This window comes from Lathamus discolor, chromosome 2, assembly GCF_037157495.1.
Source record: "Lathamus discolor isolate bLatDis1 chromosome 2, bLatDis1.hap1, whole genome shotgun sequence".
NCBI classification, from domain to species: domain Eukaryota; kingdom Metazoa; phylum Chordata; class Aves; order Psittaciformes; family Psittacidae; genus Lathamus; species Lathamus discolor.
In genome coordinates, this window is record NC_088885.1 from 118,815,601 (window position 1) to 118,959,779 (window position 144,179).

Below are 144,179 nucleotides of genomic sequence, written 5' to 3' on the forward strand. Positions count from 1 at the left end.
TGCTTTGTAATGCACACTGTAATTATCAGAGAATTTTGCCTGTCTACTCCACAGCTGCTTGTGGGTAAAACAGCAACTCTACGTGAGTGAGTACACAGATGTTCAGCTATTGAATCACTTTGCAATCCAGACCTGACAATAATTTGGATGTCAGTGATCTTCAAGCATCTGATACAGTGTTGGCTTTCTCATTTTGAGAAATCAAATCAAACTTTGGCCTTGCAGATTTTAAAGAACTAAAGCAAAAATGTGAACCTCCGTGTCAACTGTGTAGAATGGGAAAGACTGGCAGTTGTACCTTGCAACTTCAATGAGATGCTTATTTTGAATTTTTCTGCTTTGCCTGACCCTTTCGAGGAACATCAGGAGCACAAAGTAAGCAATGGCCCGCTTTTACTGGAATGGGCATTTATTGAACAAGCATTGGACAGTGGTTTTGGTTTTTTTGTGTCTGGTAAACCAGGCACAAAAGCTCTGTCTGAACTCTGCCAGTCTCTGTGAACGGCTGTGTTACTGACACTTAGGATCTCATTGAGAGCATCCTAGAGACTACTGCAGATCTTGCTCAAGTCTGTTGCTAACAGCAAACTGAAAGGAGCATTATTAGTTCCCCCATTTCACAACTGGAAGGTGAGACAGAAGAATGACCTGCTTCTTTGCAGTTGCATATTCATGCACTTGTGTAACCAAATGGCAGACAAATGCCTGCGCACATTTTCACTTCTTCATCAATAGAAGTGATAATTTGCACATGCACCATTTGCACCTAGTAAACCTAGGTGCACCTAGGTTTATTTTATAGGTTTATTTGCACCTAATAAACCTAGTGAAGTGTAAATGGTGTTTAAGCCGTGCATATTTGTTTTTCAGACTCATCCTGTTAAGAGACTTCTGCAAGATCTGTAGGTTGTAAGTGTTAGAGCAAGGAACAGCTGCAAAGAGACTAGGTTTTCCCTGGCATCATGAGAGCAGCTGATGAAAGAGAAGGCGTTCTATTGATTAGATGCTATAAACAGAAACTAGAGACACTCTGAAATGTTTCACAGTAGAACTTTTGCAAAATCTTCTCACATAGATGATTAACCTCCTGGTAGCCCATATGAACAACTGAAGGACACTAGAAAGCCATTACTTCAGCTTAAATAACTCTTTCCTTTAGCTGATCTGACCTGAGGATGTCAGTTTCTCCGCAGTTTGATTTGGATTAGTGCTTTCAGCTTGAGCCAGTAGGGAAAAGGAATAGAAATGCCCTACAAAAGGTTTCCCATAAAATTCACCATCTTCCCAGCCAGCTCGTGTATGATTTCTATGTCAAAACAAAAAGAGTTTTTTTGACAACAGAGAACAGTTTTTACCCCAGAATATTTCCTATATTGGTTGTATATTCTGTCCAGAAAAAAACCCCAACTAAAATCAATAAAACCATTATAAAACCTTTAATTGAAGGGATCTTTATTACTGTCACGTGTCATTGATGCAAGGTCCTAAGTAAGGATGTGGTCCTAAGCAAGGACTGGGTCCAGGTTCTGAATTTATGAAAGTTGTTTGTAAAAGACAATGAAGCTAACCATAATCATAACCAGACCTCCTTATATTTAAACCTTAAGCTGAAAGTTGACCTTAAGCAAAAATCCATGTGTAAATTGTAATTTCTAAGTCAGTTTGAAACCTACAATAGCAATACTTGGCTGGGTCCTACATTTCAGTGTTAGAGTTACACCTGTGTTACTGAGGTGCACGCCAAGAGGTGCATGAGGGTGTATGAGGAGAGCTGATGCACAAACTTTATGTTAATTTTCAGCTTTTTTGCAGCTTTCTGGGATACCTTATTTTACTGGCTGACTTTGATACTACATATACTTCTGAAGTGGACAAGAAATCTAAGGGCCGAAAGACCTCAATAAGATTTCAAAGTATTCATACTGTAAGGGAAAGAGAGATAGTATTAAAATTTTGGAGGCTGAACACTTGTGCCCCCAGGCCAGTGCTGTATGTTCAGCAGAAGGCTGTCATACCCTAATTGCTAGTACCCCTTTGTGAATCAACATCTCTGAGAAGCCAATTCTCCATGATGCTTCTTTAATATACATCTTCTCATTTGCCCCACGTATATTTCAGTTTGCCATCTGATAATTGGAATTGTGTGGGTAGCAGCCGGTACCATCTGGCTTGTTAATAAGTAGAGGATAAAAATGTCTAATGCCTTGCTCTACATAAATACAAGAATTACCCTACAAATAAACAGCTCCTAAAACCTCAACTGATGAGAACAAAAGAAAATAGTGTGGCCTTAGCTCATTAAAAAACGCTGAAGAGAGAATGAGAGAGCAGTGGGAAAGCCTCATCACTTCCCATCTGAAGTTTTAGTGTAACTAAAACATATGGGAAAAATAATGCAAAATTAAACGTGATAATGCACTTTTCACACCAAAACATATTGGGCCACTATACAAATGATGCAATTAAAACTGCTGCCTTCAGGAGCCAAGCCGTAAGCTGAATAAGTACGGTACAATTAAAGTTTTTATTTAAAACCAGTGAAAGATTTATTATAATGAACCCCAGAACTGAGATAATATGACTTGGGGGCATCAAAGCTAAGCTATAGAAAGCCACATGTCCTGCAACATGGAGTTAGAATTGGAAGACTGACATCAGCAGATTTTAGAGCACAGAAAGGCTTACAAGTTCATTTGCACGTGAATGGCCAAGACCATGCAAAATCTTGCATGTAAACAGTGTGGTATTGTAATCACTTCTTTAATTAACAGGAAGGCAGTGCAAAGCTGTCTGCATTGGGGAAATAAACTCTGATCCCGTAGGCTGGATGCGAAAGCCACGCTGTTGTATTTGGAACCTGCTGGAACTTGTACAGCGCCTTATCTGAAAGGCCTCATACGCATCGTGACAATGTCCTCTAATCTGGTAATAAAAAGGGCATCATGAACGGCGGCAGCCAGGCCAGCCAGCAATCGCTGCAGTCACGCTATGCTCCCAAGATGGTGAAAGGAGATTTAAGCCTCTCGCAGAAAGGAAAAACACAAGGGTTGCCTCAGTCTGGCCTGGATAGGGAGTGGGGTAAAGGGAGGAAGCGCAGCTGGGCTGCTGCTACCAGTCTGGGGACAGCAGCACCTGGGAGGTGCTAACAGACAGAGTAGAAAAGGCACACAGCAAGCACCTTAGTTCCTCCCTGCCACAAGCCATCCCTATGGAATCTCAGCCTGTGAAAGCAGATGCACTGGCAGTAGGAGTTCTGCACTGCTGGGGAGTTCCCCCAGTAAGGCTTTGCCTCCCCAGCAGCTGCTGTGAAATATTCACCTTCATTCTTCCAACCTATCCCAGGATGAGTCAGAGCTCAGAGGTAGTGTGTTTCCCTGGAAAGGTTGGTTAGTAACACTGCTCATGATGGTACCATAGCAAGGTGGAGAGAGTATCCAGTTTGAAACAAGAAAAAAACCCCATATTTGGAAAACGAACCAGTTCTGCAATGGGGGGAGCTGATGTAGCATGGCACCCAATAGACTCCTATGGATTTCTGCCCTCTGCCCTGACCCTGTCAGTGTTGTTACAAACATAGGGGCTTTAGTCACTGCTTGCCCACCTGCTTTCTTGCCCAAATATATATACTCATGCCTAAGACTTGTACACTTTATGCACTTTGACACCACATCAGGCATAAAAGTGCAGTTCTATGGCCAACCTTGCTCTAACTCTTACTGCTAGCCTGTGTTATACATCTTGCTAATCAGGAGCTGGCCTTTGCCAAACAGAATATGTAACAGCTGAGCCTCCCTCCTCTTCCCTCTTACGGTGAATCATAATTTCGCTCTCATAGCAATCAGCTGATTTTTCACAAAATCTGTAGGAGCTCCATTATCTCAATAAAAGTGCTTCTGTTTTTGTAGCCTTTGCTTCTGTTGTTTTGAAATTTAGCTTCTGCATTTTGAAAATTTTGTTTCAGACAGACCAGCAACTCTAACTGGAAGATATCTTCAGGCAAAACAATGTAAGAAGCATAGGAATAAAATGAAGACTGTAATAATGTCTTAGGAGAGGGGAAAAAAAGAACTAAATCTACATTGTGGGCTCAGCATAAAGGCCAAAATAGGAAATATTTGAATGAGTTTGAAATAGGAAATGTGTGGATTTCTACTAAATCTGTGGTGTGCAGAGCAGAACCAGTTCTGAGAGGCAGAGGAACTGAACCAGAGCCAGCAGACCTGAATAATCTTAGCTGATACCATGCAGTGCCTCTAAAATGCAGGGGACAAAGTGATTGCATCATGGTTATAATGACCACCATCAAGGCATTTAATGTATAGTGTGGTATTGTAGATATCTCTTATCAAGCACAGAAATTGCTATTTTGAAATTGATAGTATACTGCCAGTCATATCTACTATATGCTCTTACACATGCTGTGCTTTTTCTCCCTCACTGTATGTGCACACATGTACTGCATACTTCTGTGTAAGACATATTGCTCATTCCTAATACACTTCAGAGTCTTCACAGATATAAAAACAGAGCAAGAATCAAGTGACTTGCCAAGAGTTACCCAAAAGGTCTAGAGGAGGGTTGATTAGGGCCTAAAGACTGGTTTCCTGATGTGCTGTTTTGTCTCCCGACAGGTGGGAAACACAAGACATCCCCTCACAGCCTTCAATACCAATGCTGTTTGCATGCCATGCCTCTGCCATAAGTCTGTACAAAGAGCTGAGCTTTTTAGTCTGTGGAGCTGGCACTGCATTTTTCTTTGTGGGAATTCGATTTATACATGTTTTCCTGGTAGTTTTTTGTGAACTTTTAAAAGCCTTCATTCCTTCCCTAAAATCATTTTGAGCAGACATCAGGATTTCATTCCCAAGGGAACTAAGCTCATCCTGCTTCTAAAGGATCAAATAAATTTCATCTCAGTAAATTTGAAATCAGCATAGAACCCAGCTCCTAATCCAGATTTTGCTTACCGTGTCAGAAGTAAGCAGGGGGTGCACATGAGATGCTGCATATGACTGTAATTAAAGAAGATTGAAGGCCAGATACTTTAAGCCCCAGCTTCAGCAGAAGTGACAGGGGACTGTTGAGACTGATAGTATCTTCAGTTAAATAAGGAATTACATTTGGTCCTTTGTTTTTTCTTCTTGTATTATTTTCCTTAATAAATCTTAAACCTTAAAAAACAATTGTGCACAGAGTAAAAGAGGAGTTTGATAAGGGTCAGAATTAAGCTTGGGGTATCAACGATGTTTTATTCTTCAATGCCTGGGACGGATAAAAGTACCCACCTGGAATTCTATGGTGCATAGTACATGAAAATAAGTGTTAACAAGATATATATAACAATTCTATGAAGTAATAAATACAAAATTTTATAGCTAGTCATTTCAATTGGTCAGAGAAGGGAATCTTGAAAAAGACCTGCTTGGCAAAAATAGCTGTGCATTTAGCTTCTAAAAATGAAGCCCGTTCAAGGGATGTGAAGCTGAGCACCAAAATCTGGTGCTGGGCACCAAAAGCTGGTTTAGAAAACTCTTGTGCAGTAACAGTTTTAAGAGCAGATAGAAACAACCTAAATAGTAATTGTTATCACATAACTGAAAAGTCCTGAGATTTACTTGGACAGTGTCCCTGGGAACATTCGTTAAGAATGAAATGCAGTTGAAGCAATTTGTACCATGAAGTCAGACAGGAAATCAAACTAATCCTTGATGAAATTATGTGTAAGCTTGACTGTCTAAGATTTACTAGAGCAAAAGAGACAGAAGAAAACCAAGCCAGAATGAGATATTGAAAAGTACTGAAACTAGGTCACTGTCCTACATTACACAAAAGCTAAATGAAGCTCTATCATCCCACAATATCCCAAGTGAGATGAACAAAGGACTTTGTCTGGTGCAAATCTCCTAGCAGCATCCAAGTTATACAGCTGCATAAATCATAAAAAACCTTAAAGCATAGCAGAAATGCCAGGACAGGTAGAATGTATCGAAATGAAGGAACACAGGAAGAAACAAAAGGGATGGGTTCTGTTGTAACTCTGCATCGTTGCCTGATACCAAATTCCCATCAAGAAATCCTGTGACTTGTTAAATAAAAGAAAAAAATTAAGTACAATATGAGTAGGATGAAGGGGTGCTGAATGGAAGAGCCATGACATAATCAGATTCACTAAACCAGCAGGAGACAAGAAGTGCTTAATTAGTAAACAGAAATAAAATTGCAATAGAAAACAGAATCTGTTTTCTACACTGTAGGCTCAGAACCTTTTGTCATGAGTAGTTGCATGGTAGACTTCCTGAGCTTATAGGACAGCAAATATTGACTGTTCTTGCTTCCATTCCTTCTTTTTGATATTTAAATCTTCAATTCCATTCAAGGTAATTCAGTCTATGGAATTTATATATTTTTATTGAATTAAGCATGTTCCCTGCTTCTATAGACAGAGACAAAGGACAAAAATGGAAACTTCAGAAGATGGAAATGGTTTGAAAGTTTATTTCAAACACAATGGGTTTTGTTGTTCCTCTGTGCCTTCCATCCCCTAAATGCTCTATATTAGTTTAGTAATAAATATGGATTGACTGTTTACATTATTCTTTTTTATAGAGAAAGACCATCATATCAACACTGAATAAACATTGTCAAAGCTAGTGTTTAATAATGAATGCAGGAACAGTAATTTTAAAGGACCCTGAAAGAATATTATTTTATATTCATTAAGAATTATTAAGAAATATTCCTTAAGTAACTAGTAATCACTTAAGAACTAGTTTGTGCTGTCCTTGGATTAGTGTCCTAAAGCAAAGAAAACTCCGCACCGAGCTTCCCGTGACAGGTTTGTCTCCATCCCAGCCTCTTGCTGACTCTATGGCTCCAAAGTCAGAAAGATTTGTGAGTAGTCAGTATTCATGTCATGATCCAAATTTTGAGCCTCTGCTCTATTTAAATGCAATGTATGCTAGTTTTTCTAGTGTCCGAGTCCATTTTAGTTTATCTATGTCTATTCAAATAAATAATTACCAGCTACTTTATGGGCTGTAAATTTACCATGTATTCTAAATGAAAATTATGCTTGGTCTATCTGTGGGAGCTGGAATCTGAGGCAAGAAATGCTCCTCAATCCATTAGCACTCATTCTAAATAAAACTGGCCTGTATTTGCTACAATGGGCAGTGAAAAAAAGAAAGTCCATTAGATACTGGAAATATTGTCTCTCTAAAACCAGCAGATTTTTATTTGTGCAACATCTAAGCACTGCAAATCTCAGCAGAAAATTGCACTAGAACAGTGGGCGGTTCCAAATTGATGGAAACTTTACAATGGCTTTTATGTTTAAACATCATTTAGCAGCTGTTAAAGGTCAGCACAAATCTTGTACTTTATCAGTATAAATGAAGTCTATAGCTGCCAAGAAAAGACTGTATTAAATAATGCAGTGATTATAATCTTGATTTTTTTTCCCTATTCAGAAGTGAGAAGGACCCCTTAAGCAGTTTCATTTTTTTTTTCCTCCTTATTTAAAATTGACAAAGTAAAACACTAATTAAATTATTTATACCAGAAATTTACTTACAGGGATGACACATTTTGTACACAAAGCAAGAAAAACATCTGACACATTGTATAGTGCCAGGTGCAGTTAAGAAAGTGTAATACAAGTTGGCATCTAGAGGCTAAAAACCCAACAAACTTGCTGCAATGTTTCATTATCAATTTTATTTTCTACCATACACCAAATGTACAGCACAGAACACAGTTTTGTTGTTTTGATGTAAGAAATATTAATTGTATGAAGAAACAGTATACAAACTACTCCAAATTAAAAAATGCATACATCATTGCTCTTTACAAAAGGTCTAATTTACAGTATAGCTCATCAATGCATTTAAACACAAAAAAGGGAAAAACAAGAAGAAAAAAAAATCAGTGCACGTTACAAAACACATCAAGTACAAGGGGTGCAAATAAATACATACTTCACAGAACATCCTGAGCAAACAACCAAACACAGATAAATTAACCTGAAGCCATAGGAAATCATAATAATAAATACATAAATCAGTAAGAGATTTTTTTTTTACTTAAATAAAATATATAACAAATTTGTTAAAATATTTAGTAAATTAAATTTTAGTCTTTGTAATGAGAGAACTCATTTTGTATGCATTTAACTAGTATAACAAATGCTCGCTTTTTGTCTTTTTTAGCAAGAACAATAACTTTAATAACAAATTTTTGTTTGGTGTCCTCCTATTTATATTAGACAGCACGTATGGTAGCTTTTGAAAAATCAATTTAAAAATAAACACAGCTTCTAAGAACATACATTTTCCCCTGTCTAAACTAGGATCAGAGGGTTGAATCAACCCTCAAACAAAAAGCAAGCCCCACCTAACGCAGAACAGTGACCACAGTGCATGAGAGTCGAATCACTTTTGAATAGTACTTTTGTGCAGGAACAGTAATAATATAATTGTATATGTCAAGCCTGTGAATGCCATCATATTCAATCTAGATATAAATGCGGCTAATAAAAATAAACACTTTCATTATAGCACGGAAAAATTAAACACACGCTAGATCCATGTATACATTTACACTGAGGCACATATGCACATGAGGTGTGTGTGCATACAAAAAAGGCAGTTTAGCTGGTTGTTTATACCTTTTTCATAAAAAAAATAAATATAAAAAAAACTTCTGAAACAATGCTTAATTACTTACAATCCCTGAAATAGACATTGCCTCTGCTATAGCAACTGCTTCTTTCTGACAGATTCAGAAGTTCCTCATCCAGGCTAATCAGATACCGAGGCACATGCCAGCACCTCTGTGCAAGTGCTCATCTGTCCACACCTCCATCTGTCTGTATGCCCTTGTAGCACTTGGTACCCTACCAAAAGACTGGTAACAAATTTAGTATCAGCCTAGTCTTAGTGAAGAAGGATGGGGGAAACCAGTCACGGTGTTGCTAGTTTTCATTCAAAGAGAAAAGCAACCACCGTTGCTCTGGAGTGGTATTATTCCTCTCTAGACCGCTGCCTTCTCAGCTGCTGTTAAGTTCAAACCAGTATTAAATGCCATTTCAGGGGAGATGCATTTGATTCGTTATGTACGAAGCCTTCAGCCTGGGATGTGTTTTTGTTTTTCAGATCCAAAGCCATAGCAATACTGGTCACTTGGTTAAAACCTCAACGTTTCGTACTAAAAAAGTACCAGTCCTATCAAATTATCCTTCTTGTTTAGAGATAATTGTCATTTCCCTCCATGAACTAACTCTGAAAAAAACTGCAGTGGTAAAATAAATCTGAAGTTCTCTTGAAACATTTTAAATAATCATTCGCATAGGCTAAATCACACAGCCAAGTCAAGTGCTTTGCTGATTGCTATATTTCATTATTGCTAACGTATTCTTTAACACACTGTTTTCCAGCATACTGTGCTTTTAAGAGCCCAAGTTCCCCACTAGTGGGCACCATTTATCTTTTCATTCCATGCATCTTCACATCTCATGTTACTGCAAACCCATTTCTGATACAAAGCCATTATAAAAAAGCAGGATGTGAGGAAAATAAAACTAGAATCACGGTTCAGTCATTTGTTACTTTCATAGGTTTTTTTTTTTCTTCCTGTACAAACCCAGCAAGTTATATAATTTACAGTATAACTTTCAGTCTATTTAAAATCCCATTGGAAAATAAATTAATAAACACATTTGTAAAAATATGGCAGGCCACAAAAATGTTGTTAAAAGATAAAAAAAACAACTCTTTGATTAGAAATAAATAAAAAATATAAAAAATAGTCGCACACACTTTTTACATTCACTTTACAAAAAACTGAGTGCAAAAGAAGAAAAAAAAAGGAATCGTACTGAAATAAATACAATATACTAACAGAGTGCATCGCTGTTAATACAAATAGTCTGTTGTGGTTTTATTCTTTTATTAATTTTTTTTATGTCAGCTGGGAAAAAAATTAGTGCAATGTTGCAATTGTAAATGCAGCATGGCAACCTACACCCCTTAGCAGTACATGAACTCCTAACAGATCCATCTGGAGTTTACTGCTGTTAAGTAATTTCTGTTGCCCAGCAGCTTTCACATCCTACACATGGATGCCCTTCACTGCCTGTTTGATACTTTCCAGCAGAGCTTTGCATTCGGGGGAATAGTCCCGTTCCAGATTGCTGTACATGTCTGTGAGTGTATTTACATATGCTTCAAAATTCTGTTCACTGATTGGCCCCTAAATGAAGACAAAACAGATTATAATTGTAAGAAAGAAAATTAAGGCCAAGAAAACCCAAACTCCCAACCCCAAAGCATGGAAAAGCAGCGATATGGCAACTGGGGAGGAGTCAGGGCAGCTGTCCAGATGAATGGAGGGTTTGTAGAAATTAAGGGAGTTGCATGTGCTGGGGGAACCACACACTCTCCAAGCAAGAAAAGGGGTTGGAGATATTATTGTCAGTGTAACTTGCTTTTTATTGTGACCTGTTTGGCTCTGAGATTGTGGCTGACATCCCCTTAACTGTCCTCATGTAATCTCCCGGTGGCACTCTTGAAACTGGGCAAGGGGACTGTAACTCTGGAAACCCAAGTAGCTTTGTGGGTTTAGCCTGTGCTTGCAACCAAGACATAGAGTACATGGAGTTTTGAGAAGGTAGAGCTTTGTTGGCTCCAGAAGAATCACTTGTATGAAACTGGTTAAAGTTTTGACCTACAAGCAGAGGAAATAAGGATTCTTTGTGTGAAGTTTTCACTCTTTGTGCAGGATGGGCAGACAGAGAGGGATGAGGGAAAAGCCTGTCCTGCACCATATGAAACCGCAGAGATAACAGGGCTGGTTCAGTCCTGGAAGAAACTGTGCTTGCTATTGCACAGATTTCATGATCCAGCATCTCTGCAAAGTAAATTAGCCTAAAAGAGCTCTCTGCTAATGCAGCTCCAGTGCTCCTGCTGGTCCCTGAGCTTGCTCATCTGCTTCAAGTGCTGGCAAAACAGTCTCAAAGAAGGTGCGAAGCTGCTGGCTGTGGTCTTACCATCTGTGGAAGCTGAATGTCAGCGAGGCTGGAGATGAGAGCTTGGCTAAGGCCAGCCAACTCCTTCAACAGGCTCTCGTTGTTCTGCTCTATGAGTTTGTTCTCTTCTTCTATTGTTTTCAAATTGCTCTCCATAGATGTGATCTAAAAGACACAGGCAGGTACAAACACACAAACAGACTCTTGGCAGCACTGCAACTGCAATTTGAACTCCAAATGGCAGTAGTAAGAGGGGCCACAATGGATCTAAAACTCAGGTATGTTCTTTTTAGGATAATTATAATTTCTCCACAAAATATTCAGAGCAAGGAAAAGTTTGCATTTGCTCTGAACTGATGGACTCTGATGCTGGTTCACAAAGAAACCTTGTGGCAACAAGGCACTGGAGAGTGCCAGGCACTGGGAGGAAGGAATTGAGCTCAGGTGGGAAGGTCAGTGCGGAGCTGGGATGGAGAGTGTGGCTTCAGGGCTGGTGGAGGGGAGGAGAAAGGAGGCTGATGTTTATATTGCTGTCCTGCTCTGACATCGTCCCCGCTGATCGACCACAATAGCAAGGTCATGGGTATTAGCTGTCATGCTACTTTCCTGCCCTGCTCTTGGAGGGAGGGTAGAGCTGTAGGATGGCTGGGATCAGCAACAGGACTGGGACTGGAAACAGTAAGAGAAAAAGAGAGTGCAAAGGAAACCGAGTGGTTGAGTGCACACCGATCATCGCAAAGATGATGTCCGACCAACAGAATGGAGCCAGGGTTTTGGAAAGATCAGGAAAATGGGTCCAAGGTAGCAAAATGATATATTTTTAGCATGAGCCCACTGGTGATATATTCAGCTCTGAAGGCTTATATGTCAAAAGCAGTGCTGAAAAGCAGAAGGCATCAGCGGCTGGGTATGGTTCCCTGCTGCCCATCTCCTTGTCCTGCAGCAGGCAGCAAGGCAGCGGAGCAGGGCAGAACCATGGACTGCTGTCCCTGTGCCTGGCCACAGCTCCACAAGGCACAGAGCGATGGAGTCCCATCCACAGCTGTTATACCCACCCTGTCCTTGTTAGGTTCTCTGCACTGCTTAAATGTCTCGTGCTGTGGACACTTCCCTTCTTTACACAGTGTGACACAGCAAAACAGTCACCAGGGATGCATTTATGTCTGCCTGCAATCTTCTACAGCCACTCCTTTGGAAGGTGTTTGCAGCAGCGTGACCTAACACCTGCCCAGGCTAGATTATAAACAATAGAGGAAGCCACGTAGGGATGTGTTGCTTCATCTGTAGCTCAGTTCAGGCTTTGCTGGTCAGACTGCCTTCACCAGGGAGCAAGTCTGAGGAAAAGAAATCTGACTGTGTAAATTGTGCAATCTCTGTGCAAAGAGCATGGTGATCACCAGACAGAACTGAAATAAGTGTCCTGACACACTAAACACCATCCTCCACACAGTGCGATTTGGGATAGACAACCCCACAACCTTTGCAGTGTGAAGCCTGATCATTTAGAGCATACACACAGTGGTTATTGCAAAAACATTAATCAGCACTGTACATTCCAGTGTGGTACAAATACAGAGGAGCATGGTTATGCTCAGCTTGTTTTAGATCAGTTTAGACTTATATTCAGTTGCCAGACCTCATTTAGAAACTTTATTCTTAAACACTTATTCCTAAAATATTGACTTATCTTCAGCTCTTGCTTTTACCTCCTTTGCTCAGGTGAACTCTCAGGTGCATATAGGAGCCCCTGTGGGGATGAACATATTCAGCTCATTCTGTAGAACTGTTATCAGCATCTTAAAGCTGATTTAATCTCTCCAGGATAAAAAAGAATGAAAGAGAATGACTCTTTTCCATAGCTCCCTTCAAACTCCTCTGCCACACAAATTAGCAAAAGGCATCCATTCTTTACCAGGTGTTACCTGGAGGCAAAATTCAAACTATTTGAATAACTGACAGTGGGTGAACTGAACTAGGGAGATTTTCTTAGCTACACATAAGAACAAAGTCAACTTCTATTAAGAGTTATAGTGTGCAAGTAAGAGGCAATATCCTCCCTAAAAAGCACAGTCATGGGATTCTGCAGAGTTTGGTCAACAAATTAAAATGAATGTTTTGTTCAGTAAATACAGTTTTTCTGCTTGCCCAGGTTAGCTACAAACTGCCCTGAATTTGTCATTCACCAGATCTTTAAGACAATACCCAGGAATCTGCTGCTTATTTACAGATAACAAACAAAGAGAAACTTGACAAAATGGCATGTAGGACTTTGGTATTTTTAAGTGCCACAGAAGGATGGAAAACAAGTGTGCAGGAAACTAGCTGTGTGTAAGCATGCATTTGCATGGCATTTCATTTATCGATTTTGCTTAAGCGTAGCATAAGAAAAGGTAAAACTTTCATGTCAATGTCATACCTGGGTTTGAAGTTTCAGCATGTCAGCTTCAATTTTAAGATTGGATTCATTCAGTTCTTTTATTTCCTCATCCAAGTGTCTAATTTCTTCATCACTCTCAATACCTGCAAATCATCAAAAATACCAATATCAGATTTAAAGTGTCCACATATAAATGGATGTATGAGCAACAAACTGCATTACCTTTTACTGATCAAGAGGAAGATAACAAGCTTTTGATCAAATGACTGATCCTTAAATTGCCTCTTACTTTCCTTTTACTGTCAAAATTGTTTCTTAGGTGTAAAACATATACATGAGATGAAATATAGAAGGGGTTTTCTGAATCTTCATGTTTCACAATTCTTTTTTTCCAGTGCAACAGACAACTGCAAGTTGGAGGGCACAGAAAGGAAAAATTGCCCAGAAAGAGAAAAGTTTATTAAAAACCATGAGGGAGTATTTGCAATGTTGTTTCAGTTTTTTTCTGCTTTAAAAGAAACAGAACAGCAATCCATCTTTTGCAGGTAACATGCCAGGGTAACATCTCCACTAGTGTAATTGCTGACTTTAGTAAGCTCTTATGTATCTGCTTCTGATCTTGCAAGAAGTTCTGTGGGGGCAAGTCTCAGTGCAGAATAACTTCAAGAAGCACAGCCTTAGTTACATGTGATAAACTGAAATATAAATATCAGCAAAGAGAAATTGCAAAGAACAAAAACCTCAGGTCTTTTAAGGAAAGACTTGTTCTGAAAAACACTGAGCAGCTACAGCTGCTGGCAGTGCATGTCTCTCTTGTCTTAGTATCACTCTGAGACCAAGTCTGCCTAGAGATCTGTGCCACTGTTGTTACTGCTTTAAAACCTAGAGCCCTGAACTGAGTCTGCTGCGGAGCCAGCTTGGGAAAACTGTAAGCAATGGTCCCTGCCGCGGTGAAAACACAGACACACGGAAGCAAACTTTTGCTTAATGTAACTGCTGTTTTGCTCAGCAGTTGAAGGCATAAAGACTAAGTTCCCTGAATCCTGGCTCAATATCCAACTTTCTAAAGCATGCTGTAAAAGAAAAGAGAATGCTGCATATTTCCCCTTATAACTATTTGGTAATTGTTCCAATACACTTGGGTTAGCAAAATTATCCAAGTTTTGTACAGATACTAAACCATGTAGTATTCAAGTTAAGGAGAAGAGTCAATTTTTGCACACAATATTTATACCTTCTTACCTTAGTCATCAGACAGCTAAGTCCTCCTGATCTGTAACTAATAATTTATTATTAATAACAATACAGAAATCCTCTCAAAATAAAAAAAAAATGCTGTAATACAAATGAGAGCATACCCTTAATGCTGAGTTATCATGATGTAAATGAGAATATTTTTATAATCTCTCATGCAAAGATTTTGTTATTCAAGATTTGTTATTGCGGGAGACAACTGAAAGGCGTGAGAATTAATGCCAGAATGGCACAAAGGGGCATAAGTATAAATGGGAGTCAGGGCCCTTCTATCTAAATAAATGTCATCATCTTTTACAAATCTCCTTACCGCCACTTGCTTTAAGCTTGATAGTCATTAATTCTTCCGAAATTTTGCCCTTTTTTATGGTTTGTGCATTCAGAGGACAACCAGACAGGCTGAAACAGATAGGGAAAAAACATTAGCACCCACTTGAAAATGGCAGCAATCCTTTCAGGCAATATTATCATGCACTTGGGCAGACCTTTGTACCTAAGGTCATATCAGTATCTCCATTATAGCATAGCTTCGGAGAATGATAAAACTCATAAAGAGCCATTTAACTGTATATTCTAGCTTGAAAATTGGCACAGAAATCTCAGCTTATAAACAAACAACTCTTAAGTATATTTCAGAATAATCAAAATAGTGATGGCAGACACTGTTATGTGAAGATGCATTTACAGAATTCTTGAAGTTCCAACACTTACAAATAAAAACTCTTTATTGTTTTTATTAGTGGCTCGTGCTCCAGAGGAGAGGGGTCCTTTAAAATGGCAAATTTATTTATTTATCCTAAAAATATTTGGTTAATGGGATGAGTTCCACAGTGCACAACTGTTGCATCATTTTTTGGATACATAATAATGATCAATACAATAATAACTCTGAATATATCCTATAGACTGTAATAGCTTTTTTGAATGGTTCTATTATATAGTCAGTTTGCTTTTTAACCACTGTTCACATTAAAGTACATTTTGCTATTTCAAACCTTACAATTTCATCAACTGGTAATTATCCAAGGCAATTTTTATAGCCCACTAAAGGGCTAAGATGAATTGCACTGTCTTAATACTATCTTTATAAATAACAAAGAAGAAATACCCATATGCTGAAGAACTGGCAGAGACATATGTATTCAGATGTAGCCAACTAAGGAGTGAAGGAAAATTTTGTTCCACAGGAAAAAGGTTAATTTTTGTTAAAACTAAAACAAAAAATCCTAGCAGACATGGTGTTTCCACATTGAGAAAAAAAATAAAATTATCTTTGCAGGTTAAAGTTACCTTCACGCTGGCTTAGTTAAAAGTTACATAGGAAAGATGCTAATTCTCCGGTTCTAATATTCTGCTTTAGTATCTCTGTTCAAAGCAGACAACTAACTGGAAGAATGTCTCAAAGCCATGGTTTTCTTATGTTTCAGATCTCCTTGGAAAGGATATCATATCACAAAGCTATATTTACTTCCTTATTTTAACTAGCATGATCTTGAGTGTGTTCCAGCATTATGTAGGACAGAAATCATCTGTAGGATGTGTTGCAACCAGACAGCATACTATTTATGTTATTTGCTTAATTAGCCCCAGTTTACAGTCGTGTCCTAATATAAAGATTTTAACATGGGATTATAAAGTCAGGGTAACACTGGACTCTGAATTTGTTGATGTCACTTTGTACATTCATATATTGGATAAGTTGGTTCAGAGTGTAAGAAAGAAAACAAGGGAGATATAGAATGTAGACTTAATTCCTTCTACAGACAGAATACCAAATTTTGCCAGGTATTAATTCAGATTCTATAGACAGATTCTTTAAGTAAATACTGACTGAATGTGGTCAAATGTTTTTACAATGATATATAAAATCATGGTGTTTATTGTTACTTATGTGTGGTTATATGTGTGATTCCTGCTTAGTCAGGGTAGTTTTCTTTGTTAGATTTTTGTAAATTCAAACTTGTGTAATCCATGTTTACTTCTTTGTGTGGTTATAGCTATTTAAATACAGAGTTTATGAAAACAGCTTTTCCACTGGCAGAAAGATGAAATTAACACAGCCATTGCTCTTACTAAGTCTTTTCTGGTGACATTTCAATGATATTTGCAGTTTCTGTAAAAGATATACAGCTATTTGCCTAGGAAAGAGCTCTCTTAAATTTTAAACTGTACAGACACTGTGCTAATCTGAAGAAAAGTCTTGGGAACATGGAAGAAGAGGTTAAAAGTTGATTCCAGCTCTCTGAAAGTTGTTCTGATCTGTATTACTTCAGCTGCAATGTAAACTATGTTGTTACTCAAAAGACTTCAGCACAATTTATTCAGACTGTTGCCAATTCAACAGTGGAACATTAAGGAAAAATGAGAAGAGAAAACACAAAGTTATACCTTCTGTGGGTGACAAAAACATTATTAACATGACCCAGCCCGTTGCAGCCTGGCAAAGGACAGTGTGGCAGCTCTTGTTTGTTCAGTTTCCAGGATAGTGAAGACCCATTGACAGGACTCTCCTTCTGTCTCTTGGCAGCCAAAGGACAACCAGAAGCAGTGCGATGAGAAGTGTATTTACCTGATATGTGCCCTTGGCCATCACAGCCTATCACTGGACATCTACAGAAACACAACAAAAAACCCCATTTTCACTTGAGAGAGCAAGCAAAGACAGTCTCAAGAAAGTCTGAGAAAATAATTTCAGGTGCCTGTGCACTTTGCGTTAACGGATTAAGACTTGGTCCCTGGTGGCATCCAATTCACACCAAGCTGAATTGTGGGGGTTCAGCTAATTTTAAGATTAGGCAATTTAAAATACAGTTGTACAGCCTAAGAAACTAAAACATTCATTTAGATAGTATTTTACCAGGAAAGAAAATTGAAATTCTATCACAGGCAGTAAATCACACTTCTTAAAGTGTATGGAAAGTCAGCATCTCTCCTCTCTGTCTAGGTTTCTGCTATGAAGCAGAGGATGGGTACCTGTACCTGGAAAACTTGTATCAATTCATGCCAATACTTGCAAAAGAAAGGTTTGTGATTTTTTTTGTGCTGCTCTGTCAGTATTATGTAGCTTCTCCTGTGTCATTAGCAAGTATTAAAAACAACAATTAAATCTTCATATCTATATCCTGTCAGCTATAGTTTACTGATTTTAATGGAATCTGTATTCAAGCCAGGAATGTAGTGATCTCTATTAGTTTCCAGGTTTCACTTTAAGCGAAATTTTAATTTATACGTAGAGAAAAGACATGAGACTTACGTACATTTAAATTCTCTGGAATATGACTTGAACGTGTCACTCCGATTTAATTATCTGACATGTTTCACTACAGGCAGAAATAATTTGTTTTCCTTTGTTTTGCCAATTTTTTTCAACCAAGTGGCACTTTCTTAGCACTGTTTAAAGTAATTGGAACAATGCAAACAGGGATAGCAGTTGCTCTTCACTGTTCAGTCTCCAAGGTGATGGACTTCACCAGCTTCGCTAGAAGCAGAAACGCTTGGTTCAGCTCCAGCTCTAGGCCCTATTCTCTCATGGCTGGGGCATCTCCTATGATCCCTCAATTCCTGAGGTCTTATGGGCTTTTTTCCCTCTCTGTTAGAGCACTGCTTTTGTACTCACTTAAGTTCAGGGTCTTCTTTTTCTTCCTTGGTAGGAGTCACTTTGATGCCTCCTTTCCTGGCACGAGGACAACCAGATAAGCTGAAAGAAGCACACAGAATAAAAACTACCTTTTTCTGCTGCTGCTTGCCAAGATCCCTGAGCTCTGTAGCCCTGTTGTGATGGAATGTTTTTTACCTTCTGTGGGATGCATAGTTCCCTGTCACGTGGCCGGATCCATCACAGCCAGGTGTTGGGCACCTATGGAATAATACAGAGAGCTTACAAAATTCAGCTTCCAAAACACAGAGTAAATATGCATACATTTCGTGGAAGAAAGAACAGCAGAGCTTTGCTGAATAATTAAAACAAGGTTTTGCTGTTTTTTCTTTAAATGAGCAAACTCCTTTCAGATATCTTTTTTCTAACAGTTTTAGTAAGAAATATGAAATATATTGCATATCATGTGTAGATTTAATTAGTTTATAACACTGTTTGCACAAAACAATTTTCCTTGTATATGATCAACATTACAAAAAAGAAAAAAAAGCAGCTTGATATAGATCTATTTGTAAATTTACTGTTACTTGTTTGTTTGCTATTCTTCTGATGTTTCCAGGTACAGATATAAATAAGCACTTTGCCAGTATTTACAGAAGGGAAAACGGAAGCAAAGAAGCAGTTTCTCTTTTGGGCATCAGTAAATGATAGCCAGAATTTGAATTTAGTAATCTGTATATTCTAGCACTGTAAGCATATGACAGGACCAGATCTTTCTAGCACTAAATTCAATTGGGTATTCAGCTTGGCAATTGGATTATACTTCAGTCTCATAGTTAGGGGTTTTCTCTGTGTGTGTGTGAAACAAACAAGCGTTTTTAAGTATGAATGTTTAATACTAAAACATACATACAATGACAAGAAACAAGGCTGCCTGTTATTCTGTTTTTGCCAGTGGTTTGGGAGGGTGGCCTTACTGCTCATATATGAAGAATGTGCTCCAAAAGCCTACCGGATTCAGTAGGTCTTTCTGCTGGCTTTTGTGTGGTTTGAAGCGGGGCCTTATTGGTAGCAGCTTCCTTCTAAGAAGTCCATTTGTTTTTTTTTCCCCCATTAATTCATTTATTTGTTTTATTTAAGGCTATTCTATTTTTTGTGGGTTTTTTTGGTTTTGTCTTGTGGTTTGGTTTCAATTTTGTTTGTTGGTTGGTTTGTTTGCTTGTTTTTAAGAGAAGAGAAACACGCCTCAGCACACAAATCAGCACAAAAAAAAAAAAATCTACCTTTAAAAATCATGCCAGCCATTTCTATGTTTTTGTATTATACAGCACAAACTTCTTATTTTAAGTATCCCTAGGGGCCTTCTGAATGCTATGCTTTTTACAGAGTATCAGAATTACAGAAAGTTGTGGCAAATAATCTTGTACTGAACCATCGAGGAAACTTGCATTGTTCAATACTCTTTAAGGGTCTCAGTTGTTACTGTATCTTTCCTGATGGGTGATTTAATCTAGTCGTTGGTAGACTGCCATGGGAAACACCTACAAATAGAATTGTAATAACACATCTGAGTGTGCAGGTGTATCTCTTCACAGAATATTTAAAACTATTTTTCTGTGAACAATTAATTTGTCAAAAATGTGATTTCTTTTGGACATGACCAAATTTATTCACCAATTCAAGTAGAATTCAGCAAATAATTTCAACTGAAGAAAAAGGAGACTGTTTTTTTTCCTAAACATAATGTCAAAACATTTCATGGTGACATTTTCTGAACAAAATATTTTGGCAGAATGACATGCCTCACACTGACAGCAAAGGTAGAGGTGTGGGTTGCAGAGTGCCAGATATGCTGTGTAGAGCTTAATGTTGACCTAAGTGTGGGACAAGGACTGGGCACAATGTCATGTGGAGCAGGCAACAAGGGCAGATGTCTGGAGAGTGAGAATGCTCACAAGCAAATCCAGAATATCTGCCAAATACTATGGGTATTAATTTTGGCTACATGTTTTATCAGATGATCACAGATGGAAGAGTTGTCTGCATAGACTAGACATGGACTTTAATTCAGTAAGAGCTCTTTGTGGGAGAATCAGAGTGTTACGGACTCAAAAAAGACACTGAACTAAATTTAAATATCCCCATCTGTATTTATCACTTCTGGCACCACATAGATTTCACAACCAGATTAGGGTCCAAGGTATTCTTGAGGTCATTAAAAAGATTTGAGGCTGAGATTTTATCTATACTGATGAAATTCTAAGACGATATTTCAGGTGGGCTATTGACAAATTAACAAGAAGCTTCACTAGCAAGACTGCTAAGCTTGACCACTGAGTTGGGTTTTCATAATATTGGTTATATCTTTGTATGGACTGTGAAATTCCACAATACAAGATACACCAACAAACAAAGTATTGTCTTATAGTTAGTAATACTGTGAATCTTCATCGGCTTTTAACTGAATGATGAGTTTGGACTAGTGCCGCAGCTTAGGGAGTCATCCCCTGTTATGGATTCCTGTGCAGAGCCAAGAAAATCAGATTCACACTGGAGGACCAGAGGCCTCAGGAGCTCCAGCTAAACTCGCAAGTGGATGTAGGTTACAGATTCTTTTACAATTCATCAAGGTTTTTTTTTCCAGAAACAAGTCTCTCAGTTATTTCACAAAGAAATTCTAGTAACTGTGCATCGTGTACATGCAATTTTGTTCCTTTCTCTAAGAGGGTTGCTTTGTCTTTAAATAGATGAACTACAATTGCATGTAAAATTGGTATACTATACTGCAGATCTAGGAGCCTTTCTGGTATTTTTAGTGCCTAGAAAGATCACAGGGATGGTTGTAGTTAACTGTGGTTAAGCCAACTGACCATAGGGGTCAGCTAAGAAAACTACTGAATGAAATATGTCATGCTGCCTAGGCAATATGCATCAGTATCTATATGTTGTGTGAAACCTATTGAGAAGAACTGCTAGATCTCTCCTAAGAAATAGACAGTGCAACAAACATGTCTAAGGATAGGACTGACTACTTATTCTTCAAATTTTCTGAACAGCAGGTAAATATTTTTCTAAAGCATACTTTTAAAATTCTTTAAGGCTCAATAAGCAAGCTCTTTGATGAAATAGGATAATCAATCATAATTATCCTTTACAGCTATAAAATCTGAGTTGTCATCAATTTTGGTGTGGTTTAATTTGACCACTTTAGATTGCTCTGTGCAGTAAGAATCCTCAGATAAAATATTTTTTGAATCTGAGTCAAAGGCTCGCTTTCTGAACAGATCTTCCTTATTTCCAAACTGTAGATCACATGGAAGCCTTGTATCTTTGCTGGCTTAGAGTTTCATAATTAATGCCAAAATCATATCTTGATTCTGGCAAATTAAATATGAATAACATTTGGAAAAAATACACAGCTTTTTCATATTCCTGCCTAACTACATGGGAGTATTTTCATGGCCTGATTCTATGAGCATTTATGCCCTCTTCTCACATAGCAATAGTAAAATTAACTATTGATATCATATAGCATACCAGTGCAAGCACGATTGCAGTTTTTAGCATAAGATTCCATTTAGGCAATGTTTATCAGAAGCAGAGTTTTGTTTAAAATTTCACCTGAACTATGTTTGCAGGAGCTGAAATAAGGTGGTATGCTCGTAGAAAATAATTTTATTTAGCCCTTTTTCTTTTTGCGAATTGTCTGTGAACAGATTTTGATTTTTGCTCTTTTTCTAGTTAATTGAAATTAAATGCTAAGTGCGTTATGCAACATATTTCTGTCTGTGAAATGTCCATGAACTTTGACTTTGCCTTTCACAACTCACTTATTATACATGTCGTACAGTGTGCAGTTTGTCATTTAAGTCATATGCTGTTGCTCCTCTTTCCTTATGGCATGACCAAAACTCTAGAAGCTTTAGTGGAAAAATAACCATATTGGTATGCAAATTTCCTTGTTCACACATGAATATGGGGGGGGGCCTGCATGAAGAGCAACTATTCAAAATATTTGTGTGAGTGTCTATGTATGGCAGAAAGCCAACAAAAGCAGGGACAAATATATATGACTCAGCAAACGATTTCAAATTTGTCAGCATTTTTGCAAGTCAGTTCCTTGCTTTTTGTGCTGCTCCTTTTAAAACAAGCTAAACCTGAATTTTATACCTTTGAGACTCAGCAATGGAAAAACTGAAGCACTGTGCCAATGTGTCAGTTTACCTACTGGCTTTGGGAACTGCTTTGAACAGTTGCCCGTACAAATGGCCTTTCTTTGCCATTTTGCTGCATCTCCAGTAGGTTCAATTCTGTAGCTACCATCAATTCAGCATTTTGTTTATAATTCGAGTTGACAGACTAGGGAATAAGCCCACTAACAGATGATCTGGGGAAGCTAAACACTGAGTCAAAGGTAAATGTAGTCGCTTCTGCTATTAATACCATCAGAACTGCTTAATAGTGCCATGATCAAAGTTTATTTTCTTCTATCTGGTCTAAGGATGAACCTAAAGGACATAAAGGACAGTCACAGGATTCTCCCCTTTTTACATGTATTCATGAGTTTTTCCAAGCCATCTATTATGTGATCCAATTTACAAGTTGCAGAGGGAAAGCTATGAAAGAACTCTAATTATCCTTTCCTCTTCCCCACATCCTTATTGACAAAGCCAATTCAATAACTAGATGACTGGTTGCCAGTGCCTCTCTTGACTACAGATTTTTGAAATATTCATATGTCCCTATACATCTGTCTATATAGCAGAGCCTGCACAGTCCTTTTGTAAGTGACATTTCATGGTGAGAATTATGCCAGCACAAAATCATACGACTTGATGTCTGCTTCAGTGACATTAAACTCATAGTATATGGTAATGAATGATAAAAAATGATTTGCAGGAGTTGTCTCATTTTTAGACTTATTCTAACTAGATTTATTCTAACTAAAGAATTCTGAGTTTATTCTAACTGGATCAGACTGAGTTATTTGCCAGATCAGTCTCCCACATTAGGTATTTTCTATTTCTCTCTGATTCAGAAATAGTATAGAACAGCAGCTCTCCTAGAGCCTAAATTTTTTTCCCCAGGTCCTGGTTTATTCATGAAAATGAAGCTTTACATAAATGAAAAAGAGAAATGGAGAAGAGTAAACTCTTTTTCCCTCAGAAGCTTTCAAACTATTTCAAGTTTCAGACAAAGGTTGGATGTAGCTCAGAGCAATTAAAATGAACAACTGCATTAACGTTGGGACATGTTGATCGAAGATAAATTACAATAACATCTGTGCTATTATCAACACTTACTTAAGCTCCTGCGAGTTAGCAGCCATAAGGGATTTTAATGTCTTGTCAGCTAATGGGCATCCAGAAACACTGAAAAAAACCCGATGTAAGATATTTTACTAAAACAGAACCTTTTTTTTTCCTCAAACAGCAACATCCAGACAATCTCTGACTTAAAATGGGAAAAAAGAAATCCTCAAATAATCACTCTTGGCAAAAGAAGAGCAGACAATATCAGGCTGTAGTTCTTAAATTACTGGAAAGATACATGGTTAGGGCCAAAGGTTAATAAGCCCCTGTAAAGTTTTGCATGGGAAAGCAGTGGGACATAGACTCCTGCCTTTCTGTTGTCTACATGAAGGGCAGGTGAGGCACCTGGTCCATGTGGCTCGGAAAAAGCATCAACTACTTCCAACCTGCTCCCAAAGGGAAAGACAGGAAATTATTATTTCAACCCCTGGGTTGACAGTTGCCTATTCTGAGGAAAATATTTAACATTCACAGATTATTTGAGCAGATCTATGAATTTCAAAGCTTTTCATAGAGATATCTGCAGAAACAAAGCCATTCATAAAGATATCTGCAGAAACTTCATTTAAAATCTCATGTACCAGCATCTGTACAGAGAACGTTTGTACAGTTAGGAAAATGCAGACTTTACTAAGTGACTTATCTATAGTTCCTAACTGAGAAATGAAGCTACAGCAAGAAGCATATGCTGCTTAACTCCATCAGTCAGTTGAGTCCAGACCTTCAGAAAATATTACAAAACCAGGAAAACCAGACACATTTCTGTAAGGATTATTTTCTGCAAATTACTTTTGAATATTCATCCATGGGTAGTATAAAAATATTCAAAGATGACAATAGCTGAAAGTAGCTCTATTTCCTGTTTTAGGCTTCCTGTTGTTTCTTACCTGCGGTGTGAGGCATAGTTTCCTGTTACATGACCGCTACCATCACATCCTGGAGTTGGACAACTATGCAAAGAAGATGCAATTAGAAATTAGAACATATGTAAGACACCACATAGCTCATCCTATGCTGCAGTGAATGATGTAATGATCCTTAGGGCAATCATGTTCAGCTTTACATATCTTAAGACTGTCATGACACTGCAGAAAACTAGTAAAACTTACATGACACTTCTAGTTTTCAATTATCACTTTAAGCATAGATGGAAAAAAAATTCCTATTTCCACTATACAAGTGAGTCAAAATGTTTGTTTTTTTTTCATCTATGTAATGTGAAACCACCATTCTTTGCATAAATGTTTTGGGTTACTAATTGGGTTCTTAAAAGGACAGTTTCATTACTGGTACCAAATTTTGACAATAATTTATAAACATTAGGGCTGAACTCCCTATAACACAAGCCAGAGAAAAGTAATATCCAAAATAATTCCCTTGAGTTCTGACTAAAATAAAGCACCTTCTTTATAAACACATCCAATATTTATCTGCTGACATAAGTGAGAAATTTTGTGTTACGGTTGCAGAACCGAAAACACATCTGTCCTGGTTTCAGCTGGGTTAGAGTTAATTTTCTTCCTAGTGGCTGGTGCAGTGCTGTATTATGGATGTTAATAGCACATTGATATTGGGAAGGAGTAGAACCAGGACACCTGACCTGAACTAGCCAAAGGGGTATTCCATATCACAACATGTCATGCTTGGTGTATAAACTGGTGGAGTTACCTGGAAGGGACTGACTGCTGCTCAGGTCAGGCTGGGTATCGGTCAGTGTGGTGAGCAATTGTACTGTGCAGCACTTGAGTGCTTTTGGTTTTGTTTTTCTTGTTTTGTTTTGTGTTTTTTGTTATTTGTTTTATCCCTCTCTTTATATATTTCCTTTTATTACTATTATTGCTATTATTATTGTTGTTGTTATATTTTATTTCAATTATTTAACTGTTCTTATCCCAACACACTTTTTTTACCTTTTCCAATTCTCCTCCCCATTCTGAATGGGGTGAGAGGGGAGTGAGTGAGTGGCTGAGTGGTACTTAGTTGACAGCTGGGGTTAAACCATGACAACATCAAGCTCATATAGCTGAATTACAGAATGCGAGCAAAAGTTTCCCAAGGTATTTCTCATCTGAACTGAGAAGTGATAAGTGATATACATTTAGCAGGACAGATAGGCTCACTTATATATTATTATATCACACTTTTTTTTTCAAGAGATGGAAATATGTTTGACTTGAAGAAGATGTTATAGCTTCTGTTTTGACTCAGCCCTTCTTCAGTCATAGCACTGAGCTCTTTTATCAAACTTAGACACAGTTCTCTGCAAGAGGGCAAAGATACCAAGAAATGCAATTTGTGCATGGAGGGAGAGAGGGAAGTGAATTAATTATACCCTCCTACAATATTCTAAAACATCAACCCTGCAGAGTCACTTTATAAAGAGCTGTGTTTCTTTCATTTGGATGGCACTTGGATAAAAAGGACAAGCAGAAGCTGTACAAATACTTACAGCTAGCGCTTCATACCAATGAATAAGGAGTACTGAGATCCCCACCTGGCTATTTTCTCTGAGCTGGTAGAGTGTTAGGAAGTTTTTCAAATCTGTTAAAAACCCTTAAGAAACAGCCTCATTTTCACAGCCCATTTCAATATGAGCAATGCAGCTATGGGCAAGAGAATTAACTTGAAAAGCTGAAAAGCACATGCTAGGAAATCTTATTCACACAATAGTTCACTGCAGCTAAGCTAACCACGTCAGAAAGCTTTCCTAGGAAAGTGTTTATGTCATTTTAAAAACTTCCTCATGATGGAGCCAACTGTATTGAATTGTTCTGTACAAGTTCTGAGCTCAATGGGACCATAGAAATGTGGTATGATCCCTATATTATCTATAGATTTTTCTAATAAATTAAAACTATTTCTTATTTAATTTTAATTTTAGACACCTATTTCTAATCACTGTTTAAAAAAATACAGTAAAACCACTGTAAGCTGACCATTGCCCCTAGTATTGTTATTTAAGAGAGTAGAAAAGTATTTTACAGACATCTCAAAATAGGTCAATATCACAGAGGAATAACTATTACAAAAGAAAAGCCTTAATCTTCAACAAAAAAATACTCACAGTGATTTTTGTATGCATTTGATTTAGAAGGGGCAAAACAAACCTGACCTGTGGCAATTTAGATTGTGAACTACAATTACAGATACAATCCGGTGAGTAGACAACATGTAGACTGCCTGGCATGAGGGGCAAGAATCTCTCTCCACAGCAGCTTGCATAAGGAAATGTAAATTCTAGAGACAGAGGCAGATCTAACTGCTTTAGTGCCACAAGGTGATGGGATGCTGCACATTTATTTATGGGTGAGTCTGCAGTGATATGTTATGGACTGTCATCACTAAGGGATACTGAGTGCACTTGTCTAGAAAGACCTACTGTGGGCTGGAATAAAAAAAATAGTGTCATAAATGATTACTAAGCTGTAGATGACTATTAGAGTGAAAACACCATATTGATATCAAAATGGTACTGATGTGAATCCAAGGGGGTTTTGTGAAGAGTCTAGATGAGAGTTTAAAAAATGACTGGTGTTAGGAGCTTGCTGGGAAAATTTTACTGACAAATTCTAAACTGAAACAAGCTGCTGCATGCAGAAAAATTTAATGGAATTTCTTTGCAATTTTAGATAGTAAAGTTTTGGAATTTAAAACAGAGCAAGTGAGTCTCTGTACTTAGGAAAAGAAAGTATTAGCCTATTGTCTCGGAGTGTAAATTTGTGCATCCACTGGATTTTAGGCATGACAGAATAACTAACTCAGCTTTGAAAGTAGCAGATAAAGGATTAGATGATCTTTTGAGGTCCCTTAAAACCCTTGGGATTCTGTGATTGTGTGACTTAAACATAGATTGCCTACAGTTTGGAAAACCCTGGGACAGTTACATACCCCAATAGCGAATAATCATGCATGTCTCCCTGTTCAGCTCCTGCAAGCCTACTCAAAACCACCACTCAAAAAAAAAAAAAAACGTAGTCGGCCTTTACCAGGGCAGAGGAAAACATGGCATTTTTTGTGACTCACGTGATGAGTTCCTTTTTGAGATCTCTTGAATGGAGCTTGGGTTTAGGACTTGGCATGGAGACATCTCCTGGATACTTCTTTTCCTCCATGTTTTCTGGAGAGCTCACTGGATCTTTCTGAAATATTTAGATGAGAATGTGACAAAAAGTTTCTTTCTTCAAAGCCTCCCAAATATTCAACAAATAACTTACTGTGACAAGAAGAGAACCTCTTGGAAAATATTAATAAGAAAAAAGCCTTAAGAAATGAAGTTTAGTACCTCATAGTTTCAGTTTCTCATTGGTAGACTTTTAAAAATGTTGTGCAAGTATTTTTAAAGGCAGTTGATGGAGTAAGTCATACATAGGCAAAATTTTATTTAGATTTATAAAATGGTGATAAAGGTGAACGAAAAATACACAGAGAAAATAGAAGTTGTTGTTGAATATATACAGCCAAAACACACTTTGGCAAGTATGCTCTTGTTTTTTTCTGTGTAAGTACATCACTAAGTTTTGTTTACAGTTGAAGTGAGTCCTATTGTACTGTGAATTAGAAAATTGCAAGCATTAAACTCCCCTATTTTATGTAAACATATGTAAATACAAAGTTTTTCATGTCTGTAGATTGGAATGACTTATCTTATTTGAAGAGCAGATTCTTGTTAAAATAAAAGTGATAACAAATTGCTTTGGAATTTTCTTAGTAACAGACTGCTAAGGATAATTCTTGATTTCTGCTGTTCATAGATTAAAATCATCACTGATACAGTGCTGTTTGATGGATGGTATGGACCATGAACATTCAATCCTTCAAGAAGGAGTTTGGAAATTTGGAGTCCTGAAAGGAAATTCATTTTTGCTTTCCAAAAAATCTGCTTTGATTGCTCAGAAATAGCTTGGTTTATACTGTTTTGAGAATTTATTATTATTATTTTTATAAAATGTAAGTATTTCCTTTCTGGAGGAATGCTCTGTGGATATTGTGTCATTCGAGAATTCTCCAAAGCACATAGCGTCAATTATCGAATCTCAATCCCTTCTGGGACTTCATGTTGGTTTTGTGACTCTGTTCCAGTACTCACGTAGGTATCACCCAGAGATTGCTGTCTGTAGGAGCAGAAACTGCTGCCAGTGGTTGAAAGGAGAAGCTCCCAGCTCCTGCTAAACTCACAGGGCTGGTGCCATAGATGCTCTAAGCTTGTGCAGCTGATGAACATGCCAGGACAGAGGGTCAGGGATGTCTGCAGAGCTGTTAATGCAGAGCAGAGGGCTGAGGAGAATCTGGACTGAAAATGGAGATTCTGCCTAACGGGACTTGTAAGCTCTGCAGGGGTGTTTCTTCTGATAAAGCTTCCATATGGTCCTCAATTCTGGCAGCTCATCTTTGCCTATTTGGAGACTGGATCCTCAATATGACTTCCTTCTGTTTTCTGGTACTGGCTACCTACTGTCTTTTGAAACTCACGCTACACATGCATATAGATACTGTGCTATATTATTGTTACATGTGTGCAACCACATTTGTGGGGTTATTTTGTTTCAGAATAATCTAATCTGCTACAAATATGGAAATAAAAAATACGTATATACAGCTTTTCTAAGCACACTTTTATAGAGATTATCAATTAATTAATTTAAATGAAAAAGCCTTGATCTATTTCAGGCTCTTAGAATTTTATTTGTAAAGGAAAATATCAGATAAGAGTAATACAGAAAATTAAAAGCAATGAAAGATGGTGCTAAAATGTTAATACAGAAATAATAGAGTTGAAAGTCCTCCAAACATGGAAACTAAAATGCTAAAATCCAAAAGTGAAAAAAATGAGTGTCAGTCTCGCTCAAGATACATCAGAGGCTTTTTTCCAGCACTGAGTTAAATCCTGGTTCCAGTGGCATGAGGGGTTGTTTTTGCCACTGGAATCCACAGAACGGGGATTTGAGTTCCTGATTCTCTGTCCACAAGTTCAGACAAACCTTTTTTCTATACACATAAATTGCAGGGTCCTAGAGCAATCAGCAGCAGTGTAAGTCATTGTAAAATCTAAAGTGCCAAAAAGAAACACAAATAGTAACCCTCTGTTGCCAGTGATCAGAAGTCAAAATAACTTCAAAAAAAAAAACCAAAAACCCACAGGTAAAATGGTTTACACCAAGTAGAACGGAGGTTGAAGAAGTCTGGCTTCTCAGTTTCCTCTCTAACAGCTACTCTGTCAGGCTATATCTGTATTGCTGAATGGAGGACCAGTGCTGTGTCTCTAAAAAATTTAGTGCATGTCTTGCCTGGGCGCTAACTACGTATCAAAACCAGGCACTCATCAGCCTCTTCCATTTCTTGTCAATGGTACAGCTGAGAGGAACCTGGAACAGAGGGTGGTGAAAAGACCACTCTGGCTCTCCACTGGGATCCCAAGATGTGTGATGTACTTCAGGATGCACCTGCAGCAAACAAGGGTAGCCATCCCTTTTTGTGCTGCAAGGTATATTAATAGTTTCATATATATGTGCTCAAATGAAAGATATCTCTTGATCTTTTGCTAGTGATGGACTGGAAACTTTTGTGTGTGTGTGTGAGATATTTATCATGTCACTCTCTGACAGTCGCCGCACAGAGAACACTGGTTGAGAATTACTTATATCAATGACAGCAACAATGCTACAGTATTGCAGTTCACAGCTTCATTTAATAATGTTTCACTGAATCACTTAACAAAAATAAGATTGTGAGATGAAGTTTGACATGAGTGTATTTACAGCCACCGGTATAACTGATAGTAGAGGGCTTAGAATTGCAGTATTTTCATTTTCTATCTTTGAAATAATTCTTTTTTTTGTTGTTGTTTTCAAATTTTAATTGTAAACTTCCTGAATTGACTTATTAAAATTTGGTTTTTTTTTTTTAATCAATAGTTATACACACATACATACACAAACAGCTACAATTTCATATTAACTGCTCTTTCAAAAAAGAAAGAATCTAGTAACCAACAAAGTGGGAAAACAGTTTGTTTCCTAGTTGACATCCCTTAGTATATTTCCTAGGAATGAGGGAGACATACAGACATTTAAACAGGTGATTTCTTCAGCACTGAGTTAGTAACTTGTGCAACTCTTGGAATTATTCAAGCAGTATGAAATCTTCAGATGTGAGAAAGCTGCAAAAGGAAGACAGTGCAAAGGGAATGTAGGCAAAGGAATAATTAAGCTGTGCCTTTCTACAAACTTGCATCAGTATACGTGGCCCAAAAGCAGTTGCATTTGCCTGAAAGGAGTAGGTTGGACCTAAAGACTAAATATTTTTTTGTCCTCTACACTTAAGACTGAATGTAGAGCTTCATGTCTTGGTTTGTGTGCTTCTCTAGGAATTTAACTTTAGAGGGAGAGATAATGTTTTGGAAAAACACCTTTAGCACTTCCCACCTTTTGGTCTATTAGATGATGATCATCACAGCTAGTCAAGTCCAACCATATGTAGAATTTTTCCTTTCCCATTCGAATGGATTTAAAATTTAATGGCATTAAAATTCTGAAGAATTACAGACTTAAATAAAAATCAGAACCAGCCCAATTGGTCCAAAACAACTATCTTCTGCAAAAAGCATGTGTGTATTCATGCATGCACACTACAGAAAGAAAGAAAGCAATGAAACTCCATTAATGTACAGATGGAAGTTTATATTGATTTCAGCAAAGACCAGAACATAATGGTAACATGAATAACAGATAATAGCATCTGGCACTTTTAACATTTTTAAGCCCTGAAATCTTTGGAGAACTGACAGTTGAACTAACTGACAGCTCTAGTTATTTCTCGGCGCTTTCCTTTTGGAGAGATTTTGAGCTTTCTCCAAATTCAGATTTATTTTTTTTTTCTAAGGGGCATCTGGACAGGCTATTTTTCTGAGAGAGAGAGAGACAATATTTTCTGGAAATTACTACCAAAATTAAGCAACTGTTGTGCATATGAAGCAGATAACAATGAATCAGAAATAGATATAATCAGTCATTTTCTTTGCACGACTATAACTGCCAGTCTTCAGTTTTGAAAACAGAGCCTCTGGCCCTGAGATCATTGGACATGTCAACACTCCCCAGGATGGCAAAATCTCACAAAAAAGGTTTGGGGCCAGATCATCTATTAGGGATGAACTGCAGAGTGTCAAAGCACTGAGTGTCAAAGCAAGGGGCAAGATTGCCTGAACACAGACCTTTATGTCCTGTCAGGTAGCTTGCCGATGCCTCCAGCCCCCTGTACCAGTAAGGGGCAGGGAAACAGCCAGCCACCCGTTACAGCCTTCTGAAAGTCAAGCAGGGACTGGAGGGAATGTGGACGTGCTCCTGCCACAGCTCTTTCATTGAGCTGCAGTGGCAGCAGGAAGGAGGAGTAGCAAGACAGCTCCCCTGCCAAGTCTGTGACACCGATTTATCCCCTGCAGCAAGGCATTCTCTCAAAGACGGATGTGCTTGCTCAATATGTTGCATGACTGGGGAAGAGCATGGGCCCTCAGCTTACTTCCTTGTGTTAAACTCAAGCCACAACCCTGATGCAGGGATCATGGTCTCATTGATGAGGTAAGGAGAATCATCAGCCCACAGAGGTGACTGCAAAGGGCTCTTCAAGACAACTCAGACTCCAAGAAATGATACTCTGTGGAGCAAGCTGTTTCAGAAGTCACATTATGACAGATGTGTCAGCAGTGCTGCCAGATGTTTTTCTTCACACAACTGAATTATCTTTTATTTCCAGGTATTTTTTGAATTGGTGGCCTGGATCCCCTAACCTCAGCCCTAAATAAGTTAACCCCTGTCTATGTTTTCTTGAAGTGTTGGTTTTGAACAAAAGATCATTTTGTAATAAACATAATGTAAAAAGGCTATTATTTGATATATAAAACCAAATAGGGAGAAAAAGTATTTGAAACTGCATAAAATCTCCCATTTCAGACATTTTTTAGTCTGTTTCAGAAAGGTATCTCTTAGGCTTGTCTATATTAATTACAACAAGATTTTATCTAATTAGCTCTTAAAGGTGCTGGTGGTCCCTTCTTGATTTAAGAAAAACGCAAGTAATCGATATTCTGACAGCCAGGCTCAACAGAAAAAAATTGACGCAAACTCACCAGCAAAGCAGAGGAATAAGAAAGACAAAAGGAGACTATGCTGCCTTGTTGCCAAGATAGGATAAACAAACATGAAAGAACAAAACAGAAACAAAACCAAAACCAGAACAACTATCAAGTTCAAAGTAGCAGTCTAGAAGATTAGACCTTAAAGTTGGAAAATTGCTAAATAAATGTATTTGCTGAAATTTTAGTTACTCTTCTTTGTTCCTGCAACAGCATTTTCAAATTTGGGCTTTTACATTTCCTAGGATAGGTTGAAAAGGGAAGACACCTTACATACTCATCTAGTTTTCTGTGTTGTTTGCTTATCAGATACAAAATATCTCAACTGGTGGAAAATATGTACATATCCTCTTGTGCTATTTTTTTATAATCAAGAGCTTCAGAAATTCGTAACTATTTTGAATTTCTGAATTTGTGCTTTCAGACTGTTTTCTGGACCGCTGGACTCACTAGTGAATTCCAAGACTCACTCTCAGAGATTTCTTGATGTATGTTACATGTAAAATAATAAGTTTTCCACTGAAATAATATTGTAGGCATGGTTCTAAGCATGTGTTTAAATACTTAGATAATAACTTATCTACAATTAGAAAGAGTTGATGTGGTAAAATTACTTTTTGTTTCAGCATGTAAAAAGCTGCCTTGGTTTGGGTTTTCTTCAGTTTTTGGTTTGGTTTTTCTTCTTTTTTCTTTTTTTTTTCCTTTTTTTTTTTTTTTCTTTTTTCCCTAGGCCATTTGGGTGTGTGTGCGACAAAACAGCCATCAGGAAAAAAAATATCTTATCAGTTTCTGTTGATGGATACTTTTGATTTCCTGGTCTTAGAGACTAATAAACATTAACAAGTAGGCTCTGAGAGCAAGTTTTTTCAAAGTGAGTAGTGATTTTTTATGTAACGTCCAAGATGGATTTAAAGCCAGCTCAATGTTCACAAACTTCTACCTGTAGAAATTAATTCCCTTTAAAATGCACTAGACTGGTCATCCCAAAGACCATCATATGGCCACTCATCCAAGGGAAAAAGTCATCCAGAAACAGATAAAAATACCTCTTTTTCTTCTTCTTTCCTGCCATGGGTCTTGCTGTAGTTGATTGGTGTATCCCAGCCTTCCTGTTCACAAAGAGCCTGGTAGAAGGCTGCATTTACCAGAATGCTGCTTGTTTTGAAAGGAGAAGAGGAAGGAGTGGGAAGCACTGTGTTGGAAGAAGTGAGAGGCATAACTTTGTCTTGGCTTCGGTTCTTTTTCATACTCAAATCCAGAGTGCCATTTTCATCCACTTCTATCTCAGCTCCCTGACATGCAACAGGAAACAGAGACATGTTCAGATACGGACATGGTGAAGCTGCAACATAACCATGTGGTGCTTTTAAAGGATAAATATAAATGTACGCTTTTATTTAAATTTATCTGAATCTAAAACCAGCTTTTCGATTTATATCAGTTAATGTTCAACTCTTAGGCAGACTTAAGCGTAGCTTCGGTAATGATATCCCTGCATCTCAGCTTAAACATAGTAAGTAGAATTTAAATAAGATGCCTCTTAACCATAACCTATACACCCTAAATCTAGTTTTATTTAAAAAAAGTTTAGCTTTAAATCTTCTTGATCTTTTCACTCTTACAGAGAACTATGACCCCAATTCACAGTTAAAAGCATTAATGCATTGTTTAGGTCACCAACAGCAATACTATTATGTATCCTCCCTTCCCCCCACACCACAGAAACATTACAACATCTGCAGCATGGGGGAGAGAAGGAGGGGGAAAGAAACATGCCTAAAAGTAGAACAGTAGGAAAAAATTTCACTAGGTTTTGTACATCACTCAAAATAACATAATACTTTAATCATATTTTTCCTAGGCCACTAAGGCACGGGTCTGTACTGAGACCACTAGACTGGGAGCTATAAAATGATCTTTAGGAGGTTCTTCCTGATGGTGATCTTAAGCACGAATTACCAAAGCCTTTACTCCCTGCGAAGTACATCAAAAAGCAGCCTTTGATTGCAAGGGTGTGTGCAGTTAAGGTAGAGACTCAACTGCTCTTTCCACTCTGGGAGCTCTCAGAGGAGCTCCTGCTTAGCTGCACAAGAAGAACAATGGAAAGAAAGCTCATTGGTCTGCCTCACCCTGTCTGACCACACAAAAAAACTGTAAACTCCTCTTCTTGGAATGATGAAGAGCTCCTGGAAGTGCAACTTACTAATGCAAGCTACCAAAATTTCATATTGACATACTGTGTGTAGAGCATAAGACTAGTCCTTGCTATTGACAATAATCACTGAAGTTGAGTACGGGAAGAGGTGAAAGAGGTGGCTTCTGGAGGAGCACTTGGTAGACTAGTTCTGTGTGTTGCCCTGAATAAGATGGAAAACATGAAGACTGTAGAGATAATGTCATAGATCCACAATGTAAAATGCTGTAATTAACACTGCTATGTGTCTTTTTGTTATTGTCATCACTACTATTTTTTATTTGCATCATCACAAAGCTCAATACAACTTGAAAATTTGGGGCTAAGTATGTTAAGTGCTGCTTAACTGGAGGAGACAGTCGTATAAATCCAGATTGAGACTTTCTACCTTGAGTAATGTAAAAGTAAACCACTAGCATAAGTCAGACACTTAGACTCTCTGTTGGAAATGGAAAGGAGACATGTATGTCCAGGACACAAGTTTTCCCATCATTATTAGACCTCTTCCTTAGGAAGAGATTAGACACTGGCCCAAAGGGTCCCTTTCTCTTTTTTTTCCGCATGAACAGTTGTTGGAGCTTGGTGATTAGTCAACCATTTAATAGCTAAAGATAGGGCAGTGGAACTTCACCTTGCTTGAAGATCTTAAAAACAGTTGTGGTGAAACTGGGAATTATTGTTGGGAATCCCTGCGCTGAAAGCGTGACATGGTCACCCTGGTTGGACTAAAAATACAAGCTTTCTTCATGCAGCCTTGTCTTCACTACCAGTGGTGACTCATTTAAAGGTAAAATGTGCCTGATGAAATCTTTTTAATCAGAAAGGAAATGTTGGTAGGAAATGAAAATTTAGGGCCCAATGATCTCTCCTTACCCAGACAGCTTGACTCCATTTTATATCCATGGGTCTAAGACAGATGCCTACCTAGACTAAAGCACTACCAAGCCATCTGCTTGTCCCCCATTCAGAAACTCAGGCATCTCTTGTTTGCTTCTCCTGCATAGCAAAGTTCACATTTTCAATCATACAGCTTAAAGAGAGAGATGTTTTATTATATTTATGGGAAGTAAACACACTTCTAATATGTTCATACTAAGACGCTTTGGTTATGTCTTTCTGCCCCTTTTTAGTAAATAGTTTAATCTCCTGTGATAGTTTTAAGCCCTGAATTTGACAGTGCAGCTTATCCTGGATAATAACTTAGTAACCACAACATCTTATGCCATCTGTATAATATCAAATACATTTTTATACCAGCATTAATAAACCTTAGTTACAAAAATCCAAGATATTAACTATATCAGTGCCAAGTACACACTCCAGGATCCGACAATATAGCTCTGCTATGATCATCCCAGTGTTTTTTGGCTTCATAGTTGATATGTAACTATAGCAATGAAACAGAGCTACAGTAATCAAGTTTAATGGCCAATGTAAAGTAAAATGCTAAATATTGTAGTTGATGACATTTTTCATAATAAAAAAACTTGGGTTAAGTCTGCACAACCAACATTCTCATAAAATTCCAGACCTCTGTGACAGATGGCTTAGAAAAGGAAGCCATGTGACTGGGCTGCAGTAGTTTTATAGTGCAAACCCCATAAAGAGTAGAGATTCTCTGTCACTGACAAAATATCAGCTACTCAGAGGGCAATAGAGACAACAAAAAGGACCCAAAAGAATCAAGGTCCCCTCCTTGGTGAAGCTAGACATCAAAAAATAACAGGAAAAGCTTTGCATCTGAGAAACAGGTACCATTAGCCACAACAAGGAGTTCTGGCTGATAAGCAGAACATTAACTAACGTGGATATTTAAAGCTTTCTCAGCACTTTCCTGAAATTCACATAGAAGTTGGGTTGTCCAATGTGTACCTAATTCTGATCAGGGAAGGCTGGGTTGTGTGTTTGTGAAGTAGCATACAGATGGGGTTTAAGTGAGCTCACAGATGCACACAACAATTAAATATAGTCATGGAAAAAATATCCCCTTTTACCCATTGCAGGATGGATCACAGGTTTACGGCATGGCTTTTTATTCAGAATAGTATAAAAGAGCTATAACTTTGCTGCCTTCGTAGCAAACTCCAAATGGCAGAGCAAAAAGAGAGGATAGTCAGAGACACTGCTCCAGTTTTCATTCCTACTCTCATTCCACCCTCCTCTCAATATGTCTCCTTTGCTTGTTTTACCACATTTATTTTTACATTGTTTTTAAAATGGAACTAAAAAGACAAAAATGGCAAATGGCAAAAAACCCTAGAGCAGTGCTATGACATGCTGACAGAAAATGGCACTTACTATGCTTAGCTCAGACTTGTAAAGGCTGTGTTCTCAGTGAAGGCAAGATCGTGTTACTGTTGACTCTACTGCATGTGTGAACAGGCCTATATTTATCCATTTAGCATGACATATTTAAAATATAGCTACCAAAACAATGTAAACTCTTTTGATTCTTCCTTAAAAATATAAGTAAAATAAAGATGCAAATGTATCTTATTATTTCCTAATTTATGTAAGTTTGAGGCTGTGTAAATCTTGGGAGTCTGATTTTGATCTTATTTACATTTACACTGGTGTAAACCAGAAAAAAAATCCACTGAAGCAATGATGAAAAATCAATGAGGGTGAGAGGCTACACACAATAATTAAATTCAGGTTACTCCTTATCTACTCCCACATCAGTGACTGTGTAATCACCCCCACAGGTTTCACAAGCAGGTGTAAAAAAAGGTTCCTGAATTAAAAAGGAGAGAAAAATGACTGAACCATATTTTCTTTATTCCAGTATCTATTCAGTGAAAAGGTAAAGTACAAGTAGTACTATACTAAGATTATATGTCTAAAATGAAGACTAATATAAATACGCTCCATCTCTGGCGGTGTTCATGGGCAGGTTGGACAGAGCCTTGGGTGGCATGGTTTAGTGTGAGGTGTCCCTGCCCATGGCAGGGGGGTTGGAACTAGATGATCTTAAGGTCCTTTCCAACCCTAACTATTCTATGATTCTGTGTAAACAAAAAATGGTCTCTAACTTCTTCAAGCTCTTTGTACTTCAGTATAAAACTTTTTCAGCCTCCCTTTTATTTTATGACATATATATTACAGAATATTTGTGAGTACATTATCAAGTCTTGTTCTTAGAACTGAACTACATCAACTAGAACAAAAAGGAAGTAGGGTTTTGTAGCAAATTACTCCTGCATTTTTTCATATGCTTTTGGTCCATCTGATCACTCACAAGATTTAATACTCTGGAGTATGTCTCTAGTAATGATTACAAGTAAAGTTTTATCTCATATCTGGATCAGAAAGAGTGAATTATTGTGTCTTATTTCAAACCTGTAACCTTACAGAGATTGTATCATTACATATAATGGGGTTTATGTATTCCTTGGTTGTCATCAGTCATGCAACCTAATACTAAGTGAGTGCAAAGAAACATCATCATCAGTGATTCTGCATTTCCATTAACAGTTCAGTATAGTTTAGAAAGCTCGAAAGAGCTCTTCAGTTCTGGTATTTGAAGTAATTCTGAAACTAGTATCTTGCCATGTATATGCATACTATTCTTAATACAACACCATCCAAAAGAGTACAATTTTATTTTATGCCCAGACAATAAATATACATGCACCTGAACCTCAGTTCTTCTGACTTATATTTAAGCAATCGAGTTCTTCTGCGGCAAATTAAAATAATAATTTGGGTCAAAATAAGAAAATTTGTAACTACCCAGCAACATCTGGGACAAAAAATGAAGTCACAACTTCAGCTCAGAGCAATTCACAAATTAAAAAATGCTAGCCAAGAGTGTACTCAAGGAGCAATATGCACAGCAGTATAACAGGATGGTACCTAGTGATACATTTGGCTGATTTTTCATCCTGTATTTCGGCTATAAGGTATTTGGAGTAAAGAACTGCCTGACAAACGTGCTGAGTACTAACTACATTGTTGAAACAATTGCTGTGATTATCACCACCATCAATATCCAAGAATGGAGAGATGACGTACTTTTGTTGAAAACCAGAATCTGAACTTTGAATGATTTTAGCAAGTGTCTTTTTTTTTTTTTTTTTTTTTTTTGTTTTCTTTCAATACATAGCTTGCATATGCCATTTTGTCTAAACAGGTGGGAAAAACACCAAAACAGTCAACAAAATGTTTGGCAAGCACTAATGACGAGGACACAGATAAACTGTATTGCTTGCAGCTACCTCTGTCAGACACGAATGTGGTGAGGGTTGTAAATAAGGAAAATCCCCGGATGTTACAATGATGTAGACTCTTGCACTATGCTAGAAATTGCGGGCTAAGCTGTCGAGGGCAATCCTTCTGCTAACTTCAATACAAGTTGAATCAAGCTACATAAACTGCAAACCAAATGCAATCAGGAGACTGGTTAGGGGTACTGGTCATATGAGAATTAGGCTGATCAGGATTATATTCGGGAGAACAGTTTACTCCAGTACCAGGTGGAGACTGAAAGGTTGATAATGTAACATTAATGTGGTTTTAATTATTTTTGAAAGCAGTATCATCAAGATATCTGATGATGCTAGTATTTTGTATGCAGCTGAGATAATTCATAGATAAAATTCAGGATCCATTTTAATGCTAATTTCAGAACAAATTTATTCTTTAAATTGCTTAATTTATAAAATCATAATTTTAATCTTGAGATAGTTGGGAGCTCACCTTTACAGAATCATAGAATAGTTAGGGTTGGAAAGGACCTCAAGATCATCTAGTTCCAACCCCCCTGCCGTGGGCAGGGACACCTCACACTAAACCATCCCACACAAGGCTTCATCCAACCTGGCCTTGAACACCACCAGGGGTGGAGCACTCACAACCTCCCTGGGCAACCCATTCCAGTGCCTCACCACCCTAACAGGAAAGAATTTCCTCCTTATATCCAATCTAGACTTCCCCTGTTTAAGTTTTAACCCGTTACCCCTTGTCCTGTCACTGCAGTCCCTGACGAAGAGTCCCTCCCCAGCATCCCTGTAGGCCCCCTTCAGATACTGGAAGGCTGCTATGAGGTCTCCACGCAGCCTTCTCTTCTCCAGTCTGAACAGCCCCAACTTCCTCAGCCTGTCTTCATACGGGAGGTGCTCCAGGCCCCTGATCATCCTCATGGCCCTCCTCTGGACTTGTTCCAACAGTTCCATGTCCTTTTTATGTTGAGGACACCAGAACTGCACACAATACTCCAGGTGAGGTCTCATGAGAGCAGAGTAGAGGGGCAGGATCACCTGCTTCGCCTTTCTGGTCACGCTCCTTTTGATGCAGCCCAGGATACGGTTGGCTTTCTGGGCTGCGAGTGCACACTGAAGCCAGCTCATTTTCATTTTCTCATCGACCAGCACCCCCAAGTCCTTCTCTGCAGGACCGCTCTGAATCTCTTCTTTGCCCAATCTGTAGCCGTGCCTGGGATTGCTCTGACCCAGGTGTAGGACCTTGCACTTGTCGTGGTTGAACTTCATGAGGTTGGCATCAGCCCACCTCACAAGCGTGTCAAGGTCCCTCTGGATGGCATCCCTTCCCTCCAGCGTATCAACTGAACCACACAGCTTGGTGTCATCAGCAAACTTGCTGAGGGCGCACTCAATCCCACTGTCCATGTCAGCGATGAAGATGTTAAACAAGACCGGTCCCAACACCGATCCCTGAGGGACACCACTCGTTACTGGTCTCCAGCCAGACATTGAGCCATTGACCACAACTCTTTGTGTGCGGCCATCCAGCCAGTTCTTTATCCACCGAGTGGTCCATCCATCAAATTGATATCTCTCCAATTTAGAGAGAAGGATGTCGTGTGGGACAGTGTCAAACACTTTGCACAAGTCCAGGTAGATGACATCAACTGCTTTACCCTTGTCCATCAAATATATTTAATAATTTATAAATTAAATAGTTTTGGAAGTTTTGCTTCCCAATGGTACTATTAATGTTCAATCTATTTTCTCTGTCCTTGCTACCCTTTCCTTTCTTCTTTTGGCTTAAGCTCTCCCTTTTGAACTGATACATGATGTATTTGAAAGTCCCTCAAAGTAGTGAAATTTGGAGCTATACTGTAAAACCATACTTTTTCTCTAAGCATTATCTATATTTACAGAAAAGTAGTTAATATTTGAGGTAAAAATATCCAATTCTTAATAAAAAATGGACAGCACTGGGGGTCAAGAAATAAAATTTGATACACAAAGAGAAAAAACCTACTTATGAAATACACTTGTGCTAAAAAACGTTTTGGCGTTTTCCTCACCTGCTTAAGCAAGGTGACATAAGCATGTCCTGAGTGAATTCAAGAAAATGACACTTTCTTGAAATATTTGTAGTTCAAATTCTTCTTTTAAAACTTAGAAGCAAAATCTTTACAGCTGTGACAATTGTATAACTTGTGAAGGATTTCCACCAAGTCCAGGAAACCCTCTGCACCCTCCTTGTCATTGCTCTACCACCACACTGCCTTCCACCTTCAAAGTGTCATGGCTTGGATTGCTGGGAGGCTTCCTAATGCTGCTGCTACAAGAGCAAACATGTTTACAAGTCAGGAGTTTTGATCTGCTAAAGTATAGATGATGCTAATCAGTCTTTCTTATGCAAAGGAACAAAAGATTGTGGCAGGGCTGAGAGGTCTGGTTTTGTGGGGCTCTGAACACAGCCACCGCACAGGTATTTTCAAACTTGGTGAATGTGTGTGCTATCAGGATCAGAAAGAAGAAATCATTAACTCTGTAGTCATCTGTTGATGATGCATTATTTGAGTTCAAGCACTGATAAAGTATCAAGAGATGTTTTTTATAATCTAAAAATTTGTGAGATATTCTAGCAGTTAAACATTTACTTTTGTGGCCAACACCAGCCACAAAAAAAAAAAAAAAAAAAAGAAAAATCAGAAACATCAACAAATAAATATTAGCCTGTATAAAAAATGGCCTTATTTTGTCCTTCATATTATAAATCAGAAACTATATTCATTGAAGAGAGCCTGATGATTTATTTCCACAATTTTTTGTTTGAATCCTGTATGATAAAGCTAATAGATAGCCAAAAACAAATAAAAAAGGGTTTTGTCTGGGTTTGGCCACTGAATCTGTTTGGGACTTACTTGACTGTGTTCTGGCCAGAAGCTAATTCTGATTCTTCTGTCAGATGTTTTGTAGCACTGTGCCCTCCAGAAAGTCTGGCAAAAGTGGAGGCAAGGGAGATAGCAAGGTATGCAGGTGATTTTCTTTTAGGCTGGATTCCTGGCTGTGAAAAAGGAGTAAGCTATGTGCCCCAAGTGTCCCTACATATCGTTACAATTATGTTCACTTCCATTCAAACCTTCTCCATGATTTGGCAGCTGTGAAGCAGGTACAGAGGAGAAAATCTTTGGGTTATGCTTGGTCCCTTTACTGCTCTTCTCTGGCAAGAAAGGTCTATTGCTGAGGTCAGCCAAAGGCTGCAGCAGCAATTTAATCCAGCCATTGGCATCAGTTTCCATTTCCCTGCTAGAAGCCTCTACTGAAGACTGGTGGAAGGAGCTTTTTGCAGCAGATATCAGACATGGATAAGTCATCTGGGAAAGGTTCTGTGAGCAATCCTTGGGGCAGATAATGTCTGAATTGCAGGGAATGCATGTGGACACACCCTGAAAAGTCTGCCTCTTGACATCTCCCAACATCAACCTCAAGATTCAAGACTTCACTAGTAGAAATCAAAGGCAGCAAAACAGGGGATAACACTCTGCAAAGGTTCAAGGCTTGGAATACCTAACAAGGTGTTGCTCTGATGGTGAAATTAATGGTTCCACTCAAACAATAATTGCCAACCTCTTAGCAATGGTGAATGAAGGCCCAACTAAACTGTAGACTGACAGCTGTGGAAGCCACCTCTAGCCGCACTGAGCTAAAATAGATTCGGTAGAGTGACACTGACTTACAGAGAAATAGGTCATTTGTCTTGTGGAGCACACATAATGACTCAGAGTCCCACATCAGAAGCACACTTGCTACTCTGTGTTTTAACATATACTCCCCTTTTCACTCCCCAGTGGTTTCTTCTCAAGTTCTTGCAATAGCACCCTCTCATCTACGCAGAGCTTTAGAAAGTTTCTTTGCAGTGGAGCGCATGTGACTTTAATAGTAAAAATAATCAACAGTGCTCCCACAACCACAGTCATCAGAAGAAACTCTTGTCTTGTTTTCATCAGCAGTATAATACTATGTAATGACACAGAAAATAAGGCTCATAGCTCACACAGTACCATTTGTAAATCATAAAGATCTGTGAGGAAACGCAGAGCAGAAACCAAAACATGAAAGCCACACAAACATCTACGATATTAGGCAGCTTTCCATTATGACAGACTTGACCAAATTATCTATCTCCAAACGCTGTGAGCCTGATTCTCCTTTCTTGCCAGCAGAAAGGAGAATTTTACCAGTCAGTTGTTATTCCCCTCCCTACACCTTGTTAAACTGACATGAACTCCAAATACAACAGACTCGATAGGTGTAATTCTGTTCCATTGCTAGCAAAATATCATTTTAATTAATAACATGACTTTTTTTTTTTTTTTAACCAGCCTCCAAATTGATTGCTTATGGCAGGTTTCTGAGGGAGGAAAATTCCCTCTTGAAATAGATCTAACTCATTATCTACCACAGATTGTTGATGGATTTCAAATAACCTTCCTTTTTCCTCTCACAAAACTCCCCCCTTGTATTTAAGGCTCAATTATGAAAAGAGTTAACAACATAATTCCTGCTATTTATTTATTTTTATCGGAACTGGTCACTGCATTACTAATTTTTTCTCTGTCTCTCTTCAAAAGAGCATGCAAACAGAAGCCTCTTTTTGGGGGATTTAATGCAGTCACTAACATGAAAGACAGTTTATTCGCACAGTTCAGTAGCTAGCACACCCTCCAGGTTCTTGGACTACCCTACCTTGGCAGACAGACTCTGTGGTTTGTTGGAGAGGATCTCTGCTGCTTCCCTGCAGCGGGTGGAAAGGTTCAGGATAGCAGCAGCTGCTGCTATGTGGGTGTCTTCACTACATTGACCGTAGCTATAAGAGTTGGCATGGCAAGGGCTCTGTGTGTGGGCGCTAGCACTAGGCAGTCGATTAGAAAATTTCACTGGATTTGAAAAATGCTTTGCTGTTGAAGAGAGATTTGATTAGCAATAGCACGTATGAGATTTCCCCCATTAAATAGTTTTGTTTCTCAGACTACGATTTCATAGCATTAAAATGTTCAAAGAATACATTTAAGACAATCCATTTCCTATTGGCAGTAAGGGTTTGCTGTAAAAATGGCTTCAGAAACACAATAATTTCATTTATATCTGACAAATACACATCTTTCAACAAAGAACCCAAGACTTAGATTTTACTCATTCTTTACGCAGGCACTGAAAGCTATGATGTCCAAGGAAAGACTGAACAAGCCTTAGTGTCTTATTCATCATGACCTGAAAACACTGGTGGGCAAATGCAATTGTAAATGTATGCTTATAAAGGATTTCTCTTGGAGCTCTATTTTGTAAAAAAACAACAGTGGCTTGTCCAGTCTTAGCTAAAACAACATTGCTTACCCTACTTAAATGAGTAAGTCTGTTATTTAAATAGCTTTGCTTATGTAAGTAAGGAGAACAAGACCAGATGAACCTGAGCAATCAGATAAGAACACTACCTGTTAGGAATATTAAGTTTTTGTTTTGTGGAAATTTTTAGAAATTTAAGTCTACACTTTAATAAATTAAAAAAATATATTGAGAGTTAAGATCCAGAATATAACTGATCTTGGCTGTCTTATGTTGGCTATTATTTTGAATAATACACAGATTTATTAGGCACAAAGAGGTCAGTTGAGAATAAAAAATTAACAGGTGAACAGAAAAGCACTTTCACAGATAGAAGGAGTGTGTGTAGCTCTTTGTTTTCTGCTCCATCGTAAATATTTATTCTAAAACAGGTAGAAAGAACTCTGCTCTCTGGATTTTAGATTTTGAGATGTCGCTAACTGTTACAGGAAAAGCTCAGCACCATGGTTTCAGCTTTTAGGAAGCAATAATCACTTCTTTTGTCTGTAGCTCTCACAGTGTCCTACAAAGATAAACTAAGTAAAATCCAATTTCTCAGCCTACACCCAGATAAAACAAGAACATTTCTGTGTGTGGCCATCTGCTCGCTCTGTAAAGATCTGAGCCCCAAAGCTCTGGATCCCTTTGGATGTAGAGCTTTAGATGAGTACATTTTAATGCTAAAGCCTACACAAGAGACTGAAGAACTCATCTATCCTCAAACTTGGGATGCTCTAAAAGAAATTCTTGTTTGTGTGCACTGACTGTAGCTGAATGCCATATTCAGTTGTTCTAAGTACTGGAGGCATCTTACCTGAGCAATACATAAAAGCCTCATGATTCAGTTCTCCCTTTCTCCAGTGCTGCTGTAAAACTGTAGCACAAGCAAGAAGGTCTACATTTTTAACAGTTACCACACTTAACTTCAAGTTATAATTAAAGAGCAAAAAAAGTGCATGTTCCATTATGCACCCTAAAAGATAAAAAAGTAAAAAAAAACCCAAACCAGGCTATGAAAGGTGAATGTCTTGTTAACAAATCAAGTTTGTAAGTGCAGAATCCACACGGGGCTAATGATGGGCTTTTGGCTAGCTGCATATTTACATAGTACGCTAAACCAATCACCACGTCATCAGCTTCTTATTGTCAACTTTTGTATATCTGCATAGTTAAAGCACTCACCTGCTCTTTTACTTTCACCTTTCCATTAAAATAATAGCTGCACACTGCAATCTTTGCAAGAACAACAGGCTGCAAACTTCAGCCCTAATATACATTATACATAAATTGCATATGCATGTATTTGCATTTGTATAAAAACATTCCAATCATTTTTTCTTTGAAATGAACCTGTGAAATAGACATACATCTGTGCAAAGAGACAGCTAATAGAGGATATTCAATTTTACGAACAAAATTGGAAAATCTGCCACCCAAGAAACTGGCAATGCACATATTTGCTTTCATTTGCACAAGCCTATTTTCCACACCAGATAAATATCTACTTTTCATTTGCAATTTTAAAGAGGGTATTTATGTATACACACAAACACATAGATACCTACAAACGTATATGTGTGTGTGTTCTTGGGCAGATACACTAATATAAAGATATATGAATTTAATAAATATATAAACCATATATAATATTATATTGAATTAGAAGCCTATTGTATTATTGCATTAATTATATTGTACCAATTTTATTAATTATATATATATATACTTATACATAATTTTCTGCTTTTCTGTTCACCTATAAACGTTCTCCTTTGATGGGATAAGTGGGATGCAATTTGTTTTTCCTTTTTGCTTCTCTTTATGAATTTTTTTGTCATAAACAAAAGAAAAAACAACTAAAGTGTCTTTTGTCACATTGTTTTGCATCTATTTTCTTCTGAACACAAATACAGTGCAATGAAACACTTTTTTTCCATTTTCCTCATGGCAACAGAATCCTTTGTTTCTCTGAACTAAAAAGTATTTTATAATGGTCAATGCAATGACATAATCTTTCTGAAGTTTCCCATGCAGATAGTGAATAGCATCTGCAATAAGTAATCAGTGTTCACACCGTGGTATCTCATTTGTACAGAGTAGTACCTCGTCAAATTTGTAAGTGATGCAAGCAGAAGAAACTTGGTACAATTTGACGCATTGAATATGTCTGCAATACAAATATGATGTAGTAGAGAAATATGAGATTTCAAAATTAATTCAGTCTGGGCCTGGAAGTAATGCAGCCAAGGTACATGGTCATCTAGGAGGAATGATACCTGTATGGATGCATCTAAAAGGTATCTGAAATGCCTTTAAAACCTAGCTTGGATTTCTTTGTACTACAATTCATTATGTGGTGTGCAGACGTATTCCATGGGACTTCTCATAGCAGCATCCTATCAATCACATAAAGTTACCACAATTTAGTCAAGGAAGAAGGTATCAGATATGACAAAAATCATTCCTTTTCAGTACTTTTTCCCTTATAATTGCTTTTAAAATTAACATCAAAAAAGTAAACCTTCTAGTGATGCATTGGCATTCTAGAATTCTATATTTAACAAACAAGTGATTACATTTAGCACTGTGGCCACAAGTGGTTAAACATGATGCCTGCTGAGATTTTTTGAATTCTAGAAGTTCGAAAGCAAACCAAACAATGACAACAAAGAACGTCATTAACAGTTTGCCCATTTTCCAAGAGATAATGGATTTTCAAGCTTACATTCAAGGAACTGGGGTGTTTTTCGTCCTTGTGTGGCAGGTGCCGTTGTGCGTTTGCCGAAGACTTGTGCATCAAAGCTGGCATAATCAAACGGTACTTTCCCAAATTTCTCCTGTTCTTTCACCAGAGTGGCTCTGGAGGAGGTGACTGGCTGTGAAGTTCTGTAATTGTACTGAGATACCTCAGGCTGCTTTGCTATATTTGTCCTGCAGAGAGGAGGAAAAGAGTGGATGAGAAAGACAAGAATATCTTTAATTAACCTTTTATTGTAAAATAGGATACAGTTGCATCTCAGTATCAGAAAGTGTATTGTTACATGTAAAACTTAATGGTAGGTGTATATAAGAAACAAATAATGTACATGTGGTGGCTGACCTGGTAGTTAAAGAGTATTTTGACTTTATAAAAAGTTCAAAGCTGAGGACATAAAAAAGACCAGTACCCTTTAGTAATGATGTAGACTACTTACAACAAAGATACTTACTTCTAGATTACTACTGCAGCATGGTGCTTCCTTTACATCTAAAAATTGTCTGTATTCTTACTAGGCAAAGGACTTGTGGTTTTATGGATCACTATTGTTCTCACTTTACTGTGAATGAGTACGGTATAAATATAACATAAGATGATCCAAAATAATTGCTTCTGTTATTTGGGAGGAACACATGATAGATGGTGTGTTATTCCATTCAGCTACCGTTCAGTAACTACTTGTCTTTAGTAATTTCCTAAGGACTTTTCATATGTAGAGTTAAGGCACGTGCAGTTGGCAGACACATGGACATAATATTCTGTAATGGCTCTGAAGGAACCATTAGAGCTGATCATGTCAATAATCCACAAATTAAAGTGTCCCTAAATAGACCTGAATATAATAGGTTGTAATGGTTGTGGTGCCAATGATGTGCAAATTATGCATGTCTGTAGGGTCCATATAACTCTCAAACAAAATACAATTGCAATAAAAAATGTTTTCTCTTTTTGATGCCATTATATGAAAAATAAATTAAACTAATTAAACCAATAAACTTAAAATAAAGAAACTCAAAATATGAATTATTTAATGGTGAGGAAACAGAATGAGCAGAGTTCTCAACCCTTTCAGGTAACATTCTACTTACGGGATCACTGGAAGATACCTCTAAAAAGGATCACAAAATAGATGAGGACTGAGCTGCTAAAAGTTCAGTAAGGTCAAAGTGATCTTTAATCAAGTTTCAGTGGCCACAATATTGTGGTCAAGGAACACTTCTTGAAAATTATTTAAAACATTTCAGCAAGATGAGAAATTTGGTTTGCAAAAGAAAGACATTTGAGAACCATTAAGTAGGCTATGTGTGTTAAAGTAAGATTTACTACACCGGATTTGACTGTTTTTCAAAAGATTCATGGTCTTTAATGCCAGCCACATGCACAAGAGCCAGCAGAAAACAGCTGGTGAATTTTGAGATACAGAAAATTATTTAGCTGTACAGAGCTTCATCTTGGAAAACTGAGTTACTTCCTGCAGCTGAAATCTGAAATGGGAAAAAGACTGAGGTCTGATCAACAGAATTTGTGCAGAAGTACTTTGGATAGACTAGTTTTTGAGAGTTCGTACCTGTGAGTCTGATCGTGGCACTGCCCAGCTTTTGGAGAATCGATCTGGCTCTTTTCCTGTGACATTGCCAACTTTTCAGCTGCAGCGATTGGACAACCAGAAAGGCTGTTTAAAAGCAAGGCGAAGAAAAGAAAAAAGAAGGAAAAAAACCCAAACACATGTTAAAATAAAATCTTAAGTAAAGGAAATGTGTGCTGTGGAACCCACTGACAAACTGTTCTGGTGCCCTGTGCATCAATGGGAGCTGCTGCTGCTATAGCCCAGATTCGTATGTTTTGCAATCCTTAATGCAAAGGATATAAAATCTTTATATTTGAGGTGATATATCTGGAAACTGAATCATGTAGGAGTTTTCTACAGTTTGGCTTTGATGTTTTGTGGCTGGCAAGTCACTAGTAAATTTTTTGATAAATGACATTTATTTTGTCAGCTAAACCATGCATATAAGCCTCCTGCTGACTAAAAGGAAAGTGAATTTGGGGAAAAAAATAGGGGTATATGAGCAACTGTTATCAAATAACACATTTTGTCATTTCAAGTTGTGCTTGCTTTTTTTTTTTCTATTTGCTTTATTAGATTAAAACATGTTTTGTTTTCCTGTTCTTGAGTTGCTTATGATATAGCTGATGTGCTGCAAAGATGACAGGAAACACAGTGAAAAAATATTCCTTATTTATTCTTATATATGAGTTTGTAATCTCTCTGATAAAGACTAATTAAAGATAGTAACATAATATGATAATCCTTGGTTTTGGTACACTCACACAATAACAAATCAATCAATGAGCAACAAAAAAAAGTAAATCCCACAAAAAATCAGTTCAACAAAGAAAGCTGATTTTGAAATTTTAATGTCCCAAATTTGATTGCAAGATTGATATTATATTTTTCAAGAAGCACTGATGGAATGTTTTAGCTTGTTGGCTTCCAGCAGAAAGCTGTACTGACAAGAGCCATGCTGACAGCAGTGGCTTGCTGAAGACAGAGTGTGTCAGCTTTCTGCCCCACCTGCAGCCCAGCTGTGGTTCCCCAGCTGCCTGTCTGGAAGGCTTTTCTCAATTTTACTTTATCGCTGCAGGAAGCAAGTTAAACAGACAGGAGTGTTAGAAATGAGAAGATCACATTCCTGAAGGTAATAAATGGAGGTATTTTTTAAAATGATTCTAAAATATTCCACTTAAAATTTTCTGTTTTGCTAGTTTTTAAAATTATTCTAAAATATTCCACTTAAAATTTTCTGTTTTGCTAAAAAGCAATGCGCCTTGTTGGGAAGTTCCTGCAAAGGGCTACCATGTATGTGAGGCAGAATGAAGAAGTTTTTATTTCCACTCCATTTTCCAGTTGTAGCAATAATAATTTCATTCCTAGACCTTGTACATGATGATGTTTCACTGTGAAGACTGTGATGAAATTGTAGCTTGAAATCTCATCTGTGAAAAATACTAGTGGAATTTATCATCCTCAGTGCTGCAGCCATTTTTTATGCAATGAAATTAAACACAATTATTTGGCTATAAATACTGCAGGCTTCCCTTGCATTTCATACTCATTCTGCAGTGTAGTTACATGGCATCTAATTCCAAGATGTGCCCATCAGTTTACTCCTCAGAACATGTCATATTTTAAGTGGACAGGAACTTTTCCATCTACCTTCTGTGTGTGTTGCGATTGCTGTTGACATGTCCTCTTCCAGTGCATCCTGGGGTGGGGCACTTTAAAACATTTTCGTGCATGGCAAGAACTAAACAAGAATAAGGGAAGGAAAAAAAAAAAAAAGTGATAATAACACACATCAATTAAAAATACGTATATCGTATCAGATTCTCAATTCTGCCACATTTTGATCACAAAAGCAAAGGAGAAGCAAAGAACCTACAACACAGCACAGCTGGTGCCTCCAGCATATACCAGTTTAACCCTATATTGCTGTAATGTGGCATTCATATCCATATCATTATCCATTCCATATCCATATCATTGTTTCTGGGGACTTTAAAAGAATAAAGGTGGAAGTTAGCAAAGATGTTACATCATGAAGCTCTTTGCCTTCTGATTCATATACAGCTAACACAGACAACTAGAAAAGGAGTGTGATAGAGGAGCCCTGGGCCACAGTCATGCTACGTATAGCTGCAGACCCTCTTGGCTCAGGGAGGATGACTTTTCAGATACAGGAAGGCTTTTTATGCCTCACAAATGAGAAAGATGATCTGATCTGAGTATATCCTAATAACTTCTGATCATCTGAGCTGTGCTGAAACTACTTTATACCAATTGGTCATGCTCCCAAGCAGTGGCTTATGCTCTCAGCAGGGGTTACAACTTCTTGCATGTACATTTCTTATGCCCTTTGGTATGTATCATCTTTACTAAGACTGAGATGTATGTCTGTGTTAAACAGAATAATTTCTTGTATGTCTGCCCTCATGACTTCAGTACTGTGTTACCGCTTTGGGTACACAGTGCTTCAAAGAAGCTGACTGTTCAGTTGACTGGTTTGTTTTGCCAGAAACAAAATTATAACATTTTGGGTTTTTTTGTTCAGCAGAACACATTGATTGGAAGTACAATAATTAACAAAGACCTGTTAATTTTAACTTTTTAGAAAGCTAATGTTGCTAAGTCCTTCCAAATGCAGCAGCCTGTTTAACTCAGCCGGTGTTTCCATAAATACAGTTTACTATCAGATTTAAGAACAGAGAGAGCTACGGTTAGGACCAGGACACTGGTAAAGTGCAAGTATCCTTTTAATTTGCTGTTATGCGTGTCACCACAAAACAAACAAACAAACAAACAAACAAAATCTGACTAACTAGGTTGTTTAAACAAATAGTTTCACATTAGGTTTCGGCTTATTATGCAACATTTCATTTTATCACATCGCAGGACTACACGCACACACAAACCAATGTACTCAGATCAGCACAGTTAGAAATAAGCAGGGAAACAGGCTAGACTGGACAAAAAAGGGTTAGCACGACACAGTCATACAAGAGGGATGTGCTGATGGAAGTAACCTTTTTGAGCTCAATGGTAAGGGGGACACTGGAAATATCTCTGAATGAACATGCCCAGGCCTATCACTTATTGGCAATGAAAACGAGCAACTCTAAAATAAGCAGGTGATTTCTGTGGGCATGGCTTAGCAAAAGCATAGGCAAGCAAGATCTTGAAGAGCCGTGAGACTACAACAAGCAGGTCTGCTGGGCAGAGTGAGGGTAGTTAGACTCCGATATTCTTCTTCCCAGGCCGTCTGAGGAACCTACTGCTGTTTGAAATGCTCTGCTGCTAAAGAGTATTTCAGCTTCACAAGTGTGAGAAGTAGGACTGTAACTAAGACCTGGACAGCAAAGAAGGGGTGATGTCTTCTCTGCAATATCACCCAGAAAAAGTGGGTTTCTTCTCCAGCATGAGCACATACTATCCACAATATGAGGCCAGATCCAATTGTTAATTCTGGACTGCAGGGGGATGATACTCACTTTCTAGTGGCACTCTAACTTTATGTGGACAGCCTGAGAGACTGCGGTGGTGAGGGTACAGCCCAGTCACGTGCCCTGTGCCATCACATCCTGGGATGGGACATTTGGTTTCTCTCTTTTCAGGCCTGGGTGAATCTGCAGAGAAATCAGATAAGGTTTTTGTTTGGTTTTAGCAGCTCTCTGCACTCAGCTGATCAACCCTAGCAGTGTGATACCTTCCATTTTGTACTTCAGATGTAATCCCTATACAGAGTTTTAGCAGAGACATATGTGATTTAAGCATCACTTTAGGTTTTCACAGTGTCCTTTGAACAATGGCTCCCCCCTCCCAATATGCCATTTATGTGCTAAAGTGTAGAGCATTAGGACTGCAGTGTCATTTATCCCATTCAGAGCCTCAAACAGGACAGAAGCCACAATCCAATAAGCCAGAAAACTTCCAACAACAGCCAACAGCAAGATCTATAAAGGAATAAATAAAAAAAAAAAAAAAAAAGCAGAAACAATCTTTTACTCTGTTAATGTCAGACTCTGGGAAGCTGGGACAACCAAATAAAAGCTGAGGTGTGAAACAAATAAACAAACAAAAAGCATTTCAACCAGAAGCCATTCCTTAAATATCGCAGATCTCTAGGCTGTAGGTTCTTTGTTAGGAAACTGAATACATGCCACTTTACATTTGAGAGGCAAGGCAAGCAGCTCCCTCCGGTACACATGGCAATGCTGCTTTGTGGAGCAGCCCACAATGACAGCGAAAACATGGAGCAGCCGATACCCTTTCAAAGGCGAGGTCTCAGCCCAGCCCCGCAGCTACCACTCTGTAATGGCCACGGTGCATTCCCAATTTTTATTTCAAGCACCTAGAATTGTGCAAGAAGCACTGGTCAGAAAGCCTTTATTTGACATCCAATGCAGGATCAAAAGTCTGGGCGAGAAAGGAATGAATTCTGGTCCAGAAATTCTCTTGTGAGAAATCTGGAGGAAGTAGCTGCATAAATTGCTGAGGATGGTTTTAGCTCCATCTGTGATTGGCTGCCAACAGCATTCTGTGCCGGGGGAGAAAACAGCTGTAGCCAGCACAGAGAGCAGCCTCCTTCAAGCTCATTTTGTTGGACTGTGAGATAGGACTTGCTCAGAGACAGGATCACCAGAGATAGCTGAGGGTTAAACTTCCTGGCAAGTTTTTAGGTAAAAAAGAAAGAAAAAAAATTAGTATGGAGGAAAGAAAATAGTCTAGGCATCAACAGGAGACTACATGCTTTTTAGAATCACTGCAAATGGAAGTGCTGCAATAGTGGATAGGAACTAAAGAGAGACCCTGAAATATGATTTAAATTTCCCACCACTGATTGGAAAGGTTTGTCATTAAAAACATGGAAAAATGTAAACTTAAGCCATGTTTTTCTGATGTAGCACCTAAGAAAGAAAAGCAAGAGCTGAGGGGTTTGATGGTGGATTTTTTTCAGAAATAAAACCCAGTTTACTATATAAAGTGGAAAAATTATGTGCCTGATGCTACATTGACTAAAAACATGTGTTGTTTATACAACACGAACAAAGCTGAGTTTGTTCCTCTAAGAGTGTTACCTCTTAATTCACCTGCAAACTACAGCTAATAATAACATGAGGCAAATCAGGAAGGGCCAGGTTCTGCCATGCTTACCACCACTGTTCCTTCCTATGTGTGCTGTGAGAAAGTCACATTGACACCAATGTGAGCCTGGTGAGTACAGCAGGTTTCAGGATAAGAAAAGATATCTGTAAAATTCCTACATATATCATAGTCATCTGAGCAAACAAAGGTTCATGTACTTTAGCAAGGAGGTAGATTATTACCATGCATACACAGGTTTAGACATGCTAATGAAAATACTGCTTGAGACAGAAAAATTGGATGCATGCATATTCCTCCCAAATACTACAGGTGATATTTTACAGTTGCAACTCCCAGAAAAACTAGTCAGTTATACACTAAATGCTTTGGATAACTAAACTACTATAATATTTGCCATGGCCACAGGGACTACTCTGCAGTAACACTAGAAAAAAAAATCATTTATCAAAAGCAGAAATTGCAGCAATTCTGGGGTGACCTCAGTATATTTGGAAGCCCAAAAAGAAAAGTCAAAGGACAGATGAATGTAGTCACTTACTACAGCAGAGAATATGCTTATAAAATGACATTTCTTGATGTTCTGTAATTATCCTCAATTGAGGAGTTTCATGCAAGACAGCCTGGTTTACATATCAAACCTAAATCTTCTAAATCTCCATTTCTGGAAGCCTGATAAAGTACCACAAATGGAGCAATGCTCCTACATCTTTGTAGGATGCCACAAACCATCAGAAACAATGAAGATTTTGTAACTTACTGGTAATTCTGCTGATGGTGAGTGAGGCAGAAGAGCATGGCTTGTGCTTTCCTGGCTCAGAAATGCTGGCTGTAGCAAAATGTAATGTTGATACATGAAGTAGACTGAACTCAGAAAAAGCATGGCTCAGGAATTATGTGGTATGTATGGAAGAGGCCAATTTTTCACCCTAACCTTTCCTTAAACACCTTTTAATGCCTTCTCTTTTGGCTGCTGAAATTTAGGAGGTATGTATTAGTGCCCTATGGAGGAGGCTGAGGAGGAGGAAAAGGAGGAGAAGGAGTGTCAGTGCCAGCTACACAGCCCTTTTAGTGCCCATTACTGATCATTTCACATAGCGGTTTGGCAGGAAGCCAAGTACCTACCGTTTAACCTGGTTAGATATAAGGCACTAGTGTGAAGGTGCATAATTAACAAAATTACCAGCTAAATTCCAGATTCTTTACTGTTGCTATAAACCCCAGCTCAGAAACCTCTATCAGTCACAGGATAAATGCTTAAGCCAGTAAGAACAGCCAAAAATACTTCCTTACGTTTGTTGCTGTATATCTGTCTCCCACCAATGTCAATAACTTTGGTTTGTCTCCTTTCCCCTGCTAGATGCTCCAGAAGAAACCTATCCAGTTCCTTGTACGTGCTGTGAAACACATGCCCTTGCTCTGCCTGCAGAGCAATTGCTTGTTCTAGCAAACTCAAGTTTCCTTTTGTTTTGTCTAGCTCAACTGACATGTCTGTGGTTTCTGACAGGCACTCATTGTCGTCTTCTTCACTTTCAGGGAAGGGATTCTGAATTCTCTTCTCGAAAGGATCTGGGTGAGACTCCTGGGATGTTCTTAGCTCTGTTTCTGAGTCACAAAGTGTTTCACAAAGACCAAATTCTACCTCTTCCTTCTTAATTTCTGGGACTTCCAGGATGCTAGGTTGATTACACTCTACAATATACTGTTGAGTTACATGGAGCTTTACACTAGTTTCTTCTGAGAAATTAGAGGAGCTGTCCCACTCATTGTCCATAATTTCAGAGTTACTTTCATTTTCCTCAGATGAACAGTATTTTGGGTCAGAAATGACAGTCTTTTCCTTTCCTTCAGCTGAGTTAATCATGTAACATTCATCAATGTCATCACTTTCTGTTTTTAAGGATTGAATGCCACTATCATTTAGATTTTCTCCCACTCTTTGACTTGGCGCATCTTTTGCTAATTTTCCCATGTTCATCAAAGATTTGGCCATGGAATCTTGATAGCTGGAGTAGTTATCTTTTCTTTGACTGGAATTTTCTTGCTCACCCAAATGAGGGGTTTCCTCAGATGATTTTGTAGCACTTTCTTCTGCACGAGAAAAAAGCAAGAGAAAAATACATAAGAATAACAGCTTTTTGTATCTTGTTGAAGTGATATGAAGATATTTACTTACCAGTTGCCATTTCTTTACTCAGAGGTAATGTGAAATGACTGAATTCACACCAAGGCTGTGTATGAAATGACTGCTTGTAGTATCACAAAAAGCCCTTCTAAGATTATGTCTACTTTATATTATAACTTCAAAGCTATATGAGAAAGAAATACATTGCTATTTTTCACTGATGTTGAAGACATACATATATTACCTTTAAAGTTATGCACATTCATGCACATTTATATAAGTATGATGTGCCATATACAGATATATATTATAAATATACACAATCTATATACTGTATGCATATATACATGCACACACACACACACATTTTAAAATTCCTCTGATCTATTTTCACTTTTCTTTCATCTAAGATTCCCAAATATTTTCTCATAATATATCCTAATTACTTTCCCAATCATCCCAAATCCCATGAAAGACCTTGATGGAAAAAACCTCAGTGCTTCACAAAAGGCAAGCTCCTGGTCACCATTGCAATTGCCACATTAAGTGACAGATCAGGTCATGCACAGGCAAACAGAAATGGTTGTTATGTACAGACTCATAAAGGACTTGTTAAAGACACCACTGAAGTGCATCCTGTCTTTCTCAACATCTTTCTTTGGAAGAAAAGCAGCAGCCAGCAGGTAATAGGGGCTGCATGTAAGAGAGGTTGTCAGTGTGGAAGACAATACGCCTTTTGTATCTCATTTAATTTTTTATAAACATTTCCTCTGACAAGGACACTCAAAAATACATCTCCATCATCTTCCTTTCTGGTAATTATCTCTCTAAAATCAACACTGGTTTGCCAGGATCAAGTAAATATTGCCATAGTAACTAAAAGCATTTTTGGATGAAGGGAAGAATTTAGTCACAACACTAGCCCCTTCAATAATGCTGATTATAGGGTACATTCTTTTGTTGGGATCTATTCAACATAAACTGAAAAATTTAACATTTTACTTCCTAGAAAGGAGGATGAATAAACAAGCACAGACTATTTCATAAGATGTGCCTGTCCTCTCCTGAATCAGAAGAACTCCAGGCTTAAATAATAAATTAAGCATAGTCTAAAATGCAAATGAAGTTTCTCTCAATAACACAGTGAGCTATTAAGAGAAAGTGTAAAGGGTTATGATAATTTTAAAGTATTATGAACTACAGAAAACAAATAAAAAGCATTTTCAGTGAATATGTCCAATTCATTGAACTATTCTCTCAATCCACTTAACTACCCACATGTGTACAATAATGATTTATAGACATTATACCTAATTATGCATATTTGGGCTGTGTTAGAGTGCCTAACAAAAGCTCTAGAAAGCAACAATTACCTCTGTTGCTTAGCTACATAGTTTAAAATATTCCTATTAAGTGCAGATTATTGTGGAGGGGAAAAGGGGGACAAAAATGCACATGTGCGCCACAATGCATTTCACTTTACTGCTGCCAAACTGTTAGCATTTTGGGTCATTTCCAGTTTACATAATTGTTTGGTTCAACTGTTTGTTATATGTTAAAAGAAAATATTGATTAATTCTTATTCTTCTTCAGAAAATTGGACTCATGCAGGGAGAGGTGGCCTTGTGCACTGTGTGCATAAAGTTGTGTTTAAATATAATGTCTGTAAACCTTGGTGTAACTTTTTAACAGCTGGTCTAGTACCACACACATTGCAGTATTCTGAATAAAGAAATCTGCTGTCTTTTCGCGTCTCAGCAAGTAAGAACGATGATTTGTCTCTATAACCAACTTTAGTCTGATGGTTTTTTATTGTTTTCTCTTCTGCCATTTGGAAAATAACAGAATCCCATCAGTGAGTCATTTGAGAAAGTAAGAAGTTCTAATTTTAAAAGTACTGTCTCACCCTTCCAAAGGAAACAAACCAAACAAAAGTTGGTAATGGTAACAGTAACAGGTCTTTTCAGATATTTTTGTGAGGCATGAAATGCAATATAAAATCACGATAAGAGAGTTTTACTCCTTTAATAATCAGTAATTTTTAAATGTTGTGTTTACAAATTTGTTATTGAACCAGTCTTAATGGTTCAGCTGTCCCAGCTTTGCTTTTCACTTCTACAGGCTGTAAATTTACTTTAAAAATAACCAAAACTCAGCTTGGTTTACAGTTGCATCAATCTGTGTACTGGATCAGCATTAACTGATCAACAGACAAGAGTCATGAGTTCATAATAAAATGAGCAATATTACACTGAGAAATTACAAATAAACTCACCTTCCCAGATCAGCTGTATGCTTTAAATGAAATTTGTTTTGTAGCTGGAAAAATTACTGCAAAATGGGTAAGTTGTGCTATCACTGACACAAGCAGGTTGGGAGAAATCTCACTGGTATCAAATAAATCATTTTGAATTCATGTGTCTTTTTAATTTTGACTGAAAGCCTTTGTGCAAACAAGGTTCCCCGACATTTATATCATTGAATCTGGCCCAATATTTGCCCTTTTTAAAAAACAGAACCAGTTAAATAACTTATGTTCATCTGTAGATAGCACAAGTTCTACCTTTACACCCATCATAGCACCTTTCCTTCACCAAGTTCTTCAAGCTGTGCAGAGGACAGACACGGGATAAAATAAACACATTACTGAGTTCCTGGCTCTGGGTGGCCAGGAAGCAGGCTGAATCAATAAAAGAAAAACTAGCTAAAATCTATATATCTAAAAAAATAAAAAACATAACAACCACCCCAACACTCTCCCCCCCCCCAAAAAAAAAATAAAAAATTAGTCACCCAAAAGACAAGGCCATTGGGTATCACCTTGTTAATTAATTTTCTGTTTAAAGAAGGAGCTCCCTTCTAGGCTTTCACATTAATGTGGTGCAGACCCCTGGAAAATTTACAAGTGACAACTGAATGAAATCTCGGCAGTATAGAAATGATGCTCCCACTGATTTCAGTAAAACCAGGATTTAGCTCTAATTTGAAAGAGTCTTCTTCTCTGCATTTTATAATGTTCATATGTATAAAGTTTGTTTTGTTTTTAAGGAAATTTTATTTTGAGCGGATAGAGATATAAATTCCCAATCTCAGTTCCTCATAGAATCATTGAACAGCCCAGGGATCTCAAAAAGTCATCTGGTCCAAACTTTAGTGGCAAAGGGAGCCTAGATGAAATTATTAACCTGCCCATCTTTCCAAAATACTTCCTAAGAAGAAGCTGAGGGGAAAATATATTACCTTTAAACTCCCATAGCAACCAACAACTGAGAGGAATATAAATTTATTCTGTTTTCATATCATCTGTGATTACTAATTCCCCAGTGCCAGATCACATTGATTTTATCTTGATATTTGCTATTTACTGATGACACCTGCCATTAAAACAAACCAGAAGATATTCCACTGATACCTTCTCACTTGCCTGATTAACGATTTGTGCAGGACATCTTAAACCAATATGTGACAGCCAATTTAGTTTGGTATTTTTTTGTTCATCTTGAACATATCTGAACATAGAAAGAAAGAGCAATAAAGACATACTGTAGCTATAACTTTCTGTCTCCCCATTCTCTTCCATATTTTCCATTATACATGTTGTAGAAGTTTCTATAAACTATTGGACATGTTTGGCTTAGCAGAGTAGGAAAAAGTATAAAAGTGCTGAGTCTAATAATCGTGTTAAACAGAACACACACAGCAGTCACCCGCATGAAATTGCTTTGCTAAATGTTAAGTCAACAATGTTTTGCTAAGCGGGGGTTTTTGAGTTTTGTTTGGTTTGGTTTTTTTTTTCTTCCTAAGAGCTCTATGTATTCCAGTGAAAATCTGCTCTTCATAAATATGTTTTTCTCAGTGGTGGGCTGAACCTTGTTCTTTCACAGAGCTAGTGGAGAAGCAGATGTTGCTCCATATCTGACCTGCTGCAGTAGTTCTCTCTCTCTGTGACCTACAAGGTGTTTACTAGATCCCAGAAGGAGTTATTGTGCAAAATAATCTGAAGTACGATGGTTAAGCCTAGACAGAAATGCACCATTCCAACTCCGTTAGAAGCCAAATGCTTTCCATATCCTCTGTGAAAATACTGTTCCTTATCTCCCTTCCTGTGGAATTCAGCTTCAAGCAGAGACATACTGCACGACTACCTGGAGTTGAACTGTTTTCAAGGACACTGATCTCTTCCTGTAAATCAGTCCTGTCTTCATTTTCTTCTTTGCATTCCAAGCTGGGATTGTAGTGGCGGGGTTTCATTAACAGGGACTTCCTTTTGTTGACGGGAACGCCTGATATCAGTTCTTCGGCTTTTCTCTTCTTAGCCATGGAGCATTTGTAGGCACTGCAATGATTAGTAGCCAGAGACAGAGAAAAAAAGAGGGAGAAGTGAGGGGCAAATTGTTTAAAAAGTAGTACCTTGCTCTAGTTTAGAAGTTAGGACCTGACAAAATTTTGATTCACTCGCAGATTCAGCAAGTTGTGTTTAGTAGATATTTAATTTTAGCTCATGTACTCAAAATGCAGGGCACAGGCAAGTGCTGTTACTTTTCACTGCTGTCAAAATCTGTTTGGGGAAAGCAGAATGAGGAAGAAGACAAAACCAAAAACCACATAACCTAGCATTCGTAATCCTAAATAAGCATAACCTAATCTAAGCCCTGGTCTGCAGTAAAATAAATACACCCAGGAAAGGATGAACAAAACTGTGGCCTGGCTTGATAACCCAGAGAAACAAAAATCCGGTTATACTATAACATCCTGAGCCTTTGGCTCCATTACCTTTACATCAGTATAGATATTAAATCATGCACCTTGAGCTCAACAGCAGAAACCCTGTGTGAAACGCTGCCCCTTCAGAACATTTTGTGGTACGGGTCCTTCTTTCAATCTCAGTCTCAAGTGCTGATTTCATTTAATGAACGCCAGCCATAAACACCCAGTTTAAGCTCTTCTTATGTCTCTATATAGACCTGGAAAAAGGGTCCTTCAGCAGGCTATTTCTCTGACTTAAAACTAGATCTATGTGATAAGCAGGGTGAGCCATCCCCTGGGAAATGCCTTACCCAGTCTAGATGCCTAACTTTCAGAAGACTGCCATGAGAAGAGAGTGCAATATTTTGGAGAGGAAGATTTTTATCAGAGTTTACATACTTTAAGTTCCAATTTAAGATCCATATGTTGATCTGCATATTGATTTTCTTCTACAGATATTTAGCAAAGCCTTTGCTACCGTGCAGCTGATCAGTATGGCATATAGATGCTACATCATTCGACGCCTCACTAAAGGGGATTGAACTTTCAACCCTTTTTTTTTTTTAATAACCTTTTTGTGTGACTTGGCATGATCTCATTGTTCTCTCACACACACTATTCTAAGAAATTTATGTAGTACAAATAACAGTGCTCATATATCTGTCAGAGATGAAAAAACTACATATATGAATCTGTGTAATCCACTCAGTGGTTTCTCGACCTTAGGCACCCCTAGGGTGTATTACAAATCTACATGATACCCTTAGGTGTTGGATTTTGCATTTTGCTCACTGTCTTAGCTGCAAGATTTGCAAAAAATCCATGTATGCAGAGAACTCCTATTGGTTACACATATTACAAGCTCAACAGCATAAATTAATCCTTCCAAGGTATCTTATGTGCACTGAATTGGCTCAGGTTCTGATTGTTTTGGATGAAAGCATATGACTAACTTGAGCTTTTTGTAAAAAAAAAAAAAATACCAATTTTTGGCTAAGCACCTTTTTGGCTATCCATCATTGCAAACATGAAGGACATGGAAATACGAACATCTGCATTTTAGTGGGAATGTTAAAATTCTACCATATGCATCTTAAATACTGGATATTCTTGATCTTCTCAAAGCTAAAATGCTGTGGGCATTAGAAATGCTGGCTGCTAAGCACCTGCTGTAGTTGAATATATTATGACTTCTGTGTTTCTGTTTATGAATAAAGGATAACATGAATATCATATTAAAGGTCAGAATCACAATGGTGTAAGCCTCCTGTTGGAAATGATGCCTATATAACAGCTATCAGGGATGGATGTAGTGTGGACAAATATGCATAATTTATTTCTAAGAAAAGACAATCAAAAGTTTCTTGATTTGTATTTGTGAAGTGACAGTTCATACCATGCATGTTGTTTCAGGAAAACTGAATCAATTACGAATGTTTTAAAACTTTCACACACAATTGTTTTTGCAACCAAAACTTTCACTAGGTTTGCTGTTGATCTTTCTCATTTGTTTGTCGAGCTTCAAGTTTACCTCCAGTAGCTATTGAGACTGTTTAGGACAAGATGAATTTACAGTGTTTAATTCCCCTGTGACGAAGCTACAGCTGTTTCTTACACAAGCATAATTAATAGATTTTTAGAACAGAAGATATAATTAGATCATCTATTATGCCCCCCTGTGCAACAGAGGTCGCAGGACTTCATCTAGCTCTTCAGCTTTAATCCTGCAATTTGTCTGACTATTGTGTATCTTCCAGTCAAGTTAAGGGAAAATGCAGTAAAACCATGAAGTTGACTGCTATATTCTTGCTCACTAAGTACAGTCTTTATCTAGTGACGTAATGTTTTAATCCACTACTGTGGGCTAGCATAACAGCTATGAAACATCAGTTTTTCACCACAACTGCGGAAAGACAGTCAAACTCAGATGTTTTCAGATCATGGTCAAAACCAGCGCAGCAGTGCAGGTGCCACCTGCCACCCGCAGATCTGCTCTGGGAAGTGATAACACCACTTGACTGTAACCACCACAGTTTACAGCAGTAAATCAAAAGGTGCTGCATCAGTGTCAGGACAGGAGGCCCACAAATCTGCTTGGAAGCTTGTTGTTCATGGTAGAAAGTTTCTCCTCTATGAAAGATTGATGCATTAACTTCTCCTTAGCTATATCTTTTTCTGTATGTGAGCAGCAACTCACCCAGATCTCCTCTGTAGTTCCCACCATTTTAAAATAAGTGAATACGAGATACAACTTAAAGTAAAATTATTCCTGACATCTTATCTTCTGATTATAGGAAGATGACAAAACACAGGTTTGGTTTTTTTTTACCTACAAATTGCAAATTGCTCTCCTTAGGCCAGGAAGAGATTTCTCAGCTCCAGCAGAATATATTCTTGCTTTTGCTGTAGAATGTTTAGATTGCCGGTTTTGAGTTTTAACTGGATTCTTATAGTTTGTAAGAACCAATGTAAAGATCTACCATGTACTACTTTGCAGTGCTTAAAATCAAAACTGAAAATAAAACCAGAAAAATAATTTTACAAGTCATAGCTTTTTTAAGTACTTATACATATTATTAAATATTTGCTAAAGGACACTGAGAATTTAACTACTAGGAAAAGAATATATTTATGACTTTTTAATATTCATGGAATGTCGATTTCACCTTTGCCTTTAAAAGTTTCTATTGCTCTCTTCTGCTTATGTACATTCACATGTACACTCATGTAAGTTAGCATGGATTTGTCAAGCTGCAGTTTGTCAAATGGTAAACCTATAATTTAGCTTCTCTATTACTCATCTCTTAAATTCAGCGTCTAATAGTTTTGTTGCTATTTATCAATGGCCTGCTTGTTGTCATGGAACACTGATTCAGCTGTCAAGGTTATTTGGTAATCTGAGGCTCATAAAACAGGAGAAGCTCTTTTTGTTATGAGCCCAAAGCCAATACATTCTTTTCCCCAGTTTAACTGTACTTTAATTTTATGAATAATAAATCATTTTAGTACTATCTATAATAAGCAGTTTTTTTACTGTTATTTTTTTAGTCAATGACTCGGTTACTAAAAACAGACTTGTGTCATTTATCACAGTGTGAGCCCAGAGGTTAAAATATAAGATGCATAGGACCTGGTTGCATGTGTTCATCTTGATAAATCTTTTTGTAAGTATTTCACACTTAAACACTTTCTGGGGGGAATTTACTGGGTTCTTTCATCTGCTGAAAGTGTATTTTGCAGACAGTGGTAGTATACAGGCAGAACAGTACATTAACTCTCCACCACAGTGCAATGCCTCAGAAGAAAGAGAGAGGTTTTAAGCAGTCTAACCACATACAGCTTTTCCTAATGCTAGAAATTGTCATGCTGGACTTCTTTTGTAATTGGTTCATCTAAGTGATGTGTTTGTCAAGCCTTTAAACTGACCTTTAACCACTTTATAACCAGCAAGGATTTGTTGTTGTTAATCTGCAGGCAAGACATCCAGATCTCTGGGGATTTTTTTCTTTTTCACAGCAGCCTACAGACTGGTAAATCATGATAACAGAATAAAGAATTGCCACAATGGGTAAAACCATGGGTACATTCAGCCTGACAACTGGTGTTTACTAATACCTGTAATGAATGCCATATAAAATAATAAAACTAGAACACACTTCATCTCACGCATTGTCCTTAGCTTCAAGGGAGAAAATAAATGATTTTTAATATCAAGGCACTTACATTTATTGTCTAACACTACTTAAGGAGCCTGCTTTTCATGTGAGTTTGTGAAAGAATAATTAGTGGTACATTTTAATTGTTGAGAAAATTTTAGGTTCTTTACCTGAATTACCTTTTGACTCTGCAATTAAAGGAGATCTCATCTTCTGGTCTGCAGAACAAGTTAACTTCATACTAATAGTTACAAGGAGAAGGTTAGTCTAATTACTCCTTAATTATATTACAATTAAAGATGTTGTTAGATGCTTTAGGCCTCAGTCAGGTTTTGTTCACAACTTGCAGATGCCCTAGGACACTGTGGAAGTCAGATAATACAGGAGGGAAAAATTGTTATTTGAAAATTCAGGGATACTTGCCACTCACAGGTGAACCAGTAGCTTACAAATGTCTGTCATGGCTGGGCTTTCTTCTAAGAATTTTAAGACAGTACTGAATCACAGGTACTTGAACAGAAATTCTGAACATCTTCCCATCTTACTCCTCTTTTATGTCAGCTTGTTCTCTAAGAAACAGATGATCTAGATTCTGTCTAAGACTCTAGCATGATGGTTTCCAAAGGTTTAGGCTTTAGCTGAAAGGATCTGATTCCCCAGAATCATAAATAATTCTGAGCTCCTTATAATTTGATGACGAGCAAGAGAAATTGCTACCACTGGAGAAAGAAAGGAGATGGTTTGCTCCTAGGATGGATCGCATGCCAATTGAAATGTCATTGATGTTATTATTTACATCAAGCAGGAATGCCAGAGGTTCATAAAAGAAGCAGGAAGAGTCCAAAGAGTGAGTGTTGGTAGTCTGACCACCACAATGGAAAACCCAAATGAGTGCTGTTAATTCAGCAACTTCAGATGGACAAGAGTGTTAGGGAGGAAGGCAGAGAGCGACTATAACTCAATTGTTTGTCTTCGCCATGTTTGTCTTCAGGTTAAGACACTCAGATTTATGTTCCATTTCCTTAACTAACCCAGTAAGACTGCATAACTGAGGAAATTGTAATCAGAGGTTGAGCTACAGTTTGTTGACAATCTAAGACTAAGCTAACCAAGGAAACATATTTTTCTATTTATTTTACATACTTTTCATAATTATTAAAATATGTTGAAAATTATGCCAATAAAAACTAACAGTTTGGTGTACAAATATTTTGAAAGGCCATTTGTTAACAGAACTGTGATGTGAGTTTTAGCAGGTGAAATTTTGGAGGCTAGTCCCAGAAACAACCACTGAGTTCTTATTACTGACAAGAAGCTGAACATGTGTTTGCTCTGATTGCTACTCTGGAGTCAGAGTTATTGAAATTAATGTTTTCTTGTACTTTATAAAGTAAAACTGAGCCTCAGTGACTTTTAGATAATCTATAACATTTGGACTGTATGACTGAGTTTGTTGTATTTCATTGATTCAGCCTAGGTGATGAAAAATAATCTGGAAAAATTGCTCCAGATGGGAATTCCTGAAAAAGCATTTGGGAGATAATTCGTTAGGCAAAAGTAATTTCCTTCCATCAAAATTTAAGCATTAAAACAGTAAGAACTTCTACCAATAAACTGTGTTGAAAAAATTTAGTCTTTCACTCCGCTTGAGTGAGTTTTTACTAGAAACTCAGAACTAGCGCAACTTACTCCAACAATAATAAAAGAAACTGTTTCTCATTTTTTACCGTAACACACAATACAAAAAATCCATTTACCTCTTTCTAACAAAATCGTACACCTGGCTTACAAGTTGTATCTGTGAAAGGGACAGAGGTTTTTCTTGGGCACTGTAGCAATCATTCCATGGTTAAAGGGCTTTCTGGAAACAGAAAAGTTTACTGCCATACTTGAGCAATGCTCTTCGCCTAAAATGGCAAATATGTGAGAAGTTCAGGCCAGGGCTGGACCACGATGAAAAGAATGCACATGGCATATAGATGGAAAGAAAGTTAAAAGAGAAATTCTTATTATGAGCGCTAATACAGAGCAATATAAGCTCAGTAACTTGGGGGTATTAAAGTGTCTGTCTATATACACGGAAAGTTTAGCTAGGAAAAGATGAACAGAACTGGACAGATAATAATGTGGAGAAAATGCAGTATCATAACTGAAAGCTGGGTGCAGCATGATATAAAAAATATATTTTATTTAAAAAAGATATATAAGAAAAGCAAAGGAGCTGTCATTGCCTTGTTGGTGAAAGAGGATTTTTTAGCCCCCATAAGAAGAGGCTGGGAGGAAATGGAGAATGGTGTTGACTCATTATGTACTGTGCTTGGAGAAGTTTCAGACAGTAAACTAAATGTTATAGGCCACCTGACCAAAAAGAACAACCAGACTGTGAAACAATTGAGCAAATGAAAAGAAGCATGTAAAAAGTGTGGAGCATTGGCATGTCAGCAATACTATAGGAAAAGGCATGCAGTTATGGTGAAATCTACCCATGTTTCAAGCTCATTGTGATGCCTGAAGCTAATGGATGATAAAGGCTGCAATAGGCTCACGAAACAGATTTTTTTTTAAAAACTTATTTTTCTTTTATAACTCTAGCTTACTATTTTAGCAGGGTTGTCCCCACAGGAAATGCAACTCAGAGAAATTTTCTTCTCTGTTTTTCTTGTTTTCAGTTTGAAAGCTTGTATGTTCATAAGGATATTCAGATCATATAAAAAATAACACATAAAGCCTTTAACTGAAATACTATGTTAATGAAATGGATGACTTTTTCATGATGCTGTTCTACAGCTCATAGATTAAGAACTATCTATATAGATAGAGTTGTATATTTGGACCCTTTTCTAAGAGATCAGTTATATTTAGTAAAAGACACTTTGAAGGAAACTGAATTTTTATTGTGTGGAGCTCAAGATGTTCTTAAACACAATAATATGAATGAATGCTTAAGATATGTGCCAAATCCAGCCTACCTAGCCTCTTTTTCATTTACTCACTCAATCTGTCCAGGTTCAGTAGGTCAATAAATTCCAGTGGGACCCAAGCCAATAATTTGGCTTAGAATGGATTAAGTTTCTAGGCAGATCTACAGATCATCCACACAACCTTTGCATCCAGAAAGTATTGCACGTGAGTGGTCATCCTGATAATATCAGTAAATGCTAAATAAAAAGCATATTGGTAACTACAGTCTGGTTAGAGAAGATATAAAGAAGATAAACTCTTTTTATTTATTTATATTTTTACAACAGAGAATGGGACTGTAAGTAGCGCATTGTCAGAGGCCAGTACCTCCCTTTAATGCAGCAGGAGGTCCCATGGTTGCATTCATTTCTTTTCCTTGCTATCTCTAGGCTGGCCACAGTCTGTTTCAGCATGCTTTTGCTTGGCTGAATACACCCTTGACATCAGTCAAAGCAATTCAGCCAGACATAATATTTAACTCATGATTGATATATATGAGACAGAATTCACCGGTTGGCATTTCCATCTCTGTATGGCTTGTGGTCATCTATAGAGAAAAGATCTGCCATAGAGGAAACAACCATTTGGGGCTATAATGTTCTGATGCATTCTGTCATGCAGCAGAAGGCATTAAAGCATAAGCAACTTAAAATTCCTGTGTAGGGTTGGGAGGATAACATTTATTGTGTACTGATGATCACAGAAGTTGTGATGGGGAAGATGACGACTCATGTAATATATTAAATAATGTGCAAATTTTAGTTCAAGTAAGAGGCATTCTAAGATGCAACAAGATCTCAAGTAGAAAAAGATTGCAAATAACTATCTACCAATCTAGCAGACACAATTAAAGTGATGTGGATTTGACATATGTTATAAAACTATTACAGAAAAACATACATTGGAACAAATTAGTTGCTTTTTTATATACGTGCATTAAACAGAGACTTTAAGTAGAAAAATTGTAAAACCACAATCAAATAAAAAAAAACAACAACAGAGCGAAATGAGACCCTGAGACTGCATGTATTGACTAGAAATGAACATAGTAGATGTTAAAAAAGGCCTATAAAATGCTGGAAATTTATCTAATGCATTTCTTATTGAAGAAAGCTATAAAACTCACACACACATAAACTCACCTATAAAACAAATGCACATTAAGTATCAACTAATGGAAACTAAAATAGAAATCTGAACATAAAATACAATTTTTAAATGTTCTAAATACATCCAGAAGGTAAAGCTAGAGGTCACAGTGCATACCTCTAAAGGTCTTCATATCTACAGGAATTTGGCAAATGATTCATCAGAATTAACACCTCCAATCACTAGTGTCTCAAAAGGATTATGAGATACAGTTCCTATTTCTGCTGTCTTAGTGGTTACTGAGAACATTTCACTGAATATTTAAGTCAAATAACTGTCAACCTTAGGGTTAACTGCAAAATGTTAAAGTCATTACTTGTGGTCACCCAGAACTATACGGTGCTATTTCTCTCCACAGAAACAATGACAATATTTTTAAGAGTAGAGGTTCTTATTACCTCTTATAATCTCACTCAAAATATAAAATTTTAATGGAAGAAAAACCTTTTATCTGATGTTCTCTCTACACCAGTTCCAAACATTTTATGCATGCCTTAACCCACTCACATGAATGTTTGAATGTAGAAAGCTTGAGGTGGGAAAATATTTGAATTTTGAATGTCTTTTTTGTGCTTGTTTCTTGTTTACTGTTTCTTTTATATTGTGTTAAGATTACAGAAATAACAACTTATTTCTGAAGTATGAAAGCACATGGGAGTACAAAAAATGTAAAAAGCTTTCAGTCCATCAACTTATCAGAGTTCTAGGTAAGGGAGTGGAGGAGAGGAAAGGGAGAAGTAGAGTGAAAGGATGGGAATAATGACAGCACTGTATATTTCACAAGTTGATAGCTAGAGGGGGCCTGGAAGACGAGAAAGAAAACAAGGGAGGAACTTAAACATGACAGACCTATAAATTTGATTGCCATTGCGATTTAGATTAATGCTTGTTTTATTAGTCATGATGAGAATGGTTGACATGCAGGATGCAATAATGATAGGTGAATTCCAATGTTATTATTTTATTAGTTCTGTGACCAGCATATACTTACCTTTGCTTCACCATGTAAACTGCACCATGTACTGATTGTTCAGTGTTTGTTTATGCTTGACTGTTCAATGTTTTCTATCAAACATCAAGTACAAAATCATTCTTCCTTAGCATAAAACATAGATTTCTACAGATTCTTTAAGGAGAATACTGACCAGCATGCCAGCCTAAATGCCTTAAGAACCTAACAGTGCTGTCAGAAAAGAAAAAGAATTTAACAAGATTTATTTGGAATTTAAGAAAGTATGATTGATGACAACATGACAGACTGGATTACATCAGAAATCATGAAGTAAGAGGCAGAGGTTAATATTTTCAAAGCCTTATAAACATTTCACTTCCTACAATGACTAGGGAGGAAGTTCCTTTTCAAAGCTAAAGAGCAAGTAGTAGATACTCTAGTAGATACTCTTCATTCATTCAGTTAACAGATCTTGGGAATAGGTACTCTTACGACTAATGCCCATTTTTTAATAGATCAGTTATCAATAGAAACAGTGTGATATATTTCTTTGTCTCCGGTGAAATGCCTAATCTAGATGTGTCATGGAAAAATATTTAAATGACAAGGTGGCAAACTCTGTCCCAACCAGCTGCCATCATGGCCAACACTGGGGAGGAAAGCTGGGAATTTATGCTGTCAGCACCTAATCTTCAATTGCAAAAGAAGGCTTTTTGTCAAGCTTAGATATGTCTGCACAAAATCAGAATCTCCTAGCATTAGTTGTAACTATTGACCATCTTCATTGAGTATTTACTACTAGGTCTATTTGGACTCAGGGGCACACTTTTCTCCACAAAGAACATGAAAGACTGCAAGGGTCCCACAGTCTCTGCCAGTGGGAGACAGACGAGTCACCAAGAGATGCAAGAGTCCACCTCGTTTTTGTTCCAAATGTGATTATTTCAGATTATGACAAACATGCATTTTGCCAGTGGTTTCTAGAAAATCGGTCTATGACCAACTCCAGTGGAAACATAAGCCAATCCCAAAGGACAAACCTGAGGATTTTTCCACATGAAGGCTAGGAACAAACAGGTTTCTTAGGCTCTATCTCACTTTTAAGCAATGTTATGGGACAAGAGTACTGTGAAGGTGATAGCTAACAAATCAATTGTAATCTCAGTTCTTTGAGGAAAATCTTTTAACCTTTTTGTATGATTTTGTTTTGTGTGCCCATTTCTTCCATCATTTAAGTAGTGCTTTCACCTCTTTCTCAGGTCATCTGCCAGACTACTGCTTTCTTTTCACACCAATATTTCTTAAAAAACTGCTTCTTTTATGAAACTCAGAAAAAGACTTACCAATGCATCATCCCTTTCTAAATACAACTATGTATGAGGCTTTCCTGAATCTTCTGTCTGCTAAACTCTCTACCTTCAGTTCATTCCTGTCTGAAACAAGAGTCCAGATATCATTAGATACTGTCCTGGGTTCAGCAGTAGCAGTCGTTTTTCTCCTTCTTAGTAGCTGGTACAGTGCTGTGTTTTGACTTTTGGCCTGGGAACAGCACTGATAACACTGATGTTTTTAGTTACTGCTCAAACGCTTTTAGTCTGACCAAGGACTTTCTGAGCCTCATGTTCCGCCAGGGTGGACAGAAAGCCGTGAGGAAGCAGAGACAGGACACCTGACCCAAACTGACCAAAGAGGTGTTCCATACCACAGCACATCATGCCCAGGTTGTAACGGAGAGTGACCTGGAAGGGCTAGGGGACGGCAGGGTTGGACGAGGTATCGGTCGGTGCTCGTTCGGGTGGGGTTGGGCGAGATATCGGTTAGCTGGTGTTGAGGTGTTGTTTTCTCTTCCCTTGTTATTTCCTTTATCATTATTATTATTGGTGGTAGCAGCAGTGATTTGTGTTATACCTTAGTTACTGGGCTGTTCTTATCTCAACCCGCGGGAGTTGCATTCTTTTCGATTCTCCTCTCCGTCCCTCTGGGTGCAGTGGGAGGCCAAGAAGGGAGGGAGTGGTCAGTTTGGGTCAGGTGTCCTCTCCCTGCTTCCTCCCAGCTTTCCCTCCTCCCTGGCAGAGCATGAGACTCAGGAAGTCCTTGGTCAGACTAAAACATTTGAGCAGTAACTAAAAACATCAGTGTTATCAGTGTTGTTCCCAGGCCAAAAGTCAAAACACAGCACTGCACCAGCTACTAAGAAGGAGGAAAACGACTGCTACTGCGGAACCCAGGACAGATACATATAGTTGTAGAATAAGTCATAACTACTTCCATCAGCAGAATGTAGAATAAGTACTTCAGTTAGCAGAATAGTTTTTAGTATGCTGTCAATACTGTTACTTATATTAACATACCTTTCAGACATTTTGGATAAAGAATATATTTTAGTAACATAACCTTCTGAAATACTTCAGCACCATTTACTGCAGGGTTGTTTTGCTGGTTTCTAAACATCCTAATCAAGACAGCAGCAAAGGGTGACATGTCCAGTTACTCCTTCTATGAAAGAGACATCCAGAAAGTTCTACTTGATTACTTCTCTCTCTTTAAAACATTCAAGATACTCACATCTCTATATATTCACACTGAGCAGTTCAACTTATCTGAACATCTAAAATGTCTCACAACATCTGGAACTAGAGTTCCAGATAAAAAGTAACTTTCTTTACTTTTGAAGAAATGGTCCTTCTGAAAAAGTGATCCAACACTACAAAGAGTAAAGAAAGTGTAACTATCCCCAACAAAGAGCAGGACTGTTCTCCATGAGTTGAAACACCAGTACCTTGTGCAGTCTTCATTAATCATTAGTGATACAAGCCAGAAAGACTTGGTAACACCTGTACCTAACCCAGAAAAGGTACCCTTTCTGTTCAGATATGGACTTAGTTAAATTGATCTATGCTTTTGTGCTCCCACGCTTGGATCGATCCAATTTGCTCTTCCATGGTCTGACCCAGATGCCACTCTATAACCTACAGATGGTTCATCGTACTGTATCCCATCTGTTAAATGGAACACAGTAATGAGAATACATCACACCAATATTCCTCACTTTCCTTTGGTTTTCACTCTAATCCTGAAAACAGCTGAAGGTCCTGGTCCTTTCAGTGGTCCATGACTAAGTCACCTAAGAGAAGACCTCTTCTTTCTGCTTCTGCAGAAGATAGATACAACAGAGTTGTTATGCCCAAAAGGTGTCAGATTCAAACTTGAATATATGGGACAGAGATCCCCTGTCTTCAGCATTCACTTCTACCGCATAGTGTTCTGCTATGTTTAGGTTGTGATAAAAGGTTCATCTCTTCCTGTGGGTAGTTTAGCTACCAGTAAAATAACCACAGCACTAACTCCTAAAAGAAAAATTAAACCAGATTTTTCATAAGTAAATAATTAAGACTGAAAGGGCAATTCTGTTTTGAAGGACTTATTAAGTTGGGCATATCACACTTCAACAGTACAACAGACGCAGTAGGTATAGTTAAAGTCGTATAAATCTGAACTAATTACACAGCAGAATTAATAATAACCATGTATAAAGAAAATTATTCATATGATAACTGAAATCTGGGATTCCTTAAAGCATATAATTACTTGAAATAAGTGCAAGTTTGACACTTAAATAGAAGTTGTACATAGGTGGTCAGTATCTAGACATGCTGTCCCTTGAAAATTCAGTGTAGTGCAAGAGAACTTTTAGCTAATTTACTAAACAAACAAAAAAAATAAAACCCAATTTGTCCCTTATGTTCACGTTTTTCTGAAAATATACATTTTAAGCAGAAAGGTGGGCCTATTTCTCAGGAAAAGATCACCATTAGCTACATTTCTGGGTGAAATCTCTTTCTTGAAATCAGTAGATTTTTTGGCATTGAATTCCCTTAAGCAAGAATACAACCCCTGAAATTTAGAAGAGAGACGTTTTTATTCATTATTGAGTCTAACTGGTGAATGCAACTCTTTGTCTTGCTGTTCACTTATTTAATTCTCTACTTTTGTGAAACACAACTTGCAGAATAAGAAAAGGCTAACAATTGCTCTAGAACTAATCAATGTTATGAAACTAATAATAATACAATATAAGCATGTAAGCTTCTGTAGTGCCTTTCATGTAGAAGTATCCCAAGGCACTTTGTAACAGAAACTCAATAAGGAGTGCAAAAGTGCTTTGTCAGATAGGATAAGCCAAGGGAAAAGGGGAAATTAATTAAGCGTGGATTTAAATTTGTCAGCCAACACAGCATTAGAACCTTGGTCAGAAAAGACAGTGGTTCCAGTATCTGTATCCAGGGAATACAACAGACTATTTCAGTCTTTAATTCTTGAGGAATGTTCAGTAGTTTTTCCACAATAATATGTATATGAGTATTAGGAACTCGGTTCATAGACTACATTTCCAAAAGGTAGCTCCTGCCTCTCTTCACCTAGTTTTTCATATACAAATATATTCAGAAAAGTTGATCATCTGACTTGTCTGCCAGTAAAGCCACTATACTGTGAAGATAGATACCCAGGATGGAATTTGGTACTGGCAAAATTACAGATACCAAGTTGATGACTGGGCAATGGCTTTTTTGGCTGTCTAGCTCACTGTTTTAAATCAATGTATGTTTCCTTATGGAAGTAGTCCACACCTCTGGCAGAGAGTAATCTGTTACACAGCAGTTCCTAAAGTACCATGTATTTCACAGGGAAAAGCAAAATTGTTTCAGAAAAACTGTAGTAGTTGATAATGCATAAATTACAGCTTCCCTGATGTTGCAGAAACTTGCACATCTTCTATTTTTCAAACATTTTGCTCCTAGAAACACATAGACCATCCTCAATTTTGGATGACTGCCCCTTCGGATTAATGCATCCTTCTGGTGCATAAATTAGGGATTCACAGGGGAAAGAGAAGAAGCACTAAATCTTAGGAAACTGAAGCCATAGAGAAAAATGAGATTCACAGTAGAACTGAATGACTGACTCACCATGAATAATTTATCCAAAAAGTTATCCTCCACTTCTGTTCATGGAATATCTACAAGAAGCTTATAAAATTCTCAGTTTTATTATTAAAAAAATTCTTCACTGCAGATAACTTCCTGTAAATATTTCATGTCTTATCTTAAGAGAGAGTGGCATTTTGGTCAAACAAATCACATGATGAATTTTCTGTTCCCTAGATGGATGAACCCACAAGCACATCCTTCAGATGCCTGCCTGGGTAAGAAAGCAGTTCAGTAGCGAGTGACAAAAAGTGAGTGTAGGCAAAATAAGTAAATGTAAGAAAAACTCTTAAGAGTTTCTGCAAAAATATTTTCCTTGCTTATGTAGCAGTTGTAGCCCATTGTAATTTTGATTAATAACTCAAAGAATTTGCAGCTACCTGTAAATATTTTTCTTGATGGACATGAAGAATAAACTTGACCCAGAGAAAACTGGAATCTGATTGTACATGTTCTTTCTTGATGATTTGGTTCTGAATAATCTGCCAGTCTTTCCAGAGTTTATTCTAAGCTTCTAGAACAGTTATTAATAGTTGGTGTACACATTAGTAAGTTTAAAGTAGTAATGTTAAAATTTAACTAGATTATTTGTGATCTGAAATATCCTTGTACAATTTCTGGGTTTGAATGGACTGTCATGCTTTATGCAAATTTTGAAGAGTACTCTCTAATATGAAACCTCAGCAAGAAAGAATGAGCCATTAGTACATTTAGAATTTACATTAATGTACAGAGACTATCTAACAAAAACTTATAAATGTTATTACCTCTTAGAATGCTCAGGTATTGAAATTAATATGATACTTATTACAAGAAAAAGAAGACTGAAGACTGATCAGAAAACATACTTTTGTTTTGTGTCCTGTCACAAGCTGAAAATAAAAACAGCATACAGAAAAACCTGCCCACTTCACATTACTTTTGATTATGCTTGCATAATTATTGCTAACGTTTTGCTTTTTTCTACGTATACTTAAAAAATGAATCTGCAACAAGTACTCTTTTTCAGATCTATGACAAATCTTTACATAACACATCATTTGCTGGATTCTCTATTTTATAGCAATACCACTGGCATGAATTTATCAATATAATCAGAAAATAATACTGAAAAATAAACAACTTGAGTTCTTACCTGAGCTCTTGAGCTATAGAGTCCACTTGAACTGTTAATAAAAGCAGGAAAGAATTAATTAGTTTACACTTCCAGACTTTCTCTTTCTGCAGCCTTGCACCTGCCTATCTATGATGACAGAGGAGTGGCTATCAAAACACAGGTGATTATTTCATGCTTACCACAGGATTGTAGCTACTAGTGGCAAATATTAACTCAACATCTCAGTTATTTTAGGATGCATAAAACCTGTAGTGTAATGTTCAGTGGAACAATAAATTAGAAAACTAAACCAGAAGGCACCTGGTTTTATTAAATATAGAAGTGCAAGCCTTTGACTTTCTGAATTTTAATTAAATCTGGGAATGGCAAAGGCTGGTGTTTAGAGATACCTACACACACAAGGATATAGAGCATACTGACAAAGCCAACAGGTGGTTCTAAGGGTTACTCACATCTCACAGGTAACATTTATTGTTCCCAATACTTGGAAAATGTTCCTGATGTATTAATTCCTACAACTGTGTGTGCATTGCGTTAAATACGAAAAATATATAAAAATATAAAAAATAAAAAATACAAAGAAAATCCATAAATTTAAAAAATGTGATATTAGAGCTTTGAGTGGAAAGAGTATGAATCCCTTTTTAAATATAATTAAAGTCTGCTAAGTGAGACAGAACAGAGAAAACATGCTCTAATGCTAAGATGTGAATAACTTCCTTATTCAATAACTTTGTTCAAATCCTTTGTTTTGGTACTTCTGAAATATATATGAATTTTACATTCATTTCAGAGAACATTACTTAAGGATGCATCAAAACTTTGATATGGTGTTTCTTTAGAAAGGCTTGTCTGTATTTATCCCTTTGTCTGCAGGTGGTTTGTGACACTCCCACCTCCTTCCTCTGTCTTTTACTAAGTCTAGCATTTGTCACCCCTTCAGTCATTTGAAGCTAGAGAACTAAGCCAAACCACACTTTAATTTTTCATTCCTACTGCAACTTGAAGCTGAAGGCACAATAATAACAATCCAGAACATATGAGTTGTGACAATGAATTAAATCAGTCTGTTTTACACAATCCTGAGAGTGCACAATTCACACAAAAATCAGTGTGAAGAATGGGTGCTTTGCAACTCTGAAAACAGTCATAAGCAAAAATGTTCACAGGGCAGACAAAACTTTGACATTTATTTTTAAATATCTCTATTTTTCACTCATTATCAAGAGTCACAAAATGTGTTATGAATTAAAATAAAAAGTTATTTTCCTGGAAGGGTTGTGATGCTAGTCAATCACGTTTTCCAGATGTTGAGGTCATTAAGGGCCTGTTTATCTCTCAGTACTGCATTTCCATCTGTTCCTTAGAAAAAGAGAAGAATAGCTGGGAAATACAACTATGCTATAACTTTGCAAAATGAAACATGAGCACCAGTACTTAGAAAAAGTACAGGGTTCTCCTCTGCTGCATACAGCTGTACCTTTTGATTAAAGTAAGTTTACTTCTGGACCATATATGCAACTAATTTACAGGTACTTAATGGCAATAGATATAAAAACATTCAGGTGTCTGAGACAAACTTTTATAAATTATTTTGAAAGCATCTATTCAATATTGTCTGGCCCTACCCTGTATGGAAAATCTTTGTTTGCATAATAAAAAGCATAATCTTTATATTCTTTCAGAAATAGCTCAAATTAAATAGCACATAGTAGTTTTTTTTTCTGCTTTTCTTTAAACCATATCTAATAATATCGTGCCTTTTAATGCTGGCAGTCTGTGTCCTGCTTTGATTAAAAAAGCAGCCCTAAGGAAGCTACACACTCTGTTACTGCACATTAGGGACTGTGCACAGGAACTATCATATTTCATGGTGTGCTGGGCACAGGGTTGTGGAAGGTGCTTACTAACTCACCCTTGGTTCCTTTTGAGCGTGTGCGCAGCTTTTTATTTTCCCCATCTGCATCCATCTGTAATATTAACACAAAGTCTTTAATTCATTCCTTTTGCCATTGAGGAGAAAAAAACAACCCGGGTCTCCAAAGCCTTTTTTTTTTTTTCCCCCACATTTCCAAAGGCTAGACAGTAATAGAAGGAAGAATAATCATGCCTTATTAATCTTGTCAAAGAGATAAAAAGCCATCTGTGAATATCTAGTAAATACCTAGGAGATACCTTTTATGATACAGATTTGTTTAATAAAGTGATGGTTATGAGTGACTCTGCAAGGTTTAATGACAAGGTCTACAGGTGTTAGCTGAAGGCATAAGGTTAGAAATAGCAATGCTGTCTGAGTGCTGCTTTCAGCATCCACCTCCTGGAGCAAAAAGTCCGAATAAGCCGCAGTGCCTAGAGGCACGCTGTGTTATTGTTGCAACTGAAGCATATCTTAATAGCTGCATTAGAACCTGCATTTCTGACAACTTTATCATCAAAATGTGAAACCCTCTTGCTTGAATGTGCATAATTGCACATGTGCAGCTTTGAATTACTTCACCAGTTAATCAACTCTTTCTTACAGAAGTTTTGGTCAAAGAAACAGTTAAAGATTTGTATGAGGGTTTGGGATAATGTAGTGTCCAGGTTTGTATTTCATATAAAAAAAAAAAACAAAACCAAACAACCAAAAAATACTACCACCACCCCTTCCGCAAAAGTCAGCTATTGCTGTAAGATTTCTAACTGACATAAGAAAGACCTTTCAAGATCAGCTGTTCTCATGACACTTTTGGCTACATCTAAACCAGCACTGGAAGTATGCACCTTCTGCTCTTGGATCTGGCCCAGACACATAATTGTAGGGGCAGGTTTTCAATCCATGGATTTTATTACAAACCCCTGAAATTCAAAGGGATTAAGATTTCATGTTCTGATGTGGAGGGCTAAAGTGGCATACAACAGATTGTACTGCGGTGTAATTTTGACCATGTCTAGGGAGGCAAAATCCTCTTCTTTCTAATAGTAGCCCTTAACTTTTATGTAAGGAGATTTCTCTCATGAGGAAGTTTTGTCTAGAAAAATATCAGGAACTCTGAAGTTCTTCTTCAGTCTCTGTTAATATCTTATTTTCTATCTTTGTTTTGAATCTCATTTTTCCTGTTGTAAGAAAGAAGGTGATCATCAAACATACTGTAAATGAAACAATTCCCATGTGCATCTGCAGATCAATATGCAGGAACAAATAGAGATGTGTATCAGATATGTATAACTGTGTTGAGCAATAGATAAATGTATTCTGTGGATGCCAGAAGTTGCCTATGCCTTGTATCTTTCCCTGCAAAAAGTCACAAAATAAAAAATAATGTCAACAGAAGATTCTGTCTGTTATTTCACTTTTCTCAGGATCAGCAGAACTGTTTTGTCCTACTGAGGGAAAATGTAAGATCTGTGTCTTTTTCCATTTACAGGGTCTGAGGACCTGAGGGTGCTTTATTTTTAGCTTTATGACTCAGACAACTAAGAGGTTCTGAAGGTCTTATCTGAAAGAACATTGAAGAATACGACAAAATTGACTTGAGAAAGAAAAAATAGTAAAGAAAAACATTTCTCTAATTTCCTGTTTTTTTGTGTTTGTTCTTATACATGTTTGCACATTGTATACAACTACTGGAATCAAAATACCTATTTTCAGGAGAGAAAACAAGCATTTGAAAAGGGCATTCATGTACTTGAAGAAGTTTAATTCTAGAACACAGGTAAGCAATATCAAAAATGAAAGTATAGATTGATCAAAATGCACCTCAAAGCCAGACAATAATATCTTCTATCTGTTTAAATTTACATCCAATGCTGATTATTAGCAGAGAAGGAACATAAGTGGCATGTGTTTATGTAGTGGGGCTGATGGCAGCCTTTACTTGTTACTATCCTTAAAACCTGGAGAATGAGTTTTTGCAATGTGACTGCAATGGTAATGGGAAACATGGCTCGGTTCTCTGATGCCGAGTTGTGATTGAAGGCACTGACCTGCCATAGACTTATAATAGGGGAGCAGGTGTGGCAATGATGGACTTTAATTTCCTTTAATAAACCTTTTATGTGCCACACTTTTACTGCCATTCTATGCTCTCCAAGGTCCTGCACATAATAGGTTCATTACTTTTGATTACTATAGTCTATTGAGACAAACAACTCCAGAACACACTATATATTATGTTCAGTTAAACCAATATAGACTATTTATCCACTGTGCATTATTTCACCTGCAACTCTATAGACAAAATTAACAACAGCTCCTGTAAGCTAAAACTATTAAAACCACTGGTACTCCTTTGTCATCACTTCATAATAAATACTACACCAATCACAGTGCTGTTCTTTTAATTATGAAACAAAAAGTGTCCACTGTTTCTACTGAACAGCAGTTACTTTGGTCTAAATAGCATGGTGCATTGTGATGAATATTTAAAACTGCGCAACGAGTGAAAACCAACAATAAAATCAATGCAGGTGATTTTTCTACCAATTTTATTTTCTTGTAATAATTTGAAACTATGAAAGATGTTTACTCAGCTCCAACCTAAAATTTATAGGACTGTTTAGCCTGGTCCATATCCTATATTAAAATCATTGTCATGTCTCTCTTGCATATAAAGCAGTTTACAAAAAGCCCAACGCATTAACTTGAAAATTATACAGTAGGAATTGAATAAAACTGTGAAGTCTTTTAAGTATGTCAGCCAAAATACCTGACTTGCTCAAAATTTAAATGTAATGTCTTTCGCTTTCCATAGTTCTTTCAGAGACTGTGAAAAGTGAATAAAGTTTCTTATTTCTGATTTGTATCTACATAGTGATTGTTTTATATTAAATTACAACCACAGGTGGTCAGCAAGAAGCATTCAAACTTTCACATCACCCATGCAACAACAAAAGAATTACACTCTGAGGAATTCCATCCAAAGTTTTAGAGGTAATTGTTACCAAGGTGTTAATTTGAGAGGCATATCTTATTACTGCTGTGTACTGTAAAGATTGGATGGATTCTGGAAGGTGCTTCATGATTTCAAAGTTGGGGATGGTCAACCCTCCCAGTGTACACACTATCTTGAGACAAGAAGCCATAAGAGAGAAATAGAATGACCTGCACAAAATCTTTGCACAATGTCTCACTACTAATTCTTTTAGCCATCAGGACTATTGGGATAATATCTAAGTCCTTGCCCAGAAATTCGTACCAGGAGTTATAGTCCTTATTTTTAAGGGCAAGCTTCACAAAAATGACAAGTGAATAGTGGAATTAATTCCACTTTGTGTCTTCTACCTACATTCTCTGATTCAACAGGTTTTAAAACTATCTAAACGTTTTCTTTTCAAAATTAGTTGAAACTAGCTAATAGACTCAAAAGGAATAAATGAGAGGTACACAGTCAGAAACACAGTGACAGAGGGGTCATGATGAAGTCCCAAATCATTAGGAATCAGGCTAAGAAATAAATGTTTGTCTTAGAATTTCTTCAGTCGTACCCTGTTTCTGTGATTTGGAAATTTACTGAGGACGTTAGTGTTGAATTATTTTGTGAAAGCATGTTCCAGCAAATCTCCCTAAGGTTATGAATGCTTTCTGTCTGACTTCATGAATTTCAATTTGATCCTCTCTCCACCTTTCCTTCAATGCTGGCTGAGACTTCAGCGTAAGTCAATAACCAGATCCCACAATATTGAGTCACCAACGGTACCACAAATTCTGCTAGGCTGAAACTGGAGTAACTTGCTGTGTGGCTGCTACAGGGTATTCATGATTCTCCAGATGAATTTACTGGTGGAATAGCAGCAATCATACTTTCTGAGCAAACTGTTTCAGAGTTTCTGGCTGCAGAAACCAAATGCTACTTCTTCTGCTTGTATCATCCTACTGCAGTCAGCAGACTCGAGAGCAGCACCTGGAAATACTTCCCTGAGTGAAAGAATCAGGATTTGGCTCTGAGTTTGGTTTTTCTGTGCCTGGAGTCTATCTGTGCACATGTGCATGTACTGATATTATAATGGGATCCAAGAATATGACTAGCAGCTGAAAAGAGGGCATATGCAATAAATTATAATAGCAACAATAATAATAATAGCAACTATTTTAGTTTACTTGCACATTTTTAGTTTTGAATTTCAAAATCTAAATTGATACCACTATTTTGGTAAGTTAGATAGCTTTAAAGCACATTACTGTGAAATAAGCTATGACTTGGGAAAGCCAGTGTTACTGACATACGTTAAAGTGAAATGCATCTCCCAGAAAGAGGTAATATAAGAGCAGTGCACTTTCTAATTTTTATTGTAATCTTTATACAAGCATGACTTTACTGGAGTGTGTTTCACACTGCTGGAGTGGCAGTCTGTTTCCTTTTGCATAGCTAGCTAGAGGAAAATACCCGTTTATCTAGAGGTAAGGAGTATAAAAGCTGACATTTTGTTGTGATTTTCTGATTAAAATTTACAACTTATTTTCAAAATGAAATTAGCCATCATCTTTTTTCTCTAGGACAAGGTTTAACTGATTTTGAGAGGTCTTTACTATTTTTAATTTGTAAACCACTAATGTTTGTATAGCAGCAACAGCTACATCTGACACTTGACTATTGAACTTCAGCATAAACCCTCCACACCTTGATGATTTTTAAGGCACACAAATCCATCCTCAAGTCTCAAATTGCAAAGCTGAAGTCAGACACTGCTAAACACTTCAGACAGGTTTGTGCTCTACTGTGTCCTAGGGTGACACGACGCTGTGTGTGACTCTCCCTACAATAATTAATAATCTCAGAGCAAGTTTTCAGTGCTTTTGGTAATGTTTTTTTTTTTCAATAACTCATTTAAGAACCTAACACATAGAAATATGTCATAAAGATATTTTGAAATAAGTCTGAAAGCAAGAACATTTCCTATAGCCTGTCCAGAAGTATAGAGCACTGTTTGGTTGTCTCTTTCTATATATATGTGATGAATGAATCTTTCTTCCATTCTACGATGGAGTTTTTTGATATGAAGTATTGATGGCAGACTGAGAACTATGGTCTGAAAAAAGAAATTCAAAGTACATATAAAGCAACTTCCAGATAAAGTTTATGTATTCTTATTACTAACAATAAAAAAAATCCAAACACTAAATTTTTAGGAGCATTACTTGTGCCATAGTTGAAGTTTGTTGTTCTTCTTTCTATTAATAACATTTTTATGACGAGAAGGAGAAAAAATATTTGCACACTAGGTGTTCTTAAATACTATTACTAAATATATGCCCTGTTTCTTAACAAAGAAGTCATCTTATTTTTATTTTTGAAACTTTTGTTTCAGTTTACACAATGTTATTCCTAATTTCTCTAGGTGAAAGTTGAATAATGTGAATAATTGGTTCAGATATATTCATTCTCAGGAATTAAAATAGGTAAGTACATCTACAGAATGTAAACTTTAAAGCATGTTTATAATACACATATATCATCAAGAATGTTACATTTTATAGTGTGATTTAATGGTATGCATATTTTTGAGAAGTAGATTTTTTTTAATTGAAGTCACTCCATAAAAATATGTAGAAACAAAATAAACCTTAAATAAGAGGCAAGCTTGAGTAGCTTTGTGATGAGGATGATTTATTTTGATTCTCACTTCTGATTTCTGAGTTGTCACTGCTGTTGTATACTTCATCCATGCAACTTTGCACAACTGGCAGTGCTGAATATAAACCAAAGCCATATGTTTATGTCCTTTTGCCAAACTACTACAGCAAATAGTTCTATTATTCCCTTAGGTAACCAACGTGTGCCAAGTATTTCTATTAGTCTTCTTTACCAAGGGTTTAGAGGGCAGAGTCACAGCTTTGTGAAATTAAGGGGCAACTTCTAGCTTTTCAAATGTAGAGAAAATCTATATAGTTTACAACACTGAAATGCAGCTCAACTGAGGTCCATGTGCAATCCTACTTTCTGGAGGGTTTTTTTTCTGGATTTTTATTTAGTACATACTTCAATGTCTTGTCACTATTTCCTAGGCTAGATACTAAATATATTTTTTTTTTAGAAGAGAGAAACTGTCAGTATTCAAAAAGAAAAGAAATACTTTGGCGTCTTGACATCTTTTACAAATACACTGAAGTTTTTATCCCACTCAAATGCTATGTAGTTAAAAAAACTTAATAAGCATCATTAAAAAGAAAAGTTATACATATATTATCTCTCTCAGATTAAACTTAAGCAGGACGTTATGAAATATATCCTTACTCCTGGAGTCTTATAGATTCAAAGATAATTGTGTTCCTGTCAGTATGTAATGCCAACAGTGTGGTTCTGAAACTTCAAAACTAGAATTTTGAGGTATTTACAAAGATTCATCTTTTTCAATTGTTCAATATTGTTATACCTAACTCTTGAAGATTCCTGTTCTCAGAACAGTAAACGGTCTGCAAGAAAAATAGTCCTAGTGTACAAGACATTATACATGAAACTAAATAATATTCTAGTGTTAATATAGATATATTTGGACTTAATTTTTGTAAATATATTATCCCACCTTTGTGTGTTTCCTGGTGAAAATAGGTGCAGATTCCAAAGAACCAAATTCGTCACTCAGCCTAAGATGCCTTGCCTGATTTAACAGATAATCCTGAAATTCATTCTCTGGAAAAAAACAAAACAAAACAAAAACCACCAAAACAAAATAAAAATAAATAAATAAATAAAAGAAACCAAGAAAATAAAAAAAAAAAAAAAAAAAGCAAAAACTGGCTATACTAAATAAAACGTAGATGTAACACGTGAAACAAGACACTAAATTAAATGAACTCTTTTCTTGTGTGGTTTTATAAATGTAGTATAAAGGCATCAATGGTGTTTCTAAAAGACAGAAAGAATAGCAATTTTTCTTTTGCCATGGTGCTTTCTTTATATTTTAATGCCCTTTACAACAGCTTGAAATAGACCTCAAAGAAATGTTTTTCTTCTTGCACAGACAAATATCCTGTTTCTATCTGTAGAAATATTTAGTCAAATGTTTTTACTGCATAAGAACCCATTTGACAGTGTAAAACAGTTTGGTACATGCTATGAAATAAATGACAAACATTATGGAATATTTTACTAACAGCAGAAAAACCCCCAGGTCTTTTTTGTTTTTTTTTTTTTTTTCCAGTTTTGAATATCAGAGTTTAAGGTTTGGAAGACTGATAATGTTCCCACCATAATCAAACTGAAGAAAATCCTTGACATTTTTCCATGCCCAATTTTTATTACTTTCCATGAGGAAACTCAGGCTAAAACAGTAACAATGAGCTGTAAAAGTTAATATCTGAGTGTACAATAACTGAGAATCTCACACTCAGAAATAATGAATACCCAAACACTTCAAACACTTAAAGTTGTAAGCACTTGCAACCTGGAAAAATCTGACCATGAGCAGTTATTAGGGACAGGTTTTCTTTTAGCAACACTCCTCATATTAGTGACCAAAATATAAAAAATTTACTATCACCTGCAAATTCAAAGGTACTTAGAAGGTACTTGCAGGTTACTGTCACCTGCAAATTCAAAGTATACAGTGTATTAAGTAAAAATATTCAGTTAACGTATTCTAATTATGCCAAAGTTTGCAGATAAACTTTTGGAACTCGAGGGTGAAACTTTAACTATTTATTTAATGATACCTGATGAAGTTTTGTCAATAAAATTTGTGGTGTTACATTTCTGAAATTGAAGAAGGCTTACTCTAAACAGATTTTCAGGGAAGCTGGAGTTTACTGAGTGACTAATTTCTGCTTGAGTCCCAGTAGATAGAATATTAGTTGCATCCCATCAATAACTTTTAATTAAAATAGGTACACTTTTATCAAATAGCAAAGCAGACAACAGATGCAAGATCGTAAAGAAGGGGGGAAACCTGGAACAAAACAGCCCAATACTGAAAAGATTTTTTAAAGCAGTTTTCTAGCCAATATGGTGCTGGAAAAAGATGTTTATCCTCAAAGGCTTCTTTCCCTGTTACTCTATTTCAACATCCATGGAAAAAAAAAAACCTAACAAACCCCATAACAAAACAAAAACAAAAGGAGTCTTAAAGCTTTCTACCTACCCCTTCCTCTTTGTTCAAAACACACTAACTTAAAAATAAAGATCTGAAAATAGCTACAAGGGGGAACAAAGCTCATTCTAAAGCCTAAAACTTAGCAGTATTTTTGTGCAAAATCCTATCATGTTATGTATCTATTAGCAATATATTTTTCATTTATTTTCTCAAAGATTACCAATAAAGCACTAAATCACATAAGGGAATAGCTGCAAACCCTTTGAGTTCCCTAATGTCAAACTCATTAGCATCCGAATAACCACACAGCAGCACATCATCTGCACAATTGCAATTTTTTACTACTTTTAATAGCGTTTCTCAAAGGGCTCATTTTCAACTTTCTTTAGTGGTTAGTTGGTTCTCTGGGGAAAAGGAGCTTCCTGACGCTCACAGCTTCCACTCAACAACCAGGCCGTTTGCTGTCAGAAGCATCAGCCCTCTGCCCTAACCCCATCTGCTGTCTCTCTCATCCTAAGGGACTTAGAGTTAAGAGAGCACAGCTGAGATCCACTTGCAAAAGTGCACAAAGGACAGTAAAATATACAAAACTTTTCACATTAACTTTTCATGATAAATTAATAAGTTGAAAATCCTCCTTTTCAGAAAAGGAGGCTAGGCTGGGCTGGGCTAGGCTGGGGCAAAGATTTTAAGATTGTGCTGTAAAACTACATGCAACAGAGACATTTGTTATTTTACTCCCATCTGCCTTGTATGCGACATCATCGGATATCTTGTAAAGTAGAGAGTGCTACAGTAGGACAAAAGTGAGACATTATAAAACCTGTAAAACCTGAACTTCTCTGGGTTTAATCACAACAGAAGTTGCTGTTTAAAGCAACACTGTAAAGTTGCTTAAAACAAAGTAAATTTAAGTGTGCTGTTTTTTGTTTCTTTCATATAACAGGTTCAGACTGCCATACAGCTGATACGTGGGTGAGTACCCACATTAGAAGGTATGGTGTTTCACAAGAAGTCTAATACAATGTCATGCATCTGTCATGTTATAAACAGTGTGTAGGATTATGCTGTGTCATGGGATGTGACATACCCCTAATGGAATATAAACTATGTGTCACCTCTGTCCACACTCCAAGAACCAACTTACATTTCAAATCTAATACTTCAGGTAGCAAACAAGATTTAGTGTTTATTTCACTGCAACATCAAGACCTTATACAATAAATTACTGTGAAACACTTTCTTTTAGTATATTTTATGAACTATAAAATTAATACTGGGCCAAATTGCATTGCAATTGCATTGCAAGAAATGCAGATAAAAGTCTGCAACAGCAACTCAGAAAATTAAGATCTCAGCCTCAAAAGCCTATAAAGAACATCTATCTATGTTATAGGAGACTTTGATGATACAATTATTGTTGGAAATCTGGTAGAACTAACTTACTTATTTGTCAATCAAGATTCTCTCACGGGATCACTCCCCTTAAGTCTACATGTATCTTAATTTGGCCGAATTCAGTCACAGCTCACATTAACTCATTTGTCCATTTTACTAAAGGATTCAAAAGGATTTATACATCTAAACAGATTTTTTTTTTTAATCCTGAAGGCGAAGTTTGCCTTCCTGCAAAGAAAACCTTCACCTTTTCCCACCAGCACCTCAATTCAACTAGAATAACAAACTTTATAAACCCCAAAACATGGAAGAAACAAGTTGCTTGATTTATCAATATAATTGTTCAGTGAATTCACCTGGAACATTTGCAATTGATACTTAAGTTTATACCCATTTCCAATGTAACATAATTTTGTACTGCTGACTCTGAAGTGCCATCCTGCTGAGATCTGTGAGTCACTTCAGGATACTGATGTGAATCACTGTTTGGGCCCTGATCCTTGATGTTTGATGTGTGTGACAAATCCCTTCAAGCAACCATTTTTGTTGACCCATAGATGATGATTTATGGGTAAAAGTCCATTAATTCATATCAGATTAATAGAGAGTCCGTGAGCATTTAATAATGAATAAAGACATACTGTACATTAAAAAATTATCTCACCATAAGTCTGAGGTTGTATTCTCTGTCAGAGTTGCAGTACACAAAGCTGTACTACATCTGTAAAAGACCAAAAAAAAAAACTTTTTCAAGTATAATGGATATCATTTCCAACAGATGAATCTGATTTTCTCTCATTTACCACCTCACTAGTTGGTATATTGCAAATATGAAAATGAACAATCACAACAGTTTGTGATTTGTTAACTGAGAATGGAAGGAAACCAAATCCAGTGTGGTCACCACTATGAGCCCTGAACATTTTTTGTGTTTCTACAGGGACAGTGATTTCTCTTTTTCAAGATAAAATAACACAAGATATTTAGTATTTGCATTTAGTATTATATGTGAAAACAAAAGATTCCATTACAAATGAATGAAGATAAATATTGAGCTCTTGAGTGCAGTCAGATCTTTATCCTGAACAGACTGCAGTACGTAACCTTACACATGAAGTTCTGCACAAACCTACAGGTCACCTCACTGAGATCCTTAAGTGCATGTGTGATGTTCAGCACATGAGTAAACAAATGACATTTATTTGGCCTTCCAGTGCTTCACTATAACACCCTCACTGCACTACTACTACATGGGCAGCCTTGGAAACATCATCTTTTACACATTTTGAGCTTCAGAAAGGAATTTCCTTGGGGCAGAGTACTCCTTTCCACTTGTTTCATTAGGTACATAGTACACATGAATCAGAACTATTGCTGTTTCAACTTGTATTTTCTTTCCCCAAATATAATGCTAAACTTTATCTTTCTTACTTACTTCTACTATGATATGAAGAGCATGTCATATTACCAATGCAGACAGCCTGTTAACACAGGTAGCTGTCCTTCCAGTACCTGTAAAATCACATCTCATGCACTCATCCTGTCTTTTAAACATGGCAGTAATTCCAATGCCATGTGCAAGATCATATTTCGCCTAGCAGAAGGGTTTAACTTTCACCTGGTTTAAGCAACAAACTATTCCTCAAAGATGCCTGAGGCTTTGCTGTAATTAACATAACTGCATTTAGATGCTATTCATGACCGATAATTCCAACACCTTGTGGAAAAAAAAAAAAGAAAAAGGTTGCATGCTGTAAACATTATAAACATATTCAAATAAGCTTAACACAATCTGCCATGCTTATTTCTGCCTAGATCATGGACCAGTGAAATGGTTAATGCAAATGGATTTATAATTTGCTTTGGGGGGCCAGTTTCTTCTCCTTATTTATTAGCCCAGCTGATGGGGCAGATTTGATGAGGCACTTCTGGAATAATTGAGTCATCACACAAAGAAGGCTGCTAGCATTCAGAGTGGTTTTATCAGCAGCAAGCAGGCCTGATTACTGACAATTACACTCTGATCCGGTGATGGAGGAGAAAGAGCCAACGAGTGGGAAATGTCCGTGTTTCTATCCAGGAATAATTTCTACATTCATTTTACATGCTAAGTGTTTCCTATCTCTGCATAATAAACTGTAAACAGGAATAGATGGCACAATGTCCCTTAATATTTCCTGGTAATGAAGACACAAATGTACAGTGAGTGCTGATAAATATAGATGAAACATAAGCTATTCTCTGAGTCTGTATTGTTACCTTTAAAATAAATGCATTTTGGTGGTAAAAGCATAATCATAGCTAATGCAAAAAAATGACAGAAGATTGAAGCTGTCCTTGTAACTACACAGAAACTTTGTAAAAGTCCTGTTAATCACCACTGCTCTTGAGGTGCATAAGCTGAAGGTGATATACTGGAATGAACATCATTTTGTTTCTCAATAGTCAACTAAGTAGGAACTCCTTTGCTTTGACACAGTAAAGGAGAGTAACAGCAGTGACCTCCATTAACACTTCAGGGATAGAGCACATCTCAATGCTAAACTGAAAAACAAGAAAGCTGGACCTAGAAGACATCTTCACTATGACAAATTCTCACTCCCCTCTCATCAGCCTTAAGATAGTGCTTATAACAAATAATACAGCTAGACCATAGTTTTCATAATTCATATTTATCAACGTACTTTTGCCTTTAGGACTTTTTTTTTTTTTTTTTTTTTTTTTTTCCCCTAACCAAGATGCTGTAAAGTGTCAGTTATTAAAAAAATGCTGAAACCAGAAATTTGGAAAAATCTGTTTCTTTAGGGAATAAAATGAAAAAAAAAAAAAAAAAGGAAATATACTGAAGTGTTGAAATGCAATTTTGTGTTTGTTGATGGGCAATTATATATTTCAGTTGGAAAATGTTAATCGCCTAGTCTAGGGAGAGTTTTTCTTTTTTAGAGTTGATCAGGCATGAAACACTGAATAATAAACTTCTGCATGCCTGTTTTTTTCCTTTTCCTCTTTTTAAACTAATTCATTGCTTCAAAAGAACTAAAAGTTATTCTCTGTTCTGCTGCTGTAACTATGGTAACTATGTTTCATTAAAGTAGCCACTTAACTTCAAGGCTTGTGTTACAATGATATGCATTATTTTGAGTAAAACCACACCATAACAACCTTATGATTTCAGAGCAATTTTAAAAGAAAGTTCAAAGAGCATGCATCATTGACTCTGGAACACAGGGTTTGTTTTCTTTTAAAACATGTTTACTGTTTTGCAGCCTAGATGACTTTTGCTGCCTGGAGTCATCTCTGTTGTGAGGTACTTTGGGGGAACACGGCAGCTACTGACTTCATCTATGCTCTGCTCATCAAAGGGGTGCTCAGTAGTTTCAGGATTGAGGCTAGTGGGAGATGCCTGAGCACACAGATCAGTCGAAGAACTATGAAATTGTGTCGTTTTAATTACTCTGCTATAACTTCCTTCAATACCAGAAAGACTGTGGTCCAGTTGCGGTATTGCTACACACCTGCTATTAGCCACCACTACTACAGCCCTTGTACTGTACACTGTTTCCAACAAGCTAGTTATATGAATCAGTGGGCTTGAAGTGTGATTTTACAGGGGTGTTGTTACAATTGCATTGAACCTCTACAGAAGTGCTGAAGCTGATTAGATTCAAGTAAAAGTGATTACTTTTCAAATACCTACAAGCTCAATCTAGGTTGCTATATTCTTTCCCTGTGATTTCTCACTGTTCCAGACAAATTTTTGGGGGAATGATTTAATACCCAGAATTAGGACATCACAATTCTTATACTGGACAAAACCCACAGCTAATTAGCTCATTGAACATACTCTGACACAGAGTCAAGAGGAACAATGAACCTAAAAATACAAACTGTTTTTATAAAAAGAAATATAACTACCATTCTGCTACCCTATGCATTCATCCTCCCCTTTCTGAACAAGGTCTCTTCATTAAGCATGACAGACATGTCCCAAGAAAGGGAAAGTCACACAAAGGGAAGAAGTGTGCCTTCCCTCAACATGCAAATCACATATGTTCATTAACTTCAAGAGTGCCATGTGAAGTACAGTCTGCCACCATCTAAAAGACTTGTAATGACCCTAACTGCTAAAGATAATGGGGCTTGCTTGCGCTATACACTGCCCTTGGAGATCCTGGGAACATGATGAAAAGCACAGGAAAAAACAAACCAAGAATGAAAATAATGTGTTGAAAATTGAAGTATCAAAGGATATGCAAAAATTTGTCAGATACCAACGCGCACGTAAAAAGTTCAGTGGGACGGACTTCTTATCTGAAAATGTTTTGCTCAGCGAATATTTGGGTCAGGAGTGTGGAGCAATGAAAAGGGGGTTCAAAGTTATGTTGCGAGGTCAGCGGCACGAGGGATGGCAGTTTAAGTTCTCTTTTTAGACCCTCACATGATTACTGAGTCAGATGAAGTTATTTCTTAAAATGGCATCTGTCTTCTGCTAGAGGCATAAACAGGAGGCACCATGGGTAATAGCTGGGGAAAAAAGGGAATTTTGGGACTCTCTTCCTGCCTCTGCCACTGATCTGTTCTGTGATCTTCAGCAAGTCTCTTCACCTTTCAGCTGGATGAGGGTAACGATGTAGAGTGTTGTGAAGTGCTTTTGTGCATTTCTAGCCATGCTTTAAGGTAGTGAATATTATTTTCATCCTCATGCGTTCATCAATTTAATAGCTTGCTCATTCTTTCTCTTCCTCTGAAGCCCAATCTGATACTTCAGGCCTATGCTATTACTTGGGATTTCCAAGAAAAATATTGTTTCCTCTTTCTCTTCAAGCTTTTTGACTAAAAAAAAAAAAAAAAGAAAAGAAAAAAAAAGAAAAGAACAAATAGAAAAGGACAGTTCTGAGAAGAATGGGTACTAACTAATGCATGATGAATGGCAAAATAATTTTAAACACATTTCTATTCTATTTGCAATCCAGAGATCACTGTACTCTTAGCATGTCAGACCTGTACATTAAAAATCTCTTTCACTAGTTTTCCTATGAAGAAAAATATTCTCCTAGGAAATACCTTTAACCATTTTGCTTTGAGTGGTTTTGTTTTCAGCATTAAAAATATCAATAAGATGTGTGTATATTTACGTACATATACTTACTATATATATGTATAAACTTCTGTTCATGATGACATTAAGTTCAAATATCGTACCCAGTAAGTACTACATTTTATTTAAAAGAAACTGAAAAAGTTTCTTTCAATGGGAGCATATTAGATGCATGGTAAGAAAATGGTCCATTGTACCACTAAACAATACTGAATTAAAAATAACACTACAGAAAAATATCTTTGCAATATTACTGTATACTGGTAAAATAATACTAATCCATTACTCATCCAATTTCAGCAAATTTGACTTAAGCAAAATGAAAAATATAATCCTATAGAGAGATGTCTTACAAACTTTATGATTTTAAACATAGTTATTCTTCAGACTCCCTAGCTGAAGCCTGGCTCCATTGAAAACATCCGGAACATTCTCATGGACTTCAATAATACATGCAATATGCGTGTGAAAGCATTCACATACATTTAATCACACAGGTATACAAAGATACAGTCCTGGCCAGGTCTTTCAAAGTAAGATGATTAAAAATTATTTTGAATACAACAACTGTAAATAATAAGCAGCAGTTTAGAAATTCCAATAGGACATTAATGAAATTTGGCCATTATAGTTGATAGCTATGTCATTCTTGATAAGTAGCCCTGTATCAGGTGTCTGAATATATATGTCATAGGCTGGCTTGTTGTTTGGATGTCACATTAAATCATGGGTTCTGCCTCTCCTGTTGGCACCTCAAATGCAAAGACATGTGCAGAAAAAGGGGTGGGCTTGGGGGGTGGCTTTCATGCTCAGGGCGTAATATTTTTTTTTTTTTTTTGTATCCCGTGCTCACCTACCCCAGGAGACAGATTTTTGTTTTCTTTTGAAGAGGTCTGTATCATTTTACATCAGAACTGCATCCTGACACAAGAAGTAGTAGCTGTGAGCTTTAATCAGCCTCACTAAAAGTGCCATTATGGCAACCAATGATGTTTTACCTTAAATCATTTTGACAATGCATTCTTTGCACTGGCCATAGACTGCAAGGGTGTCCTCAAAGCATTCAAAGCTGGGACAATATTCATGGTTAAGAAAAGTCCAAAAGCAGCCAAACAGGTGTGTACTTCTCTCAGAGAAGGCCTTTTTAGATAGAAGAGCTTTTGTACACCAGCTCTATCTTAGGCCTCTTTTAGGGGCCACACCTGAGAGAGAAAGTGAATTATCAATGACATTTTTTTAAAGAATCAGTGGTTTAACACTAATTTCTAATCAGATCCTACAGAAAGGAACAGCTCGCATGGCAGCTGTACTTTTCCCAGGGTTAATTACCTTTCACTGCTCTCTACTAATGAGTCAGCTGTTCCTGTCATCACACAACTACACTGTGTTCATCTGTAGCTCTAGCTGTGGACAAACACAGTAGCTGGAGCCCTGTTTACATATTGGCGAGGTTTGTTGTGCAAAGAATTTGCAAAGCAGTTTTTTAAAAAATACATAAAACTCCTTCCATTCCCATGTCTCTTTTTATTGAAAAAACTGTAATTTTGAGACCAACACCATGTTCTGAAAGTTACTGAGTTCATAAACAAAAGTAGAAATCTAAGGACATGAAAAATAATGAAAATTCATTGTTTTGTACTATTGCATAATAGCTTATATAAGGAAGATTAGACCCATGTGCTATCTGGCTTGTCTTACCTGATTGTTAATTGAGGATGTTTATTTATTCTTTATAAAATATTGTTTTAAGCAGTAGAAGAGATAGTAGTGCAAAAATTGATGCATTTAAGGAAAGAGTTTGCATTATTTTTATGGCAAACTCTAATGAGACAATGGTCTAAAGCTTTCAGTAACCTGCTAATGTTTTCACATCATTCTAGAAGGTAATTCAATGACAAGTAAATAGAACATAATTTTCTAGCTGGGGTGAACAGGGTATAATCTTTATAGCTGTAAAAGATCAAGACTGATCATCATATGTAATTTTTATATGTCCTCTTAAAGGGCTTTAAAAAGCCTAGGGGGTATTTGGAAAGGCTAACTTTTTTAACAGGGAAGGGATTCATGCCTTTTATTGTCAAGAAATTAAGAGTGTGAGTTCCTCCATGGCAGCAGTGAGCACCTACAGTTACTCACTATTGGTTATTCCAGCTTTCCATGGGGAAGCTTCAAAGGCTATGGCTGAAGACAGTCAATGTGACAGACCTTGCTTGGGTCAACAATCAGAAATGCTCAGTTTTCGTATAACTGAAGGCAGGACTCTAAGCTAGCATGATCTTCAAAACATGATTATATGCTAAAGATTTCTATATAGAGGTTGCCCTGATTTGAGCAGGTTTCCTAGGAGTGAGATCTGTAGCTGTTAGTACAGAAAGTAAATTTTCACCATACACCACAGGGACACAACACAGTACATGTTATGTGAGAATGAGCTAAACTACTTGCAGTTGTATCTGCAACAGGCTTGCTGATGAAGATATTTTTTGAGGCTGAATTCCTTGCTAGCTCTCATATGAGATAACGGTGACTGAAAAATCTGAGGCAGGAATACGGTCATCTGAATATGAAAGAAATATGAAGAAAGAAGAAATATGAAGAAAGAAGGAATATGAAGAAATTTCCAGGTCCAGATTAACCTTGCAGGACTGGCAGCTCAAAATATGATAAATTTGCTTTTGAATATACCAAGGCAAAACCACCATGGGATTTCAAGGGATTGCTTGAATAGTCATCTGGAAAAGGAGTAGTATTATTTCCTTTGAACGTTACTATAGCTAACCACCTTTCTCTTGGGCACCTGAAATTGCGTAAGCTATGCTGACAGCCTCAGACACTTAGCAATGAGAAAATGTGAGCTGTGTAATTGTAGCCTTTAAAAGGGGAGATATTTATTGTTTTATTAGAATCAATTCTGTACAGTGTTGGAATTTTATGTTAAAGTGAATTCCCTGAAGATGCATTAACTGGGCTTAAAGGTTCACAGAAACCTCTGACCACTCAGGTCAGGCCAGGGAAAACTGTTATGTAATGTCCATTTTGTCTCAGTTTCTCCCTTTGCTTAAGATACTATTCCTTCTTCCGACACACTATCTCACTCACTCTTAATGTTAAAGGAAGAATTCTCAGAGATAGCACAGGCATTTTCCATCTACTCGATGGTCTTCACGTGTTAGTGGCTTGTCTTTTCCTGAGTTCTCAAGATTATACCTTCTTCATCCACAGGCAGAAAAACAGGGAACAAGTCATCCCTGTTTAGTGAATATAAAAACTTAACCCCTTGGACTGAGTTTCATCCTTTCCTGAGATGCAGTCCGCTTAACTTGAGCTGTCAGTAACAAGGCTTACTGGCTCTCTACTAGGAGTAGACTTCATGCTGTACACTGCAGCAGCTGGGATGCTAGAAGACAGCTTCTGTAAAGAGCCAGTGGGGTTGGTGATAGTCTACTGTGCAGATCCCTCTTGGAGATTCAGGAGGTAGGAGGCAAACTAAATGGTATCTTCGAAACAAATTTAGGGTCAAAAATCCTATTTTCCAGGCTGTGTCCACTTAAAAATTTGATTACTGTTTTTAAAATATCATCCAAAGAGCTGTGCAGTTTCTAAATTTGAAAGATAGGAATCATTACGCAACAAATACCAGAACTCCACAAATATATAGGGAAGCAAGCTACATAACTTGAAAGGTGTCTACAATGCTGAACCTGTTGTTCAAGGCTGAAAGCAACTTGCACTTCTTCAATATTACAGTATTATTCCCTGTGATCCCAACCTGGTAGCACAATACTCACATTAATAACAATAAAAATAAGAGGTATTACTAATGTTGGTGCTATAAATAACATTGAGTCCAAAGCATTCAGGGCCAAAGCTGTTTATTTTCTCAAGCTACTCAAAATGAGTTAAGGATATTTAAGAAGACACTTTTTAATGGCAGCCAATAAAATGTTGATTTTGGGGAAGAAAATTCGGAGAATATTATATCTGAGCAGGTTGAGCTTTTCAGGATAAATGTTAAATCAGTCTAAAGAGTTATGTTTATTGAACTGGTATCAACTTATACTGTAATGAACTTTGCATGCCCACAATTTTGGGCATGATTTTCATTGACTTTAAGTCTCACCTGTGAAAGCATTGCTGGAGACAAAATGTTACAAACCTTTTGTAAAACTTGCTGTTATAAAATTAGATCAAGCTGAACGTAATCTTACAGAGGAGTTTACTGCTGTGGCTATGCTCCCCTCAGGGAAAGAGTATGAAAATGCAAAGGACTGACAGAGACCTACCTATGGAGCCCTGCTTCCAAGGCCAGCCTGTGCCTCTCATGGTATAAATAAGGGTAGTATATAGCCACATGATGTTCCACAGGGACCATCCACTACATGAGGGTTAGCACAGGTTAATGAAGCTCCATCCAGCTCTGATTCCTGAAGAAATTCTGAGTTGCTTGCTTAGAAATACAATTTTAGCACTTCATCTCAATCTGAAGAAACTTTGCAAACCTGTCCCTAGAGCTTTAAAAGATGAAGATTTGTTCAAAAAAACCCACACCTATGTGCTAAACCTATGGGTATAATAAATAATCCTCCAAAAATAGAAATTTGTGTCACCAAATCTCTTCAAACATGGAAAGCAATAATTGATGTCTACGAAAAGGATGCACAGCAACTGAAGTTTTGAATTGGAAGCTTGCTTGTAGTTTTTAAGATAGCATGAGGAACATTCAATCACTAAAATCACCCGTAGATATAGTGCAACACCATCATCTAATCTATTCTTCTATTACCTTGAAGCTTGACAAACAGTCTTGAAAGCCTGAGGAGAGAAAAAAATCACGGAGGCACTACTGCATGTGCCTGCAGAGTAGAGACCAACAGGAGAGAGAATGTGGAGCTGAGTCTGGAAATGTTTCTATCAGCAGTGTTCAAAAAATCCAGCTGGTTTAATGTAGAAATCTCTATTGCATTTTGAAATTAATAGATATCATTAAATCTTTACAGACAATTTCTTCTTATTTTTCAATAATTAGTTTTGAGAAAAGAAATCCTTTTCTGAAAGTACATATAGAGACTTCTAAGAAAAGCAGAGAATTGCACCCCTTCTCTCTTGTAAATATCACATTTCAGAGGCAAAATTTGGTCCTCTGAACTGCACAGCAATATTCAGTTTTGTCATCTGCTCTTCTTTAGTAGTTTGTAGGCTGTACAGAAAAGACAGGATCCACCTCACTACCTTCACATACCTGAAGTGCAGATACATATTTCTGAGTAATTACCTCTGGCTTCCCATCATCTCTGTGTAGCCTGTAGGAAACCTGTAGGCATTTCTGCGGCTGTGTAGATGTGTGATGTGTGATTTTACTTCGTACCTCTACTTCAGGATGAGGTGAATTGCATCCAAGAAATGTCTTTTTCTTTCTACTGACTGTAAAGAGAATCTGGACGACCGGCTCAGGTCTAGACACTTCTACTGTGCACACTGATATTTCACCAGAGGGTTTCTAACCAAAGAACCTACGGCAATTGCTGAGTAGCATCTTACAGCTTAAATAACTTGTACGCTATGCAGCTTTGAGCTGTATTTTAAAATACAGATGAAAAAGCATGAGAAATAAAGTAGGGAACCATCCTCCAGGAATGAAGGCAGTGACAGACCTTGTTGGAAAGAACTGGCAAACAAAATGAAGCTGATGAACAAATAAAAGGCAGCACTGGTGGATGGTGTAAATGAGAGAAAAGGAGAGTTAGCCGCAGCTTTCCTATGAAGAGTGTGGCTTCAGAGGCACAGGAGAGTAGTGTCAAGAGGCAGAGAAAGAAAAAGGTCACGGCAAATATTTTTTATCTAGATATAAAAGAATTAAAACAATCAAGTTCCAGCACAACAGAGGAAAATTGAACTCTGGGAGTTGATATGAACTAAAATACCATCTTTTCAATATTAGGATTGGACAGTGTTTTATGAAGGAATAGAAGTTCCTGATAAATAAATGCATCCCATGGATTAGTGTCTAATAATGGGAAGTGTCTCTCAACTTGAACTATTATTATCTGATACTCAATACTGTATTTTTCTTAAGTCTGACTTTGCTATTGAAGTTTACCTGTATTTTTTGCTTGGTTTCCTATGAACTATTGTATACTTGAGAAAGCTGGTATCACCAGTGACAGTAGCTCTGCATTTAATTCTGCTTGTTTGTGTGTTTGTTTGTTTGTTTTAAACAATCAACAGGATTTTTTTAGCCTGTTCTACTTTGGTGTCTTCTGTTCCGTGCCAAGTTTTCAACCATAAAATTAAAGAAATTAAAGTCCATATTCGTTCTAGCAACTTTTGCTGGGCCTTGGGAGCCAAAAAGAGACAGATTTTAAAAAATGAAAATGTAATTGTGCCTACATTGCCTGGAACAAACGTGTCCTCTTTTTCAGCATGTAAGGTTAGGCAAAGAACTATTGACGCAACTATTTGCTTGATTTGTGAGTCAAGGAAGGCTTTTTCACACACACTCAGTGAAACCTAGTTTTGTAAAAAAATTAGCCTGTGTGTCGTTTTCTGTATCTAGTGTGTTTACTCAAAAAAAAAAAAAAAAAAAAAAAAAATAAAGGTCTTGTGAGTAAAATTCAGTATATCCAAACAAAAGACTGGCAGCTCAAGTAAGTATATGAACAGGGGGAAGGGAGACTTATTTCCTGAGTTTCAACAGATGTCATACTTAATTGGTTGTGAAATAAACCAGAGCTACTCTCGGCCTGTTTCCTTAGTTTCAGCTGTGAAGACACTTTCAAACATGTGCATTTCCCTCCTGCTTGTCATAATGAGGGTGCAGGGTGAGAATCAAACCTCCAAAAGGAGTAAAGCAGCATGCATGTTGTATACAGGCCTTCAGATACACTAATTGAACAGAAGTGAGTGAGTGAGTTGCATCTTTTGTTCCTGCAAGATACACATCAATGCAACATTCAGCAGGACAGTTCTGTTGAGGGATGATTGCCTTTGCCTTCTGCTAATAACAGGAAGCCACTGGACTATCCCATTCTGCACCAAGTCTTTTCACCTTAATCTGTTTTCTTCTTAAAACACCCTTTATCTTAATTCAGAGCTTTGATAATAGCTTACAAATCAGTGAAACGAGATCATTTTTTATTATGACAGAATACATATCTCCCAGATTATTTCCCCCCCCGTGGATGTTTTCTGCTAGAAGCAGCACAGTAACAACATGTGTAACAGAACAACAACAACAAAGATTAAAAAAAGGAAGAATTGTCAAGTATAAAATAGTTTGGCTAAACATGGTGAAGGACACAAGGAATTGCAGCGCAAGACTTCTCATAGGCAAAAAGCCCAAGATTCTGGAACTGTGGTTAGCCACCAGTCAGTTTGGCTAATATAAATAAAGGCACGCATTTATAAAGGCAAAGAAAGTAAGCCATTCATGTTATATCTTACTGCATGTAGCCCTCTAAATTAAAATTCTCTTTTGAGCTTCATGGATAAAAGCTAAATATGCGATAGGTGCCTTTCTGTGAAACTCAATGCAACTAAGTTCTGAAAAAAAAATGAAACAGAGAATAGTGTTTATTAAAACATTTCAAATATAAATGTAATGGAAATAGCATGAAAAGAAAAATTAAGGACAAGGTCAAATATGTTTAATTCACCTGTGACAACCAAAATGAACAATATTTGTTCTTCTAGTTTGGACTTGGAACCCAGATCCCAGGAGTGCTAGGAGAGAGCTTTAATCCCTAGAAAAAATTCAAATTCCCAAAGTGCGTGATGGAAACCAGTATAATCCTTCCTGAAGTCAGAAATAAAATAGCAAATACTTTCTTTCCTATTAAAACAAGAGCAGTCATCATGATCTTTATTCTTTAAATGTTTTACAGGTCTGACTTTCGACAGATGACCTCTCTTGTTTGTCCCTACATGTTTTCCAAAATATAAAAGTGAAATAGAGTCCCAAGGGCACTGTACTTGAAAGGTTATGAGAGTTAGAGAATTTTAACCATGCCTGCCAAATCAGCAGATGGCTTGTGATTATAATTATATGCATCAATAAAACGAATAATCTTTACAAAATTTGAATTTCTACTAAAGTAAGGGATTTAGTAAGCAGATGCAACAGAATGCATTTTCTTTAACCCTTTTTGTAGACACTACTGTTTCTCACAAATATAATAGGAAAGCTCTCCATAAAGTAGCTTGACCATACACTTGAGCCTTAAACATGTTTCTTCTGAACAAGTGTCAATGTTATTTAGAGTGATTTATGTGTTCAGTTGCACTTTGTTCACTAAATGTCGAATGCTTATATACAGGATGATTCCCATCAGACCCATACTTCAAAATGGTGTTTAATTTTATAAAATGTTAGAGATAGATACAATGAAAATGTCATGTGTACTCAGCCTCTTCATTTGTACTATGATGGTCGTTCTTTCTGCTTAGGATATTGTGACTTTCCATATCTTGTATGCAGGCTGAGTTAACCACATTTTTAAGGAAGAAAATATTTTTCCCCCAAATGTGGGAAATTTATTAAATGTTCTGAGGTTTGGGTTTTTTTTTTTTTTAAATCACAAGACATTGAATTATAGAAAAGAAAATAAGACAAAAATCACAACCTTGGATTTCTGTGACCACTGTCCTTACTTTCAAACTTACTTTTGTAACAAGATTTAGATTGTGTGTGTTACATTGTGTCAAACTTCTGCCTGAAGTAGGAGAAAATCACACAGGAGAAAAATTAAACAAAACAACCGAAAAGCCCCCTAAGCCCAATCTATTTCTGGTCTGCATCATAAAAATGCTCTTTGAAGACAGGATGAAAATATTCTACACTCTTCTACTACAGCAAAGAAGAAAATATGTGAAAGCAGTAATAAGTATATTTTCAGAAAAGTCTCTTTTTGGGGTACTGTAGCTGTGTACCTACAGTATTTTAACATTTATTTTATTCAAACATTTAAATATAAACTCTTATTGGAAGAAGGTATGTGTGTTGGGTTTTTTTAACTACTGTAATATCTCTGATGTGAAGAGTATTTCAATATTCATTAAAAAGCAGATTTTTACTTCAGAAATGACAAAGCCATTACTCTGTATCATGTAAATCCTTCTTAGCATAAAGATTATTGACCCGATAGTCCATAACAGTGCTTTTGGAGACATTACAACTGTGTTGTGTCAATCCAGCTGCTGTACATGTGCTGCAGGGGGGACGTTCACTGAAGGTGTCAAATTTTCTCCTGAGATTTAGGAAGCTGACTTAGTGACTTTTCCTATCACCTGAAGAAACATTGTTAAGAACAAGTTGGGATTTCCAGTCCTCATATGAAACTATATTTTGGAAAAGTTCTAACGCTTTTTTTTTTTTTTTAATCTAGCACCTCATGAAGCGGAGTTCAAATGCATGCCTTTAAATGAAAAGCTAGCTCCTTTTAACCAAAGTTCCTTAATGAAGCAAAAAGTTAACATATGAAACCAAACTTGAAAAGTGAGCTAGCAAAATGTTACCTGAATTTAATTAAGCAAATTAATATACCCCTCATCTTCAAAACACTTACACACCTGCTTTACTGTATTGAAGTGAGACATCGACCTCACCTCAGTGGAATCACTCGTGTACGAATGCTCTTCTCAGTGTTCACCTACCCAAGAAGGTAAGCCTCTTTTTCATCATAAAGTAAATTTTGCTGTTAGGTTATCACCTTTTTGAACCAGAAATCTGTTATTTAGAAAGACAAAAATTGCTAGTATTAATAGAAGTCTTCTATGAACATAAATGAGAGCAATTCTTCTCCAAAGAGGTTTTATGTAAACACTAAAAAAAGTTAAGAGGAAGACAACCTTTTTCTATCACTAATTAAACAGTATCTTTAGTCTGAAGTGATTCAAGATAATTAAAATTCTCCTTATGCAGTTTTTAATAATCCACAACTATGCGAACATAAACTACAAGAACTGACTCAGTCCCAGTTATGTACATATATACTTCCAAAATTAAACAATTGAGTAATAGACAGATTTTGGTCTAGATGCTCCATATAGATATGGATGTACGAGAGTATAAAGTTTACTCTGTATGTTATTTGATATGTTATCTTTTGGAGAGACAGAGGCCTTTAGGAATATTGTCTGTGACTGACCCTAGAGATACTTGCTTATCAGGAATATCAGATATTTTGGGATTACTGTCTTGAAAATCTATAAGCATGCAAAACCTGAATTAGAACCATTCAAATCAACAGTGTAATGCCATAAAGTTGTTCAGATCCACATGCAGAACTCACAGTGTTGTCCCCTGGAACTGTGCACAAAGATATGTACAAAGGCCTTGGATTGTAAGGTCCCAAAAGTCTATTGAAAAGTGGTTTCTGAAAATCTGGTGTGTTATATAGTTTATCAAGGGGATCAGATGAGCAGCATTAATTATCAGAAATCAAGCTTTCTTTTCTCTTAAGAGTACCAAAGAAACGACAGACAAGAGAAAATGCAATGAAGTTATAAAAAACTACTGAAACTCACTGTGGCTCAACCTGTCAGATTACAGTAGCAGTATGATTTTTGTATCTCTGCTGCATGTGTTTTACCACTATAAAATCACTCTCTTCTTTTAATAGGATAAAGGACAGCTGAACTTAATCATTAATGTAGTAAATGCTAAAATACCATTTATTCTCATTAACATAGACATATAAAACCCATGATGAATGTGATAGGGATATGCTTATTTTTTAAAAGCTGTGGTAATGCACCAGAACATAAAATATCCTCAAATATTACCTCCTAAAATGATCTGAAAACTTACGATCAGTTACAAAGTTCAAAGCAAAACTTTGTTGTAACTCTATAGCTTACTAAATCTCTGCTGATCTAGCTTTAGGTATGAATTATAGGACTTAGCTAAGAAAGCAAGCTCTTTTTCTGATGCCTCTATATCTCATATTTTCTGACGTAACATAAAGAAAATATGTTGCTGAGATACACACATCTTAAAAACATGGAAAATAAACACAAAATTTTACTTAAGTTAGTTTACTTCTTCATCAAATTTCCCAAGTTGGAATTATTCTGAAATGCAAAAGCAGATATAACTTACTTAATATATACTAAGTTTAAGTGAACTGGGATATTGTACAGACAAACAGAGTTTTCTGCTTAAGTACAGATTTTATATAATTATGCACATGCAGATTTGCATATATGCATAGACACATGCACTTTTGCAAGAAATCATCAAGTACATATCTTAAAATATTACACTTATATCAGTTCGTATAAGCTGTGATGGTACTTTTATTGTCCATACAGTAAAAAGTATGTCCCGGGGTAAGCGAAATATCCCAATGAAATGACTTCTGTGACCTATGCAGAGCTTTAAGTAGGTGCACAGGTTATCTTGACACATCTAAATACACATACATTGGCAAGAGTTTTTCTGAGTTAAATAACTCTTTCAAAATAAAACAAAACAAAAATAAACACCACAAAAAGAACTGTAACGCAGGCTTATATCTAAACCCCACTTCTTTAGCTGTCTGCATTTGATAAAGCATTCTTAAAATGTATGTTTTTTTGTGGTTTGGGGGGGGGGGGGAGGAGGGAAGAAGCATTACTTAATTCACACAGGCATCTTGCAATAATATCAGTAATATCATGCCATTTTGAACCAAATATCCCCTGAGCCTCTGGAGTGCAAAGCAGACAGAAACATTTTAGCAATGCAAACAAGACTTTCTAGCAACTTCCTGTTGCCATTTTTCAGTAAAATAAAGACAGCTAAGATACTAAACTGAAACACAGGTAGAAATGATTTTGTTATTGGTTACACAAGCAGGCATCTGCTGTTCTAAGTTATCAGCGGAATATTTTGCTCCTATGCAAAGAAAATAAGTATTGTCTGTTTAACAGCAATCTTAAACTTTTTAATTTCAGCTCACATAAAAAAACAACACTGAGATAAATAGCAGGTAAAAATATGCTTTAAAAAAACCCACCCCAAAATTACAGTAACAACTTCATTTATATATGCATAGTTGTAAAAACTGTACTAGATATTTAAGAGGGTAAGTAGCTGGCTAGTGGATTTAAATGTGTATTCATACATAGAACACATTTTCAGCAGAATTTTACAGAGAAGTAAAAAGAAACTTTCTGTTTGCAAAGTTTGTCAGATGTTGATGTACATCTGAGGCAGTGCTTATTGTGTGGCAGTTCTTACAAAGAATGTTTATTCCATTACAGTATAATTGCAATATCTAGATCACAAAATATACTGTTTCACATTACTTTCAGAATTCCACAAACTTTTGTAAGCTGGCAAATCAGACGGAGAGAAAATGAAACAAACAAACAAGAAACAAACCCATCCTTGATTCCAGAGACATTTTTCTCCCCTTCGTGAAGTGACGGGGGGGGGAAAAATCCCTTCATTATGACCTACTTGTCTAGAAACGGACTTTCAACCCCATGGTTAGGCTAAGATTTGCTCTACTTTCTCCCTAGGGCATAATTGTCAGACTGACTTACCGTGTGCCTTTTAGCCTTTGTTCTGCCTCTCACGCTGACATCAGGGAAGCAGTGATGTAGAATAAAGCAGGGGTGGGCTAGGTTAGTCCACTGTTTGTGTCGTTGTGTGGTGTGCAGGGACACTCTGTGATACTCTAGTGAGCTGCTAAGCTTTTTTTGTAGGCTTTGTGTCATTTACTTAACGACCAATCTCATTAGCTGCCAGGGTACAATGGGCTGATGCATTTTCTATGTACATACTCTACACAGTGACCCTCAAGGTTGCGGAAGGTCTATTTAATCAGTCAAAATGCTGAATATATTTGCAGTAAATCACTAAAAAAAATACAGGACCACAGAGGTATCTCATGAGGGTTTACTCTTTCCTGGGAGTTATTTTCAGGTAATAAAGTGATAGGAGATGAAGGCAAAAGCAAGGGCAAAGAAGGGAAAAGGATACTCACTGGGTTTGCACTGGTCACCTTCAATTTAGGGAACCTTGGGGGCCCTGCATATCACTGTTTCTCTGCTTGTTAATTTCTCTATGCAGCTCATGCTTCACTGTAATCACGTTATCACAATTAAACCCCTTTAAATAAGAAGAGCAGCACTAACAAAATACACCGCCTTTCACACATTGGGGAGGGGATATGTGTGTGGGGGGGTGATATTTATTTATTAACTTCCTTACTACAGGCAACCTCAGGGCTGGTGTCTTTGCATTTCTAACCTCTTGTCAGTTACAAGGTAAAACCCTTTTAACTCTTACGAAAAATGAAAAGCTGAAAAGCCCTATGAATCACGACAGCTGTCCATAAGTAACAGGGAGAGTTCTATTGTCCAACTTGTCCCTGGATAAAATGAATACTTTACAGCAGAGGCTGTTCAGCTTGGCTAAAGAGTATGGGGAGAAGGGGAGGAGGTCACTGGAGATTTCGCACACTAATTTAATCTGGGAAAAGGACAGGCACTGCATCTCACTTGAACAGACTGGCAGCAATCTGGGCTCCCACAGAACTATCTCCTTTTGCCTGTGCTCTATTTATTCCTTATCTCTGTTTACCAACCGCTAGGTCCCTTTCATTCACACCACGAGGCCGTTCTCCTACTATCAGTCAGCAGCTGACACTGTGGAAGAGCCTCAAAGGCAAAAAAAAAAGGGATCAAAACTAAACCAAAGCTGTATAAACAATGCAACAGTAGAAGTAAATGCATAAATCCTAATTCTTAACCCAACCCACAGGGTGCGAACAGAACCTTTATAGCAAATCCAACAAACCCACCACAGTGAGCTATGGGCTACAGAGGAAATGGGAAAAGCCAAATATCATTCATGAAATCATCATCTCAAGCAGAAACATTGAAAAAAGGTACTGGCAGTTATTTACTGGTTTTAGGATAACAGCTTCATCCTGTGTATCCCTCAGCAAAAGCTGAGACACACGTTTACCTATGTATAAAGTGATTAAAAGCCTTTGCTGCTTGACCATCTCATGGTTCAAAAGCCTTAGATGACTTTGCACTCACTGCTTGTGGTTTAGATTAAAAGAAAAAGAGGCAAACCCTTAAGGAAAAAAATCTGTATCTGGAGGTTGTGATAATTTGGATAACTTTATAGCTAGAACTTAAATGTCAAGTTATTATTGAAGCAGTTGTCCAATTAATTTTTCCTTTAAAACTCTGTATATTTCAATATTGCCCTTTCTCAGTCCCAAAGTTATGTTTTTCCCTCTTACTCTAAGTTTTTAACACTTATTGTGAAAAGAAAATGGGTGAAGACAAGAAAGGAAAGATGAGGCATGTGACTAATAGAAAAGTAAAAGAAAGTAATAAACTCTTCACGTTTAACATTCTGGTTTTGGATTATAACAGTGCCAGTGAATAAATTTATTTTCTAATCTTAATAGTACCTTATTTTATATTCTTAAACTGACTTAATAGGAAATCAGAAAATAGGAAAGAAATTGCAAATGTTCACGGAAAGACAGCAATATTGTTCCACTGAAACATTCCAGCTTTTTAAACCTACATAGTCTGTAACTCCCAAAGTAGGGATGTTCCTCCCGGGAGAGGAGCTATGCTTTCAGAACTGTTCCCAACTTTTCGACACATAAAAATGCCAGTTGACAGCATATAGTCAATATACTGGCAACTCCCTGATCAAGATCATTATAACAACTCAAAGAAAATGTTCTTCATTATCAAAGATGATGAACTGGACCTAATTTCAGTTTTGATTTCCACCTATATGCATTATGAGCAATGAAGTCTTTACTACTTGGATCCTTTTTTCCAAATGAATTAATGAATTAAATTTATCCTTTCACCAGCTGCTAGGCAGCAGATGGAACCATTTCTGAAGCCTTGTTGAATTCAATCCATAAAACTCATTTCCTAGGATTAGCAGTCCAAAGTTTCTTTTAATGTTTATATACCGCTTGGGATTTTGAATTTCATGATGTTAAACTTTCAATTTAACTATTTTTTTCATTTCATATCAAACAAATATGATCGTTTGGATTTCTATAGCTTTGTAACCACACATTTCAGGTCACATAAGGACAAGAATTCATTTCAAAAGCAATCAAGTAGTGCAAGATTGGGATCTGGGTTTTTCTGTGCTTGTTTGCTTTGTTTATATTACAGCACTACCATAGAAACCATTTGTGATATACTCAAGGCTGAGTTTAGACTGGAAAAGTTTCATAGTCTGTAACTTTGACAAAAACCTTCACATAAAACTTTAGTTTTAATAAGCATTTTTTGAAAGTTATTGTGCTCTTAGGGTGTATTTGTCACTAACAGAAACTCAGCGTGCTCCTGAAATAAGTTTTTCAGACACTTTATATATATATATATATATATATATATATAGTTAACTTTTATGGCAGGTTTGTCTAGTTTCGGGGGCGGGGGCAGTAACAAACGGCAGTTTTGTGAGCACTTCAGTAAAGAATTTTTTCTGTACTGCAACAGGAAAAACCAATCAGCTTCAGTACCCTGGACAGCTCCTTTTCTTTCATTTTCGGTTTTCTTACCTCTAGTGCACACCTGTGCATCAGTAACCAGGGATCAGGCGACTTGAACTGCCATTTCATTCGCAAAGGTCCTTATTTATAGATCTTTGAACGAACTAAATGACTTTACCCAAAGTTTCTACTATACTGACAAAAGAAAAAGCAAATCAAAAATACACCCCTCCTGTTTAGCTTTCAGAGACATATCATATTAAAAGCCTGAAAAATAAAACTTCATGATGTCAAAGTCTTCCTGTTATTCAACAAAGTAAATAAAACTGAGGGAAAAAAAAAAAAAAAGTTATTCGTTGTTGTGTATAACAGTGATTTCCGCTAATTTGGCACAAGAAATCTATATTAATCTAATAATGCAGTAAGCCAAGAAGGCCACATAATAATAATTACCATTGAGTAATTGAATATTTAGAAGGAGGAGGAAAAAAAGGAAGACTGGTAATCTTAGCCTGCAGGCATGAAAGTACTATAATACACAGATGATATTTACAAGTAAAAATAAAATGCTCCAAACTGGGAAGTTAAGAGAAAAGCCTATATTTAGAAATTCCTCATTCCAAATCTGGATTATCTGCTAGCCACCTTATAGCAGAAATATATTATTGTCTCAGAGAAACCCTCCATCACAGATGCTTTTACGAAGAATTACAAACCTGCCAAACCAAAGAAGACACATCTACGTAATTAACCTAACTAATTTAATTGACAAAAGAGATAATAAATGGCCATTCTGAATCCTAAAAAGATCCTTAACTGACAAAGTTCACCCAATACAGTTAAAAGATAAAATCTGTGATTTATGCTTTTATAATCTACTAAATGAAAAATTCACAGCACCTTGCAGAAGATTGTCTTGCTATTTACATATGAAGGAAGACAAACATCTGAACTAAGTTCTTTGTTAAAGACAAAAGAAAGTCAGAGAGAGAGAGAGAGCTATTACTGATCAGTATAAAACAGACTTTCTCTAGCACTAAGTGCTATTTCATAAAAATCATCCTCCTGCAAAACGTTGTCCCAGAAGGTCCATTTCATTCATCAGCCTTGCCTGATATTACTGTCATTTAACTTTCTAAAGATTTTCCTGACACAGACATTCATTCTAAACTATACTATTCGCTTTTTTAATCAGAAGCTCTCAATTCACTCTCTGAATACCAAATAATTTAAAGGACTGAAATGTCACGCTTTGAAAGACCCTTTTTCACTTAGAACGATGCTATTAAATATGTTGATCAACAGTCTTCATTTTAAAAACATCACACATTATTTTAAAGCATTCAAAAACATGAGAAAGCTCTTTGGTGTGTAATACATAACTGCAAGTGAACCTGCATCTATCGAACAGTTCCTAGAAATACACTGGTCCCCCTCTCCCCCTCTCCCGTCTCGTTTTTTTCCCCGCTCTGTTTTTTTCAATGGTAGTATTTAAGTTCAGTAACTTTTCAAAATGAGAGGAAAAGTGTCCTTGTGATCATTTCCTCAAATCAAATAGCTAGAGCTGCAAATTTGCACAATTGTAAAATGTATATGAACAAAGGCTTTACTGAGGCAGTATAAATGCAATTACACCATGACATTTTATTCAGAAAGCTTTCTCAAAGCAGTTACAAGTAGCTATTTTTTAATTGAGGCCCAAAATAGCATTTAAGATAATGACCAAGCATACATTGTGGAAAAAACAGAATTAGTGTCATTTAAACAAAAAGAAAAGTTTGCAGAGAACATTCTAAACATGGATTAAACCCCTGCAAAGTTCTTAATACAAATCTCTCAAGCTTTAAACATTGATATATGGACAGGATTTTTTTTTACTTTTGTAAAAATAAGAGCACAAACAATAGAAAAGACAGAAAGTTACTAATAGTACAAGTTGCTTAAACATAAATGGGTTTAGAATAGTGTGAAAAAGTTGTTAAACTTACTTTATTTTTGTTTCCAAAACTTATATATTTCTCCTCCCTTGTGTGCTGAACTGTGCACTAAAGCTGTGTCTTTGAAAGGTAGTTCCCATGATATGACATCCAGTGCCTTTGACTGCCTAGAGATAAGCACCTGCGTTTGTGTCCCCTCTTTACGTCACACCTCCCTATTCAAACCTTCTCAATATGATTCACATTTGCACATCAACAGCCTCATGCGCATACACAGATTTTTTTCGGCTCTGGGCCCAAAACTTTCACTTTAATTTTCATCACATGATTGCTGTGGCATATGTCCTTCCAAACCTCCCATATATCAGTCATCATGCAAATGAGATGGAATATCACTCCTCTGCAGCAGATGGCCAGGGATGATAACAATGGCTCAACAGAGGAGATTCAATGTCCCTGACTTTATCGCCACGGCAACAACAACCTAAAATATATGTAATGGAAGTGGTGCTTATTAATTTTGCAGGCTCGAGTGTTCTGATTTTGTGAGTGAATGGGCTGAGTTAAAAAGGGGGCTGTGTCCTCCTGCCTCTAGAAGACTATCTATAAAAGCCAGGGACCTGGAAATTATTTTCAGTGACTAAGAAGGCAACAGCCTAGCAATTATTTGAGTAATTAGGTGTAATTCCTCCCTGTAGGCCTTGTACCCTCCTGTGCTTGTTTCACAGAAGCTCGCGAATTAGACAGGCGCAGATACTGAAAAGAAAAGTGCCTCAAGATATAGCAGGAGAGCTTGCAGGAACTAAGCTTCAGTGATATGACACTTGGCCTCCACCAGGCTTGGTAAACACAAGCCCCAAGCCATAAGTAAATAGAGGCCCCACTCCACAAACACAGACCAATTAAAATTACAAAGGCAGCCACACTTCTGGGTGGGGCTGGGGGAAGCTTTATTCTGCCATAGTCTCACTGTGAGTTGCACATATAATGGTCTCTTAGTTCAGAGCACCAAATACTGTATTTCCACTGCTATCTGTCACTATCAAACCCAAGCACAAGGTTTTCTTCAGGGTGTGAATTTCTCCCTAGGGATTTATCATGTGCCTTTAAGAAAGTGTTTCAAAGTGAATTTTCTGTGTGTCCTCACACAGATTAACAGGAAGGAGTGGTGATCACCATTTTACCTCTGAACAAACAAAATATCCACAGCCTCTCTTCACCCTGTCCGTGCCACAACTTCTATATCCTTTCATGTTTTGAGCGTGTGAGTGACCGTTTAATTCCTCATAAACAAAGTTCAGCTATGAACTGGATGTTTAACTGAGAAAATATACATAGAGAAACTCTGTCTTTTGTTCTTTACCCCAGAGGAGACCTTAGAAAAAGTGAGATTCCTTTGTCTCCCTCTGCAGTACAGGGAAGGATGGTTAACTAAAACTGACATATTGTTGTCAAAAGTTGTCGATTTTTACAAAGGTAAAACTTTCATCTAAAAAAGCAGACATGTTTCTGCTGTGCATCAATATTAAAAACTTTCAGAACTGTTACTTATTTACTATATGCCTGTACAGCACCCAGCACTCTCACCTTCTGACCTAGTGACAGGTGTTACCAGAATATGAATGCTCAGTGCTGAATGGTCTTTCCCTTTCCACTGTGAAAAAAATCTGAATATGAAAATAATGTGTGGCTGGTTTAAGCCAGTTAAAACCAGAGGTGTTTCTTTTCTATCTTTAGTATTGCCAACTACTTATTAGCTACCAACAGAAGTATTTAAAATACATATAGGGGTAAAGTATATATTGTTCTGTGGAGTTTGCAATTAGATTTTCCAAAAAAAGAATGTTACTGATGAGCTTTATTTTCGTGTTTCAGAAATCTCAGCTTAAATGAAAACTTGGACTTTTTCTTTTTCTTTTCTTTTTTTTTCTTTTATTGTTGTGCATGTCAGCGTGTGCATGTGTGTGCGATAGGATCCTAGTATCGCGTATGTCCAATTTCTCTACTTCTGTACATTTCATATCCCACCCTGCTAATCTGGGAATAACTCATGAATGTGGCTGTTATGGTGAGCTCAAAAGGCAAGTGTGGTCCAAGCCTATGCAAAGCTCTGAAGCTCTTTGTAGTGGATCTGTAGCTGGACAGAAAGCTAATACACAGAGTACTATAGGAATGATGTTTTCTTGACAGCTTGTGTTATTTATGGGACTGGCCACTGTCTTCTGAACCAGATGGAGCTTTTTTCCTAGCTTTTTTTGTGTGTGTGTGTGTGTGTGTGTGTGTGTGTGTGTGTGTGTGTGTGATCTGCTGTGCGTGGCCCTAATTGGTCATGGGGTGAAACTGGCATTTAGGTCACTGTCTTCATATTTTCCAGTGTTAAGTATAGTTCTAGGTTGTGAACTGTCTCATTAATTTAAAGGTACAGCTTTTTTAACAAAGCTAATCAGATCCTCTCACATCATGAGAATAACATGGGATGACATGAGTAAAATTTGTAAATAAAGTTTATCTTTTCCACTCTGACTCTTATCTATATGGTTGTGGTGCTATGCACACTAGAAACTGGTTGCTGAAAAAAAAGGTTTCGGAAGGTATTTTTACATTCTGCTGGAACCCATAAGTAGGAAAAAAATCTTTCTTTGTCATTAAATCAGTCTTAAGTAAGTTCAGATTTAGCATAACTTTGGGTTTTTTTCATTGTTTACAATCTGGTAAGTAATGACACAGTGACAAAGACTGGATTGGTTGCATTGAGAATTCATTTAAAAAACAAAATATGTACTTAGGATGCAAGTGCTCCAAAGTTAGAAAAGCTAAGTTGCAACAGCTATCCTATTTTGACCCTCTAAACAATAGGATATTCAGAGTTTACAAGAATAACAAGAAAATTATAAAGAAAGGGTTAGATTACTCCTCAGAGTGCTTTCTTTGGAAAAAAAAAATGTAATCTATTAGAAGGGTGATGACTTGTTGCAGAAACACAAAAGAAATAAATGTGCATGTACGTTGTAACTACCATTCAGACTTGTAGTGGTAAGAAATTGTGCAGGTCGAACACGAATGCTCAGGTGCAAGTATTTATAGTCTTCTATTGATAAACAAAATGCTCTTCAAAGAGTATAAACAAAATTTTAAATTCATGGTTGTAATACACCAGATAAGCCACAGCAAAGGCTGACAGAGAAAGTTTTTTGTAGCCTGTACAGTAGTTATTTGGCTGCTATTCTGGTTCAGGGGAAACTTCAAAAATGGCATAAAACTATAAATTAGTGCTATGAAAATGGTATCGAATAGTAGTAAAGTTTGCAGTGTTTTCACCTAAATTTACCTTATCTTCACAGTCAGGAAGAAGAGAATGCTACACTAAAAAAAAGGTTTCACTCCTTTGCAGAAATAAATGTATTCCCTGTATTCCTGCATCTTGCCAAATGATATTCCAGATCTATTAAAAAAAAAACAAAAACCAAAATTTGTTTGTGATACTACCTCCTAAATAAAAATAGAGATGCCTAAGACATCTCATGAGAGGAAAAAGAAACAGTTAAAATAATTATAAAGAAACTTCAACGCTGCAGATCTAGTTCTACTTCTATGAACAGCTATTAGCTCAGCAGAATCATAACTGAACATTCTGGAAATCAAGAAGTATCAAAGGAATCAAAGAGATTACAGGAGACGTATTGGATAACAAGCAATGTGGGAGATGAAGCTTGATTCTTTACAAAGAGGTAAGGGAATGAAATATTCTCTGCTAGTGCCAGTAAATTGATTGCACGTGTTGGCATCATCAAATACCAAGTGCAGAGTCATTATAGACAAAAGCATTGCCAAAGTTGCCAAACCCATGTAGCACCTGGTTGAATAAAAATAATAAATCAGCCTGGAGTGAGTTATGTTAGCAAGCTTGTGCTGAGGAAAACTGCCAGATATATACATAGCAGAAAAACCAAATCATTAAGCATTCAACTTTGAAATGACATTTCGAAAATGTACTAAGCATGTTTGTACAACATATTACTTCAAAAGCATCAATTTAGAGGAATAAACAGGATGAAGAAGAAAAGATACATGACCTAATATTAACAAGGGAATGATTATCCAAATAAAATTATATATTGGCTTATGGGAATGTTAAGGTTTTCAGCATGTTGTCTATGAAATACTTTATTCACTGAAATAACAGAATGATTTCTCCCTTTAGCCACATTCTTCTTACCCTAGAGAAAGACAGCAAATTTTGAAGTAATCCTTATCTGCCAATAGATTCTACCTCAGAAAGCTGGAAACAGACATTTCAGGTGAGTTTTCTCACAGCCTTTTAGTGCAGGAATGCTCCCAAGTCTCTTGGCCTTCCTACAAAAGTACTCAAGGGACTATGGACATCTCTCCATTTCTAGGCTGTAAAAAGTCATCTGTAAAGGGTGGTGTTGTTGGGATTATACTTGACTGAAAGGGAGGTTAGAATACTGCTGTTTTGAGTTACAGTTTTATGAAATTCAGGCTGATCTAAAACTGAAAAATGAAATATTTTTCTCTTCACAGTCTTATTTATTTTAATATATAGCCTTAATAAGTAACTGAAAGTGGTTATTGAATAAGCACTGAAAATTAGGTGCAGGTGATGTCAAATATGGGTTAAGCTTTAAAAAAAAAAAATCCCATAATAAGGCTAAGTGTTGAGAGTAACAAATCTTCTCAGCTCTTGTGGTTAATTAAAAAAAGCCCTCAAAAACATCTTTCTCATAATCATTGTATTATTAAATGCATAAATAAAAGAAACAGTAGTCATATTGCTGTATCATGGATACCACCAGATTTTCATTTGCAATTTAGATAGCTGATCAGCCAGAAAATTCTTTTGAGTCACCATGTCAGATCATGTAATACTCCAGTAGTTTTCAAGTTATTACACATCTTGACTCAAAAAGCAAAATTACTGTTTCAGTGAACCTTACTTCAGAGAACTTTTAACTTCTCTAAAGTTATTTGCCTGATTGCTGCCAGTGTTATGCATTCATGTCTGTACGTGCCATTCCTACCTTTCATACACCATCATGTATGCTGTTAGAGGTACGGGTGACACCTCTAACACCTCCAGCATAAGCCTCTGAAAACTTCAGCATAAGTTCATCAGACTAAATCTTGTTTGGGAAAATTATTCTTTCCAACAGAAATCCTTGGAAATCTTAACACTAATCTCACTTATCTCACTGTCCATGTAGTCCTGACAAGTACAAAACTCAGCATGGTTGTATAAATATACTGAGCTGTGACAACTGTGTCTTTCCCTCAGTTCCCTTCATATCTTTCCTTACATACAGCCTTTTCACTAAAGCTCATCTATGAGACTCCAAGCATAAGCATTCTATGTTCTCTTTAGGAAACATCCCTTCTCTGATTTGCACTTGTCTGCAGGCAAGCTCCTGCCTGTTTCTGTTGCTCAAATACCACTGTTTTCCAGTTAAATCAACCTGAGAAATCAACAGGTAAACACTCATCTGCTGAACACCTGCCTTACAGACAAAATTCTGGTCCTCAGATCTCCCTAGGCTTCCAGTTTTGTTTTTAGAGTTTTGGTTTTTTTTTATTCTAATAGAAAAGTCTTGGAAAAGTGTGTAGGCAACCTCTTCTGCTGCTCTCTCAGCAGCACACACAAAACTCCAACAGCTACTGACAGCAACATCTTACCTAATCCCTGACAGCTGCTTCCTTCAGGGAAATCCCGCAATTTTCTGTTCTCTCTGCTTATATGCAGCACATACTTACTATCCAAAGAAAAAACTAGTAACATTTTAGAAACAGTGATCTTAGTGTTCTTGGGTTTTCATAGTTCTAAATAGCAAAGCAAAATTCAAATGGGTCTGAACAATAATTACCATGATGAAAACAGCCAGTTAAAAAAAATAATATTTTTAAGTATCTTGTATGGATATAAACAGAGAAAATACTGACAACTTTTTTCTTTCTTTCTTTCACTCTCAAGTATTTTGTCACAGGATTAATAGTTTTTCTTATGCACCTAATTTTTTAGAATTCACTTTATAGAGGTATTATACTTTAAAAAGTTCTGATTTGTTCAGAAGAACCATCTTCGTGGTACAATTTTTTCTATTAAATTTTAAAAACTTGTCAAGATTCATTGTTTGTTAAAATCTCCAAACTTATAGTGTATTTTTTAATAATATTGCAATAGTCTTGCTAAACTTGAATAACTTTATTATAGTATATTCAAAGGTTCAAGTTTATCATAAGACACACAACGATCTCACACAGACATCTTAAATATTGCATGAAAAGAAACCAAAGTCAGATTAACCTGTGTATGCAATGCTGTTTGCATATGAACGCAAGCGGATCACAATGCATCTTGTCAGCATTTAAAAATACCACATTAATACGCTAAATAGTTACAATAATGAATATTATAACACAGTGTACAGCAAACTTTGGACTGTCCAAACCCTTATGAATAGGTACATGCGATATAAGCTCTGGTTTACATAAATGTGTATTTTATATGAACATAAATATATGCAACTTTTTACACATAACATAATTAAAGCTTCAGGGAAGAAAAAACTTTTTTTTTTTTTTCAACACTGAAGAGATTACTTGAATAGAATAGAAATAGTGCTATAAACCTTTTCTAAACATGGGTAAGTATGGGAGAGATATAAGGTGGGTTTTTTTCACCTTTTTTTTTTTTTTTTCTCTATGAATCAATGAAATCTGTAAGAATGCCAGGTCGTGAAGAATTTTAAACATTTAGATCCAAAATGGGATAACAACTATCTGAGAAAAGAGGGAAGTATGTTTCCATGGACTATGCTTGCTTTCTTTTCTTGCACAGTTTGTTGAACAGCCTACATGGCCAGAGGCTATTCTGGAACTAATCCTAGGAAATGAGCCAAGCATGATAAATAAGGATGAATGTTGGGAGTGGCTAGTGTTCACCACAGTGTCATTAGGCAATCTCTAGACTGAAGTCAGTAGCCCTCAATAATGAAGTATATGTTTTCTTCTAGCCTTTCTAAAAGCAATCTTTTAGTTTAACACTCAGTCATTCCCTCTGCACTGAAAATTTCAACAAAGAATATTCTGGAGACCTCCGGAAGCTAGCACTTCCTCAAAAAGTCCAGGTAGATCAATACGTGCTTTATACTTCACTTTGAGGGAGATGCTAAACTATCAGATGTGAGTTGTTTTCGAAAGTGTTGATCAGATCATCTAATCCTACATCCATAACAGTCATCAGCAAAATATTCTTACCGTCATTAGTAGTAGAAAAAATTAGGCCTATCCCTTCCAGTAGAGAAAAGGCAATGGAACTGTTTTGTGAAATTATTTGCAAATAATTTCAGCTAATAAAGGAAGCTATGGCAGCAACGAAAAACAAAACAAGACAACAAAAACAAAACAAAAATTACATCAGGTTGATTTTTCGTAGTGACTTAAACTTTGTAACAGTTATGCAATTTTTCCTCAATTTCACACAAAAAAGTAAAAATAAAACCTAATCCTCCCACCTCACCAAATAAACAAAAAAAAATCCTCATCTATTCTTTTCTTTTGGAGAAAATATGGCAATTTGTGTTCCAATTATTTAAGCCAAAGTTACAGGGGGCTAAAATAGGGATTTATAATGGAAGCTGATTGCAACCCTAACTATAGAGGGGCTACTGCCTTTCCATAATAAAGAGCTTCGCATTTCCAAGGAGAGGAGGAGAATACTGCTCTGCATGACTTCTTGTAATTTTGCTTTTTTAAATTAAGGTTGTGTCTTGGGAACTTTCTTAGTTCTTTTGAGCATGAAGTTTGGTATTTCACTTCATGTGGTTTTCATTTTGATATAGCAGACGGACATTTTGCAGCTGATACATTTTAGAAATGAGGAAAAATATGAAGCTTTGCAATTTGTCAGAGCTGTGATCCTCATTTAGTTTGGTTTTTCCTTTTTCTTTTTGTATGGGTCACATGAAAAGGCCATGCAGGCTAAAGCAGCAATCTACACATATTTGGATTTAGTTTGCTTGCTTTGTATTGTCTCCTTGCTTAACGGTAGAATGATTTTTGGCTGTTTAAATTTCAGCCTGGAATGAGTGCTGGCTGTTTTTCCTTTTTCTGGACATAAAATGGGGGAGACCACAGAGACTGTCTCAGGAATGTAAACTGTGATCATAATAACCAGAGCCCAAGCATGAGATTATTAGCCTCAGTTTCTATTGCACAAAGGTTTAACTAGCATTAAATGTTTTTTAGTTGGCCGGTTGCTTCATCACCATTAAAAGATGCTGAAAAATGACCAACAACAACTAAGTGGGTGAGATTATGTAAGCATACGTTCAGATTGATTTTAAATAAAGTCCGAATGTTTTTTGGGTTTTCTTCTGTGTCTCCAAGAGAGTGCAAAAGAGGTAAGATTTGATAAAATGGACATCCATTGAGCAAAGATTTAAGTGCATATAAATCAAGACATATGGACTGGTATCCAAAACTTTGATATAGATTAAGCTCCATTTTTATCTTTTGCTCCATTGCTACAAATAGCTGCAAAAACCTACCAAGATAGGATTTACGTTAGGTCTATTATTAGTGAACCTAACACTTTTAAGTGCTTTCATTATACTGCTAGGTCAGAGCATCCTTCCAAATTTAAGAGCTTTGCATTATGGCATCAAGTTTAAGAGCCTAGGATAGTTACAAGCACACCTACTGAGTATAAAGGCTTTTAACATTTTCAGGACTGTAGACAAAAAAACTTCACTTGTACAAAAGAGGCATTTTTTTCTCATTGATTTTAAACTCTTTGGAGCAGAACTATAATGTAGCAGTGAATATTGCTAAAAGGCTAGTGCATTTTAATTCTTTTCTGCAGTATTAAAATCTTTAGCAAGGAAATTAGTTTAAAAATGTAATTATCACACACATACACATTAATTGAAACTATGGAATAAAGAGACATATCTGAAGATAAAATTGACATTTTACTTCTAAAAATGTCTCCTAACATTACTTCCTAAACCTATAATACATGTATTTTGTTATCATGTATTCATGAGTATTGTCTTTCTTTCTGAGTTTATCCTTTCCAAATATTACTGAAAAGAGAAATGGTGTTCAAAAGTATTGTTCAGAAAACAAAAGTGACATTTCACACTGAAAAAGGGTGCTGTTACATTACTAGCAAAGAAAACTGGAATCATGCTTTTTTGCATACCCAGAAAGAATATTTTCTTTCTGGTTTAGGCGTTCAAAGTGAAAAGAAAAAATGTCTCAGGTCTTGAAGAAACGATAAAACTTTTTTTCTGTTCAAATCAAATGTCTGAAAGGCTGTTTGCTAGTCATAAAATATTAAACCACACAAGGACCATATTATACCTTTTTTTGTTTTATATATCAGTTCTATATGCAGAATGTTTCAACACTTTTATAATTATCTAAAGCATAATTTTATATAACAAATGTGAAAATAATATCTGATGATGTATGTATCACATTGACTTCCCATTTCCATATAAACCCAGTGAGACCTAAATTATGAAGGTAAAAATTTAAGTCCCTTCACTAAAAAATAAATATAATTTTCTCTTAAAAAAAAAAATCACAAAATAGGTAATTGATGAAATATCCATTCAGATGATATTATTTAAATATGAAGCTAGCATATCTTGTGGGCTGTCCAAAAATAGCAAATAGATTCATTCTAATTGAAAATCTACAATTTCGTAATTCAACCCTGCATTAAGAAAATAAGTACAAATGCAGTTCTTTGAATCCAGATTTATTGTTCATTTATTTAAATGGTGGTAATATTGAGAGTCTTAAATCACTACAATTTGCATTTATCTATACTTGTCTAGTATCTGCAAGAGTTGCCTAAAGTAGGATTTAAGCTCTGTAGACCTCTAACTCCATAGAGTCCACTGATATTAAAGTAAAATTGAGTAAGGCCAGAAAAAACTACCAGACTGTGAATGGATCAACTGATACTTTTAATTCCGCATAGTAGGTGCCATTGACTCAAAACCAAAATAAAATCAGAAATGCACCAGGAATGGAGTAAAAATGGAGCATTTTATTGTTTTCCTAATTAACTTACTAAAGATATGACTAATTTTATGATGTTTTAAAGCATCCATTTGCATTAATTTGCATGCTGCTGTATTTAGAAAGTCAGTTAAGGACAGAAATTCTGGTGGGGTAAGCACTGTCAAACACAGAACAAGAACCAAAAAGCCAGTAAGTTTCAGTATAAAGTCATCTTCAAATAAACCCATGATCATAGTTAAGTCCACTAAAACCACAAAATGCACATCTAGGCTTTTAATGTCTTACTCGCTTAATTACTTGGTTATGTTGAAATTATTCTATTCTTTGTCTTGGAGGCTTAAACTTTCCATAAATAAACTGTACATCCAGGAGTTTAAACACACTTACCTCATTCATACAATCCACTAGACCTTCTGTCACTAAGAAAAGGCCTGTCACTGGGGCTTTAACACATTTCAGTGTGGTTGACAGCATTCCTAGGAAAAAAAGTTCCATTCATTGTCAAGTATTGACTAGGAACGTCACACCACTACCTCTTAACAGCTAGTTTGAGTGTTATAACCAGGCCAAAATTTTGTTCCTAAAGAATAATAAAATCAAAGTAGTCCTTTTCTATTAAAAAAGCAAGATAATTAAGATTTAAGGGACAGTACCAACATCTTAAAAATTGGCATTTTTTTTCAAAAGTCATCTGATAACCACTGCTTGTTGAAGAGAACAGGTTTAATGTGCTATCTGTGAGACTTAGGATTTAGCAGTTATTCACATTTAAGTTCCCGGCATAGGGCATTGCAAAGGCCTAGCTGGACTTGCACACTGTTTAAATGGCAATGCTGAGACCCAGTGCTGAACTGTTACCTAACAAGCTCAGAATTTATTTTCTTTCATTAACTTTAGACCTTAAGCATAATATGACATTCTTTTTTGTGGCTTAAAAGTATATAAGCATCTGTTAGCAGAAGCCCTCTATTTCACATAACAAGAGAATTCTGTTTGTAATGTGTCACCAGCTGCTCAGTCAAAATGGGTTCTATTAGAACTAATTTAATTTTACATAAGTTGATCTATTTGCATTCTGAGTCTCCAGTTAAACGACTAGGTACTGTTTTGTAGACTGATCCCGCTTCAAGCTTCAGTGTGTGGACAATGCTTAATCAGTGTGTACATCAGGAAATAAACATAATCAGCAAGTGCACTAATTAAGCCAGGAAAATTTTGCAACATGTATACACTGTATGGATTAACAAGGCAATTCATTAGAAACCTTAATTATGGAATATTATATTTTCCGTACATTTTATTTTATGATGCTTCAGATGAGTTTTCTCTAAATACAGAAGCCATCTACACTTCTCAAAGTAGACAGTGAAATCCTTTTAACCCAGGCACATCTGTGTAGCCTCTAGTCTGGAAGCCTCTATGGAAAACATGCTTTGTTATCTCCAGCCAGATAACCTGATATGCTCTCTTAAACAAGCGGTTGCTAATCAAATGTTAAAATGCAGATGACTGAAAAATAAATACAAAATAAAACATATAGATAAAAATGTAATTTGATTATCTAGAGCCTTTCATCATCCTTAAAATCAGGGGGGTTTTGTGTTTATTTCTAAAAAGTCAACAAATAAACACCTAAGGCATGAGACACACACACAACACTCAGGTTTTAATGAAAAAAGCTTCTAATGAACTCAGTATGCTTCAAGCTTTTAGTATAAACTGGCTGCAAAACTCCAGCCTGAAGTAAAGATGTCAATTAATTCTGAATGTGGATGGTGGTAAATATATGGGCTCTTCTTCTCTGGCAAACTATCTTGCTTAGTTGACTCCCTGCCTAACAGAAGATCGCATTCTACTGTATAGCTTCACGTAAACTTCTTGCTGAAGGGGTTCTGCGTGTTAAATAAAGGAGGATGGTTTCATTGCAAGAACAAGGAATCAACCAAGCAGTTTCTGTCAGCATAAGTGGATTTTACACAAAACACCTTATTTGTCAGACAGATGTACTATCCTATAATTGGGTTTTTTTCTGAAGTTCTCTACCTGCGGAAGAGGACTCAAAGTCTGCATAGGTTTCCTCTGTGTAGCCAAGAAATATGTTATTTCAGAACTGTGCATTAGTAAACTCATTGCATTACTTCTAAGCCTTGCACATGCAGCTTTCATTTAACAGAGAAGACTAGCATGATTTTAAATAATGGTGAAGTGGTTCCTGCAACGCCTTCTGGAGAGGGAGGCTGGCACCATTTCCAACAGTAAAGGGACACTTAACTATGCTTACAAAATAAGAAATACCTCACAGGATAAAGAGCTTATGTAAATCTGCTCATCCCTCATGCACTCCACATCCAGATAGTCCAAGAACATCCCTTGGAGCACTTGTACATTTGACTCATTATTCCAACATGTGAACGAAGAATGAATGAAGAGCTGAAAGTCCCCTACCACATTCTTTGTAAACTTTTGGTTACCATACCAGGGAAGGAGGTTTCTGCATAGGCACAAAAACATGGACCATTTCCTCCCAAATTGACATGAGGTATCCCTGTTGCAATTCTATGAAATTGTTCTTTGTTCCATTTCCATCCTTATTTGAAAAACTCTTGTTGGAGGTGCACATATATTTTCAGCTCAGATGCAATCTGCATAAAGCAGCAGCAGCAGATTCGCTCTTAGGAAATAATCTAGCCATTACAAGAACGGGTGAAATGATGTCATGAATCTTTGCTGCTACCATAAACAAGATAAGTTCTTGGAAAATAGGTGAGGCTGAAGTCCAATGTTAATCTAATTTGGGTCCAATGTAAAGGATGAAGTTGGAATAGTAGCAATGGGCACTCTCATGTGTTTTCTTTTCACTATGGTACAGGACAAATTCTGTTCTGGTTGATACTGCGCTTTGGATGTAAAATATTAATTTGAACTGCCAGGGCTCTCTGCCCCTTGATATCTGTCATATTAAGTGGAATAAGTCAGTTGAAACTGAGCATTACTTTACATTAAGATGAGTAAAGTTTATGGGCTTTAAATGTAAACTTAAAAAATGCTGTCAAACAAGAGTTACACTCTGCTCTGTTGCTAGCAGAAATGCCAAGCAGTGCCCATATTAGGATGGTCCCTTGGCATCTGCATGAGTCATAAACGTGTCTTTTGGCCACTGCTTCATTTATTGCTCATTATGTTTGTTGTGGACTGGTAAAGGCAGATATAAATAGAAAAATGCTTACGTAACATAACGGACAGATTTGTTTAAACATTTTCAATAGCCTAGCCAAAACCACACAAAGTAGCTATTATTGGCATCTGAAAATTCCTATCCCATAAAGGATTATTCATGTATATTTAGGCCACGATTACCATTTTATTTGTGGCAACAGGCATGACAAAATAAATAAATAAATAAATAGACAGAGAAAACCGGGGCTAATATATTCAGTGAAAGCACTTAGTAGATATATGAAATATTCATGTAAGGGACACAGGGCTTAACAGCACAATAAAAATGCATTCCCAAAACAGAGGCCAGATCACTTAAATGAGATGGAAAAGGATATGTGACAGCACCAAACCCTTGTCCAGAGCTCTGGCCTAAAGGCAATGAAATAAGTGAATTGACGATCTGGGCTAAGCTTTTGCTGTTGAGAGCAATAACTCACATATTCTTTGTATGAACATGACAAGAGAAAATTACTTTTGCATCTAGTTCTTCATTCTGTACTAAATAGGCCTATGATACAGCTCAAGTTTCTTAAAAGGACACTGGACATCATCATAGTCCAACAATATAGAAAATGAAAGATTAAAGTTCTGAAACTTCCCTAATCCTGCAGTAATACTTCTTTTCACATCACAGATTGTACTTATTGGTTTCTTGAGACCACTAAATTATGATATTGCCTGGCTTTTAAATAGAGCTAAAAAATAAACTCAGAAGCCTTTTTATAAAGTTCACTTGAAGTAAAATTAATTTGCATTAGTTTATCAGTTACAAAGTATGCTTGCCTTTCAGCAATGACTTTGTCACATCATCAAGTCATGGAAAATTCAATCTGTCATAGGCTGAAGGGCCAAACTGCAATAACTTCATTACAGGATCACGAAGGGAGATACAAGAATTTATATTGATGGTAAATTATTTCTCTTAAATCTCAACAGTTAGAGGACATTTCTTGTAATTTTGATTTAGAAGAACAAAAGCCAATTTAAAAACGTGTAGAGGTCATACTAAGCAAGTGTAGGCAAAACTGTTATTCCATTTCACTGTATGCTATAAAGTATGAGATTAGCACAGACTTGTTTCAGGGACCCCTTTTCTATCAACATGATCTTAGGTCTGAGCTACCAGCAATGGTTATAAACAGCAGTTACTTGTATCAAAAGAATAAGAATTTTCAAATTTTGCAAGAGTTTTAAGAAATACTTGTTAACATAAGCCTTCATAGAACCCAAAGACTTTGTTCAAAACTATGGTATTGCTAACTGGATTTGTGTATGCCCCAGGTTCAGCAGTAGCAGCCATTTTTCTCCTTCTCAGTAGCTGGTGCAGTGCTGTGGTTTTGACTTTCAGCCTGGGAACATTAATAACACTGACGTTTTTAGTTGCTGCTCAGTAATGTTTAGCCTGACTAAGGACTTTGTTAGTCTCATGCTCTGCCAGAGAGGAGGGGAAGCCGCAAGGAAGCAGAGACAGGACACCTCACCCAAACTAACCAAAGAGGTATTCCATACCACAGCACATCATGCCCACTATATAAGCTGGGGGCAGTTACCTGGGAGGGCTAGATCACTCCTTGGGTCGGGCTGGGTATCATTCGGCGGGTGGTGAGCGGTTGTATTCTCTTCCCTTGTTATGTCCCTTATCATTATTATTATTGGTGGCAGCAGTAGTGGTTTGTGTTATACCTTAGTTACTGGACTGCTCTTATCTCAGCCCATGGGAGTTACATTCTTTCCATTCTCCCCATCCCTCCGAGAGCTGTGGAGGAGGGAGGGGGGGTGAGTGAGCGCGCGAGTTGCTTGGTTGACTGGGCTTGAACCACAACAGTTCTTTTTGGCACCTAAAGCTGGGCCAAAACCAGTGTATAATCATATATATATATGTGTGTGTGTGTGAGATTGCTATACAATAAATATTATCCTGAACCAAGTAGCTAGAGGATGGTTCTATTGTAGTAAAATAATACAAGTATGTAGAAATAGCTATCAATGGAATTGTGAGTGGAAAAAATGTGGAACTTGTTCAAATCAGGCACACCTTGTCTAGGTCTGTGCCTGAACTTGACATAAATAGTTAATCAATGAATTTTAAAAAACCCACCAGCTTAACTATCTCACTCACTAAAACATTTTGTAACCACCCGTATTTGCACATATAAATAAATATTTGGAGTGTGATGCAGGATTTCCAAATTCCAGGTGCTGACATTTAAAGATATGGTCCGAAGTGTCATACACTACCCTTGATTGTTGCTCACAGATCAAAAAGACTTCAGAGAGAATTCTGCACACAGATTGAGGGTAAGATATGGCTGTAATAAAATGAACATTAATTGGAGGACAACAGTGTTGCTCTCCACCAGAGGGTAATGATAGATTCACTGTAAACCTTTTCCATCAGTCAAGTGCACTGTAACATTCTTGTGCCTACACTAATATTATTTCATATTTATAGCAGTGGGTTTTGAACACCATGTCAGACTGAAAACAAAATATACCAAATAAAAATAGAGGTGGGAAAATCCAGGAAACTGACTTGGAAAAAAAAAAAACAGAGACTTACTTGCATAGGAACCTGCTTTTAGGCTAAACAAAAAATTCCAGCTAAGGACATTAACATCACTAAGATACAAATGTTGGGTGCCTATTTATAGAAATGATTGTCTACAGTCCTTTATATTAGAGAAAAGTGTATATGTTAAACCACTGGCAGAATCATAGGTCAGAGGAAATGGTCAAACCTCCATACCAACAGTGGAGAAGTGAGGACAGCAGTAGTTCTCCCATCAGCCTCCTCAGTCTGAGTTTATCTTAGTGTTGAACTGAAGATGAAACATGGTGTGAATGTACAAAAGATTTTACTTTTACCAAAGCACATTCATGGCATAGGTAAATGCATTGAGGCAAATAATGAAAAACAATACTTTAATACCCATTGCTTCATTTGTTGATAATAACTGAATTTGACTTAATAATATTATTTGATCATTTAAAGAGCTGGTTGAATGATGAAAATAATTACTCATGAGGATTTTAGTATCAATTGATGGAAAAATGTGAATAGATCACATAATTAAACATTATTTGACTATCTATACAACTAATTGAATAATGGAAACATTTATTCACTAATAATAGATTCATCTGTCTACAGAAGAAAGGAAACAAACAATTTGTAAATCAGACCTGCATTAAAAGGATCTGATGAATATCTGTAATATTGTCCAAAATTTTTGCTATTGTTTCAAAGAATATGAAAGCTTACTGGAATAATGTTGTCATTAACAATGACAGAACCTCAAAAGGGAAATAATTTGGCTAGGACACACTCATATCATTAATCCACTGTATATTTAACTTGATGAATGGGATGACATTTCAAAGCACAGAAGGAAGAATGATATCATATTTTAGGTAGAGGATCAAGAACTAGATGACCTGGTTTTCACTTGTAGTCCTATCAATTATTTTGACAGTGTTTTCACCTCCCTACCTAGAAATTACTTGTTTCTGAGCTAATTACATTCACCTTAGGAAAAGCTATGAGTTTTATTCATAGTCCAGTGAATAACTGAGTACCCTTTAACTACCTTTGAATTAGGGCCACTGTAGCAACATGGGTATAATTAGAATCATAGAATCATAGAATAGTTAGGGTTGGAAAGGACCTCAAGATCATCTAGTTCCAACCTCCCTGCCATGAGCAGGGACACCTCTCACTAAAACATGCCACCCAAGGCCTTGGCCAACATGGCCTTGAACACCTCCAGGGATGGAGTGTTCACAAGTTCCCTGGGCAACCGATTCCAGTGCTTCACCACCCTTACAGTAAAGAATTTCTTCCTTATATCCAATCTAAACTTCCCCTGTTTAAGTCATAACCCGTTACCCCTTGTCCTATCACTACAGTCCCTAATGAAGAGTCCCTCCCCAGCATCCTTATAGGCTCCCTTCAGATACTGAAAGGCTGCTATGAGGTCTCCACTCAGCCTTCTCTTCTCCAGGCTGAGCAGCCCCAACTTTCTCAGCCTATCTTCACACAGGAGGTGCTTCAGTCCCCTGATCATCCTCGTGGCCCTCCTCTGGACTTGTTCCAACAGTTCCATGTCCTTTTTATGTTGAGGACACCAAAACTGCGCACAATGCTCCAAGTGAGGTCTCATGAGAGCAGAGTAGAGGGGCAGGATCACCTCCTTTGACCTGCTGGTCACGCTCCTTTTGATGCAGCCCAGGATATGGTTGGCTTTCTGGGATGCGAGAGCACACTGAAGCTGTCTCATGTTCATTTTCTCATTGACCAATACCCCCAAGTCCTTCTCCACAGGGCTGCTCTGAATCTCTTCTCTGCTCAACCTGTAGCTGTGCCTGGGATTGCTCTGACCCAGGTGTAGGACCTTGCACTTGGCGTAGTTAAACTGCATAAGGCTGCCATCAGCCCACCTCACAAGTGTGTCAAGGTCCCTCTGGATGGCATCCCTTCCCTCCAGCGTATCAACCGAACCACACAGCTTGGTGTCATTGGCAAACTTGCTGAGGGCGCACTCAATCTCACTGTCCATGTCACTGACAAAGATGCTAAACAGGATCAGTCCCAACACCGATCCCTGAGGGACACCACTCGTTACCGGTCTCCAGCCAGTCATCGAGCCATTGACTACAACTCTTTGTGTGCAGCCATGCAGCCAGTTCTTTATCCACCGAGTGGTCCATCCATCAAATTGATATCTCTCCAATATAGAAACAAGGATGTCGTGTGGGACAGTGTCAAACGCTTTGCACAAGTCCAGGTAGATGACATCAGCAGCTTTACCCTTGTCCATCAGTTCTGTAGCCCCATCATAGAAGGCCACCAAATTGGTCAGGCAGGATTTCCCCTTAGCGAAGCCATGCTGGCTGTCACCAAGCACCTTGTTGCTTTTCATGCGCCTTAGCATGCCTTCCAGGAGAATGTGCTCCAAGATTTTGCCATGCACAGAGGTGAGACTGACTGGTCTGTAATTCCCCGGGTCTTCCATTTTCCCCTTCTTGAAAATGGGGGTTATATTTCCCTTTTTCCAGTCATCAGGAACTTCACCTGACTGCCAGTATTTTTTAAATATGATGGCCAGTGGCTTAGCAACTTCATTTGCCAGCTCCTTCAGGACCCGCAGATGGATTTCATCAGGTCCCATGGACTTGTGCACGTTCAGGTTCTTAAGATGGTCTCGAACCAGATCCTCTCCTACAGTGGGCCCAAGGTCTTCATTCTCACAGTCCCTGAGTCTGCCTTCCAAGACTTGGGTGGTGTGGTCAGAGCCTTCGCCAATGAAGACCAAGGCAGAGAAGTCATTAAGAACCTCAGCTTTCTCCAAATCCAGGGTAGCCAGTTCTCATGATAGCTTCCGGAAGGGGCCTATGTTGTCCCTAGTCTGTCTTCTCTTTGCTAAGTATCTGTAGAATCCCTTCCTGTTACCCTTAACATCCCTAGCCAAGTTTAATTCTAACTGGGCCTTAGCTTTCCTAACCCGGTCCCTAGCTTCCCGGACAACATCCCTGTATTCTTCCCAGGCCGTCTGTCCTTGTTTCCACCTTTTATAAGCCTCTTTTTCTTTTGAATATTCCTCAGCAGCTCCTGCGGGTCAGAAGAATAAAACGCTAGAAAGAAACAATATTCTTATGAGGTATCTCACTTCAGCTCCCCAAGGCTCCCTGTGAGAGGAGCTTTCACCATTGAGTGAAATCAGTGACTAAGTGTATATAACTTTAGCTATTGTTGATGTTACTTGACACTTTACAAAAAAATAATCGGCCTGAAACACATGAAACCAAAGCGGTTGGAAAGACAAATGTAAAGCCATGAAAACCATCCTCAGATGGTGTTTTATGCACTCTTCAGGTTCACTTAGCCAATGCAGGACCCAAAGTGATGAAGCAGTAGGGAATAAATCCCTTCCTTCTGGAACGTCAGCTTATTGAAAATTCCAGGCTCCTAATGTCCTTTCTTATGAGTACACACCAGTCTTTGGAAGATGCAGTATGCTTTCATTATTAATATTGTCTGCAGAAGCTTGGAAAGTGGTGAACAACTTTACTACTTTTCTCTGTGCTTCATCTCTAATTATTATTAGACAGCTTGTGAATAAAAAAAGGCTTTCCGAGGCACAGTACTGGGTCATTTCTGTAAAGGATTCCTGCCTGATTCTCTTCAGCAACCTCAGTTCTACTGTTCATGCTCTTGGCTCCTAAACAAAAACCAGACTTAAAATGGTGCAAGGTATTTGTTGTTACTCAGCAGAAAGAGGCTACCAGAGCTACAGCAGGGAACCAGAATGAAGAAAAGAACATTGTTGTAAAATAAAAAAAAAAAAATATAAGAAATTATTTTTCAAGCCTTGAGAAAAAGTCCAATTTTATTCTCATAAGGTCAGATGTCTCTTTATTTTAATCTGAAGAGAAAACTAAAACTACACTAACTACATTACACTAACACTAAAGCTAAAACTATTCTGCTTAAGATTGTAAGTATAGCTCTTTTCCAAAAAGAAAAGGCTAACACAACCAAAAACTCAAATGCTAATTTTTGATTATTCAAAATTCAGTTGCAACTGTGTTATTTTTTATTAAGGCACAATACCAAATGTCAACAAGAAAAATCAGCTTGAATTTCATGTTTTAACCATTTTTGTTCTGACAGAAATGGAATCTTCCCCCACACCTTTCTATTTCAGACAGAATTCATGCAAAACTGGCCACTTTAGTGGAGTATTTTGACTTTGACAGAACAGAACATTCTCTGAGCAGCATTATTGGTCAGCCCTTAGCTATATAGCTGCATATAAATGAATGAACTAGCTTGCAAAGCCAAAATGTGAATTTTAATATAGGGCTGTACTTTTTTTCTGTACCTTCCTCTTCAGAGTACAGCATAATAAAGTACAGGTGATGAATATTTATTCAACCCTGATTATACTTGGGTTGCATTAGTGTACTTTAGATTAGAGCTCTGTTGTTTCTACTGCTGATTCTTGTGCATAGTAATTTTTTACTTTTTAGATCTTTTGATTTGCACATAAAACTGTACTTATTATAATGTCTGCCTTATTAACCCTCTTTTCTGTTCTACATTCTGTTCATGATGGTATTGTATTCATGCAGTGGGTTATTATATTTAAAAACTTCCTTATTTACTGTAAATGCAGAAATTACTATTATTAGCTATTCATTCAGTACAAAACTTAGCTATTCAGACTGAAAGTGGGCTCTGTATTCTGCTTAAAATATTCCACTACAAAGAACCTGGACACATTTATTTTTATTTTTCAGTTAAGAGAGATGAAGTTCTTGCTGTGCAGTAAAAAATGGTGGTGCCTCCACAAACAATGCAGGATCCTACAAGATACTAGCAACTAGAAACCTGACAGTGCACCTTTAGATGCCAAAAATGTCACTTCCGGAAGCCATAAATATGGTAACACATCTGGGAAAGCCCTCCAAGACATTGTTTCCTTAACTGGTCCTCTAAGAGTCCATAGGACTTGTGGACTTGGTTTATAAGATATCAGTGAGAGGGAAATTTCCAAGTTACGTACAGGTGGGAATGACCAGTGGGAGCCATGAACTACACAGCTAGGTAGCTGCTCTATCAGGTAAGAGCTCATAAACTGCTGTTACAGGGAAAGACAAGACTCTTTTAAGTCCCATTGTCACAAGTTTGTTTACGATTGTCTCTTGACAGTATGAGTGTCATAAACCCTCTGTGTTTTCTCCCACCTTTGGGTTGTTTGACTGTTGTTGTTGGCTGGTTGTTTTTTTTTTTTTTTTAACATACTAGATAGAGGAACAAGCATTTCTGATGGAGATTGTAACCTACTGATCTGAACATAACTTTGCAATTCACACATCTAAACCCAGATAAAGAGGAGACTCATCTATATCTACCAGTTCAGCACTCAGGGAAACATTTCTTCCCAGCCCCAAACAGCAACTAGTGCAATGGCAATAAAAGTAAGCATAAAGCTCACAGCAAACCGGATAAGAACAGAGTAAGAATATTGTCTCCACCTAAGTACACCATAGATAAACTATTTTCTACCCTTTTCAAACAAGCTGCCAAGAAGGTTGTAGCATTTTTCTGTACCACCAAAATTCTAGGGGTTAAAAAAAAAAACAACCCAGAAGAAACAATGGAGGAAAAAAAAAGAAAAAAACGCTGAAGAAGTTTTGCTAGACTGTCATTTTCTTATAGTTGTGCATCTGTCAGCATAAGTTCCTTCAACCAAAACTACAGGACCAATGGAAGAATGTAACAATGTTAAAAATTAGTCTCTGAAAATGCAAATGTTTGAGAAGTGAAATGGTGTATGAAATGGGAAGGATTGAAAGGAGAAGCTAGATAGGTCATTATTCATTATTTAGAATTCTATATTAATAGCACCTATTTGTCTCTTTCTGAGAACATCTGTCAGTCAGTGTGCACAAACAAAAATACATGCAAATTTCCTGATCTAAGGAACTAATAAACAGTTAAAGCAAAAGAAAGAACAAAACTGTGCAAAGAAAGCTATGCAGTAGGGTGAAGGCATACAGCAACAATAATACAGACACCTAAATAGAACTTAGGTAGAACCTATGCAAGCTGTTTTGACCTAGGTATTTGTACAAGGCAATCACTTTCTCAGTTACATTTCTTGATTTGATAGACTAGAGAAAAAGAGAGCAAATACCCCCATACCAAGGGATGTATTTCTGAAGAGTAGGTTTCAGCATTCCCTCAGGAGGACTGCTGCCTCACTGCAGCAGAGCAACTTCAGAGTGCAAGTCCATTTGGATACTCATATTGTCTTAGAACAACAGAAATTACAAAGAGACACAAGAGCAGCTTTTAAAAAACCTGGAAGACCTTGAACATCTTCAGAGACCAACCCAAGTAGTCAATTATCATCCCCCAAGAGAATTTCCTTCTTAAGAAAAAATACAGAGTAACCAGCTTGATGACGTTGTCACTTAGCTACAAAGAACTTAAGAAACTCATCACAAATGAAATATTAATGTGGCATCCTAAAGAACTCAAACAGTATGCACTACCAGAAATTAAATTGTTAAATATTTTGGCTAACTGCCATTTCAGTGATCATTAGTCTGAAATATTTGGCTAGTAAATTCAGTATCTTTAATTTTAATCAGATTTGAGTGTTTGCAAATGATGCAGCTGTTGCTATAAAGATAATTAAATAACCAAATAGCCAACAGCTTTAATTTTGGTTTGGGTGTTGTTTTGGGGTTTGGGGTGGTTTTTTTTTTTTTTTTTTTTTTTTGAGATTTGAAGATTAGAGTTATCTGCAAACTCCTCAGGTCCCACTGCTCTTGGTACTGAAAAAGGAACAATTTCGATGCATAATGTATGTGAAATATATTTGTTGTCTTAGTCCAGTTCCAAACAAAGTATGACAGACCCCACAAATCTCACCATCATAACAGGCATCTTTGTTTTGCATCTCAGCAGAAAGCCAAAAGAAACCACAGAGATATAATTATGCACCTCTGCTCCTTACAATTGGCCCCACTATGTGAAAAGCAAGCTGATGGCTTGGATCAGGAAGAAGGAATTCGCAGTTCTCACTATCTGTACTGACTTGTTTTGTTTGTTAGCAGTGGACAACACATCTGACTTTCAAGGTGCCATCATCCCTCTACACCAAATTGGGGAACTGAAAAAACTCTTATTTTTCTTATTTTGATTATGGTGAATGTACTGTCACATACTGCAAATCAATATATATTTGAAGGAAATCAACTGACTCCAATAGAGTTACCTCAGATTTGTCTTAGCATAATAATTCTGACCTCTGGGTCTACAGGTTCTATCTTTGCCGCTGATCTTTGGCACCGGTCTTTGGCTTGGGAGACAAATTTATGATTAGTCTTTAATATCAGAAGCAGCAAAATGTTTATCAGAAAATAATGCAAAATATCTCTCCTCAACTTTGTAGCATATTGCTTTTATTACACTTGAATATAACATCTTGAAATAAGAGTCCCATAATGGACTGTAACTTACAGGTACTACCTTGAGGGATAATCTTTCAGGGAGACCTCCAGGAAGCATCAAATCCTATGGAAAGCATGAGATGCTTATGCAATTGTGGATACTGTTTCTACTCTCCAAGTATAGCTGACTTGTTTGCATATGTATGACTTCAATAGGCATTCAGGATCAGCCTACTGTATGGTAACCCTGAAAAGGTCAAATTCTCAAAAAATCTTTGTGTCTGTAAAGCAACACAAGGTACAACGTGATATATTCCAGGGAATGCAGATATAACCTGACTCAGGGATGAAATTTTGATTCAAGCAAAACAGAAGGATTTTACGTACCTTCAAAAGAATCGCTCATACAGAATCTCTCACTGGCACTGACATGAAAGTCAAAAACATGTCCTAGGTGTCACCAGGGTAGCCACTTTTTGTGTGTGTGTGTTTGTGTGTGTGTTGCATTTGTATGCTAATCACATAAGAAACAAAAATAGGCTTAGATTGGAAATCAAAGATTGGTTGTATACACGTAATAGAGTGCTCGAATGCTTTATTTGAAGATAGAAGGCTCTTGAACCAGGCTTTATTATTGGTCTAAGACTATCTATCCTTTTTGACACTTTTTAAATTAAGTTCTTCCTCTAATTTATGTTTTTGTCAGCTTTCCTCCTTTACCTGGCTTGAAAAGGATTTTTTTTTTCTCTCAAAGTAATAAACTACTTCAGAGAGGAGAGAAAAAAAAATAATTTAATGACCCTAGGAATTCAGATTAACAAAATGGATCATTTGTGTACAGCTGCAGAATTATGAAATCTTTTGAAGTACAGAGAGTCTGTAACATTTTATCCAGCTATACAGTGCTTCTGCACATTACTACAAAATTCTAGTTAGCACTCCCTACATTCTCAGTTCTTGGCATGCTTAAGCAGGACCATATCCCTTTGGTGCAAAATTAGGGGGTCAAACTTAAACCAAAGGGATAATGTTGAGGTCAAAACCATCAATGTACTCTTTTCTTAAATGCTGTGATGGATAAACCCCAGCAGCCCTTGTACCAAAGCAGCAAACAAAAGCCTGTGTGAGCCTGGATTTGCACTACCAGCTATGTTCAACACTTTACTCACTGTTCATTCTGCCTCCTTATTACTGCTAATCCAACCTGCTTCTGAGCACGCTCCACATCTCGTCTGACTTTAGTAGAGATACAGGGAGCTAGCTCAGACAAACAGAGCAGGGCAGCAGCTGCAGCCTGATGAGTGGTGGCAGCCAGATAATCTACTGTGATGTCTTCTTGGAGAAAATCTGGGACAATGTAATTTCCCCAGTTTGACATGAAACCCTTGTCAGAGTAACACGAAGCTATACGTAGTATGCCCAGCCTTCGGATGCTTTAAGCAATATTTGTTTCTCTATTACAAGAATTAAAATTCTACATGCTTACTCATAAGGCAACTTCAAAGTTTCAATAGCTTATCCATTAAATATATGAATACAGATAGAAAATATGAGCCATCTATTCAAGAGGAAAATGACAGCAGGTCACATTTTTTCCCTATTTCCTTTCTATCTCTTTCCCTGTCTCCAATGTGATCTTAATTCTTCCTATCACTGGGTCATGCTGCAGGCATTTTTTGAGACTCCTTTAAGAGTAAATAAAGGCAAAATGATTTTTTAAAAAGGAGTTACTGATGTGAGAAGTGATCTTGTTTTCCTCCATTAAACAGCGTCACGTTCACAAAATTGTGCAAACATCTACTTCTCATACTTACTCATAGTTCAGAATAGCATCTTATTTTGGCATATCTTACATGATTGCTGATTTAGCATAAGAAAAAGAATTATAGATTGTAAGAGTTATGAATTCTTACAAAACAAAGCTTCATTAAGACAATTTTGCCAAGAAAAGCATCCAATAATGACTTGAGTAAAAATGCTGTTTCCAACTGTTCCTCTGTGGACATTCTCTTTCCACATTAGTATATATTTTCAATATAAAAAATAAGCATACTCAACAGAATTTAAAACAGTAATGAGACAGGATCCTAATTTGCCATCAGAACCTCAGTGTGTCTTTTTAACTTTATTTAAAGTTTCTATGCTGGCTGAAAATCACATCCCCTCCCTAGATTTTTCAGACATTCCTTCAAGCACTGATAGCTGTACCCTGGTTTTGTATGCCTTTTCATCAATTCTGGTCTTCAGAATATAGGTAAACATAAAACAATTCTTCATTTATATTCTTCATAAAGAATATAAATGTCCTGTATGATTCATTATCATAAATTACATTTACATCCCAGATTATTTCTAAAAGTTTCTTTGTGAGTAAACACCCTAAAATAGTTCCAGTTCCGGTATTCTTTTACATTCTAACATTGGAACAACACTATCTGACTCTGGTATGGCACAAAAGCAGCCATGTGTCCCATGTGTCCAAGTTTTCTTCCCGTAAAAACTTGATAACATCCTTGTCTCTAAATTGGAGAGACATCAATTTGATAGGTGGACCACTCAGGGGATGAAGAACTGGCTAGCTGCCCAAACGCAAGGAGTTGTAGTCAATGGCTTAATGTCTGACTGGAGACCAGTAACGAGTGGTGTCACTCAGGGATTGGTGTCGGGACCGGTCTTGTTCAATGTCTTTGTTGGTGACATGGACAGTGGGATTGAGTGCGCCCTCAGCAAGTTTGCTGATAACACCAAGCTGCACGGTTCGGTTGATACGCTGCAGGGAAGGGATGTCATCCAGAGGGACCTTGACACACTTGTGAGGTGGGCAGATGCCAACCTCAGGAAGTTCAATCATGCCAAGTGCAAGGTCTTACACCTGAATCACAGTAATCCCAGGCACAGCTACAGATTGGGCAGAGAAGAAATTTGGAGCAGCCCTGTGGAGAAGGACTTTGGGGTATTGGTCAATGAGAAAATGAACATGAGACAGCTTCAGTGTGCTCTCGCATCCCAGAAAGCCAACCATATCCTGGGCTGCACTAAAAGGAGCGTGACCAGCAGGTCAAAGGAGGTGATCCTGCCCCTCTACTCTGCTCTCATAAGACCTCACTTGGAGTATTGTGTGCAGTTCTGGTGTCCTCAACATAAAAAGGACATGGAACTGTTGGAACAAGTCCAGAGGAGGGCCACGAGGATGATCAGGGGACTGAAGCACCTCCTGTGTGAAGATAGGCTGAGAAAGTTGGGGCTGCTCAGCCTGGAGAAGAGAAGGCTGTGTGGAGACCTCATAGCAGCCTTCCAGTACCTGAAGGGGGCCTATAAGGATGCTGGGGAGGGACTCTTCATTAGGGACTGTAGTGATAGGACAAGGGGTAACGGGTTAAGACTTAAACAGGGGAAGTTTAGATTGGATATAAGGAAGAAGTTCTTTACTGTAAGGGTAGTGAGGCACTGGAATGGGCTGCCCAGGGAGGCTGTGAATGCTCCATCCCTGGAGGTGTTCAAGGCCAGGCTGGACAAAGCCTTGGGTGGCATGGTTTAGTGAGCGTTGTCCCTGCCCATGGCAGGGAGGTTGGAACTAGATGATCTTGAGGTCCTTTCCAACCTTAACTATTCTATGATTCTATGATAAGGATGGATGGTAAAGCTGAAACCCACTGTGATTTCACTCTGAACCTGCAGCTCACAAACACTACTGGGTCTGGTGATTTGGTAGTAGCCTAAATTCACCATTTTCATTTCTCTGTCTGTACCCACACAAAAACAGAGGCCTAAGTATTTAGGAGAAAATGACCCTTAAATGTCAGACACACAAATAAAGTAACTGGTGTAAACAACTTAATTTAAAAAAAAAGAAATGCTGAAAGCACGCAATACCCATAGCAACTAATGAAAAGTCAATCAATGAAAATTAAATGTAGTTTAGGTACTTTGATATAAAGCTTAAATAATTAACGTTAGCTTCTGAAAGTTGTGTGAGCTAAAAAATAATGTGCTCAGGTTCTTTTTATCTGTAGAACAAGTAAACATTGATTGAAGAAGCTGGTTAAGTTCTTCCAGCCTACATGCTTCAACTCTGGTTTACCAGCATATTACTCAGGTCTTTCCTGGTCTGGATTTGATGACTGAAAGTTCTTAATACATTCATGCTGTCATTTTGGGGGAAACAAAGACAGGGAAGCAAACAAATATTATGTAACTGTATTTGCAGTGGTGAACAAAGATCAGAAAGCATTGTACATTTAAGGTAGTCATTACAATGAGAAGAGAAAGAAGAAAGAAAAAGGAGCAAATGCAGCTTTGCTGTTACATAGTTACTAGTAACATAGTTACTTTTTTCTTTTCTTTTTTTTTTTTTTTTTTTAATTCACCTTTAACCAAATTTACCACTAAAACGCTGAAGTATGGAGTTAAGGCATATCTGATTTCTGTTGCAGAAATTATTATCTTTGAGAAGTAAAGATTGGAACCCAATATGGCTTCATCAGCTGTAACAGCAATTTAAATAACTAAGTATTTACAAAGAAAGGACCACAAAACATATTTATGCATTATAGATGCTGCTCTCAATATCCCTATGAGTGTTGACTTCTGAACGAAATCAGAGTCTGGTGCTACTGAAGCAATTGAATTAATACTTCTGGGGCTGAACAGATCTGTCAGGAAGAGAGACAATGCCATTGAGTGTCACTGTCTTTTCCACTTCATTATCAATTCTCTGTCAGCATACAGTGCCCCTGCCTCACTGCTTGGTGCATACCGGTGTCATGTGCCATGTTTAACACCTGGGCTCGTGATAACTGAAGAAATGCAGCTAGACAGTCCTTGTCACTGCATTAGCTGTACCAGAATTTTTTTTTATTTTTTTTTTCCTTAGAAAAAAGGGGGGGGGGGGGGAGGGGTGAAATTGTGTCTCAGTGGGGTTTTTGAGCATTTATAGTGGTGAACTACAGTTACGATCAATTTGCCTAATTAGCATTGACCTCTAAGATGGCTGATGATGAATTCTACTTTGAAAAGCATGTTATACTATATTATGTTGAATTTCACTCCTATACTATCTACTGTGCAGGCAAGGAAGCTTTCAGTTGAATTTTTGAGGCAGATTATGTGTCACACTCACATAAGCAAATACACAGTACAAAGGTACCATTACTCAGCAGAAAATATGAACTTTCACAATTGTAGAAAAAGTTACATCAAGCTTCATGCATTCAGAATGCCCAGTGAGGCCAAGAGAAATTGCATACTTGATCATAAACAACAAAGTGTGTGCCCTAGCACTGTAACTGCAAGGCAGCCTTGCTGCGTCACTTGGTATTTTAGTTACTATCATGCATGTGCTCTTGGAATAGGTAATAGCATATTTTTGGAATAATCTCACATGTAGTTAGTGTATGATACTAGGGTAGATGATATCTAAAAAGTGTTAAAAATTTGCCAAAGCTAGAGAGGCAATATCCATGATACATCACTAAATACCACACATCTTCAGATAATCACCAGTCAGGCTCATTCAGGTCTGTGTTGCTGGGCAAAGTGCATTCAAAACTAAAAGTTCACTTCACTCAGGTCCTGTGCAAGTCATCACAGAGTACATCCTCCCTCAGCACATGAAAGTGTTGTGCCTATGTCATGGAGCTCTTGATTTGCATTCTATTCAATACGTTTTTCTCAGTTCCACGACTATGCTTCATGTTCATGGTATTATGATGCCTGGAATATAAAGAAGCTAAGGTCTCATTTTTCTTTTATGTAGTATAATGGGAGTGGTGATGGCAAAGTAATTATGCTTCTGGGTTGCTGTGTAGATATCATTAGTATTAGTAACAAAGATACAACGTGTAAAGCCACTGAGGTATTTAATGCCATCTCTGTCAGTGACAGCAAAACAGCAATACAGTTGCAGTCAGTTTGTTCACACCCCCAATTATTGCAATGTAGTGTGTGTCACAGTACGTTAGAGTAGTTCAGGATTTTCATTAGGGTTTCTCTTCTCAGCATGTTGCAAGGTGATCTTAATCATTTGCTTAGTTCTCAAAGCAGATACATGAAATCTCAATTCAAATGTGAATTTCATTTGTGTGTGAGTGTTTACCATAATAAGTATGTGGAAAAAAAAAAGAAAGGTGGATACGACTCACTTTTCTGCATTAACTATTAGGTATTTTTAAGAACTTTTCTCCAGTAGATCTTCCAATGTGAAATTACTTAGGGCAAATCTGTATGTGAAGAACAGTACTGGGGAGAATGTAGGACCAAAGAAATCACAGTTCCCTGTCTGTCCATGCATATATAGGGAGAAAAAGGGCTGGCAACTTGTAAAGGCCTGATGCTGTATAATTCCAATCAACTGCCATATGGAAGGAGAATGAAGTCACAGACCTATGCCCTCACAGATAAACTTCTCTAGGTGGAACAAGGTGTGAGGCCAGTGGGAAAACATATGGTGCAGAGTACACTATTTGCTCTTCTTCCTGTGTTCAAGACACAGGCTGGCATCTGCAACATAAATCAGGAAGTTAGAAGAGATTAGGATTTTACAAATCTACCTTTCCACTGGATGGTTAGACAAAACCTACTACAATGAGCCTGGAAAGGCTTGAAGGAGACTCCCTGCAGAGTCCACATGCACATTTTTTATTACCACTTAGAAACATAACTTGTGGGATTTTTTATTTTAATTTGTGCATTTTGTAAATTCTTAAATCAGGATTTATGAATAATGTAGAATAATAGAAGTGGCGGAGTGGTTACTTTGATTAGTTCCACCTTAATTTCTTCAAAAGTATGAATGATGAAAATTCACTCATTTATAAAAAAAGACAAAATATGCATTTATTAATGACAGACATACTTACAAAAAACCTGAAAGATTAATGAAATCACTTAAATGGCTTGAAGGCTTTTGAATGATTTTGGACAAAAAATCCTTTAACCTGAGAACATGGTTTTAACTAAACTTAATGGATTAGTTTTATGCTTCCCAGTCTTTTCAATAAGGTTTCATTCAAGTTATTGTCCTTTTTTAGAGGCAATATTTGCCATTATGCTGGTTCAGAAGCAGTAAATGTAACTACATACATGTCTATCGTGCACCTGCAGGTAGCTGCTTCTTTCGTGAGGCACAAATTAACTTCAGTCAACTGGTTTATATATACCAGAAGTGTAAGATCACCTGCGGTTTGCTGTTAGATGAGTTTTAAAATGTTTGTTGTAAAATGTGGTACAATGATTTTTAAACAGGCAGGAGCTGCTTTAGATGCAATTTTGAAAGTAAGTGTCTGTCAATAACTGGAAGTACAAACCAACCATTTACAGAACACACTGGGAGGAACATTATTCTTTACCACTATTCACTGACTCATGTTCAATAACTGATTCTATACTCAGACCTCCAATTGGCAGTAGGGGGATTTGATTAAAAAAAAATAAGTAAGCTTAACTTAAAAGGGCTCAAAGATTTCTGCAACTTTGTTTGGAAACTGTAAAATATTTCATTAAGGAAAATCTTTTTGAACACTGCTAAAGTACCTAACTAGGCTTTGAAGGATGAGACATGATTAACTCCAAGCCACTATATTAACTTACACAGCAAAAAGTCACATTAAATCTCCATGAACTCCTCTAGCTCAGTCTTCTCTTAGATCACTTTCATGGGACATACCCCATACAAGAGTTCCAGGCCAGGTTTTATAGGAAACTTAGTGCTGGTCCTAGAAAAATGTTTTATTACACTCTTATTTCCATAAAGGCTAATCTGACAGTCCTTATGTAAACTACATTTGTGTGGGAAAGGGTGAGATAAACACAAGATAGCAATTATTTGACCTAAGATTCTACTGCAAAAAGTTGTATAAAGAATGGAATGCAAAGAAGAGCTGTATACAGAGTGGAATGAGTTGGCATCTGTAGCCAGGAAAAAGTTGTAGTTAATAGTTAAAATGAGAAACGAAGGCTGAGGTAAATTAGATGCTATCATTATCATCACCTTTGAATAAAATCTGCCAAGAAGTGTTTAGCATTAAAAATACAAAAAGTTAGAGTCTGAATTAAGATTTTGTTGGTATTAACATAAAAATAAAAAAAAATGGTGTGAAAGATACTACACAAAATCCTTACTGAATCAGTAAAACATAACACGAAAAGAGACCTCAGCATGTGCTTGTATTAGCTTCCAACAACCAAAGCACGTATTTTCCCCCCATGTTAAAAAGGGTGAAAAAATGATTGACTGGAGGTAGAATATGTGCATTATCTTTGTTTAACAGGTTAGAATATTCTCCTGGCTGGAAGCTCCCCGGCATATGTGAGGGGTGAATCAGGACATGTAATTCTCAGCAGTTTCACAACTTGGTGGCATGCTGCCAGAAGAGCCAGCAGGTCACTGATTGTTATTGGGGAATCCCCTGACAGTTCCAACCCCCAGGAAAAGAGAGGGAAGGCTGGGCAGCCAGCCAGAGCTTCACTCCTGTAAAAACCCCAAATGCCACTCTCTGACTAGTTATGCAGGAACCATTCAAACCTTGGGTACTGCTGGCACCCATGGTATTCATGATAAATCACCGGGAGAAAGGGCATACAGTTTACTTAAAGGTTTAAACTGTGAACTGGTGCTAAAACATGTGTCTTTCCTTGACTCAGAGCTATACACTAACAAGAATGCTGCCTCAAGCAGAATAATAATACCTTGCAGTACACACCTTCTATAGCATGAGTATATACTGCTATATGTTACCTGAACCCCCAAAACAAATTATTGAATAATCTGAGTACATTTCTGTGACAGTAGAACAAGTGATATAGTCAGTGGTTGTCACTCTGATCACTTCAGTGCTATGTGATGTACTCAGTGGTCATCTGAAACGTATTCCTCTGATGCAGGTGGATGTATATGTTACTGTACATTTTGATATGCCATCCAAATGAATCAACAATTTATTCAAAGCTGTTGCCACTACTAGGTTGTGCTTCTATCCTCACAGCACTGAAGAGGTTAACAGCAGTTTTTCATTAAAACCACTTATGGACTATAGAAATACAGCGCCATGTGTCTCCACATAAACAGGAGCAAGGAAGAAAATCAATAATTATTTTAAAACACGACTGAGCAAAAAGAGCACTTCCTGGGTTGCACAACTCCTTGTTTGCTCAGTGATTGCAAAGGAACAAAGAATCCTATCTAGCTGGGTTCTTCAGTCTAATTTCTTTGTCTTGTCCTTTTAACATACTCACTTTTCCAAACATGTTCAGGTGTCCAGAAGCACTGAGTTCTCCATGAAGGATTCAGAATAAAATTCTAAAAATCTCCATGTAGCGAAATTTCAATATACGTCTCCAAGAGCACAGATGGGAATTATAAGAAGAAAATAATCTGGCTATCTGGCTGTTAGATCAGCATTTGGGATATTTTTTATTTCTTTTAGGACATTACTGCCTGGGAATGTGGTCCATAAAGTAATTCTTAGGAATGAATGAAAGCAGAAAATTGAATTCATATTATAAGACTGAATTGCTTGTTGAAGTCACTAAGTGCTTCTTTACAGTTCTGCAGCATCTTGGCCTTCTCGCGAAGTGTCTAATACTGTTGTCTAAACCAGACAGTTGATGGGGATCTGTCCTTGGACTTCTAAACTACCTAGTGATGACTGATCTGGAAACACTGAACTATGGTCAGCAATTATATCTTCAGGGAAATTTAGAAATACAAAAAAAAAAGCCAGTTACTGAAAACTGAAAAGTTATGGGTTGCTATTACGTATTGCCATGGAAACATACTAATTAACAAGTTTTTGCAGGTAAAAATCAATACTCAACATAAAAGCATGTGGTAACAGAACAGCAGTGTCTTCCTCACTTGCAGCCAGTTGAAGACAATGGAGCATATTTAGATCTTTGGCTATTCAGAATCATAGAAGCATAGAATCATTTAGCCTGGAAAAGACCTGTAAGATCATCGAGTCCAATGACTAACCTAACGCTGCCAAGTCTTCCACCACTAAACCATGTTTCAAAGTGCCACATCTACACATCTTTTAAATGGCTTCCATGGTGATGGCTCAACCACTTCACTGGGCAGCCTGTTCTAATGCTTGCCAGTCCTTTAGTGGAAAATTTTTTCCTAATACCCAATCTAAACCTTAACTGGTGAAATTTAAGGCCATTTCCTTTTGTTCTATCACTAGTAACTTTGGAGAAGAGACTGATACTCATCTCACCAAAAACTCCTTTCAGGTAGTTGCAGAAAGCGATAAGGTCTCCTCTCAGCCTCCTTTTCTGCAGACTAAACAAACCCAGTTTCCTCAGTCACCCCTGCTAGGACTTGTGCTCTAGACCCAGCTTAAACAAAGCTCTTTGAACACTTTTCAGAAGCTCAATGCCTTCCTTGTAGCAAAGTGCCCAATACACAGTATTCAAGGTGCAGCCTCATCAAGTATCTCATACAAGCCAGGATGCTGCTGATATTCTTGGCCACCTGGGCACAAGCTGGCTCATATTCAGCATCTGTTGACCTGCACCCCCAGGTTCTTTTCTGATGGGCAGCTTTCTAGCTGCCCTTCCCCAAGCCTGTAGTGTTGCATTGGGTTGTTGTGACCCAAGTGCAGGGCCCAGCATTTTGCCTTGTTGAACCTCATACCACTGGTCACAACCCATTGATCCAGCCTGTCCAGATCACTCTGTAGAACCTTCCTGTCTTCAAACAGATCAACACTCCAGGCCAACTTAGTGTCATCTGCATACTTACTGAGGATACACTCAACCCCCTCATCCAGATCATTGATAAAGATATTAAACAGAACTGGCCCCAGTACTGAGCCCCGAGGAACAGCACTTGTGACCAGCTGCTAACTGAATTTAATTGTATTCACCTCCAGTCTTTGGGCTCATCTGTCTAGCCAGTTTTTCACCCAGTGAACAGTACATTTGTCCAAGCCATGAGCAGCTGGTTTCTCTAGGAGAATACTGTGAGAAATGGTGTCAAAGGTTTTACAAAAATCTAGGTATACAACGTCCACAGCCTTTCTCTCATCCACTAGACTGGTCACCTTACCATAGAAGATGATCAGGTTAGTAGAGTAGGACTTGTTTTTCATAAACTCACACTGACTGGGCCTGATCATCAGTTTGTCCTGTATGTGTAGCGTTATGGCACTCAAGGTGATCTGCTCCATAACGTTTCTTAGCACCAAGGTCAGATTCACAGGCCTGTAGTCATGTATTTTCAGGGTAATCAGAAAACTTTTGAATAAACAAGCCTTGCATTTAAGCTTTGTATAAGCTGGAGTTTTGCTACTAAGTCAACGTTCAAACAAATCCCCTATCTCCCATTTTATTGCAGTTTTATGTAGCATGGAAAGAATGGCCGGTGACTGGTCTCTTCTAAAGATGGCTGGAAACAATTCTGCTTCTGAACTTTACACTGAGGATCTATTAAATGCTTATTATATGCATTACTGTAGATTGCAA

At 37.1% G+C, this 144,179-nt stretch overlaps 1 protein-coding gene across 1 annotated transcript; it reads right to left on the reverse strand.

The window, feature by feature from the left end:
- Nucleotides 1–7,749: 7,749 nt before the first annotated feature.
- Nucleotides 7,750–84,128, reverse strand: ST18 (ST18 C2H2C-type zinc finger transcription factor). Its single transcript, XM_065669361.1, has 21 exons — nucleotides 84,073–84,128; nucleotides 77,486–77,540; nucleotides 75,589–75,619; nucleotides 60,150–60,340; nucleotides 55,173–55,970; nucleotides 52,268–52,402; nucleotides 50,436–50,526; nucleotides 48,786–48,890; nucleotides 47,186–47,391; nucleotides 43,825–44,036; nucleotides 33,735–33,980; nucleotides 27,585–27,700; nucleotides 24,449–24,511; nucleotides 23,553–23,621; nucleotides 18,448–18,510; nucleotides 18,271–18,351; nucleotides 17,043–17,264; nucleotides 14,965–15,053; nucleotides 13,440–13,543; nucleotides 11,045–11,188; nucleotides 7,750–10,248 (listed from the first exon to the last, which is right to left on the reverse strand). The coding sequence occupies exons 2-21, from the start codon at nucleotides 77,538–77,540 to the stop codon at nucleotides 10,108–10,110; spliced, it is 3,162 nt and encodes a 1,053-aa protein (XP_065525433.1). The 5' UTR covers nucleotides 84,073–84,128; the 3' UTR covers nucleotides 7,750–10,107.
- Nucleotides 84,129–144,179: the final 60,051 nt, after the last annotated feature.

What these genes read in the sequence shown, in the direction of transcription:
- ST18 (XM_065669361.1), bottom strand. Translation starts at nt 77,540, where the DNA reads ATGGATGCAGATGGGGAAAATAAAAAGCTGCGCACACGCTCAAAAGGA. An exon ending in AGTTAGAGTGCCACTAGAAA is followed by an intron (nt 50,527 to 52,267) that starts GTGAGTATCATC and finishes ATTCTTGTTTAG; the next exon opens with TTCTTGCCATGCACGAAAAT. An exon ending in CTCAAAAAGGAACTCATCAC is followed by an intron (nt 24,512 to 27,584) that starts GTGAGTCACAAA and finishes TTCTTTGCATAG; the next exon opens with TTGTCCAACTCCAGGATGTG.